The sequence below is a fragment of the Mastigoproctus giganteus genome, chromosome 5 (assembly GCF_048544385.1).
Source record: "Mastigoproctus giganteus isolate SK-2022 chromosome 5, ASM4854438v1, whole genome shotgun sequence".
Lineage (NCBI taxonomy): Eukaryota > Metazoa > Arthropoda > Arachnida > Uropygi > Thelyphonidae > Mastigoproctus > Mastigoproctus giganteus.
The window spans coordinates 224507176-224651354 of NC_143579.1; the positions used below are offsets into that span (position 1 = coordinate 224507176).

At 38.0% G+C, this 144179-nt stretch overlaps 2 protein-coding genes across 3 annotated transcripts in view; one reads left to right on the top strand and one right to left on the bottom strand.

The window, feature by feature from the left end:
* Nucleotides 1-16416: 16416 nt before the first annotated feature.
* Nucleotides 16417-71476, top strand: LOC150086165 (L-serine dehydratase/L-threonine deaminase-like). 2 transcript variants are annotated; one of them, XM_090373756.1, is made up of 7 exons: nt 16417-16513; nt 42664-42850; nt 44130-44358; nt 52709-52748; nt 57105-57332; nt 59599-59726; nt 71235-71476. In XM_090373756.1, the coding sequence occupies exons 2-7, from the start codon at nt 42689-42691 to the stop codon at nt 71420-71422; spliced, it is 975 nt and encodes a 324-aa protein (XP_090229882.1). In that variant the 5' UTR covers nt 16417-16513; nt 42664-42688; the 3' UTR covers nt 71423-71476. The 2 variants fall into 2 exon arrangements, with proteins under 2 accessions (XP_090229882.1, XP_090229881.1); XM_090373755.1 differs by lacking the exon at nt 16417-16513 and adding an exon at nt 18754-18832 and having other exon boundaries at nt 71235-71473.
* Nucleotides 71477-101765: 30289 nt separating this feature from the next.
* LOC150086166 (L-serine dehydratase/L-threonine deaminase-like) overlaps nt 101766-144179 on the bottom strand; it is a 45282-nt gene continuing 2868 nt past the window's right edge. The window contains exons 3-6 of the mRNA XM_090374815.1: nt 115872-115911; nt 110870-111097; nt 109505-109632; nt 101766-102107 (exon numbers count right to left, since the gene is read on the bottom strand). Coding sequence (XP_090230941.1) covers nt 101920-102107; nt 109505-109632; nt 110870-111097; nt 115872-115911 — 584 coding nt within the window. The 3' untranslated portion in view covers nt 101766-101919. The remainder of the gene's footprint in view (nt 102108-109504; nt 109633-110869; nt 111098-115871; nt 115912-144179) is intronic.

Here is a 144179-nt window from a genome sequence, read left to right on the forward strand (position 1 = left end):
GTGCATAAGTACATGTGCCTTGAGTGATCGGGGTTCAAGCCTGTGACTGCTGAATACGGTGCTGTTTCTTGTAAACTCCTCTGACCGTTTGGTCGTCTCCGAGTATAAACAGAAAATTTATTTATTTATTATCTATGTTTAACATAACCAAAACGATACCAATTTAATTAATTAATTCAACTACTTTGGTAGATAGCTATATTAAAATAATGCACTTGCACTAACCTACATGTTAGTGATACGATATGAATTAGGTAAGGTTTTGCCTCAGGTGCCACAAAAGCTAGCGCCCTTTCTAAATTATATAATCGAATCATTAGTAGTTACTAACTCTTAATATGCAAAGAATCCCTAGGCTTGCAAAAACCTCGGGCTTCCTTGCACAATTTACGACTGATACTAAAAAATATCTGTACTTTAATTTAAATAATCGAATAAAAGAAATAAATTTGTGCTATAGATGCGAACATGCAAATAAACAAAGATGTATTAAACTTTCTAAATTATATTCATACTGAAATTCTCTTGTTCAGGGGATGGAATTATTACGAGTTTACTTTTACCAGGATGGCAACTAGTAGTTTAAGCTTGCATGAATTCTGCCTTTAGGGCAACATACGATGCCAAATTAAATGCAAAGGAGCCATCTGTATTTTGTTGCATAATACATATTCTATGGCTTTCCGTAAATCCCATGATCAATGTCGCTGTTGGTAGCAATAAGGGCTTTCAGTAATAATGATTGTCAGATGACACATGTCGACGATGCCATCTCATAAACGATCCAACATATTGCCACGGGATTTAAGGCATTACATAGTGCCAAAGCTATCAAGCTGCAGCCAGACAAAGTCCGATGAGAAGTCGCTTCTCATCGGACTTGTGCCTTGTAGCTACTTCGCTACGTTCTACAAAAGTTGTAGGGACATTTACGTCCAGCTATCAGTAATTCTTTGTACAATGCAACTTGTCCTGGTAGCAAAGGATCAATTAAATTACTGGAAAACAAATAAGCATTTTCACTCTTATTATATGCAGTACATGTCAGAAATGCATATAAAACTTTTTTAAAATATTTCTGCTGAGAATCTTATTGGCATCATTTGGAATATCTACTTCAAAGAAGGCTACATTCGGCCATGTGACCGGGCCAGCTTAGAAGAAAGAACAATGGTGTGCATTTGATTTTGTTATCAAAGGCTTCTGAGCTGCAGTTTTTCCTTGAATCATAGTACAAATCATAGTATATAAAGCTATAAGTCATCTTTATCATCATCTAAGGTGGCCCTTAGCCAAAACAGATAAAACAATGAAGGTGTCAGCTGCATATACTCTCCAGGATTACGGTCACTATCTGATGTAATATTATGCATTTTTCGGAACAGTGTAATTTTTTTATCGAATTTTATATTTACGGTTTTTTTATATGTAATAATTAAATAAGAAAATGCGGCAATTATTACATATACTAATGACATTCTTAAATGCTGATAATAGAGAGGATGATACACAAAACATCGAAAGAATGCAATCAGAAAAATCGGATATTACTAAACACGTAGCTCTCGTTTCGTTGAAGCACTAACAAGTTTGTCTGTGGCCATTCACAGCTCCAAACTCATATTATGTTGGGTCCGATGGAGAAAGGAGGTAATCAACCGTCTCATGCGAATATTTCATCCAGACTTTTCAAGACATTCCTAATTTCCTCGACTGTATTGTCACTGGAAATGAGTGTTTGGTGTTTCAATATGACCACCCAGAGACGAAATATCAGAAGACTTCAAAATCATCACCAAAGGTTTCATTTACAAAAGATCAAGACGATGCTGATGATCTTTCTTGACAAACAGGATTCTATTCAGAAGGAAGTTTTACCTGAAGGGGGAGAGAAGCGATGCTGCGTTCTATGTCCAGGTGCTTCAAAGACTGCCGAAGCGCGTTTCCCTGGTAAGGCCTCAATTTCGAGAGAAAGGCAGCAAGTTTTTGTTGCACGACAATACCGCCACCCATTCTAAATTTGTTGTTAAGACATTTCTGACGAAATATTGCATTGTACAGATCAATTATCCATACTATCTCCCAATCTATCACCAGCGTACTTCCTCCTCCTTTCCAAGGTGAAAACTGCCCTCACTGGAATGAGATTTCAGGATGTGGAACGCAAAGAAAAATGTAACCACAGAACTGAATACCATCTATTTGGATACCTTCCCGTTTTTTTCAGAAAAGTCTTTAGAATGGTGTAATAAATGGGGTGGTGATTACATTCAATGAAAATCAGACCATTTTTTAACTCCTTTACTTTGTGTTCTTGTTTTGCACCATTCCAGGTACTTTACTGACCGACCTCCTATGTTGTATGAAACAAGTTTTTTTTTTTAACTATCAAAAACTGTTGGCTGGTTACTTTTGCATGTTGTGGTGGTGAAATGCATTGCAAGATAAAGAAGGCTGCACGATTTGGAGCTACTGGTATTATGATCTCTGCGATTGTGGAATATCTCGTACAGTAGTACGCGACATATATGAATTGATGAGCCAATTATAAAATTTATTTCGATTCTGAGGTAGAGGGAAGCACTTAAGGACCAGACTTAAGTTTCAATTTGTGATCTATCACCCTTGAAGCGTTCCTCTCGCTTCTCGGTAGCCGGGTTTGTGTCGGAGAAACTGGTGGTTCCTGTAGAGGATTAGACCACCACCGCTAGCCTACCGCTTGTGATGGTGACGGTTGAATAGCGAATCGTTGCTTTGCTTGTTGAAGATGTTCGGACTCCTCTGCTACTGAGCTGCGTATTACTTAGTAGTTAATGAAAGGATGCTATATTCCTTGTTCATTCCATTACTCCATGGACTTGTATTTCCTGAACAGTGCTATTCTTGATTAGGGCTTCAACATCAGCTGCAGATGCTTGTTGGTAGTTACAAATTTCTTGACTTATCCTGATTGTGATTTTATGTAGTGAATTGCAAAGTCGACTGTCTGTAGCGAAGTGAAACAGTTAAATATTTCCTCGTAAGAAAGACTTATCCTCTAATCAAGACCAGCAGACCCATGAGCACCTTAAGTGCGAAATAAATGTTTCATTGATGAGTGAACTGACACATCCTCCGAATTTGAGGTATAATTTTGATTGTGTATTTGTTGTTTCACTGAAATATCAACTGATATGCTCTCTAAATTTGTGGTATTATATTGATCTTGTATATGATGCCATCACTACGGCAGCAGACTATTGATGCTGTATTGTATGTTATCCGTACGTTGGCAGACGATCCCTGGCCGTGTCCATCTGCCATGAATGATAAACAATTAATGGTAGTATATGTTTTGTTCCAAATTACCTGTAGAGTATTATAACAGGTAGTGGAGTTGCCAGGAAAAAAAGCTGGCTTCGACAGCCTTCTTTAATAAGAAAAACTGTCTTTCATCCATCAGGAAAACGGCTGTATCGTAGGAATGCACAAAACTATAAAGGTTCATAGCTGTAAATTCGATGCGACTGTACATGAGTCTCCGTTTCAGTTTTAAATTTTAATGAGCTTGAAATAAAATTGTATTCACTCATTGCCAGTCACATATCAACAAGCCATCATGTAATTTCAAAGCATAAAAGGTGTTCCAACTAAAATCTGCATGAAGGTTAGGAAATGGGTCTATATTTTCCCCCATTATTTAATGAATTTATTTGAAAGTTTCCTATTAAAAAAAAAAAAAATCTAAACAACAGTTTTGGAACTTTTCAGACAGTGCTTCATCAATGGACACAACTAACACTGCGGTTCTCAAATATTTTTGATTCTCCTCTCCCTAAAAACGAATAAGCCAGTTCATGTCTGCAGTTTAGACCATAATGGATAAAAATTCTTAATTTCTGACTGTAACAACGACAAGAAGATAAGCGAGACAGAAGGCAAGTAAGTACAATTACGTTTCTTAAACAAATGACAGAGAAAGAGGTATTTAGTTTTTTACATAACAAATATTGGTTCTCGTCTTTCTTCGCAGGTGTTCAGCTGCTGTTTAACAGGGAACAAGGGAAACAATTTTTTATTGTGCTCACAGGATTGGTCTAAATTACAATGCATGCGAAGCAGGATATTATAGCGTATATAGTACAATACAACTTAAGATCTGTCTTATGCGTTCAAGTGCATGAGACGTGTAGACATAACCCATCACTTTGTAGTCCAAGTTTGAAGAAGGAGTTGAAATTTTCTGCACCACTAGCTCGTGCATATTATAGATGAAATTTTTTGTATTGGTTGCTTAAATTTTGAACACGAGTGTAAATTATAAATAGAAGTTCAACTGCATATTTTTCATGTTAATATTTCAAGATGTATTTTATGCAAAAAAGTATAAAATGTAATTGTTATCGCTTTATTAATTTCAGGTGCCTGACTGTAGAAATAGATCTAAAGAAACCAGCACAATTTCAAGAATACGCAAATGGTTTAGGAATATTTTCAAGCTGGATTAGGCTTTTTCGTGGACTAAAGAAAGTATTTCTTTATGCGTAACTTCAATCTCTAGATGGCATTTTCAATGAATAATGTAAAAAAAAATTAACTGTGTAAGGTTAGCACGCATGCTTGTTTTTATAAATAAAACGTAACACTGTCTGTTATTCCGAGTATTTCTTCTTGAAAAGTGTGCATGTATGTTATAAGAAAAAGGACTCCAATATGCATTGCCACCATATAAAATCAGGAAATATGTTATATTTTAAAATATCATTACAAAATTATAATTTTTATAAGAGGTTAAATAATACAGAATTTTCAGAACAGTGCAAAGTATACTGTACGTGCTCATATGAAAATATTTTGACCTGTACACTTAAAAAACCCATGGTATGATTTACTTAAACGAACATAAAAGGTATGTTCATAAAAGGAATTCCTGTAATATCTTTTATGTAAACGTGAAGCAGACTATTCCCTATTTTAATGTAAATTCTTGCAAGTTCATTTCTGTCATAGCAGGATAAGGAGTTTTGCGTGGATAAGGATGAGAAACCAGTGAACATTAAATTTAATGTAAAACTTGGCGAAAGTGCCAGAGCGACACATAACCAGTTGCAAGAAGCTTACGCCTCCGTAGCCGAGTGGGCAGGAGCGGGAGTGCAGTAGCATACGCTCTTTGAGTAGACTGGGGTTCAAGCCCATGACTGCTGAATACGGTCGATCTGCCAACCCGCAATGGACCAGCGTGGCAGATTATGGTCCATTTCCCTCAGCATGAATTGTTGAGGAGGCTTCCATCCTGCAGTGGGTTGATAATAGCTGCACTTTACTTTTTTTACGTTAAGTGGTACCAGGGCGTATTCAGTATGGGCAGAGGGGGCATATGTCCGCTTAACCAAAAATTTGAAATTAAAGAAACAGAACGCAGGAGGCGTTCTGTTTCTTAAGGGGAAAATATAAAAATGAGCCCAATTTGAGCCGTATTTCCACTATAGATTCGGATGAAAACATCGATCGAGAGGGTGTGGAATTTTTCCAAATATAATTGCTGAGTTCGATGCTAGCAGGTAGTTGAACAAAAGCAAAAACAGTTATCACCTTTGACTCAGAATTTTGGAAAAGAAAATTGTGTGCCATGCAGGAGAAGTTATTACCATTATTAGTAGAAGCAACAGAAAATTACAGCAAGAAAGCAAGCTTACACAGCATCAGCAAAAAAAAACCCTTTGTACTTCACCTATCTGACCCCTACCCCACTAATAATATCGCTATATCCGCCTTAAATTTATTCAAACTACCCACTTCCACAATATCAGATGGAAGTTGTTCTAACAATCTACCAACTGGCTGAAAGAAAATATCCTGTGTGCAATCAGGGTAAGAGGAAGGATACACTTAGCATTTAGCTTACGCAATCCATTCAGAGCCTTAAGCCTCAATGTCCTGCAATTGGCAGAACTGAGCCTTTCATAGTAAGAGTATCCTTTTGTTCCGCTCACTAATTTCGTTGCTCTTCTCTGTACCACTACAACATACCCACATCATTCCGCAAATGAAATTTCCAGGCTTAAATGCAGTACTTAAGAAGATGTTGCCTAACCATTGCATAATACGATGGGGCTAACAAAAATTGATTAATGTTAAAGTTGAATTGCTACGTCTCAGTTAATCTGCATACTTTTTCTAGGTGTTGTTGCCGTGGCATACCCTGATTACTGTCATTGCCCAGCACCAGCCTTTGTATCATCTGCAAACTTAGACATTAAGCCTATGGGCTCAGAACCGAATCCTGGGAAACTCCACTAATAATAACATTAATCCAAGAAGACCAGTGCCCAATGAAAATCATTGTTTTCTCCCAGTCAGCAACCCTTTGCTTGTGCGGATAGCAGAGTGGTATCGTCCTCTTCCTTCCTACACCTGGTGGAAAAGACCAGGGTTTTAATCCTGTCAATGACCCGAGAAATTTCTATGAGTTATTATTATTTTTTTTTCACTCCGTGGCTGAGTTAGTCGGTCTCAGGAGTAGATAGCAAAGTTCCCACCACAAACTCAATTTTTTCGTCCAGCAAACAGGCAAATCGACCACAGAAAACACTCAATTTACGGACATAATACACACAGCACGGCAGATGAATTCGGTTGGCCTAATACGACAATTTATTTACAGTCAACAATCTTTATCTATAGCAGTAACTTGCCCTTAATGTCACACTGCTTCAATTTCTACAGAATGTGAAACAGTATTTAATGCTTTTCTTAAATCTAAGTAATATGATGATAGTTTGATCAGACAAAATCGCCTCTTAATAAATCCATGCTGCGACTGCAGTATTGCATTCCTGTCTTTAAATGGGTCTGCATTACTCATTTAACTAATGACTCAATTATTTTTCCTGGAACAGGCGTTAAGTTAATAGGTATGTAATTACTCATGTCTCTCTCTTTATGAATTGGGGATACATTTGGAGGGAAACGCTTGGGTTGTTTGTTTGTTTGTTATTTGGTTTTTAGGAGCATTAGAAACTAAGGCCATATTGCTCCGGGAACATGCGGTGGTCATTCCCTGACCTTTCCGCATCCTCCGTATTTGGTGGTGACGGGCTCGAACCCCGGTCTAATCAAGAAGCATGTGCTACGCACTGCTGCTCCTTCCCAGCTGGCTACGGAGGCGCCACTTGGGTTGTCCCTTTCCTTTTCTCTTATTTATTAATTATTATTATTTTATTTTATTTTTGTTATTTTATTATTATTGTTATTTAGTTATTTATTATTATTTTATTTATTTATTTATTTCATAACCTGCACCACGGGTGGGATTTTTTTTTCTGTTTCCTTTCTCTGTTTTGTTTGTCCCTCTGGAATGGGCCCTCAAAGGATCCTGGCCCACCTCCCAGCTCAGAACCCTGGGTGTGCCAAGCCCATACGCACCAGATGTGAGCCCTGAGGTTTTTTGAGACAGTAGGTGATTTGCTGGAACTGTACCTCCTTCCCGTGGTGTTGACGAGTACCCAGAATCATCTATCCAGGTGATTGATGCTTCTGTGTAGTCAAGTGGCCAGAACAGAACACAGAAACCTACACCAACACATTTCTGGCTCTTTTACAGCTGATTCTACTCTTCACATTAACACGAAGCGGAGTTGAACAGACGTTCTAGGTGCCGCCCCTTACAAAAACACTTGTCCACATTGTAATAGGGTAATGATAATCTAAAATTTACGGTTAAAGTTAAGCAAGCATGGGCAGCTGTAATGGCTGTACCATGAAAACATTCATTACAGCTACACCATAAAAATATACATTGGGCGACCTTAACAGATCTAGCATTTTTCCCCCCCGAAGGTCGGATTTACAGGTGTTGTTGAATTTTATTTGAATGTTTTTAAAATTTTAGCAAAGGCTTCATAAAATTACCTGTATATTGGTAAAAATTCTAAAATGATCGACAAGACAAGACGTAACAACAAGCTTGTTTATGACAGCTGTGATCATCACCTTATAAGACACAGATAGATTTCTGGGGAAAAAAAGTGTGTCTTATATAACGGGAAATACGGTATATACATATACGGTGAGTGATGACTGAATTATGACCACCCCTATGAAAACTGAATCCGACCCGTTGACCACGTGAGGTACGAGATTGCGGAGTTAACCTACTTAGCACAGATAAGGTGCCAGTGGTTCAGTAGATAGTAAAATTCCGAGTGTGATGGGTAAAGGGAACGATTTATCGGACTTTGATAAAGGAAAAGGACAGATTGTGGGTGCTCAACGAGCTGGTGCCTCAATTTTCCAAACGGTTGAACTGGTGGGTTGTTCGTGAGCCGCCGTAGTTAAAGTGTTCAAGGTTTAGGCCTAAATGGTTGTCAGATGAACTAATGAGGCATATGGCAGAGAAGAAAAATGCATGGGATACATACAAATTAACACGTGACACGGACGCCTATGATAGATACAAGTTGATCTGTAACCAAGTTACAAAGGAGGTTAGGCAGGCGAAGGCAGATTACGAGAGATCCTTGGCAAGGGATGCGAAGAAAAACAGCAAAGAGTTCTTTACTTATGTAAACTCTAGAAGGAAGGGGATGAATCAGATTGGTCCACTTGAGATCGATGGGTCAACTGTTGATGACCCTGCTCGGGTAGCTAACAAACTAAATGAATATTTTGCATCGACATTCACACATGAGGAGTTATTCAGCGAGGGGAATGCCAGAGGTGTATTCAACTCTAGCAGTAAGCTAGAGAATCTTGTAATAACTGAGAGCAAAGTGGAGGAGAAATTGTTGAAGATAAACACAAGAAAGGCACCTGGGGTGGATGGGATCTATCCAGTTATATTAAAGGAGGCAGCAAAGGAGGTAAGCAAACCCTTAGCCATAATTATGAGAGCTTCCTTGGACTCAGGGGAGGTACCCATTGACTGGAGATGTGCAAATGTGACCCCAATTCACAAAGGGGGATCAAAGGCTGACACAAGTAATTATAGACCTGTGAGTTTAACTTCTGTTCCCGGAAAATTAATGAAGGCACTGGTGAAAGAAGCACTGCAGGATCATCTAGACAAGACTTCAGTTATAGCTAGGACACAGCATGGTTTTGTTAAGGGGAAGTCTTGCCTGACCAATTTGATTGGATACTATGATGCAGTCACAAAAGAACTGGATGCAGGGAATAACTTTGATATTATATACTTGGATCTTAGAAAGGCTTTTGATACTGTTGCACATGGAAGACTGCTGCACAAATTGGAGCAGTGTGGCATTGGAGGCAAGTTGCTGCTATGGATAAAGGGGTGGTTGAGGGGGAGAAGACAGAGAGTGGTAATCAATGGACACTGCTCATCGTGGACTAATGTTATTAGTGGAGTCCCTCAGGGTTCAGTATTGGGGCCTTTATTGTTTTCTGTATTTATAAATGATATTGATGATGGTATATCAGGCTTAATGTCCAAGTTTGCAGACGATACGAAGGTTGGCAGGGTTGTCAAGGACACTACTGACACTATGCTGCTGCAACAGGATTTGGAAAGGTTGAGCAGATGGGCTTCGAGGTGGCAAATGAAGTTTAACATTGACAAATGTAAAGTACTACATATGGGAAACAGCAACCCCAGAGCAACGTATCAACTCTGTGGTACTACACTGACAGTGGTAGAGAATGAAAGGGACCTGGGGGTGGTGGTGCAGGCAGATATGAAGTTCTCTGAGCAGTGCAGACGAGCTGCAAGAGTAGCTCATGGTGTATTGTCAATGATATATAGGAATTTTTCTAGCAGGGATAAGGAGGTGATTATTCCCTTGTATAAGGCAATGGTCAGGCCACACCTAGAGTACTGTATACAGGCCTGGAGGCCTCATTTCAGGAAGGATGTAGAGCTGCTGGAACGAGTACAGAGAAGGGCAACTAGATTGGTGAATGGGACAAAGGGGTTCTCTTACGAAGAAAGGCTTAAGTTTTGCAAATTACAGTGTCTGGAAACTAGGCACCAGCGGGGTGATCTGATAGAGGTGTACAAAGCCTTGAATGGTTTGAGCACTCAATGCTGATGGGATTCTTCCTCTAGCTCAGAAAAATCACCTGAGAGGGCATAAATTCAAATTGAGGAAAGACAGATGTAGGATAGATGTGCGGAAATTTGCCTTTAGCCAGCGGGTGGTTATTGGGTGGAACAGACTTCCATCCCTTGTCGTGGAAGTTGATAGCCTAAATAAGTTTAAGGCTCAGCTGGACAGGTATTTCGAACGAACAGAGGGGTGAAGTGGAAGTGGTTATTTTTATTTATTTATGTTACTTTTTTTTTTTTTTTTTTTTTTTTTTGGCTGATGCTGCATAAGCTTGCTTTCTTGCATCAAATGCCTCTACTAATGCTAATGCTAATGCTAATGTACCAGGACTGGCGTCAAAACGGCCCAACAACGACCCGACGGCAAAACTGCAAAGGTCAGCGAAAGGTTGACGTTAGAGGTGAGCGCCGGGTTCGATGACTGACACAGGCGAACAGCGCAGCACTGTTGAACAGTTGACTACCCAATACAACATGGGCCAGCCCGGAACAATATTTGGCATTTTCCATTTATTTACACACACAATTTTTATGTACATTCTCATGATATAAACAATTTATATACAGTTTTATAGACATTATCATACATTATTATTATTATTATTATTATTATTATTATTATTATTATTATTATTATTATTAAGCTATATGATGCAAGGAAGCCTGAGGCTTATGATACACCAGCCAAAAAAAAAAAAATTCCCCAGTTACCCTAAAGAGAGAGAGAGAGAGAGAGAGAGAGAGAGAGAGAGAGAGAGAGAGAGAGAGAGAGAGAGAGAGAAGTAAAAGGGAATCACCAAGAAAAAGAAGAATGATGATATCCAGCTCAGGACCCTGGGTGTGCCAAACCAATACTCACAAGATGTGAGCCCCTGGGGTTATACATATATATATATATATAATGGTAATCAAGGTACTGGGTGTGTTCTTATAACGGGGTGGCTCCTAGGCCTTAGCCCATCTCCACCTTTGTAATGGTGCAGAAACTCTGCATAATGGGCCTGAAAAGTGTCAGTGTATGTGTGCAATATTGATGTGTGCTGTTTTGTTTGTGTCAGGCTATTATGCCACCAGGGTGCAGCCAACGTATGGGCAGCTACTGCCTGGTGCCCATCCCTAGCACCGGGCCTGGGTCAACAGTCCTCCTGTACCGGTGTTATTACCACCGAAAATTTCGCACCCACCAGAGGTAGTGCAATACTGGCGAGTGCCTGCAATCCCGCTCCCAGGTTGCCTTACCGGAGAGCTAGCAAAAACAAACTAGTAGTTATATACATTATGGTCTGAGTATTTCGATCAAACACTCCTGTTCTTAGGAGATTAGGTAATTTTGGTCCCAAGTCACCAAGACCAACCACTCCAAGGCTAGGAGGATGTTCTAGCAAAACAATTATAACAATTATATTAACATATATACATGATTTCCTAGTCTTAGTCTTTTTCACCACAGTTCAATTATTCTCAGTACATTTTCTTATTTTCAAATGAAGTCACAAGTTGAACTGCCCAGTTTGATTTCATTCAAGAAAGAAGTCAGTCCCAGTAGTATTCTCCGTTCTGTGCCAGCATAAGTCTTAAAACTCTTCTTCAGGTGGTTCTCTTCTAGTTGCTGAAGACTTCTAATTATTCTCTTTTTCTCGAGAGTCCTAACTTGTGTATGATTTGGAATATTTGGCATGAGCACGCTCGCACGTATGGGCTATACTAGCAGACGACCCCTACGGCATCCTCTCCTAACCAAAGTTCATCGGCGTAAAGGACTCGCCTGGTGCAAAGAGAATGCAAGTTGGACGTAAGAAGGATGTATGCTGGTCGGATGAGTCATTATTTATTCCACACCGTGGATGGCCGTGTATGGATTTGACATCAACAACATGAGACTCTTGATCCATCATGCATGGTATCAAAAGTGCAGGCAGGTGGAGATGGTTGTATGTTTCACTGGCAGGAACTTGAACCCCTGGTGCATGTGGAACAATGTATCAGTGGTCTCCGCTATCGTCAACTGCTTGCTGACTGTGAACACCCCGCTGTGTTACACTTTTTCCCGAATGGTGATGATGTCTTCCAAGATGACAATGCGCCAATCCATCGGTCACTTGTTGTGCAGGATTGGTTTGAGGAACACAGTTCTGACTTCCAGCATATCGATTGGCCTCCGAACTCCCTCGATATCAATCCCATAAAGTACTTGTGGGACAATATGGTAAGGCATATCAGGCGTCTGGATACACAAATCACCTCCATTGCTGACAGCATGACACACAGCTTGGTTAGCCATACCTTCCGAATGCTTCCGACATCTTGTTGAATCAATGCCACGTCGAGTACCTGCTGTACTGAGGGCAAAAGGAGGACCTACGAAGTATTAGGTAGGTAGTCATAATTCAGTGATCACTCAGTGTACATATATGGTAAAAAAAATTCTATGAAGATCTCAAAAATCCAGTGTCACGCCTGAAATATGTAGATTTAAATCCTATTCATATCCTCATTCCTTTCGAGAAGAACTATTCAGATGACTGCCTTGCTCATTTTAGCTTTGGTGAGTTCTGGTCGATGTAGTGCAATTTAACTACTTGCATCAGGTATTCATTTTGTGACCTTCGAACAGGTCCTAACGTTTTTCGTAATTTCATCCCTTACACACGGTTATATGCTTATATATCCATATACTGTATATATTTTTTACTTTATGTGTAAAAGAGCAACCTGTAAGAGCAAAATTCTTCTGTCAGTCATAAATCGACTGCTACAGGAAAGCTATTTGTCTTATCGTGTGTAAAGGCTTTGTCGAACTTTGCTTGCAAACTGATTGTTCAAAGGTAAAAATGCACTGTACTCTTTTTTTTTTTTTTTTTTCAATAAATTTGCTAATAACGGAGTAGTCAAGTTCTATTGTACAAAAGTACACCCATAGTTTTGGTTTTTTATTATTATTTTTTCTCCTCGCCCATAGTTTTTTTTTTTTGGGTGGGGGGGGGGGTTCTGTTTACATTAGGTACATGTGAACTCCTAAACTCCAAAAAAAAATCAATATTGACGTTTTAAGAGACGTTTACATTGCTAGTATATCTGAAAAAGTAAACCCATCTTTCTGTAATTTTTCCTGCCCCTATTCCCGTTACTATCATGTTATAATAAAATTCAGCTCTAATATTAAGATCTCATTGCTAAAAGCATGTCAAAATAATGTCCAGCTTTTCTCAAGATACAAAGGTTGGCAGGGTGGCTCTTTATACATTTGACAAGGATCAGGGTATGCTACTGCAGCAAGATCATCGCCAAGAACGAAGTAGTCAAACTCTATTATACAAAAGTACACCCATAGTTTGGAGAGTTTTTTTTTTTTAATATTATTTATTTATATATATATTTTTTGCTGGTACTGAGGATTGGGCACCCTGAATACGGAATTTACTGGCATCCACTGGTTTGGCACACCCACCGGTGGATGTGGGACTTTGTGTTATAACACAGACTATTGGAACAGGCCGGGCTTTACATGCCGCCGAAGGGGAACCAGGAATCGGCTGTCCAGGAGACAACTGCTCCCTGGTGGCAAAGTGGGCTGACATAGATAAATACTACAGTACACATACATTAATACTATGTCAGGTCCGTTTTACAGAGATTCTTCCTTCACAGAGACATTAGGTGGAGATAGGCTCCACTCATTAGGCCTAGGGACTACCATAAACAGGGAACATACATGTACAAAAGTATACGCGCTTCCAGTGGCCATGGTTCAAGCCCGGTGATTACTAAATACGTGCTTTTTTTTTTTTTGTTCTTTCTATCTTGTGAGCTCCTCTAACCTTATGTGGCTGTCCCGGATTATAAACAGACAATTCATTTTGAGAAGTGGCAATTGAGGTTTAATTTGATAAATGCAAGATACTGAATCTGGGACCAGTAACCCCAAATTAACATTCCAATTTACTACTACCATACTCAAGGTAGTGGAGAGTGAAAAACACCTAGGGATAATTATACAGTCCGATATGAAGTTCTCATGGATTTTTATCAAGCATGTACAGGAACTTTGCCAGAAGGGACAAAAGGTGATTGTCTCCCTGACTTATGCATCTTGATTACTGCGACGGGTGCAGAGAAGAGCAACAAGATTATTTATTTACAATAAAAGTCTTAACGAAGAACAGCTTCAGTTCTCTAAACTAAAGTGTCTGCGAACTAGGCACATGCAAGGAGATATGGTTAAAGTGTTTAACACTTTAAATGAATTGCGTCAAGTAAATTCTAATGATATCCTTATTCAATCTCGGATGACGCACATAAGGTGCCAAAAATTTAAATTAAAAAAGGATGGTTGCAAGATAGATATGCAAAAATTTGTTTTCTGCCAGAGAATAACTGATATTTGGAATAAACGTCCATCTGGTACTGCGGAAGTGGGTAGTCTGAATAAATTTAAGGAAGGATTAGACAAATTATTAGAGAGGATGGACAAGTGATGGGGATAGTTTTTTTTTGTTTTTTTTTTGCCTCATATTGCTTGCTCTCTTTATGTTCCACTGCTAATACTAATACTAATATCTGAAACAAAAAATAATTTCAATTAATATTAATGGATGTATTTTGAAATACAAATATAACTATATTTAAAATATATATATATTTATACATAAATTACACAGCTGTTTTTCTACATTCCGACATGACAAAATCATGAATGATATCATTAAAACAATTGTTTTCTAATATGATATTTATGAAAAAAACAGATTATAATCTAAGTTTTAAATAATTATTTAAACGTAGCTGTGTATATAAAAAAAAAAAAAAAATTAATTTTGTATGAGATGCCAACAGCGCACCTTGCGACTGCTTGGTACACCATTAGCCATTTAAGGCAATTTTAAAGATAGCGCCGAAGATCACAGCGTTTATTCATCTTTTGATATCAATCAATCAATTTTCTGTTTATACTCCGGACGACCACACGGTCAGAGGAGTTTCAAAAGTAGAGAGAATACAAGAAACAGCACCGTATTTAGCAGTCACGGGCTTGAACTCCGGTCAATTAAAACACGTGTACTTATGCCCCATCGAGATGACCACTCGGCTATGGCAGCCTCAAAAAAAACACAGAATTTCCTCTCGTCACTGACGGGTTTGAACCCGGACTTTTCCAAGCGGTTTGGGGGAGGAAGACACTGCTTATATGCACTATGTTACTTGCAAGAGCCTATGTTTTACATTTTCAAAAGACAAGAAGTAATTGTGTAACTACTTACTTTGAATTGTGTTGTATATTTTTTTTTTAGGCTGCAACTATTCTTTCAAAACAGTTCTCGTGGTAATCCAACGTTGAACAGAATGATAATTTCAATTGTACGATTTGGCATATTTTGTAGTGAAGCTATTTAAAAATTTTCAACAAAAGTAATACTGTTTTTCACTGGAAATACTTGAACGTTGTTGTGCATTTAATTCCTTAATATTCCATAAAATTTTCATCATCATCATATGACGTTTATCGAAATCTGTTATACTTGTAGAGGCGATTACGTTATTGGTACATAAAGGAAGTGTGGCAAGTTTATAATAGTAATAAGATTATTCCGAAATGTTAACTGCATGAAAAATGCTGTTATCATTTCGACATTTCCCATTTTGTAACCATGTTAACAGATTATATCTCTAGGCAAGTTGAAAAATAAATCTTCCTCTCGTTATTCGGATCGTTATACGCCTTTAAAAATAAAGTGAGCGTCTCGATTGAGCACAAAAGCGACCTGGAAGAAAATGCTAGGTCACTCGCATAAAGCATTGTGTAAACGTGCTTACGATCATATGATAGATTGAACTCCAGTGTAATGGATTATTAAATTATATCAGGTATTACGTAACTGATAGGCTTTAATAATGTTATCGGTTATATTAAAGACAAAATGTCTTTTATCATTTTGCTTCAACTTAATCACATACAAAAGATTTTTATTTTATAAGTTAAATGTTCTAGCAGGTATTAACTATCATAAATTCGAAATTACGGAGGGATGTAAAATAAAAAAGAAACAAATGCTTCAGAAAGGCATATTTCGGTTTTTTTCACTTTCAATATTTCACGATTTTTTGTTCTAAGATATTTTATATTAATTTGCTATATCCATGTCAATTTATAAAATTAAACTTCTTTATTGCTGCTAATTCTCATCACGGCGACAGGGCCAACTTCTGGTCATGTTGCCAGGAGTTGGCCCTGTTGGCCCCATAAAAGTTAAAATTTGTTTTATCTAGTCATAACACACACGTTCAACAACCAATCCAAATCATCCACAGTTCTAAAGAGTAACTAGCGAATATAATCAAACTCCATTAATTAAAGCTTGCTGACTAGCTGCTGAGGATGAGCATGCATGAGGTGCATTGTACCTGGCGAAGCGCGCTCGTAATGAAACTATAGCCAGTCGAAGTTTAAGTTTTTAGGCTGGAGCATAAAATGTACGAAAGAACCTTGTTCATTAAGCATATTCCTGTTGGCTATAATTGTACCTTATCTTCTTATCACGCGTTCCTATGTATACTAAAATAACTGTATTCCATTTTTGAATTGTTTCAGTGAAGGGCATGTGAGATCGTTAATTAAAATTAAATAAACAAATTTACTTATTAAATGAATAATAAGTAAATTTACTTTATACAATTTATTAATTAATTAATGTAGCTTATTGAAATTGTAAACATAAGAGACTGCAGACGGTTCCATTCCAGCGCATTTTCAATTTACAAAACGAGGACAAACATATGGTTGAATTTGCTTTCAGCCAGATCTGGTGTCGTGAGAGTAGGTAGTTCGGATAAATCTGAAACGCATTTTCAATTTATTAAACTATTTGGCCTGCAGCCGATTTTTCTGATTTGGGGGGGGGGGGGGGGTTCTTACTTTCTTCAGGCCGTAAAACTTGGAAATTGGAGAATTTTAGACTATTTTTTTTTTTTTTTTTTTTTTTGCCTGATGAAAGAACCCGAAAGAGAGTTCAGAAATTATTATTATTATTATTAGCTATGTGGTGCAAGGAAGCCTGAGGCTTATGCTGCACCAGCCAACAACAACAAAAAAAAAAAAAAAAAAATTCCCTAGTTACCCTGAGAGAAAGAGAGAGAGAAAAGTAGAAGGGAATCACCAGGAAAGAGAAGAATGATGATATCCAGCTCAGGACCCTGGGTGTGCCAAGCCCATACTCACCAGATGTGAGCCCCTGGGAGAAAATGCTGGTTGAAAGCTATTTACTTCAGAAAAATTAAATGTGAGCCTTCTTAAAGGAAGAAGAGCAATAAGTTTTTTTTATCATTGTTTCATCTCTTTCTATTAAGGATTTCAATAAACTAAATCAATTGATTAATACGTGGAATGAATCGTTTATTTGATATCTTTAATTTTGCGTTTTGAAAATCTAACATTGATTAGAAAATGTAATATTGATGACCTAATAGTAGTAGTAGTAGTAGTGGCATGTGATGCAAGAAAGCAAATGTGTGAGCTTATGCAGCATCAGCCAAAAAAAAAAAAAAAAAAAATCACACCATTCCCTCCAAATGCCTGTCCAGTTCCTCCTTAAATTTATTCAACCTATCAACTTCCACAACGACAGATGGAAGTTTGTTCCAGCAATTAACCACCCGCTGGCTAAAGTCAAATTTCCGCACATCTATTCTACATCTGTCCTTTCTTAATTTGAATTTATGCCCCCTTAGGTTCGTAATCTTCTTGTTCAGCTATTCATATACCTGTTCTATTATTTTGACTATTATTTTTTAAAATTTATATATATAGGCAAATCTACTGTCCTTTTTGACTGGTGCAGCATAAGCCTCAGGTTTACTTGCACCATATAGTTAATAATAATATATTTAAACATCCTTCGAAGTGCAAACCACTGGCCACTCGTAGTTATTTGTACTCTCTGCCAGGAGCCCTTGAGCTTACCCTACGAGAAAACCAGGGCTGTTGTTTTTCCATAAAAATCATTTTTACAAAAAAAAATTATAAATAATAATAATAATAATAAATAAAGATTTTACGGAAGAAAATTGCAGAAAACCAGTTGTTTTTTACACGCATTTTAAAGTACTGTATATGAAAATGCTTCATGTTTTCATCAATGCTTAATTTAAACAGTAATAAAAACGTTCAATGTGTAAATTAAGCCTCCATTTTATTTGATATGTGATCCTAAAATTGCAGTATTGGCCATAGTTTTAAAATTTATTTATTTTTAAATTAATTATTTAATGTGGTTTAATCATTTAAAAATTATTTAAATAGATTATCGAATATTCCATTTATTTATCACCACCAGTTAGCGTATGTGTCCGTACTGTGAAGTGATTTTCTGAAAATAAAATACGAAAGAGGTAAGATATTTATTTTGAAAGATTGTAGATTATCTCCCGTTTCTAAAATATTCACGCACATAATTTTACGTTCAAAGTCTTCATATGTCGCTATTTATGGCGAACCTAAAATAAACTAATAATTTTAAACTTAGGAGAAAAAGGGAAGGATCGTTTTGCTTAAACTGACGATAACACGATATCTGATTTATAATTTTGATTACATTTTTAATGTGATGTAAAGCTGGAAGACTTTTCGTTTAAATGAAATAATCCACTTGCGACATATGACCTTGAAAATGTGACGGCCAACTAATCGGAGAGCCGTTGAATTGACTGCCGCAGTAATGTGAGAGTCGGATTTGATACGAACAGCTGCTGGCCAACGTCAGGAATTAGGCACCAGTTCTACTTTGTATTAGTGAGGTACGTGGTCCTTAATGCTTTTATTTTTAGAAGACTTTATTATCTTAAAGGTAATTACTTAATGATACAATAAAAATGCCCAGTTAATGTGGAATCTGCATTTTTGGCTCAGTTACTTCCGAAACCAGAAAGTTGGTATTTATTTAATATTTATTTATTTATTGTTTGGTCAATTCAGAAAATAAAAGTATGCAAATATTGTAAAAAGAAAGCAAATAATCGTATATGAAGGAAATAGCTTTCTTTTTTTTTTTTTTTCAGATTTTGGGAAAGGGTTTATTTCTCTGCATATATCTCTGTTTTATGTCATTATATTATTAGCGTATAGGTTAGTGCAATTGCATCAGTTTAAATTGTAGCCATTTACCAAAGTAGGTAACTTAGCATCGTTTCAATTATACGTACAGTATTTCATATTGTGAATACCTTCAGAATGAGTTTCGTTGGTATTGCACTAGCTCCAATAAATAACGCTCCGCCAGTGGAGAAGACTAATGTTACTTATTCTCGGCGGACACCACCAGCCAGATAGCGCCGTTTGAAAAATGGTATGGTATAAAAAACTTATCCACATACTATCCCTATTAGACTTAGGAAAGACAAGGGTAAATGGTCTCTGCTCCGATCATGCGGCATGTGCATGCTTGGAAGGTAGTGTTGGACAAATATTCTTCATCTCAATCTACATGCAGTGCTCACAGCATTCTCAAAAAATTGAGCCTGATCTAAACTTCCTTGAGACAGCTTTAATTAGGTTATCAGGCAAAAAGATGGTGATAATGACCGACGCAAATGCTTCTTCCACCATGTGGAACAGCCCCATAACGAATAATAAAGGTGAATTACTGAGGAATTCATAATAAATAACGGATTGATTGGAACTCCCCTGGGCATCTGCCCACTTACTCATCCCCTTCTGGTCAGTCTTACATAGATGTCACTCTGTGGAATGCAACATTCGGGAGATGCATAGAAAACTATCCCTGGGGGCTCACATCTGGTGAGTATGGGATTGGCACACCCAGGGTCCTGAGCTGGATATCATCATTCTTCTCTTTCTTGGTGATTCCCTTCTACTTTTGACTCTGTCTCTCTCTCTCTCTCTCTCAGGGTAACTGGGGAACTCTGTAACTGGGTAACTGGGGAATGATGTAGGTAAAGTAAACATTGGCAGTGAGCTGGATTTTTTTGTAATAACTGAGAGGAAAGTGGAGGAGAGATTGTTGAGGATAAACATAAAAAAGGCACCTGGGGTGGATGGGATCTATCCAGTTATATTAAAGGAGGCAGCAAAGGAAGTATGCAAACCCCTAGCCATAATTATGAGAGCTTCTTTGGACTCAGGGGAGGTACCCATAGACTGGAGATGTGCAAATGTAACCCCAATTCACAAAGGAGGATCAAAGGCTGACACAAGTAATTATAGACCTGTTAGTTTAACTTCTGTTCCAGGTAAATTAATGGAGGCACTGGTTAAAGAAGCACTGCAGGATCATCTAGACAAGAATTCAGTTATAGCTCAGACGCAGCATGGTTTTGTTAAGGGCAGGTCTTGCCTGACCAATTTGATTGGATACTATGATGTAGTCACAAAAGAACTGGATGCAGGGAATAACTTTGATATTATATATTTGGATCTTAGAAAGGCTTTTGATACTGTTGCACATGGAAGACTGCTGCACAAATTGGAGCAGTGTGGCATTGGAGGCAAATTGCTGCTATGGATAAGGGGATGGTTGAGTGGCAGAAGACAGAGAGTGGTAATCAATGGACACTGCTCAACGTGGACTAATGTTATTAGTGGAGTTCCTCAAGGTTCAGTGTTGGGTCCATTGTTGTTTTTGGTGTTTATGAATGATATTGATGATGGGATATCAAGTTTAATGTCTAAGTTTGTAGATGATACAAAGGTTGGCAGGGTAGTTAAGGACACTACTGACGCTATGCTGCTGCAACAGGATCTGGAAAGGTTGAACAGATGGGCTGAGAGGTGGCAAATGAAGTTTAACATTGACAAATGTAAAGTACTACATATGGGTAACAGTAACCCCAGAGCAGTGTATCAACTCTGCGGTACTACACTGACAGTGGTGGAGAATGAAAAGGACCTGGGGGTAATTGTGCAGGCAGATATGAAGTTCTCTGAGCAGTGCAGACGAGCTGCAAGAGTAGCTCATGGTGTCTTGTCAATGATATACAGGAATTTTTCTAGCAGGGATAAGGAGGTGATTATTCCCTTGTATAAGGCAATGGTTAGGCCACATCTTGAGTACTGTATACAGGTCTGGAGGCCTCATTTCAAGAAGGATGTAGAGCTGCTGGAACGGGTACAGAGAAGGGCAACAAGATTAGTAAATGGAACAAAGGATTGCTCTTACGAAGAAAGGCTTAAGTTTTGCAAATTACAGAGTCTGGAGACTAGGCACCGGCGAGGTGATCTGATAGAGGTGTATAAGGCTTTGAATGGTTTGAGCATGCTCAGTGCCAATGGGATTCTTCATCTTTCTCAGAATAATCACCTCAGAGGGCATAAATTCAAATTGAGGAAGGACGGATGTCGGATAGATGTGCGGAAATTTGCCTTTGGCCAGCGGGTGGTTGGTTGGTGGAACCGACTTCCATTACTTGTTGTTGAAGTTGATAGCCTAAACAAATTTAAAGCTCAACTGGACAGGTATTTCGAACGAACGGAGGGGTGAAATGGGAGAGGGTTTTTTTTTTTTTTTTTGGCTGATGCTGAATAAGCTTGCTTTCTTGCATCATATGCCTCTACTAATGCTAATGCTAATGCTAACTCTTTTTTTTTCCTGGTGCAGCATAAGCCTCAGGCTTCCTTGCACCATATGGCTAATAATAATAACTGGACTGTTCACTCCTCTTGGTCTGTAAGCGACCACAATGTAATAACCCTTGACATAATATCTAATGAAAACGCAGCAGCTTTGAGAGGCACTCATGACTTCCCCAGATAAAAAACTCGACAAATCAAATGGAATCCTTTTGAGAAACTACTTAAGGAAAAATTTACGGATGAAAAACTGACAGATCTTACTTTGGACAAACATCTAAAAGAATTGATGGCAATCATCACCGAAATATGCGACGAGACGATTAAGAAGAAACAGAGAAGACAAAATTCGGTTCTTTGGTGGTCCCAGAACCTTTTTACTCTAATGAAGCATACAAAGAGCGCAAGATGAGATGTTTAGAGAGCTAGGAGATATGGTAGACATGAAGATGAGATAAACCGATTGAATGAAATATACAAAAAAACCAGAAGGACATATTTCAACAATATTTAAAAAGACAAAAAAAGCTCTGCTTGGGAACGCTTAGTTAAACAAAGTATGGACCAGGAGCCCTGGGGCTTGATCTACAAGCTGACTCTAGACAAAATTCATTCGGGGGAAATATTCTCCTCTGTACTTAGACCTGATAACTCCGAAACTCTGACATGGGCCGAGACTATGGAAACAATTTTGGATGAATTGATTATGCAAGATTAAACTGTACCAGAAAGTCCGGTGCAAACAGGCATTCGTTTAGAACATCTTTCCTACATAGGCCAAAGCCACGAAGATGATTTTGACAGACACGAGGTAGATCTTGCTGTTGCAACTTTGCGTGATGGCAAATGCCCTGGACTGGACCTATTAGAAGTTACCATAGTTAAAAGAATCTGGAGCACCCCAACTGATGATGAACCTACAATACGAATCCTTCCCCTCTCCTTGGAAAAAAGCAAATCTTAAATTACTCATTAAGAATCCCAACAAAACAGCAAATCAGGCAAATTCATACCGCCCAATCGGTCTACTTCCGGTCTTAGGAAAAATACTAGAGAAGCTGATTGTAGTGAGATTCCAAAGGCACTATAAAGAAAGAAACCTAAAATTAGAGATATCAGTTTGGCTTCACTGCTGGGATGTCTACAGTGGCTGTAATTAACCTATTTATTAATAACGTTTCAGCCTCCAATGAAAAGTAAAGAACAATCAATAAAATTAGTTAACTCTTACAAATGCCTAGGAATTATGTTAGATAACAAACTTCAATTCATTACCCACGCTATATATGTACTAAGCAAAATCAAGATTCTGACAGGCAAAATAATCCGAATTACCAAAGGTTCTTGGGGTCTGAAACCCTCCAATCTCAAGCTGTACTACAAATGTATATTTATTCCTATTGTTTGTTATGCTGCGGGCGCTTGGGGTCCCAGTATACGCAGAGCCATGGTGGAAAAAATCTTGACTCAAGCCCAGCGCTTTTTCCTGATTGCAACTTCAAGAGCTTGTCGCACAATTTCAACGTCAGCACTACAGGTAATCAACGGTAAACTACTAATTAAATATGAAGTGCTGCACAATTACTTTCAGTATTGTAGAAGGAAGGGTATTGCAGCACAGTTCAACCAGTTTTCGGTTAACCTGGACGTGCCAGTGAAAGAAGACAACATTAGATTAAGAAACCAGTTCCTCCAGGAATGGCAAAACGAATGGACTAATGCCAACACTGGAAAAATTACTACCCTTTTTATACATCAGGTTGCCAAATTTGACAAAAAACATCGGTCCTGGTTTAACCCAGGTCTTCGCCTAACTTTCATTCTATTCGGGCATAGCAGCCTAAACTCAGTTATTTACTCTGGGTTTGGCTGCTTAAACTCTTTGTAAATGTGGCTCAGAAGAGACAGTCCAACATATAATCTTAGAATGTCGATATTATTAGCATTAGCATTAGTAGAGGCATATGATGAAAGAAAGCAAGCTTATGCAAAAAAAAAAAAAAAAAAAACCACTTCCATTTCACCCCTCCGTTCGTTCGAAATACCTGTCCAGCTGTCCAAAAGTTTGTTAGCCACCTGAGCGGGATCATCAACTATTGAACCATCAATATCCAGTGGATCAATTTGATTCATCCCTTTCCTACTAGATTTACATGGGTAAAGAACTCTTTTCTGTTTTTCTTTGCCAAGGATTTCTCATAATCTGGCCTTTGCCTGCCTAATCTCTTTTGTGACATGGTTACAGACCAGCTTATATCTATCATAGGCTTCCATGTCACCCATTAATTTATATGTATCCCGTGCATTTTTCTTCTCTGCCATATGTCTCATTAGGTCATCTAACATCCATTTAGGCCTAAGCCTTGAACAATAATTCTTAGTTGGTATGTAAAGCCTAGTAGCTTCCAAGATAAGTTCTTTGAATGCTTCCCATTTTGAATTTGCAGTTGGTAACATCATCAGTTGATCCCACTGTATAGAATTTAAATACTGTCTCAGACCATCGTAAGCGCCTTTACGAAATCAAAAACCCTTCCCTTTACCCCTGATGGTAGTTACCTCTTTGAGTAAATCCCATTTCAGCACACTGTGATCACTGCCACCTAGTGGTTCCTTTATCTGCAGATTCTTAATGCATGAACAATCACTACTGATAATCAGATCAAGAGTATTACTCCCTCTAGTTGGCTCCCGAACATGCTGATGTAGAAAACAATCATCCAATAATGCACAAAAGTCTTGATAGTGTGTGAGTGACCATCCCACAAATTCCAGTCAATATCTGAGAAATTAAAATCCCCCATTATAAGACTCTCTGATTTACTGGCCCACTCTATTTCCCTGTACAGTTTCTTATTATACTCCTCAGAGTCATTAGGCCTATAGCACACTCCTACTCTCAATTTTGATCCCCCCAATGCTTATGTCATACCAAATTGAGTCGACTCGACATTGCACTGGCCAGCGATGTCGACTGGCTTCACTTCCTTGGATTTTATGTGTTTCTTAACTAATAGCATAACCCCCCCCCTCCCCTCCTATCATGTCTATCCTTTCTGTAGATATTGTACTCCCCAAATTCTAGTTCTGCATTCCTTATATCTGTGTGACACCACGTCTCTGATATCTCAACAATATCTGCCTTTGATGTTTTGAGCAATACCTCAAATTCATCAAATTTATTTACCAAACTCTTAGAATTGGTGTACATGCAAGTATACATGCACCTGTTCCTATTCTTAGCTATCCTAACACAACCCATGTGTTTACTTGTACCGCAATGACTCCCATCATTCTATTAAATATCCTGCATCTTGTTTTCCAGGCTGCTGCTCATTCCAATAGAAGCAGTGCATGAATCACTTTCGCCTCTGCCAGTGGCTACTGTTAATCTATTAGTCTTTGTATCCCCCCTCCGCCAAGCTAGCAGTTTTCCGACCCACCTAACACTGCCTCGATAGCATCAGCAAATATTCTTGCACCCTTTCTATTTAAGTGTATCCCATTCCTGTAGAAGCAGTCTCTCCTGTTAACAAGTACAGACCAGGCTGAAAAAAATTCTACCTCTTGAGCCTTGCACAATCTTTCCAGTGCCGAATTGATCGACAGGGCTCTCATCATGTACTCCCTCCTATCGTGTGTGGGCAGAATTGCAGACACTTTCAAATTCAACCCTAATTCACGGCTTTTTTTCAACAGTGACCTGTGCTTGTTAAGTAATTCTGCCGGGCTCCTAGTCTTAATCTCATTAGTGCCAACGTTTAGAACTATATCACCTTTTGTGCCCTTAAATATGATATCCGCTCTACAACATCATCAACCCTTGCCCCTAGCAGACATACTCTGGTGCTGTTCCACCTATCCTTTTTACAAAGCATGTTCCCCGTTTCCCTGACAATAGAGTCACCAACAACGACTAATTCCTGTGGGAACCATTCTGCCTTGGGGGTTGCCGCTGTGTTGCGTGATGACCAAGTGCAAGCTGTGGCTTGGTGCGGGCAGCTGAGACCTTGATGGGGCCCTCAATTTAGATCCTTTGAGGGCACCCACCCTGTCCTTCAAGCTCTCATATAGGCCTATAATAACGCTGATTTGTCGCCTGATTTCTTTACATCGAGCACACACAAAGACAGCCCCCACGGCAATATCATGTCCTGTATCCGATTGATCCACAAACATCATGAAAGCAGTGCATTTTAAAAGGCTGTGATTCAGAGGGCAAGTACCCCCCCCCCCCCCCCGAGCCACAGCACTCCCATTAGCTTGAACCTTTTGCTTTGCTGCTCTGGTCTGCGTCATGATTTTGAGTTAATTTCAATTTCAGTACACAATTATAACCCTAAACTTGTATCCCAAAACAGTTATAACGCTATATATATTTTTCAGTATCGAGTATTATCGATGAGTTCCATTTATATAACTTCCGGGCTAAAATTTAGTATATGGTGCACCCTCTCTATACTCGCCGACACGGCACTGATTGACGTGGGCTGACCCGCTCAGTGTCATGCGATCTTCCGACGGAAACATCTGGCACGAGTGCCACGCCGTGCGTGTCACGTTTCCGTATGTTCATGTTATGAACTTCACTGTTAGAAATGTCACGTGATGTTAATATTTCATTAGCCGATTATTTAATTTTATCGATGCTTAATTAAAAACAAAATAAGAAAAGTTGTTTGGTTTTGGAAAAGGCTGAATGATACGTATATCGGGGGTGTGGGGACAGAAGCCCCACAGAAACAGGGGTCTGGGGGCAGAGCCTCTAGAAAAAAAAAAAAAATAATCCCCTATGTGCAGTGAGTGGGCGGAGTTTTTTTTTTTTTTTTTTGGAAGTGGACTTTTTTTTTTCCTTCTTCTTTTCGGCTCTATCCGATTTATTCAAATGTTACGTGACATTTTGTGATCTACGAAAAATGTGTATTTTTGTAACTTGAATTTTTAAAATTATTGTATTTATCCTGTTTTCAGTCGCCGTATTTGTTGCTGTGCCACGTGCCATCCGCGTTTCACTTGTCATCCGTCGGCCGAGGAGAATAGCGGGAACACAGTGAGTGGGCGGAGTCACAATCCGTTAATCACTGCTTTCCCCCTCTTTTCCTCACCGCCATTTTGAAGGGTGCACCATAAACTAAATTTTACCGCAACTTGTAACACGTGAATTTGATACCCTTACCCACGGATACTAAGTAATACCTACAAAATCTCTATCTAAGTTAAACTTTAAACTAAGTATCGTAACTAGGAATATAAAGCTACTCTAGAAAATAAGTTAATATGCCAATTTAAGCTAATAAAACAGAAAAAACTTTGCCTGCACAAGGCTACTCTCGTTCTCAGTTCTTTATGTAGACATTCGATTTGAACTTCAGGCATTGACCGAAGTTTATGATATAATTAATTTCACCAAGTTTTAGAATGTAAGGAAAATTATCAGGTACTGGCTAACTTTGCTGACAAAGGTTTCCGCAGAAGGAAAGGACTTGCCGACTGAGAATAATTATGTTCTTAGTGTACTAATGAAGGCCGCCGTAGCCTAGTGGTCAGGCGCGCGGGTGCATAAGTACACGTGCCTTGAGTGACCGGGGTTCAAGCCCGTGACTGTTGAATACGGTGCTGTTTCTTGTATCTTGTAAACTCCTCTGATCGTTTGGTCGTCCCGGAGTATAAACAGAAAATTTATTTATTATTATTATTTACTACCACTGTATATAGTTGCCTTGGTATCGCGCATTATAGCCTTAGTAGCTAATGCGCCAATAAAACCAAAACCAAAGCCTTGGTATTAATCGTATTGTTACAAGACCTTTGATGAGGAAATTTATTTGGATTTATTGCCGGACGGCAATATTAGCGTTTAGTATAAATTAGTCGATGTGCCAGGTTCACTTTTGAGTGGGCGGTGTCCTGGGACTTCGGCCTCTAATAAGTTGCATAAATTGTAAATCTTAAATTGTATAAATTGTAAGATATATATCGGACCTCACTGTAACCGAACTGGAAGGTTCTAACTATCTGTATAGTTGTATAAGTTGTGAAGGTTAATGTAGAAATTGGTGCCTTCAACAAATTGTAATAATTGAGTTGCAAGTGTTATGGATATACAGTATGGTCAAATGTGCGGCTATACTATATTGGTCTCAGGCAAGAGACTTATTGTTTGTAATAATTCCTGTGAAGTTGGCCGATCAGGATGTTTTGTAAAACCACAAATTGTAAATATTTTACAGTTACTCTTCAGCGGCGGATAGGGGGAACCCTGGAGCTCGCAGAAAAGAATAAAATACTTTGAAAAAGCCAAAAAAGGTGTAGGAAAGTGATATTAGGAAAGGAGGAAGAAGAAATGTCGTCGAAAGAGGAAAAGGACAGTTACTACTCACACTCACTGAAGTAAACTTCTCCTAAACCCCCTGAATAGGCAACGCTTCCCCATTAGGGAAGACTGAACCACGTTACCTATTCACGGTAACGTGTAATGTGAAAAAACAAATAAAGGTAATGTGAAAACTATAAAGTGAAACCGCCGATGATTGAAATAGTGCCTGCAGTAGACTCCTCTCTCTGCCTAGACATCGTTTAGCCTTTTCCCCGAAAGCCGAGCAACACTAATTACAATAGCATCGGTCACTGAGGAACAAATTCAGGCGAACCTATTCACGGCCTGTGATCCAACTGTTGTCTTGTTTACGAGATACAAAAAAAAAAAAAAAAAAAAAGAATTAGTGTCAAGGAGACCATTTGTGGGAAACACTATCAAGAGCTGGTTTGTGTGAAAATAAAGAGAACCTGAAAACCATAAAACAAAAATGCCGCCACTTGAAATAGTGGCTTTTAGTTACAGTTTGTGCAGTCAGAAATCTTGTCCATTTAATTCTTTTGAAATTTTGGTATATTTTGAATTTTAGTGATTTATTTTTGTTGTGTACCACCTAACGAGCAACACATTTAGTTAATGTGATTTTTTGTGTTGTGTTTATTTGACATAAATTTATTGAATTCGTGTTTTCTAATTACTGTACAACATTGTGTAAACTGATAATATGGCCCCTAAAGAGTGCAGTTTCAAATAAAATAATAATAAAAAAAAATTTTGCAAAAATTTCAATGTCCGAGGTTTTTGAAGGAACATTAAAATAAAAATTACTAATTTTTGCCAGAGGGGGAGGTATTTTATTTCACTGGGGGTGAAACTCACTCCCGGTAAATTCCCTGGATTCAACACTGGTGGGCATTAGTGTAGACTCTAGAGTATTTTAAGGCAAGAACCTCATACTACGTTGTAGAATGACTACTGTATAGGTTAGTGCAATTGCATTAGTTTAATTCGTGGCCATATACCAAAGTAGTTAAGTTGGCTTTACTTATTCGAGGTAGTACAATACTGTGTAACTCGTTGTGAAGGTATTAATAATATGAGATATAATTAAAACAATGCCAACTTATCTATTTTGGTAGTCTGCTCGGTAGCACAGTGGTATCGTCACTATCCTCCCCACACCGAGTGGAAAAGGCCTGGGTTCAAATCTCGTGACCGAGTAAGTCGGTCTCAGGCATAGATAGCAAGGGTTTCTCGTCCAGCAAAACAGACAGATCGACTGTAGAACATGCAATTAACAGACATAAGACACAACACAGCAGATGAATTTAATTATTCGGGTGGCCTAAAAATAATAATAAAAACTACTTTGGTAGATGGTTATGAATTAAACTGATGCAATTGCACTAACCTATACGCTAGTCCAGAGGTTCCCAAACTTTTTTGGTTCACGATGCTCGTTATGTCTCAGTAATTTTTTCACGGCACCCCTAGGCCAAAAGAAATACCTAACAGTTCCGTTTATTAAGTAGTTAGGTCCAAACAACTTAATAAGTATTTATTTCCTGACAACCTAGTAGCCGTTTGAACAAATAATACACATAAATTGAAAGAAAAATAATATTTTTATTTCATTCTTAAATAACCACAATCACTTACTAACTTATTTCCCCTCAAAAATTTAAAATATTCTGCGGCACCCCTGCAAATTCACTGTGGAGCGCCAGGGCACTGTGGCACACGGTTTGGGAATTGCGGTGCTAGTCATTCTATCTCGTAGCATGAGGCTCTTGCCCTAAAATACTCTATAGATTATTACTATATTATTTATTTATCTTATCTATAAGTTGGTTGTGTGGGAGGACCACAATTCTATTAATTGTGCTACTCCTGAGTGCTCTATCAGTTGCTTCAGTTAAAGCAGCTTTCTGAAAAAAAAAAAAAAAAAAAAAAAACATTTAAATTTAGGTAGTGGATGTAAAACTAACAAATAGAGAATTTAATAATTTTTAATTACGAATTTGCTCATTTTTGGCCCTTTCATTATTTATAGTAGACTACTCATTATCCGGAATAGCCGGGAAATCAATTTTCCCAGATAATTGAAACCTCAGATAACTCATCTCATTCATGAACTAGAACTACGAAAACAATCGTGAAGCTACAAATTACAGGCCCTGAGAGATTCATGAACGGGGCCCCTCCATACTTTTCTACAACCATGTCAAACCAATCATCTGGCCCCCCTGAATTTTGTAAGCTCTTGGTGTGGCACAGGGTGTCATTAGGTTGCAGAACTGGTTTCAAAAAAATCTAGATTATTCGTAGACGTGTCCAGAAATTGTCTGCACAGACATGGGATTTGTGCAAGAAGACCTATGGTGTGTGTTTCGCCGAGCAGTGGCGGATTGGTCAGGGTGTCAGCTTGCCTGATGGCAAGTGCACCCCCCTCCCCCTGAAATAACATTAGACAATATGTTAAAAATGTTAATGACCTTTTAGTAGTTTGAAAATATAATAGTTGTGGGTGGGCCCCCTTTGTCTCTTGGCAACCAATATCATAAGGCCAGAAGAATACAGGCACTCTAATATCATAATTGGATTGCCAAGAAACAGCACCAATTCTTGCCTTCACGTGTAGCACAGTTGGTATAATTATTGCCCTCCTCAACTGGGGGAAAAAACCCGAGTTTGAATCCTGTCAATGACACAAGGAATTTGTATGGATGTTTCATATCGTGGCTGAGTTAGTCAGTATCAGGCGACGTTAGCATGGTTTTACATCCAGCAAATGGAAATTCGACCACAGAACATGCACAATTTACAGACAGTACATACAGCTTGCTGATGCCTAAAACCATACAATTAACCGATGCTCTTCACAGGTGAGTCCAAGTCAAGTACTGCCAGGAGTTGGATTCCCATTGGATCTTAGTGTGGCATGAAAGAGGAACCCAAAACAATCCTGTATACATACAAGAACACAGTAGTTTCCATGTAGGTGGACTACTGTTATGGGGTAGCATTAGTCTCTATGATTGTACAGAACATATCATCAGGAATAGGACCCTGATTGCATGCAACCATAGAGATGAGATGAGATTCTGCAACCTGTGGTCCTTCCCTATGCTGTGGGCAAAGAGTTCTTTTTGAAGGATGATAACGCTCTACCTCACAGGGTAGATCGGGTGAACAGTATATTGGAAGATGAGAATATTGTCCTTATGGATTGGCCCGCCTGCTCTTCTGATCTGAATCCCATCAAGCACCTTTGTGGCATCCTATTTAAATACTATTTACAGCTGATTAAATGTCACAAAAAGTCTGGACGAGCTAGAGTACAGCACTTACAAACAGAACCATCTTGATCTTTAAACAGGGCCATCATTGACTGCTGAATACGGTGCTGTTTCTTGTATTATTTCTATCTTGTGAACTCCTCTGACCGTTTGGTCGTCCCGGAGTATAAACAGAAAATTTATTTATTTATTTAACGAGAACCTTCTGGCACTTGATACCTTTGAGGGACCCCTCTTTGCAATTCATATTTGTAACTTTGTAAATTACAGAGTTTTTCCACCCGAAACCAACCCCTTTTTTGTCTTTACTTCTTAGTTAATGCCATTTCATTAATGTGTAACATTTGTAACAAAAATGATGCCATTTCACCTACTTCGGTGATTTACTACAAACTAAAATGAGGCTTGGCACTAACTTGTTCATGTAGTAAATTTCCCATAGTCTGAGGCTTTTAGCCACAAACCCCTTTTTTAGTCTTTACTATTGTGCACTGTCTGGCATCTCTCATATTGTAGAGATAAACTTCATAACTGGGTTGTCACTTATTGTATCACCGGGGTACCTACCCTCCCACCGATGAGAAGCCAACAAGCTTCGAAATGGGCCATCTGGGTGGTAGTATCCACCAAAAATAAGTAACATTAGTCTTCTCTACTGGCAAAGCACTGCTTATTTGAAGTAGTGCAATATCAGGGCAACTTGTGAAGGCATTCACAATATGAGATGTAACAAAAAGTGATGCCATTTCACCCACTTCAGTGATTTACTATGAACTAAAATGATGCTTGGCACTAACGTGTTTGTCATGCATGCATTTTTAAAGTATTATTATTATTATTATTATTATTATTATTATTATTATTATTATAAAAACTTTTTTTCTCCTTTTTGTATGGGGTTTTTTCTGCTCTGTGACTGGTGCTGGTACCAAATACATGAGATGGTTGGTCGTGTCTAGTTACTATTATTATTATTACTGTTGGTCGAGGAACTCTCTTACTATTCTACAGGTGTTCAGGAACATGGCTTTCTGGAGTTCAATGTAAGTTTTCTCTACAAGGCATATTGCTTCTAGGTTCTTATGGAGGTTCTTTGGCACCATGCCGATGGCTGATATGGTGATTGGGATAGTCATTACTTGTTCCATATGTCACATTTCTTTGACTTCCCCATCTTAGGCCTGTATACTTCCTGATATTTTCTGCATAGGTTTTCTTGAGGTTCCTGGTGTTGGCATCAGTATATCGATCAGGTAGGTAGCCCTTTCCTTCTCGTCAACAAGGGTTATGAATGGTCTATTGTGTAGGATTGTCTTGCCCATTATTACAGCACAGTCCCATTATAGTTTGTGAGTAGGGGTCTCTAGTAGAACTTGAGGTTCATACTTGGAATACAGTACACTTCCTTTGATCAACTGGTATTTTTGCACTAGCTTCTGATGTATTATCCTGGTGGCCTGGCCATGTCTGTGAGTGTACTCAATCTAGGTGATAACCCTGCATCCCGCAGTGATGTGCTGGATTGTTTCTAGGGCTAGGTGGCATCGCCAACATGTGTTATCCGTCACTCTCCAGGGGCCTTGATGACTACCTTGGAGTACCTTCTTTGCCCATCTTTCTGTCTTTGTTTCTTCTGTCTGTGTGAGTGGGACCACCTTGTTAAGGTTGAGTGCTGTGTGCCATTTGTCTGTCTTTCTTGTGTTTTCCTGGACTTTATCCCATATGTTCTTAATCGCCACCATCTCTTGTTCAGTGAGCTCAGTCATTTCCCTCCCTCCTTCTTTCTGGGCAATGGTCAGTCTCTTGATTGCCAAATTTGGGTGTTGTTGGCTCTTCATCATCATTATTCTGTTCAATCTCATAATCTCCTCCAGGTCGACTTTGGTCCAATCTATAATCTCAAAGGAGTATGTTAGTACTGGGACTGCATAAGCGTTTATGGCTATGACCATGTTCCCGCCATTCAGCTTTGATTTTAGCAGGCTTCTCAGTCACTGATGGCATTTCTGTCAGGTGGGCCTGAATCATTCCCAGATATTTGTAGGTCTCTCCCTCTGTCATGGCTTCAATCTCTTCACAGATCTTAAGCTGGTAATTTCATCCAACTGGATGTCCTTGATGCAATTCATGGGTATTGCATTTGTCTAGGCCAAATTTCATCCTGATGTCAGTACTGAACTCTTAGGTAATCCGGAGTAGCTCTTGGAGTTGATTCTCGGTTGACACATAGTGTTTGATGTCAATCATTTATGTCAGCAGAGAGAGGGTGTATAGGTTCTTCTTCCCTTCTTTAAGGGTGTATCTGTACTTAATATTGCTGAGCTTGGTGGACAGTGGGTGGAACCATAGGGACTCAGGACATTTCCCTGGAAGATTCCTCTTCTGATGGCGATCGGTCTTGTGACATTCTTGACCTTGATGGTGCTCCTCCATTTCACAATGGTTGCTTTAGGGAGTGTTTCAGTGTCAGGTTGACTTTGTAGATCTTCATTTTTTTCTATCAGCCAGCTATGAGTCGTGGAGGCTTGTGGTAGTCAATGTAGGCCATATACAAGTTACGTTGCTTCTTGTAGGCTTGCTCCATAACTGCAGTGTCAATGGTAAATTGCTCCTTACATCCTTTCAACATCTGCTTACATCCCTTCTGCTGCTCGGCCATGATGTTCTGGCTCTCTAAGTGGACTGATATCTTCTTAGTTATGCAGCTGGTCAGGATCTTGTACATTGTTGGGAGACAGGTGATTAGTCTGTATTGTTTGTGCTGTCTTTGTCCTTAGTCTTCAAATATGTGATTCCTTGAGTCAGGGACTCAGTATTTTGTCAGGGTGCCTTATTATCTGGCTGAACTACTCTGCTATGTGCCGGTGCATGCAGCTGAACTTCTTGTACATGTAATGTCTATGTTTATGTCTATTCTTAGGGGAATAGACATAAACCCCCTAGGAATAGATGATATCTATTTCTAGGGGGCTTAGAGGGGAACAGGTATTCTGTGTGTTATCAGACACTCAGTCTAAAACACTGATGGATCCAATATCTTTCTACTACAGAAGATTTAGGAGAAGTCTGGTTGGCCTGCTTCCTTAAAATCCACTCATGCACATCTTCTCGATGGTAAGCCCTGTTACGTCACTTAGGTGGCAACGAATGTGTAGAGTGGTCCTCTTCAAGACGCCTGGTCAGCGTGAAGAGGAAAAGACCAAACCCTCCAGCACATGACATCACGACGAAACAAATGGCCCTCAGTCTCCAGCATCTTCCACTCCCTCTTACGGCAGTGAAAGGATCAGAATGGAAGCAGAGGGTGCTAAGAATCTCTGGGTACAACCAGGCTGCCGTGCATGGAAATTGAACTTGGCCTGTTACAATGTAAGATCACTCATCGGTGAAGACAGGATATTAGAGCTGGAAAAGGAACTAGAAAATGTGAATTTGGATATCATCGGTTTGGCTGAAACAAGAAGAAGAAATGAATCACTTATAAAGTTTAACAAGTGGAAATCTGCTGTACACCAATGGAAACAGTGAAAGGAGGAAAGGTGAAGTTGGCTTTCTGGTCCATAAGGATATAAAGAACAACATTTTGGAATTCAAAAGTACATCACCAAGGGTGTCAAGACTAATACTCAGGATTTCTAAGAGGTACAAGCTAAAGGTTATAATGATTTATGCACGTATATCGAGCTAGGATGATGAAGAGGTTGAAGAAATGTACATGGAAATTTGAGAGTCTTCTAGATGAGCAGAAAACCCACTACACTATCATTATGGGGAACTTCAATGCTAAGGTTGGAAAAAGACAAAACAGCGCAGAAAGAGGAAATTTTGGAATTGGTGAAAGAAATGAAAGACTTGTGGAATTTGCAGAATCTCAAGGATTTTCAGTAATATACACTTTTTTCAAGAAAAGGGTGAACAGAAAGTGGACATGAAAGAGTCCAAATGGATTAACAACTAATGAAATTGACTTCATCCTCACTAACAGAAGATATATCGTGAATGATGTTACTGTCCTGAAGGAGGTAAAGGTTGGAAGTGATCACAGAATGGTAAAATGCACACTTGATACAAATCTAGGAAAAGAAAGGAAAAAACTGACTCTAGAAAATAATATGAAGGTCTTTGAGATAACAGAAGAGGAGAAAAAGCAATATATACTGGAACTTAAGAACAAGTTTGAGCTTCTGGAGACTGCTCCAGACCAAGACATCGACAAGGAATATTACAACTTTCTGAAAGTGATAAAGCCCAAGAAACCTATAGGGAAAAAGAAATCCAAAGAAGGAAAAATTAGTCAAGAAACACTTGTTATGATCAACCAAAGATGATACATGAAGAGCAAAATAAACACTGACAAGGAGAAAATTGAGTATACTGAGTTATACAAAGCCATTAGAAAGAGACTCAGAGAGGACATCAGAAGATTTAACACAAGAAAAGTAAAACAAACATTAAAGGAAAATAAAGGACTTAAATCAGCAGCCATGAGCAGTAATACAGAAATACAAATGATACTGAAACTGAAGAATAGCGATGGTATTCTTATAAATACCAGAAAAGGCTTAATTCAAATAGCAGAAGACTACTATAGATAATTATACAAGGAGTGAGGGAATGATGTCAGCAGTGGGGAACATGGATCACAAATTAAAACACATACGTATACCCTATATTCTTCCTGATGAGGTAGAACATACATTGAAGAAAATGAAGAATCAGAAACCCCCAGGGGAAGATGAAGTTGCTGTAGGGTTAAAATTGGGAGGAAGAGACATAACACAAAAACTTTGAAAAAAAGCCATGAATTAGGGTTCAATTTGAAAGTGTCTGCAATTCTCCCTCCTATCAGACATGATAAGAGGTAGAATATGATGAGAGCCCTGTCGATCAATTCGGCCCTGGAAAGATTGTGCAAGGCATGGGGGTAGAATTTTTTTCAGCCTGGTCTGTACTTGTTAACAGGAGAGACTGCTTCTACAGGAATGGGATGCGCTTAAATAGAAAGGGTGCAAGAATATTTGCTGATGCTATTGAGGCAGTGTTAGGTGGGTGGGAAAACTGTTGGCTTGGGGGGGGATACATGGACTAATAGATTAACAGTAGCCACTGGCAGAGGTGAAAGTGATTCTTGCACTGCTTCTATTGGAATGAGCAGCAGCAGCCTGGAAAACAAGATGCAGGATATTTCAGATACTGCTGGAAGTCACTGCGGTACAAGTAAACACATGGGTTGTGTTAGGGTAGCTAAGAATAGGAACAGGTGCATGTATACTTGCGTGTACACCAATGCTAGGAGTTTGGTAAATAAATTTGATGAATTTGAGGTATTGCTCAAAACATCAAAGGCAGATATTGTTGGGATATCAGAGACGTGGTGTCACACAGATATAAGGAATGCAGAACTGGAATTTGGGGAGTCCAATGTGTACAGGAAGGATAGACAGGATAGGAAGGGAGGGAGGGAGGGAGGAGGGGTTAAGCTATTAGTTAAGAAATACATAAAATCCAAGGAAGTGAAGCCAGTCAACATCGCTGGACAGTGCAGTGTCGAGTCAGTTTGGTGTGACATAAGCATTGGGGAATCAAAATTGAGAGTAGGAGTGTGCTATACGCCTAATGACTCTGATGAGTATAATAAGAAACTGTACAGGGAAATAGAGCAGGCCAGTAAATCAGAGAGTCTTATAATGGGAGATTTTAATTTCCCAGATATTGACTGGAATTTGGGGGCTGGTCACTCACACACTAGCAAGGCTTTTGTGGATTTATTGTATGATTGTTTTCTACATCAGCATGTTCGGGAGGCAACTAGAGGGAGTAATACTCTTGATTTGATTATCAGTAGTGATTCTTCATGCATTAAGAATCTGCAGATAAATGAACCACTAGGTGGCAGTGATCACAGTGTGCTGAAGTGGGATTTACTCAAAGAGGTAACTACCATTAGGGGTAAAGGGAAGGGTTATTGCTTTCCTAAAGGAGACTGCGATGGACTGAGACAGTATCTAAATTCCATACAGTGGGACCAACTGATGATGTTACCAACAGGAAATTCAAAATGGGAAGCATTCAAAGAACTTATCTTGGAAGCTACTAGGCTTTATATACCAACTAAGAAATATTGTTCAAGGTTTAGGCCTAAATGGATGTCAGATGAACTAATGAGACATATGGCAGAGAAGAAAAATGCATGGGATACATACAAATTAACATGTGACACAGAAGCCTATGATAGATACAAGTTGATCTGTAACCAAGTTACAAAAGAGGTTAGGCAGGCGAAGGCAGATTACGAGAAATATTTGGCAAGGGATGCAAAGAAAAACAGCAAAGAGTTCTTTACTTATGTTAACTCTAGAAGGAAGGGACGAATCAGATTGATCCACTGGATATCGATGGGTCAACTGTTGATGATCCTGCTCAGGTAGCTAACAAACTAAATGAATATTTTGCATCAACATTCACACATGAGGAGTTATTCAGCGAGGGGAATGCCAGAGGTGTATTCAACTCTGGCAGTAAGCCAGAGAATCTTGTAATCTCTCAGAGTAAAGTGGAGGAGAAATTGTTGAAGATGAACACAAGAAAGGCACCTGGGGTGGATGGGATCTTTCCATTAAAGTAGGCAGCAAAGGAAGTAAGCAAACCCTTAGCCATAATTATGAGAGCTTCCTTGGACTCAGGGGAGGTACCCATGGACTGGAGATGTGCAAATGTGACTCCAATTCACAAAGGAGGATCAATGGCTGAAACAAGTAATTATAGACCTGTGAGTTTAACTTCTGTTCCCGGAAAATTAATGGAGGCACTGGTTAAAGGAGCACTGCAGGATCATCTAGACAAGACTTCAGTTATAGCTCGGACACAGCATGGTTTTGTTAAGGGGAAGTCTTGCCTGACCAATTTGATTGGATACTATGATGCAGCCACAAAAGAACTGGATGCAGGGAATAACTTTGATATTATATACTTGGATCTTAGAAAGGCTTTTGATACTGTTGCACATGGAAGACTGCTGCACAAATTGGAGCAGTGTGGCATTGGAGGCAAATTGCTGCTATGGATAAAGGGGTGGTTAAGGGGGAGAAGACAGAGAGTTGTAATCAATGGACACTGCTCATCATGGTCTAATGTTATTAGTGGAGTCCCTCAGGGTTCAGTATCGGGTCCATTATTGTTTTCTGTATTTATAAATGATACTGATGATGGTATATCAAGCTTAATGTTCAAGTTTGCAGACAATACGAAGGTTGGCAGGGTTGTCAAGGACACTACTGACACTATGCTGTTGCAACAGGATCTGGAAAGGTTGAGCAGATGGGATGAGAGGTGGCAAATGAAGTTTAACATTGACAAATGTAAAGTACTACATATGGGAAACAGCAACCCCAGAGCAACGTATCAACTCTGGGTACTACACTGACAGGGGTAAAGAATGAAAAGGACGTGGGGGTGGTTGTGCAGGCAGATATGAAGTTCTCTGAGTAGTGCAGACGGGCTGCAAGATTAGCTCATGGTGTATTGTCAATGATATATAGGAATTTTTCTAGCAGGGATAAGGAGGTGATTATTCCCTTTTATAAGGCAATCATCAGACCACACTTACAGTACTGTATACAGTCCTGGAGGCCCCATTTCAAGAAGGATGTAGAGCTGCTGGAACGAGTACAGAGAAGGGCAACAAGAGTAGTGAATGTAACAAAGGGGTGCTCTTATGAAGAAAGGCTTAAGTTTTGCAAATTACAGTGTCTGGGGACTAGGCACCAGCAAGGTGATCTGATAGAGGTGTATAAAGCCTTGAATGGTTTGAGCATGCTGAATGCTGATGGGATTCTCCCTCTTGCTCAGAATAATCACCTGAGAGGGCATAAATTCAAATTGAGGAAAGATAGATGAAGGATAGACATGCGGAAATTTGCCTTTAGCCAGTGGGTGGTTCGTTGGTGGAACAGACTTCCATCCCTTGTCGTGGAAGTTGATAACCTAAATAAGTTTAAGGCTCATCTGGACAGGTATTTCGAACGAACAGAGGGGTGAAGTGGAAGTGGTGTGGTTATTTATTTTTTTTATTTATTTATTTTATTTTATTTTTTTTGGCTGATGCTGCATAAGCTTGCTTTCTTGCATCAAATGCCTCTACTAATGTTAATGCTAACTGGCAAGACTCTTCACAAAATGCATTAGGAATGGTGTGATGCCTAGGGAGTGGAATAATGTAGTCATAGTTTTGCTGCATAAAAAAGGAGATAAATCAGAAATTGGAAATTAGAGACCAATTAGCTTGTTATCCCACATCTACAAATTGTTCATAAGGGTCATTACTAACGGATTAGAAAGAATACTTGATGAGAATCAACCAAGAGAGCAAGCTGGCTTTAGTACAGGATTCTCAACTATCAACCTTCATGTAATATCACAGCTAATGGAGAAAGCAAATGAATAAAAAACACCATTATGCCTGGCATTTGTGCATTATGAAAAGGCATTTGACTCCATACAGCATAAGGCAATGTTTTGGGCACTGGAAAGACAAGGCATAGATACCCCATATATTATGGTTTTGAAGAAAATATATGAGAACATTACCTCCTTTATTAGACTAGGCAAAGAGAGTAGCAAATTTAAAATCGAGAAAGGAGTTCGACAAGGAGACACAATATCTCCGAAGCTGTTTACTGCTACCCTTGAGAAAGCTTTCAGAAGGTTAGACTGGTCGCAGAAAGGAGTCAATGTGAATGGAGAGTACCTAAACCATTTACGATTTGCAGATGACATTGTGGTCATAAGCCACGATCCCAAAAATTAGAGGAAAATCTTAATCAATTATTGACAGTTAGTAAGAACTTTGGACTAAATATGAATATGGCTAAAACAAAAGTAATGATGAATAAGCATGCCACATAAAGGGATATAATCATCAAAGGAGCAGTAATTGAAAAGGTGGAGTGCTATACTTATCTGGGACAAATTATTAGCTGTAATAATGATAAATGGCTGGAAGTCAAGAGAAGAATAAATTTTGGATGGATAGCATTCAGGAAATATAGTCACATACTGAGGTGCAATATCTCAGTTTGTCTAAAATGTAAAATAATGAACCAATGTATACTCCTCACCATGACTTATGGAAGTGAAACTTGGGCACTCACAAAAAGAATGGAAGAGAAGCTAAGAAGTACACAGCGAAGAATGGAATGAATTATATTGGGAATCAGACTGTTAGTTAAGAAGAGAAACACATGGATTAGGCAGCAAACTCAAATAAAGGACATTCTTATCAAAACTAAAGAACTAAAGTGGTCTTGGGCAGGACACCTATCTCGAAGACAAGATGACAGATGGACTGAAAAAATAACAGAATGGTACCCAAGAGGAGCTAGAAGAAAACCTGTAAGATAATGGTGGAAATGGATAGACGAAATTCACAAGTTTGTGGGAAGTAAATGGTACAAAAGAGAAGGAACTGGAAAGTTGCTGGAGAGGCCTACATCCTGCAGTGGATTGAAAATGGCTGATGATGATATTGATCTATTCCTAGGGATTCGCCAATTGTGGGATTTCCTGATCAAACTGTATTTCTTCCTCCCAAATCTCCCATTCTGTCATCTCTTTTATGTCCTTGATTTTCTTCCATTCTAGATGTATTTAGGGGGCATGGCCATTATGACTATCTTTGCTGCTCCACAGGTTTCTCACATTACTCCCCCAAGTGCCTTCTGGTTGGGTTCCATTATCTTCCTTCTCCTCTTGTCCAGTTTTTCTATAGAAGGCTCTCTGGTTTTCATCAAATATCCTGTTATGTGTTTTGCTTTGGGTACTCTCCCTGTAATAGATTCTGATGTATTATCCTGGTGACCCACAAATACAGAAAGAGGGTTTTTGTGTTATCTGTTGCAGAGTGCCAGGTGTTTCTGCTTGAGGGGGGGGGGGTCAAGGTATTTTTCAATCCTCTGTCTTGTGGATGTTGTCTTTCTTGAGGATAGCCTTCACTTTTGTAATCAGCTTTTTACATCTATTGTTATGTCTTCTGTTACTCATTGGTAACAGGGTAACAGAAGTAAGAAGGGTCAATTGGCCTGTCTTCTTCCTTATGTCTTCTATCATCTGTTGTAGGCTTCTTTCCCAGGCTGGTGTTCCTTGCTTTTGCATTTTGTTGTCTATTGGTCTCTGGTTTCTCTTTCTGGTGACTGCTACAGTGGTATGATAAATGGCTGTGTGGATGGTGTCTAGTGTTACTTCATTCTTGCTGAGGTAATCTGGTATTATTCGCCAGTTGAGGTGCTCTGTGACTTGTCAGAGGATTCTGTTGGGTCTCTGCCTTGGTATGGTGTGGGTCTTTGTGGGGGGGGATTCATGCCCTTGAATTCTGTCAGGGCCTTCTTCCACTCCAGTTCTATTCTGGATATTGTGAGCTCGTCTGTTTCAACTTTGGCATGTTGTTCTTGTACTTGATGTTCCTCCTACAGCTCTCATTCTGGTGTGTCCATATTCATTGTTTTTTTGTGGCTGGTTGCTCTCATCCTGCTTGATTTTTTCCAAGATTGCAGGAGCTATCAGGTTCTTTGTGATGATGGTCTATCTCTGGTCTCACTGTTCAGTGACCGGAACATTCAGAAACTGTTCCAACCACTTGATGTGTAGTTTCTTTCTGTACATTGTGATTTCTGTCTCTACCTTCTTTACTTCGTAGTATGCTCGTATGATGAACATATTAATTTTGATGCTACATTGCATGCATTGGTTTCTTTATCATTCCTGGAAATTAAATGAAAACTTTTGTCATTTAAATTTCTGTAATGTAACACTTTCAGGATTAAATTACAGAAAATTACTAAAGAAAGACTTTGCATTCTACCTTCCCCAGAAAAGGCCATGATAATTTTTGAGATTCTGTTTCCTTTCCCTTCCCTACTGGGTGCCTCCATAGCCAGGTGAGCAGGAGCGGCAGTGCATAGCACACGCTTCTTGATTAGACCGGGGTTCGAGCCCGTGACCACCAAATACGGAGGATGCGGAAAGGTCAGGGAATGACCACCGCATATCCCCGGAGCAATATGGCCTTAGTTGCTAATGCTCCTCAAAATTAAATAACAAACAAACAAACCCTTCCCTACTGAGGGTAGCTGTTCTTATGAAGTGTCATCTATATATTTTAATGTTAATTATATATATTTATTAATTATATAATAGCATTAATCTTGTAACAGTAATAGAACTTGTACAAAATAGTGCTTTAAATGAGCTACTTATACTACAGAGTTTGCATTTTGCTTTTTCATATTTTTTAAAAATTAATTGTGTTACTGCTGGATATGAAAATAGATCACAATGGCAACAAAAAATAAAGACTCACAAAAGCAGTATAATTAAATTACTTATTCATATTTAATGTATGGATTCAATTAATAATGTGGATGTATTATTTCAGCACCACAGAGATAAAACTATTATAAATGATGGAAGAGCCATTTAAGTTACAACTTTATAGTGAAACCCCTTTGATTGAGAGCTTACCACTTGAAAAACTGGCTAGTATACCTGTGTACCTGAAACTAGAAAATACTCAACCTGTTGGTTCTTTCAAGTTGAGAGGTATTAGTTACCTCTGCCAAGAGGTAAGACAAAATCACTAAAAGTTATATTGTATGTTAAGTATATCACTTGTTAATTATAAAAATTGATTTATATAATTAGGCAGCAATAGTTTTAGATTTGTTTCTACATTAATTGTTAAATGAAGCCTCTATTAATTAAATTATTAGAGGCCTCATAGAGTAGACGACCACACAACTGTAGGAACTCCATTAGACAGCCATAGTTTTAGATTTGTTTCTAAATTAAAATATAATAATAATAAAATAATAGATAAAATGAAGCCTCTATTAATTTAATTAATAGAGGCCTCATAGAGAAACTGATTACACAACTGTAGAAACTCCTCAAAGAGGAATGTACATTAAGTCTGACTGCTTGATGTGAGCAACAACTGATTGATAATAGCAGTCAGGTCTGTACCTGACTATTGGCTACCAGTGTTCATTTAGAAAATGAAAGTCCGGCCAAAAGTCTAATAAAGCCAAGTGGTTAGAACAAGAGTATACTATAGTGTAATATGCATTGACATGGTTCGAACCCATGTGACTAAATATGGTTATGTTTTTGTGTTAGGTATCATGTAAATCGCCCTGACCATGAGTGGCTAACCTGAAGTATAAACAAAAAACTTTATAAATAGCAGCTTTGGTTTAGGCTACCTCAGTTGCTTTTGTTCTTTAACACCATTAAATGCATCTGCCAGACACCACCTTGACACCGTGATTGTAATCATTGAAAATTTTTTAGGTGTATAATTCTTCCATTTAAATTTTGATTTCTTCCACCCCCCCCCCCCCCACATTTTTTTTTTTTTTTTTTTTATGAAAACCCAAAACACAAAAGGTATCAAAACCTATAGTACTTAGTACCGTGCATGGGTTGAAGGAGAAGTATGGGGGGGGGGGGAATGCTGGAAACTTTGGTCTAGAGACTAAACATGTGTTTCACCACTTCAAGCCTCCAATAAGCAAAGTGGTGGTATTTCACCGGTTGATGAAAGTCATCTACCACCTGTAATGCATGTGCATGTGTATATGCAAGCCCCCTTCCTTCTCTAAACAATTAATGAAGAACGTTTTGGAACTAACATTTATCCCTGATATATGACATGTGTTTCATTTTTTTCTTCCCCGTTAGAAGCAAGTTATTAAAATAGTCAAAAATAATTTTGTAAAAACTATTTTGTAATAGTTACATTCTGTCCTTAGTGTATATTATTATTATTAATAAATATATATGTGAAGATTATTAGAATTGATTCCAATGTATTTGCAATACTGATTTTTATAATATTTTTAGGCTGTCAGAAGTGGCTGCAAAGAAATAATTTCTTCTTCAGGAGGAAATGCAGGTTTAGCTGTAGCATATTCAGCCAGGAAATTGGGTGTTCCTGCTAAAATTATTGTACCTAAATCAACATCTGACACATTGATAAAAAAGATAGTAGATGAAGGAGCAACAGTTGAGAGTTATGGTAACATATGGAATGAAGCCAATACAAAAGCTTTATTGCTTGCTGAAAACTCAGGTATGATTAGTTATTCAATTCAATTATGCGTATTAGTGCCATTTTGGTTGTTAAATCTGTGCATTACTTTACTATTTAACTGTTATAAATTTATAGATTATTTATAGCAGTCTTTGCCCTGTGTGTGTGTGTGTGTGTGTGTGTGAGAGAGAGAGAGACCAACTGACAAATTTGAAGATAGAGCTAATGTACTTATAAAAAGCAGCTGTGTGCTATTTTAAAGATTTTGCCAATAAGGATTCAGATTGAATTTGTTCACAGTCAAATGGTGCACTAGCTGGAAGGGTCAGTATCAATTTGCCATTGCTTGCTATGACATGCATAATCAGTACCTAACCGTGGAAGAGTTAAACACTAACTGAACAGTTAGAACATCTTGAAGCTCAAATTCATTTGTAATTACAGAAGAGTTTTTTATGTCTGTATGTGCACATAAGCACACTCTGAAACTGACCAGATTCTAGACATTAGCATACACTTTGGAATTGACCAGATTCTAGATATTATGATACACTTTGATTTTTACCAGAGTGCACCGAAATGCTGTTCTGCTTGTTGCGCAGAACAGCATTTCGGTGCACTCGATTATTAAAAATAAAATATATTTTCAACTACTGTTCCATTTTGAACATTTGTTTGTAAAATTTTCCATTTTGATTTGTAGGTTTCAAAAATGTTCATGCTAACTACATAAAGGAATTTTATACTGAAGTGCTTAATGAAAAAAATTAAAACAATTTTATGTTTATAAAGAAAATTTAATATTGATTAATGAATAATATAGGTTCATTCTTACAGACTCAGTGCCATGAGGAACTCACTAATACTCCTACGTATCTGAGTGAGTTGACATTAAATGGTGGTAAATGCATACTGTGGGAGTCCATCATATTGAAATCTGGGCTAGCCACCCCTGATTTATAGAGAGCATGTTAAGAGGAAACTCATATCTATCTGAATTTCAAGTAAATCATTTGTACAAGAAGATTTTTAAATTTCTAAAGGTTACATCAGGGCCTGCTTTGCTGTTTATACTTTAATCATCACCAGAAAAAATTGTTGAGATGATATTTTGTCGATTGCGAATTTCATTACTCGTGTTAAGCAGCAGAATAAACACTAAAACCTATAAAAAACCTCACATAGAAGTTAAATAATTATAATTTATATAAAAATATATATAACAGAATTGTCTATATAATATCGGTGTAAAAACACCATAGACAACTCTTAAAGGAAAAAATTCCGATGGTAGTGTAAAGGGCATCATTTCAACTGTATTTCATATTGTGCTCATCCTTCACAACGAGTTACCATGTTTTGCACTACCTCGAATAAGTAATGCTTCACTAATAGAGAAGACTATTGTTACTTATTCTCAGTGGGCACCACCACCCAGACGGCGCCGTTTCAAGGCTTGTTGGCGTTTCATCGGTGGGTTGGCAGGCACCATGTTATTGCAAACATGACAACCAGGTTGTGAAGATAATCCCATAATAAGAGAGATGCCAAAAGGTATAGGTGATAATATTTAAGTATGACTAAATGCAACTAGGCATAATATTTTTAAGAGTTATAATTATCTAAATAGTATTTGTGTAAAAACACCACAGACAACTCTTAAAGGAAAAAACTAAGATAGTAGTGTAAAGAGCATCATTTCAACCGTATCTCATATTGTACTCACCATTTCAAGGCCAACAAGCCTTGAAACGGTTCCGTCTGGGTAGTGGTGCCCACTGAGAATAAGTAATAATAGTCTTCTCTATGTGTGTGTGTTTTTTTTTTTTTTTTGGCTGATGCTGCATAAGCTTGCTTTCTTGCATCATATGCCTCTACTAATGCTATTAGTGAAGCATTACTTATTTGAGGTAGTGCAAAACATGGTAACTCGTGAAAGATGAGACAATATGAGATACAGTTGAAATGATGACCTTTATACTACTATCATAGTTTTTCCCTTTAAGAGTTGTCTATGGTATTTTTACACTGATATTATAACTCTTAAAAATATTATCCCTAGATGCATTTAGTCTTACTTAAAAACCTGAATTGTGTAAACATTGTGCATATATGTGTAAACATCATGAAAATTATGTAAATGTGAAATCTTTACATATTTACATTTAGATTATTCTGTTCATTCAGCAGTAACTTTTGCTGCTTCCCAAGGTAATTTTTCATGCTATAGTTTCTCTATATTGAATTGGGTCAAATTTACAGAATTAAAGGTTACAGGATTGTCCACTTGACAACATATCATCACACTAGTGGGGGAATGGTAAATTACAAGACAATTACAATTATTAATACAGGCTTACAATTATTAATGAGAATAGCTAAGATAATGTAGGTTAAACTAATGTGATGTGGTGAGTCTGCTTTGTTTAACAAAGGCACAAGAATTAGTTTTTAAATTTGTTTAATGAATTAATGAATACTTTGTTAATGAAAATTTTATAAAAATTATATAAAAATATATTGTGTGTAATTTTATATAAATGGCAGAAATCCCATTAATTACCTGCTAGAACAATAACGTGTCCATATAATCAAATACACAGGTTGTAATGCCCATGTGAATCGTAACTAAAATAATGCATATGTAGACGTTCTGTGCCAGTTTGCTTTTCATAAATATGTTTATGGCAAAAAATTATAAATTGTAACTTAAGAACTATATTTTAATTAAATCTTGTGTTAATTGTATACATAACCATTCTTTTTCCACATATTGTAAATTACATTGTTTTCTTATACAGGTATTTCCTGACTTTACAAGTTCATTCGTTCTTAGCGCGCGCTCATAAAGCGGGAATTTATTTCCCATAGACAATGTTGAAAATAGGAGTTACGTTCTCAACAATGAAATTACTTAGCTAATTAGTTTATGTTTAAACAATGATTGATTTATCTAAAGAAATGAAAACACAGCCTGTAAAATCAAGCAAATTATAATTTATAGAAATTATTTGACTTACAAATGTTAAAGAATGTTTATTTTTCATCATCGACTAAATGCAAACTCGTTGATCACTCATTGTTGGTTCGGCCCTCGTTATTGGTTTGTTGCACGAGGAGTCTCTTCTTCAGAAATGCTTGAAGAGACCTTTGTTCCCATGATCTTCTGTTTTCTTTATAAATTTTATGGTAGCATGCATAAGCATTTTTTAATGGTACACAAAAATTGCAATTAACTAACACGATATGGGCAAGTGAGAGTGTGACTAACACAATTTGCACAGAGTAACAAGTTTAAGAAAAGAAAAGGAATGAAGAGAAGATTCTGAAAATTTATTTATGTTTTTTATATGATTGAAAATTGCAGTGAAGGGTAAACATATTTCACCATAATAACAGGAAAACCCACAAAATTCCAAATGTTTTTGTTATTTGGTTTTTAGGAGCATTAGCAACTAAAGCCATATTGCTCGGGGATATGCGGTGGTCATTCTCTGACCTTTCCGCATCCTCCGTATTTGGTGGTGACGGGCTCGAACCCCGGTCTAATCAAGAAGTGCTACGCACTGCTGCTCCTTCCCACCTGGCTACGGAGGCGCCTACAATTCCAAATACATCGAGTATACTACCCGTTTATAATAGATTGCACTAACATTAAAGCCTAATAAACTGGAAAGTGCAAATTGTTTTTATTGTTTTATGGTAGTGACCTCCAAAAATGCGTTTTAGAAAAATATTACAAAGGCGTTCAAAATTGATTCTTATAACGGAACTTAATTATAATAAAAAGTGTAGTGCAATTTCCATTATAAAAAAAACCTTTTAGAGGGATAAATAGCTTAGTTATATAGCGAGAAAATTTCAACTTCCGAGGTCTTGGAACGAATAACCAAAAAACAACGTGTTATTGGATTCACATTACGATATTTTCATGATAAGATGGTGTCTCTGGAATGGATTAATATAATAAAGCGGGATGCACTGTATTGTATAGCTACAAGTGTGCTTTGAAATGTGGGATTTATGAATGTTTAGCATTCATTTTTTGCAATTACCGTTCATATTTTCGAATTTGTTGATACTTGATACTTGAAAAAAAAAACTCGTAAACCCGAGAACTCGTAAAGCGAAAACTTGTAAAATGGGAACTGCCTGTGTTGCACTATTGTACACATAGGTAATGTTGTAATTCCATAGTATGCTATCAATCAGTGATATCTTGGAAGTCAGGTGCCCCTCACAGCTAGTATAGTGGTTATGATCACTATCCTTTTGCACATTCTGGAAATGGCTTAGGTTTGAGTCCCATCTATGGGTAGTTTCAATGGGCTTGGCACTCTGATACGTGAATTAATCATGTGACAAGGATGATTCCGGTTGAAACAGAAGGAAACATAGGCTTGTGTCTGTAGGTTTGTACTTAAGGTACAGGCTTGTGTCTTAAAACTGATCACCTTAGTGCTAAGTGGTTATGGGCTCTATCTGAATGCCAGTCTTTCACTGCAAACCTGTCATAAATGAAAAGTAAATTGCAGCTAAAAGTATATTGTTAAAATTAACCATAAACTCCGTAAACATTGTGTTTTGACTGCAGGTGAATGGGTGATATATGTGTTACCATGTCTAGATGAATTTCAATATGGTGCTGCAATTCATTCCCATGAAAAACCAGTCCCAAAAGTCAATTACGACTTGTATAATTAAATAGTCACCATAATCTTCAGGAATGAGTACTTGAAGCCGATCAGTAGAGTAGAATAAATTTTTCCAGTTTCCTAAGTCTGCCAAATTTAGCTTAGATTGCGACAACTGTTAACCCAAAATCTTTCCATATGTACACTTGACCGTCCTTTGGCCTTGAACCTAGATATATTTCACACATCTCTTTCAGAAACTGTTGATTAGATTGGCATTTTGCCTACTTAAATCTTATTCTTTTAATTATTCTCTATAAACTTGCTTTATGGAGAATAATTTTCTGTAAGTCCATTTTGTGTAATTTCTGTAAGAAATCAAAGTCAGGTGCAGACGAAAGAAGAAAGGATATGTAGGACTTTCCCTTCAACATGCTGTGAAGACAGGGCCTATGTATCTGGTTACCAGTAGGTAGGATGGTAATCTGAGTTTTGGTGGTGCAGGAAACTAAACAGGTCAATGGCAGCAAATGAAGCTTCAGTTAGCAAGGGGAAAGCAATGGGAAACTACCCTGTAAAGTAAACATATCCCAAGAAATCAAATGATGAGCAAGCAAGAGAAGGCTGAATGAACTGGAAACGACAAAGGTGGAGACAGCTCATCAGAGGAAGTGACCAGTCACAAGACTGAATTACTAGATGATGAGGTCAATTTTAAAGTTGGAAATTCCTTATCAGTTGGTAAAATATATTAATAGTCCTTTGAATTATGGAACAATAAAAATTGCTAATGCGGGTCATCGTTTGGACCTTGTTTTTTTCATGTCCCTTGCTGAAAAGAACTTTATTTTGAGAATCATATTTTTAACTTCTTGCTGAGTATCCAAGAATTACTCACTTCACTTAAGGAACATTTCCAACATTTTTATGTACAAATTTGTATGAGGCACTGATCATTTAATTCGTGGACTGGTGCAAGATCTTATCTTAATTGTCATCATCCGAATTTTCTCTCCCTTGAAATCCTCAAAATACTCTCCCTTGAACTTTATACACTTTTGCCATGGTCGTAGCCATGCATTAAATACTTCTTGCAAGCCATTTTTTGAAAGACTGCAAAGTGCTTCCTTGTGGCTCTGCGAGCATTGTTGTCAGATGCAAAATGCTTGCCTTTCAGAGCTACCTTTAGACGTGGAAACAGGAAGAAATCACACAGGGCTAAGTCTGGTGAACAAGGGGGATGTGGCATAACCTCATCACCTATGGCAGTGATCACTGCCTGCACAATATTACCTGTATAGGGCCTGGCATTGTCTTTGACGTTTTTCACAAATGGCACGATGAAGTTTGACTCTGAGAACCTCAAAGTATACTTCCTTATTCATAGTTGTTCCATGAGGCACAAAATGTGTAACAAGAATGCCTTTTATTTAAAAAAACACAAGAACCAATTGTTTGTTAGCCAAATAAGAAGATTGAAATTTCTTAAGTCTTGTTGAATCAGAATGCTTCCACTCACTCGACTGTTGTTTTGTCCCTGGATCATAAATCACCATTCGATTTAAGAAGTTTTTACCCTGTGTTTCGAAACAATCAAGCATACTTTTGCACGTCTACTCTTCAGTGTTTTTGTTCCGTAGTCATATTATACACTTGTGTGGAATCCAGCAGGCACAGATTTATGACATTTTCAGGTGATCTATCACAATATTGTGAGCACTACCATATGAAATAGACATTCTAACAGCTAATTCACAAAGTGTAATTTAGCATTAGCATTAGTAGAGGCATTTGATGCAAGAAAGCAAGCTTATGCAGCATCAGCCAAAAAAAAAGAAAAAAAACCCACTTCCACTTCACCCCTCTGTTCGTTCAAAATACCTGTCCAGCTGAGCCTTAAACTTATTTTGGAAGTCTATTCCACCAACCAACCACCCGCTGGCTAAAGGCAAATTTCCGGACGTCTATCCTACATCTGTCTTTCCTCAATTTGAATTTATGCCCTCTCAGGTGATTTTTCTGAGCTAGAGGAAGAATCCCATCAGCATTGAGCATGCTCAAACCATTCAAGGCTTTATACACCTCTATCAGATCACCTCGCTGGTGCCTAGTCTCCAGACACTGTAATTTGCAAAACTTAAGCCTTTCTTCATAAGAGCACCCCTTTGTTCCATTCACTAATCTTGTTGCCCTTCTCTGTACTCGTTCCAGCAGCTCTACATCCTTCTTGAAATGAGGCCTCCAGACCTGTATACAGTACTCTAGATTTGCCTGTCTTCCCCCAAGATTTCCTGAGCTTTTGTGATTTGCTCAGAAGTTGTTGAAGAGGAAAGCTGACCAGGTCTTGGGTCATCTGCAACAGACCCATGGCCTTCACTGAATCACTTGTGCCATTTAAATATGGTTGTCCTACCAAGACACCAAATATCATATGCTTCATTCATCTCTAACTGTTTCTGATGTATTTAAGCCACGTCTGACATAATAATGAATCACATATCGCTGTTCAATCTGTATGTCCGACATGATACTTGCTTCAAAATGATTGTCAGTTACACACGGCTAAAAAAACTCTTTTTTTTTTTTTACAACACTAGCTCGACAAGTACTGGCATGCACACAGAGAGTTGGCTCAATAGCAATCAGGGAGAGCACCTCTAGTGGCAGTAATGGAAAGTTTTCATGCTAAACATAAAATCTTGCACCAGTTTCCAAATTACATGATCACCCCTCGTAAATAGACAATTAGAATAAAATAATTTTATTGTTTGGCCCCTGCCCATTACTGTTGAAGTTACCCAAAGATGAGAGAAATTTTTATGAGCTTTATTGTATTGTGGCTGTATTAGTTTTAAGCAAGGATTGAATGGTTTTTATCTGAAAAACAGGAAACCATACAATACACACAGTTTATGGACACAGTACAATAACTTCTCATAGCTTTATTTGCCTCACTGCATAATTTAAAACAGGAGCTTGCAATTGGTTGATTGCTGTGCATAGAAATAAAAACATATTTTCACATAAAAAAAACAATCCAAACATTCTACCAAAAAGTTAACATCAAAGTTTTTGTAAGTATTACAAAATTTATTTGTATTTTAATGTTAAATATTATATGATAGTTACTTATCAAATATTGTAATGTTTACCGCTTTTTTTGTTTGTAAAAAGTAAAGTTTACAAAAAAGCAGACAGAAATATACTTAGAAAAAATTGTGATAGGTCAGTCTCAAGACCTTTTTTTATTTTCAAAGTAGGTCATATGATGGAAAGGTTTTAGAACCCTGATATAAAAAAAAATTCCTACATGTGCAAGATCTTATATAAAACGATATATCATTCTCTCTGATAATTATTATGACATTAGATATCGGAAGGCTTTTATATTTACTGAATGAAACACTACAGTAAGATTTATGAAAATAGCTTCACATTGCTCCATATATTTGGCAAATCTTTCTGAATTTGTAAGAAACAATTAAATAATTAGTGTTTATGGCAGTGCAAAAGAAATTATATATATATAATTTCTAACTTTTTTTTGTCTTAATCCATCCTTGATTCTAGAACATTATGTTGTTTTATAGACATTCCTGTGTGACATTATCATTCAAAATATATATATTGGTGTAACTGAATGTTATTATTTAAATAAAAAAATTACAAACCTGGATAAATATAACAGACAAATGAAATATATTACGTTATAATTAATCTGCAGATTTGTATATTCATTTTATCTTTCTTTTCAGATTCCTTCTATGTTCATCCTTTTGACCATCCTACAGTATGGTATGTAATGGGAAAAAATATGTTGTAAAAATGCTATTTTGAACACTAATGGTTGTTGTTGGTAGTTCTCAATATACATTCATAATTCATTATTCATAATAATACTCATTCATGTGCTCTAGAATTTTTGATGTGTTTACTTAGGCCGTGCCATTTCTAATGAAAATCTACTTCATATAGTTTGTAGTATATTATGTTTGTACTAGTGGTGTTCATGAGCCAGTTAAAGTAATACAAAATAGAATTAAAAATAATTGGTTGTTTTTTACTACATACCATATAAGATGGGTTTTAAGTTTAAGATAGATTGCAAGTTCACTGTTGAACTAGATTAAACCCTTGCTAAGCTTCCTCTTTTCTTAGATTTTTAGATTTTGTAACTCTAGCTCAGGGCAGACTGGACTTATGCATATGTGGTTACCACATGGAACTATTTTAAAATAATATATGTAAAAATATAACAGAGGATTGGTAGTAAATAATATTAGTTATAAATATTTCATATATAAATGTTGGTGCTGGACAAACCCTGCCTGTGGCATTGGGTGGGGTAACAAGGATTATGCCAAGAATTTTATATGGGAAGGAAGTATATATATTTTTTCACCTGAAGGCTAAAGTGAATAAATACTTGAAAGAATTCTCCATAATGGACCAGAATCTCATTCTTTAGGGAGTACCTTGTGGCAAGCCTCTAGTAAGTGTGCTACTAGATGATAATTAACATAAATATTTCCCAAAAACTGCAAGGTTCAAATGGTCTGATGTATTAGTGATTTTACCAAAGCTTCTGTATGCCAAATAAAAACAAACACAGAACTTTCATATGAAATTAAAGATTTATTAACTAAAGATATATTAAGCTGTGTCAATTATTATGCTAACTGTATGAACAATACTGCAACTCTTAGATAAGTGTCAAAGTACTGCCAATTGCTTAAAAAAAGAATTTTTGCACAAGAATTCTTCATTAATATTCTTACAGTTATTTTACATAACATAGGTTTCCATAAAAAATTGTATTTATCAGTTTGGCTTCCTTCCTAACACTTTTTAAATACAATATGGGTTTTGTTTCACTCATAGTAAACAAAGTGCCTCTATTCGGCCCTGGAAAGATTGTGTAAGGCTCAAGGGGTGGAAATTTTTTCAGCCAGGTCTGTACTTGTTAACAGGAGAGACTGCTTCTACAGGGATGGGATACACTTAAATAGAAAGGGTGCAGGAATATTTGCTGATGCTATCGAGGCAGTGTTAGGTGGGTCGGAAAACTGCTAGCTTGGGGGGATACAAGGACTAATAGATTAACAGTAGCCACTGGCAGAGGTGAAAGTGATTCTTGCATTGTTTCTATTGGAATGAGCAGCAGCCTGGAAAACAAGATGCAGGATATTTCAGATACTGCTGGAAGTCACTGCGGTACAAGTAAACACATCGGTTGTGTTAGGGTAGCTAAGAATAGGAACGGGTGCATGTATACTTGTGTGTACACCAATGCTAGGAGTTTGGTAAATAAATTTGATGAATTTGAGGTATTGCTCAAAACATCAAAGGCAGATATTGTTGAGATATCAGAGACATGGTGTCACACAGATATAAGGAATGCAGAACTGGAATTTGGGGAGTACAATGTGTACAGAAAGGATAGACAGGATAGGAAGGGAAGGAGGGGTTATGCTATTAGTTAAGAAATACATAAAATCCACGAAAGTGAAGCCAGTCGACATCGCTGGACAGTGCAGTGTCGAGTCAGTTTGATGTGACATAAGCATTGGGAGATCAAAATTGAGAGTAGGAGTGTGCTATAGGCCTAATGACTCTGATGAGTATAATAAGAAACTGTACAGGGAAATAGAGTGGGCCAGTAAGTCAGAGAGCCTTATAAAGGGGAATTTTAATTTCCCAGATATTGACTGGAATTTGTGGGTTGGTCACTCACACACTAACAAGGCTTTTGTGGATTTATTGGATGATTGTTTTCTACATCAGCATGTTCGGGAGGAAACTAGAGGGAGTAATACTCTTGATCTGATTATCAGTAGTGATTCTTCATGCATTAAGAATCTGCAGATAAAGGAACCAGTAGGTGGCAGTGATCACAGTGTGCTGAAGTGGGATTTACTCAAAGAGGTAACTACCATCAGGGATTAAGGGAAGGGTTTTTGCTTTCGTCAAGGCGACTACGATGGTCTGACACAGTGTTAAATTCTATACAGTGGGACCAACTGATGATGTTACCAACTGCAAATTCAAAATGGGAAGCATTCAAAGAAATTATCTTGGAAGCTACAAGGCTTTACATACCAACTAAGAATTATTGTTCAAGGTTTAGGCCTAAATGAATGTCAGATGACCTAATGAGACATATGACAAGGAAGAAAAATGCACGGTATACATATAAATTAATGGGTGACATGGAAGCCTATGATAGATATAGGCTTCCATATATGGTTACAGCTGGTCTGTAACCAATTCACAAAAGAGATTAGGCAGGCAAAGCCAGATTAACAGAAAAGCGTTCTTTACCTATGTAAACTCTAGAAGGAAAGGGATGAATCAGATTGGTCCACTGGATATTGATGGTTCAACAGTTGATGATCCTGCTCAGGTGGCTAACAAACTAAATGAGTATTTTGCATCTACATTCATACATGAGGAATTATTCAGGAAGGGGAATGCCAGAGGTGAAGTAAACTCTGGCAGTGAGCTAGATGATTTTGTAATAACTGAGAGGAAAGTGGAGGAGAAATTGTTGAGGATAAACATAAAAAGGCACCTGGAGTGGATGGGATCTATCCAGTTATATTAAAGGAGGCAGCAAAGGAAGTAAGCAAACCCTTAGCCATAATTATGAGAGCTCCTTTGGACTCAGGTGAGGTACCCATAGACTGGAGATGTGCAAATGTGACCTCAAAACACAAAGGAGGATCAAAGGCTGACAAGTAATTATAGACCTGTGAGTTTAACTTCTGTTCCAGGAAAATTAATGGAGGCACTGGTTAAAGAAGCACTGCAGGATCATCTATACAAAACTTCAGTTATAGCTTGGACACAGCATGGTTTTGTTAAGGGAAAGTCTTGCCTGACCATGATTGGATACTATGATGCAGTCACAAAAGAACTGGATGCAAGGAATAACCTTGATATTATATTTGGATCTTAGAAAGGCTTTTGATACTGTTGCACATGAAGACTGCTGCACAAATTGGAGCAGTGTGGCATTGGAGGCAAATTGCTGCTACGTGTAAAGGGATGGTTGAGGGGGAGAATACAGAGAGTGGTAATCAATGGACACTGCTCATCGTGGACTAATGTTATTAGTGGAGTCCCTCAGGGTTCAGTGTTGGATCAATTATTGTTCTCTGTATTTATAAATAATATTGATGATGGTATATCAAGCTTAATGTCCAAGTTTGCAGATGATACAAAGGTTGGCAGGGTTGTTAAGGACACTACTCACACTATGCTGCTGCAACAGGATGTAGAAAGGTTGAGCAGATGGGCTGAGAGGTGGCAAATGAAGTTTAACATTGACAAATGTAAAGTACTAAATATGGGAAACAGTAACCCCAGAGCAGTGTATCACCTCTGTGATACTACACTGACAGTGGTAGAGAATGACAAGGACATGGGGATAATTGTGCAGGCAGATATGAAGTTCTCTGAGCAGTGCAGATGGGCTGCAAGAGTAGCTCATGGTGTCTTGTCAATGATATACAGGAATTTTTCTAGCAGGGATAAGAGGTGATTATTCCCTTGTATAAGGCAATGGTCAGGTCACACTTTGAGTACTGAAATGAGGCCTCCAGACCTGAGGCCTCATTTCAAGAAGGATGTAGACCTGCTGGAACGAGTACAGAGAAATGCAACAAGATTAGTGAATGGAACGAAGAGTTGCTCTTATGAAGAAAGGCTTAAGTTTTGCAAATTACAGCGTCTGGAGACTAGGCACAGGCGAGGTGATCTGATTGAGGTGTACAAGGCCTTGAATGGTGTGAGCAGGCTCAATGCTCATGGGATACTTCCGCTTGCTCAGATTAAGAACCTAAGGGGGCATAGATTCAATTGAGGAAAGACAGTTGAAGAATTGATGTGTAGAAGTTTGTCTTTAGCCAGCAGGTAGTTCATTGCTGGAACAGGCTTCCATCTGTTGTTGTGGAAGTTGATAGCTTAAATAAATTTAAGGCTGAACTAGACAAACATTTGGAGTGATCAGTGTGAAATGGGAAGGTTTTTTTTGGCTGAAGCTTGCTTTCTTGCATCATATGACTGAACTAATGCTAATATTTATAAATGCTTATCTAATATTTCTATACATATGACCATTTATTTTAAAAATTATTTATTCCTTTCCAGGGAGGGACATACAACTATGATCAAAGAAATAGCAAGTCAACTTCCATCAAAACCTAGTTGTATAGTAACATGTGTGGGTGGAGGAGGACTGATTTGTGGAATACTCTCTGGACTAGAGAAAGTTGGTTGGGCTGATGTTCCTGTAGTAGCAATGGAAACAGAAGGTGCTGACTGTTTCAATGCATCTATTAAAGCAAAATGTTTAGTAACATTGCCAAAAATAACAAGGTAATAAATATAAGAAAATAAATTCGCACTTTAAGGAATATTGTAGAATTACTATCATATATTTACTTTAAAATAATACGTGCATACATTATTAAGCATGCATTTGTGATTTAATCAGTGCTGCTCTGTCATATATGGCTTTGTTTTTTTTTATAATTCTGTAATCAAAAGATAGAAAGAAAGGAATGAAAGAGAACTGAATGAAAAAGGTAAATTTGTTATTTACTTTGAAAGATATTACCCGTCCAGCTGCCATAATTTCTTTTAACATAATGACTACATAATAATTTATAATTTTATTACCTGAAATTCTATAAGATGAATTAGGCCAATGTAAATGTTTATTAATTTCATAGTAAAATTTCAATAATGAGGTAATTACTTAATTCAATTACAAAAAGTAGACTATGCCTAGAAATGTTTTTCTTAGAGAATCATACAGCAGATTGAATATGTTGTGATCAATATGATTAATCTCTAAAAGCTCTCCTGCTTACTGTTTATGTTATACAAAGTGCAACCTATGCCTTTTATTTTATAATGTGTTCAAGCTTGTTTTATGATTTTTTACCAATAATCTTATGACAATTACTTCAACATTTTTTCTTGATGAAATGTCTTTATAAATTATATAAATAATCTTTTCCATAATGTGTCGTATACATTGTAAAATATATAATGCAAAAAGAGCATAAGTGCACTATTATCTAAAACTTTCACTTATACTAGTGGCAGAAGCTAATTTTTTAATTTCAATAAATGGAGAGGAAGCCATAGGTCTTCATATGTGCTGGGGAAAAATTCCATAAAGAATTTTTCCCCAGCACATGATCTCAAGATACCATGAGAATCTTGGATGGCCTTCTCTAATCTTCACTTTTTTTGCTACTTATATGTAATACTGCCAAATTGTATAAGTGGCAGAGTCTTCTAATTACTAACACCACCAAGTGGTGCTCACAAGTGCTCAATATGACATTAAGCTCACCTGTATAATGCAAATACATGCTCTGAACATATTGATATCATAGATACAGTACTTAACACATTCCATGAAATGTAATTATTATTATTTTTTTTTTTTTAGGAGCATTAGCAACTAAGGCCATATTGCTCCGGGGATATGCAGTGGTCATTTCCTGACCTTTCTGCATCCTCCGTATTTGGTGGGCACAGGCTCGATTCCCAGTCTAATCAAGAAGCATGTGCTACGCACTGCTGCTTCTTCCCACCTGGCTACGGAGGTGCCATGAAATCTAAAGATTACTCATTAAAAGTTTTATTTATGAATGATTTTAAATATTGGATCACTTTGTTATACTTTTTAATGAATAATGAAGATATGTAATGTTTTTTGATTTTTACACTGGAGTTTTACACTTAGGATTTTTTTGAACATTTTATACAGGGTGATTCACTACCAGTGCAACAAACTTGCAGGAGGTGTAGGGGGTATAAAGACGAATTGGAATCACATAGCATTGCAGGGTCCGAAATGCCTTCGTCATGCAGTAGAGGACGTTGAACGGGAGGTCACGTGAACAGCGATCCCGCTGGAAGTCAGCATTTGCGAACCGGTTCCCGAGGCAGTAGGATGGATGAGTATTCAAACGTTGAACTGGCCGACATGCACCTCACGTATGGAGCTGTGGACTGTAACGGGTGCGCCGCACTGCGCTTGTACCAAGAACGTTTCCTGCACAGGCGTGCTCCTCATCATACGATTTTCGCACGTGTGCACAGAAGGTTACATGGGACTGGTTGTTTCACGAGAGGTACCACGAATCGAGAGCAGACGACGAGGACGCCAGACAATGAGGAGAATGTCCTACGTCTTGCAGAAGGCAATCCGAGTATGAGTACTCGAGCGATAGGCCAACGATTGGGTATTTCCCAATTCACTGTATGGAGGATACTGTCAACAAACCAAATGAGTTCATACCATCTGCAATGCGTCCAATCATTGGAGCCTGCGGATTATCCACTCCGGAGGACTTTTGCTACTTGGTTTCTTCAACAGAAACGGTTCGCAAATGCGGGATAGCTGTTCACGCGACATCCCGTTCAACGTCCTCTACCGCATGATGAAGGCATTTCGGACCCTGCAATGCTATAGGATTCCGATTCATCTTTGTGTCATCTACACCACCTGCAAGTTTGTCGCACTGGCAGTGAATCACCCTGCATATTGAAAAAAAAAAAATTGCAAAAATTAATATATTATATTGTTATCATTCAACGATTTAATTATTTTTTTATTTATTAGTATTGCTGTTTGTTTGGGATCAGCAGTTGTATGTGAAAGACTTCTAGAGTACGTTAATGATGGCCGCCCAATATTTTCAGAGGTTGTTCATGACAAGGAAGCTGTAAAGGCTTGTCTCAAGTTTGCCAGTAAGATTTTTGCTCTTTATGTGCATTTAATTTATCTGTAGCATTGCACTGCACATTTATATATCTTGTTTGTTTCTGAAATTCTTTTATATAATGAGTTCTTTAAATGCACTGTATTATACTTGCAATCTATACTATATTCTTTTTTTTTTTATCAATACTGATGGAAAATTCCGCCATTGCTCCCCTCCTGGAGAGTAGGTTTGTGGGATTAGTGGAAGATGCTACATTGGACAATAGGATGATTAAGTGATGAGAGAGAGAGAGGGGGGGAGAGAGAGAGAGAGTGAGTGTGGTTATAAATGGCCACATCCCTTTCAGTGTCACGAGTAGGGTCCTACAAACTTGCATTTGGTACCTTACTATTCATGATATTTATTAATGACATTAATCATCAGGTATGAGACTTCAACAAGATTCTGTTGTTTAGCACAAAAAATAGCAGTTGAGTATAACAGATGAGAAGATAAAACATTTGGTTTTATCTGTAATATACAGGAATGGCAGAGATCTGGAAGATCTGTTGAAAAGAGTGCAGGCAAAAGGAGAAAGATTAGCTGGGTGCACAAAAGGGTATTTTTGCAAAGAAAGTTGAGTTCTCTAAATTGCAATATCTGGAAACCAGGTATCTAGAGATCTAGTTGAGCTGCTTTAGGCTTTAAAAAGAGTTTCATTAATTAAATGCTGATGGTATCTTTACTCTTTCTTGGAAAACATGCGCACACGCACACGCACACACACACACACACACACACACACGCGCGCACGTGCACGTGCACACAAAGGGACATAAATTTAAACTGAAAAATGAAGGTTGCCGAACAGACAAAAAAAATTTGTCTTAAAACAGAGATAAATTGGTTGCTGGAATAAACTTCCACACAGTGTCATGGGCTTTTGAATGACACTGAAAGAAGCCTTAGATAAATTATTCAGTTGTTCTGAATAATGGCAATTGAAGTACAATACTGGGAAATGTGAAGTTTTACATATGGGTTATAGTAATCCTAGATGATTTTGTTATTTGGGAAGCAACAAATTTAACACCGTTGACAATGAAAAAGATTTAAGAGTAATTCTGCAACTGACATGAGGCTTCTAAAACAGCATAGTGTGTTTTGTCTATCATGTATAACAATTCTGCCAATAGGAAGAAAGAGGTAATTTTTCCAATGTGTAAAGCATTAGCATTTAGTTGAGGCATATGATGCAAAAGAGCTAGCTTATACAGCATCAGCCAAAAAAAAAAAAAAAATTCTTCCAATTTTGCCTATCTGGTCCTCGAAATGTTTATCTAGTTCAGCCTTAAATTTATTAAAGCTATCAACTTCAACAACAACAGATGGAAGTCTCTTCCAGCAATCAAACTACCCACTAGTTAAAAGGCAAACTTCCGCACATCTATTCTACAATTGTCTTTCCTCAATTTGAATCTATGCTCCCTCAGGTAGTTTCAGCAAGTGGAAGTATCCTGTCAGCATTGAGCCTGCTCAAACCATTCTTCAAGGCCTTATACACCTCAATCAGATCACCTTGCAACTTGCAGAACTTAGCCTTACTCCCTAAATGCACCCCTTTGTTCCTCTCACCAGTCTTATTGCCCTTCTCTGTGGAGATAATAATGTAAAATTGCTAGAATGAGTGTTCTAGCAACTCTACATCCTTCCTAAAATGAGGCCTCAAGACATGCACGCAGTACTCAAGGTCTGGCCTGACCATTGCCTTATACCTCTTGTCTCTGCTAGCAAAATTGGATGCAAAGGGATGCAAAGAAAAACAGCAAAGAGTTCTTTACTTATGTAAACTCTAGAAGGAAGGGGATGAATCAAATTGGTCCACTTGATATTGATGGGTCAAGGGTTGATGATCCTGCTCAGGTAGCTAACAAACTAAATGAATATTTTGCATCGACATTCACACATGAGGAGTTATTCAGCGAGGGGAATGCCAGAGGTGTATTCAACTCTAGCAGTAAGCTACAGAATCTTGAAATAACTGGGAGTAAAGTGGAGGAGAAACTGTTGAAGATAAACACAAGAAAGGCACCCGGGGTGGATGGGATCTATCCAGTTATATTAAAGGAGGCAGCAAAGGAAGTAAGCAAACCCTTAGCCATAATTATGAGAGCTTCCTTGGACTCAGGGGAGGTACCCATAGACTGGAAATGTGCAAATGTGACCCCAATTCCCAAAGGAGGATCAAAGGCTGACACAAGTAATTATAGACCTGTGAGCTTAACTTCTGTTCCAGGAAAATTAATGGAGGCACTGGTTAAAGAAGCACTGCAGGATTATTTAGACATTTAGACAAGACTTCAGTTATAGCTCAGACACAGCATGGTTTTGTTAAGGGGAAGTCTTGCCTGACTAACTTGATTGGATACTATGATGCAGTCACAAAAGAACTGGATGCAGGGAATAACTTTGATATTATATACTTGGATCTTAGAAAGGCTTTTGATACTGTTGCACATGGAAGACTGCTACACAAATTGGAGCAGTGTGACATTGGAGGCAAATTGCTGCTATGGATAAAGGGGTGGTTGAGGGGGAGAAGACAGAGAGTGGTAATCAATGGACACTGCTCATCGTGGACTAATGTTATTAGTGGAGTCCCTCAGGGCTCAGTGTTGGGTCCATTATTGTTTTCTGTATTTATAAATGATATTGATGATGGTATATCGGGCTTAATGTCCAAGTTTGCAGACGATACAAAGGTTGGCAGGGTTGTCAAGGACACTACTGACACTATGCTGCTGCAACAGGATCTGGAAAGGTTGAGCAGATGGGCTGAGAGGTGGCAAATGAAGTTTAACATTGATAAATGTAAAGTACTACATATGGGAAACAGCAACCCCAGAGCAACGTATCAACTCTGTGGTACTACACTGACAGTGGTAGAGAATGAAAGGGACTTGGGGGTGGTTGTGCAGGCAGATATGAAGTTCTCTGAGCAGTGCAGACGGGCTGCAAGAGTAGCTCATGGAGTATTGTCAATGATATACAGGAATTTTTCCAGCAGGGATAAGGAGGTGATTATTCCATTGTATAAGGCGATGGTCAGGCCACACCTAGAGTACTGTATACAGGTCTGGAGACCTCATTTCAAGAAGGATGTAGAGCTGCTGGAACGAGTACAGAGAACGGCAACAAGATTAGTGAATGGAACAAAGGGGTGCTCTTACGAAGAAAGGCTTAAGTTTTGCAAATTACAGTGTTTGGAGACTAGGCACCAGCGAGGTGATCTGATAGAGGTGTATAAAGCCTTAAATAGTTTAAGCATGCTCAATGCTGATGGGATTCTTCCTCTAGCTCAGAAAAATCACCTGAGAGGGCATAAATTCAAATTGAGGAAAGACAGATGTAGGATAGACGTGCGGAAATTTGCCTTTAGCCAGTGGGTGGTTGGTTGGTGGAACAGACTTTCATCCCTTGTGGTGGAGGTTGATAGCCTAAATAAGTTTAAGGCTCAGCTGGACAGGTATTTTGAACGAACAGAGGGGTGAAGTGGAAGTGGGTTTTTTTTTTTTTTTTTTTTTTGGCTGATGCTACATAAGCTTGCTTTCTTACATCAAATGCCTCTGCTAATGCTAATGCTAATTCCTATAAATCATTGACGAAACTCCATGACCTGCTCTGGCAACCCATCTGCACTACTCAGAGAACTTCATTTCTGACTGCACAATTGTCCCCTGGTCTTTTTTATTCTCCACCTCCATAAGTGTTGTACCACTCATTTGGTATGTTTCTCTTGGGTTACTGCTACCCATATGCAGTACTCTGCATTTGTCAATGTTAAACTTCAGTTGCCACTTCTCAGCCCATCTGCCTAACTTTTCTAGATTCTGTTGCACTAGCATGCTGTCTTTAGTGTCATTAACAATCCTGCCAACCTTTGTATCATCTGCAAACTTGGACTTTAAGCCTGATATACCTTCATCGATATCATTGATAAATACAGAAAACAACAATGGGCCCAGTACCGAACCTCGGCATTACTGTTTTCAACTGTGGATAATAATCTCCTGTTCTACCTTAGCTTTTTACTTCCTGCTGAGAGTTTGTTTCGCAAAGGCTTGCATAATGGTGCCTGTTGGCATTCTTCAATATTAGTCCACATACAGCAGTGTCCATTTATTACCACCCTCTGCCGTCTCCCACTCAACCATCCCTTTATCTGTTGCAGCAACTTTCCCTTAATGCCATACCACTCCAATTTGTACAGCAGTCTTCCATTTGCAACAGTATGAAAGGCTTTCCTGAAATCCAAGTATATGATATCAAAATTAATTTTTTCAAGTTCTTTTGTGGCGACATCATAGTATCCAATCAAATTTGGTCAGACAAGGCTTCCCCTTAAAAAAACCCATGCTGTGTCTAAACTACTACAGCAGTCTTTTCCAGGTGATCCTGTATCACCTCTTTAACCAGTGACTTCATTATTTTTCCTGTAACAGAAGTTAAACTAACAGGTCTATAATTATTTGTGTCACCCTTTAAACCCCCTGTGTGAATTTGGGACACATTTGTCCATCTGCAGTCCATGGGGACCTCCCCTGAATCTCAGGATGCTATCATAATTATGGCTAAGGGTTTGCTAACTTCCTTCGCTGCCTCCTTTAATATAACTCAATAGATTCCATCTGCCCCAGGTGCCTTTTTATGTTTAACTTCAACAATTTCTCCTCAACTTTGCTCTGTAATTACAAAATCACTTACTTCCCAGTTAGAGTTTAATAAGCTTCTGCCATTCCCCTCCTTAAATAATTCCTCACTTGTGAATGTAGATGCAAAATACTCATTCAGTTTATCAGCTACTTGAGCAGGATCATCAATAGTCGAACCACTTATGTTAAGTGGACCAATCTGATTCATCCTTTTCCTTCTAGAGTTTACATAAGTAAAGAACTCTTTGCTGTTTTTCTTTGCATCCTTTGCCAAAGATTTCTTGTAATCTGCCTCCCTAATCTCCTTGTGACTTGATTACAGACTAGCTTATATCTGCCATAGGTTCCTGTGTCGTCTGTGTGATACTTTTTATGCATCCTATGCATTTTTCTTCTCTGCCATGAGCCTCATTAATTCATCTGACATTCATTTAGGCCCGAACCTTGAACAGTATTTCTTAGTTGATATGAAAAACCTAGTAGCCTCCAAGATTAAGTCCGAAGGCTTCCCATTCAGAATTCACCGTTGGTAACGTCATCAGCTAATCCCACTGTACAGAATTTAAAAACACTCTGAGACCACTTTTGTCATCTTTATGAAAGCAAAAACCTTTCCCTTTACCTTCGATGGTAAAGGTAAAGGTTTTTGGGAAATTACTGTCACCTAGTGGTTCCTTTATCTGCAAATTCTTAATGCATGAATAATCACTTGATAATCAGATCAAGCGTATTACTTGATCTGATTGCCCCTCAGACATGTTACTGTATTTTTTTTTTTTTTTTTATGAGAACCCCAAACACGAGAGGTATTATAACCTATAGTACTTAGTACCGTGCTTGGGTTGGAGGTTGAGAAGACGAAAGAAGATATTTGTTGATATTGGACTTGAACTTCTGTAGATTGTAATTTTCAGGAAATACGTATGAAGGAAGGTTGTTCCAGAAAACGGCAGTTCAATGAATAAATGAGGAAGATGAAAAGTTGGTTCTGTGGGTTTGAAGTTGGACAGTAAATGGATGTTGGCTGGTGGCGGCACGTGTTCGGACTGTTTTGAAAGAGAGAGAGGGAATTATAGAAGCCAATTCAGAAGAACAGTGCCCATGGAAGTATCTGTAGAAGAGGTATGCAGCAGAAACAGTGCGTCTATGAGAAAGCGAGTGGAGAGACTCTGTTAGAGATGAATCATTAATTAACCTAACTGCCCTCTTCTGAATGGAATCAAGAAGCCTGAGAGAGGTTTTGGGGGCACCACCCCAGATGTGAGAACAATATTCCATGGGAGGGCAGATTTGCGATTTATACAGAGTGAGCAGCTGTTTGGGAGAAAAGTAACGCCGAGAGTGAAAGAGAAAACCAAGTTTTTTAGATGCAGAGGAAGCAATATTTGTAATGTGCTTGTGCCAAGAGAGATTAGAAGTCAGGGTAATCCCCAAAAGAGAAATATCATTTTGCCTAGAAATCGGAGTGTCACTAAAGATAAGCATAGGAGCAGAAGAATCCTTTTTGCGAGATATAAGACAAGATTGAGTTTTAGAAGGGTTGAAATCAATTAAGTTGTCTTTGCCCCACTGGAGAATTACCTGAAGATCGGCATTTAAGGAATTGGCAGCAGATTTTCGAGAACTTGAAGCTGATTGAGCTGGACAAGGTTTCTCAAAATGGAAAGTTGAATGCAATGTGCTATCATCGGCAAAACTATGGATAGGATTTCCAGTCAATGGAAGAAGGTCATTGATATACAAGAGGAAAAGAGTGGGGGAAAGAACTGAACCTTGGGGGACACCGGCATTAGTGGAGAAGTTAGAAGACAGAGAGCCATCTACCATCACCCTCAGTGAGCGATCAGAGAGAAAACTGGATAACCAATTACTAAAAACAGTTGGCAAACCATAAGATGGAAGCTTGTTTAGAAGACCTTTATGCCAAACACGATCAAAAGCCTTTGAGATGTCAAGAGCAACTACTTGTGTTTCACCGAACCTTTCCATTGAATTAGTCCATAAATGGGTAACATAAGCCAGAATATCACCAGTGGATCGACACTGACGGAATCCATACTGGCGATCGTTGATCAGACAGAAGGTTTCTAGGTAGTTTAAGAGATGGCGGTTAATTGATTTCTCCATTACTTTAGAAAGAGTAGAAGTAATTGCAATGGGACGATAATTGGATGGGAGGGATTTGTCACCCTTTTTAGGAACTGGCTGGATATAAGCAAATTTCCAAGCAGAAGGAAAAACACCTTTGGAATAAGAAAGTGAAAAAAGGCGGCAAAGAATAGGAGTAAGTTCAGGAGCACAGGTTTTGAGAACAAGTGGAGAAATACCATCAGGACCTGGAGCTTTCTTAGCATCAAGATTCATCAAAATCCTTCTGATATCCTTTTGACGGAAGACCACAGGAGGCATTGAATGGAGTGTGTTAGGAATGGTGGGAGGTGTTTTACCAAGATCATTAATACATGAGCTCGAAGAAAAATGGGATGCTAGCAGGTCAGCTTTATCCTTGGCTGAAGTGACAACAGAACCATCTGGTTTGGACAGAGGTGGGAGCAGAGATGGGCAAAAGTTGCGGCCAATAGCTTTGGCAAGAGACCAGAATGCTCGGCTACCATTAGGGCAAGAAGCAAGTTTTCTACCCTTAGCCTGTTCAAACTCTAGTTTGGACTGATTAATAACTGCTTTACAATTGTTGCGAGCTTTGGTGTAGGCAGAAAATGAAACTGAAGAATTAGAAACAAGCCAATTACGATATGCAACATTCTTCTCTTGGACAGTCTTAGTACATTTATTGGAAAACCAAGGTTTAGATAAAGGACGAGATTTTAAAGTGGAGTGTGGGATAAAGGATTCCATTCCTGCAAGAATAATTTCACTGACACGATCTGAGCAAACGTTGACATCAGAAATGTTGAAACAGTAATCAGACCAAGGAAAAGAAGAAAAGAAGTCTCGCAGGTCATCCCATTTTGCATTCTTGTAATGCCAAACAATACGAGGTTGGGAATAGCCATGAGATAAAGGTTCCATTGGAGAAGAGACAATCACCAAGTTGTGATCTGAAGTACCTAAAGGACCTCTCACTTCAACCTTGTACTTAGAAGGATTGTTTGTGAGAAAAAGATCAAGCGTATTGGCTGTATGATTAGGATTGTCCGGTATTCTTGTTAATTGCAAAAGCCTCGGCATCTCGACCTGCTGGGTCGGTGTGACTAGAAAACGGAAGCCAGCTGGAGTTGTGAACGTTAAAATCACCAAGGAAAATTACCTCATTGTTAGGAAAGTTGGACTGGAGAAAGTCAAGTTGCAAAGAGAGGAAGTCAAAGAGCTCCAAGTGATTAGTGGAGTTGGGAGAACGGTAGAGACAACAGATGAATTTTACACAATGAGGTAGAGAGATTTTAAGCCAGAGAAGATCAAAGAGAGGAGATTCCAAATTGCCAAGTCTCTGACAGGGAATATCAGAACGGACATATGCACAAGTACCACCTTTGAGGCGAAAGGAATCATACAGCAAATAATTTGGACATCTGAGATGAGCAGTAGTTGAATCAACTGATAACTGAGATTCAGTGAGAAAAAGTACATGGGGTTTGGAAGACTGCAAGTGGAAATGGACATCGTTGAGATTAGAATTGAGACCACGTATATTTGTGAAATGAATTAGGAAGTCCTTGGGAGGTTTAGATCTTTTCGCAGATAAGCTTGCTCTATTATTTTAACAATTCATGGTGTATTCAATAGTAAGAAAAAGTGGGTGGGACATGCTGTATGAAGTAATGAAATTTTTGGATATGGCGTACATGTGGTAAGAATATACCCAGATCCTTGACATAACGTGGCCTCGACAATGCTCCCCGCATACACACTATTCGGACTCCCTCCAGTCACTATCTGGCAGAGTAGAGGTAGCAAGATTATACACTAGCTGATCCGGAAGCTTCCTAGAGAGTTACCAATAGGTTCAGTCCGGTGTACTAACTAGCGGCCGGCCTGTGAACACCGTTTTAGAGCTGTACCCTCGAAATGTAAGGAATATTGGATCTCGCCACGACATTCATCATAACCTCAAAAATCATCAATCATACTGCATGATGGAAGAGATAGGGAAGGGTTGGCCGGAACTTAGCTCTACAGACTAAACATGGGTTCCACCACTTCAAGCCTCCAATAAGCAAAGTGGTGGTATTTCACCGGTTGATGAGAGTCATCTACCACCTAGTACTGCCTGGTAACATAGAGGGGCGGCGTTCCTCCATGTGGTGTGGGCACCACACCTCGACCCCTGCTTACGTTGGTTCACACCTGGGTGGTCACCCACCATGTACTTGTGCATGAAGGTTATACCCAGGATTACTAACAGTCCCACCATCGTGAAGGTGCAAGCAGAGGATTTGGCTGTCATAGACCATCCGGACTTCGCCGAAATTGGGTCCACTTTGACTTGAGTGTCACCCGAATATCAGTTCCATCAGCGTTTTAGACTCCCAGGTAGCAAGAACAGCTTGTCTGGCATATCTGAGAGAATGTCTGTGACAACCTCAAGGACCAAAACAATCCTCCAATAAATCCACAAAAGTTTTACTAGCATGCGAGTGACCAACCCACAAGTTCCTCCAGTTAATATCTGGAAAGTTAAAATCTCCTGTTACAAGACATTCTGATTTACTGCCCCACTCTATTTCTTTGCACAGCTGTTCATTGTACTCATCAGAGTCATTAGGCCTATAACAAACTCTTACTCTCATTTTCCCTTTCCTAGTGTTTATGTCACACCAAACACACTCAACATTGCACTGTCCACCCATGTCAAATGGATGCACATCCTTAGATTTTGTGTTTCTTAACTAACCGCATAACCCCCCTCCCTTCCTGTCCTGTCTATCCTTCCTGTACACATTGTACTCTCCAAATTCCAATTCTGCACTTCTTATATCTTTGTGACACCATATCTCTGATATCCCAACAATATCTGTCTTTGATGTCTTGATCAGCACTTCAAATTCATAAATTGTAATTCTAGTATTGGTGTAAATGCAAGTATACATGCACCTGTTTTTACTCTTAATTACCCTAACACAGCCCATATATTTAATATTTACTTGTTCCATGATAACTCACAGCAGTTCTTGAAATACCCAGCAACTTGCTCTCTAGGCTGCTGCTCTTTACAATAGAAGGAGTACAAGAATCACTTTCGCCTACTGTGAATCCTCCCTAGCTAACAGTTTTCCGACCCACCTAACATTGCCTCGATAGCAACAGCAAATATTCTTGCACCTTTTCTGTTTAAGTGTATCCCATCCCTGTAGAAGAAGTCTCACCTGTTAGCATTGGTCAAGTCACTTCTTGAGTACCGCATTCGTGTTTGGAATCTCTATTTCAGGAAAGGTATGGATCTGTTGGAAATGGTATAGTGAAGAGTAACAAGTTACCACTTGATATAAAGGAGCATTCTTAAAAAGGAGATTTTAGTTTTGGTGGTTGCAGTCATGAGATGCAGACAGCTGTTGCATGGTGACTTAATTGAGATATTGAGGCTTTGAAAGGCTTTAGTAAATTAAATAATGAGGGATATCTTTTTTCTATGGAGGCTGCACAAACTAGAAGATATGCATAGTTGTAGACTAACCCTTTGGTACTAAAAAGTCTCTTTTAGTACCAAAGGGTTATTAATTTATTGGATTAAATAACTACTTAACCTTGTAAAATTGGAAATGTTAGATAAATTTAATCTCTAATGCTTACATGATGTTTCGATATACTTCAAATTAAGGGAAATCAGTTTTTTGTTTGGCATTTAACAGAATTCTGTGAAACTTAAGACATAAGACTTAGCATCTGTTTCTTATACTCAAGGTTCCATGCTTGTGATATATGTGAGATGCCAGCAAGAACTATATAATCTTTTCATAGAGCTTTGATTTTACCAGCTTCACAGAGACTAAACTAAGTGTGAACAGCTGACAAAAATACAAGCAGTTGTATTGTGTCTGCTAGATACAATGCAATATAAGCATCTGTGTTTCAATTTGGGGATAAGCAACCTTGAAAATTCTTAGAAATATGATAAAAACACTCTTATTGTTATTATTATTGGTCTCTTTAAAGCAAAAACAAATATTTTTGTGTGATATTTTGTAATTGAGTTTAGCAAATCATAATTAATAGAACATTTTCAATTTTAGTAAAAAAGTGCAAAATTATTATTATTATTATTTATTATTTTTTAAAAATTAAAACAAAAAAGGTGTCTCACAGATGTCATGCAAGTGTATTTGTTCCATTTAGGTTGTGAGCAACAGATGGAAAGGATTGGACAGATACCTCGATGGAATCTGAGGACTTTATTTATTTTTTAAGGCTGATGCTGAATAAGCCTGGCTTCCTTGCATTGGTTTTTCTTTAGTAATACTAATATGAATACTGATACATAATCATTTGAAGATGTTTTCTGTAAATAAAAAAAACTGGTATTCTTTAAAATAAAAAAAAAAGAATTAAGTTTTGCTTGATGTGCATTTCCTTTCTTAAAATCTTATGGGAATAATAAAAGTCTTAAGTTTCATTTTTATTTTTTTTCATACAACTACTGTATATCATTGGTCATAGTAATTTTTTAGTAATGGACAGTTAAAATTTTCTAAGACTAATAATTTTTAAAATTGCAATAATTGTGCACTCTATTTGTATCTTTTTTTTTTTTTTGGAATACATAGTGTACACTTCTAGAAGTATTAATTCTAATTTTATGTGTATTTTTATAGTTATTGTGACAGTTTTTGTTCATATAGTGAACATCAATATATACAAAAACTTGAAAGTTTGTTTAATTTTTCCAGATGATCATCGCATGTTAGTAGAGCCAGCATGTGGTGCAGCTCTTTCAGCATTATACAGTGGAATTTTGAGCAAATATTTAAAAGAAGGCAAAATTAAACGTTCTGGACCTGCTGTAGTTATAGTTTGTGGAGGAAGTGGAGTAAACCTCTCTATGTTAGAAATGTGGAGAAAACAATTTGATTTATAACACCTGTAAATTTTATTATGCTTGAGTCAGTAAAAAAAAAATTGTTAAAGCATTTTTAGAGTTAAGCCATTTTTTTTATCATATTTTCATGTTTCTCTCCCTGACAGAAAAAAAGAGAATTAAAAATTGGAAGCAAAACATGTAATAATATCTCTCTCTCTCTCATGCTTGTTATCCTTAATTATCCTTATCCTTAATTGACTTATCCTTAATTAACTACATTCCTCTTGGAAAAGATCTCAGAGTATGAATCTACATCAAATGTCCACTCTATGACAAATACATAATGTTTTCATTGCAGTCACAATGTATTATTCCCTTTGTTTGTCAACCCCCCCCCACCCATTGTAATGACTAGTACCACTTTTGCTTCTCATGCTTGTATAGTGTTATCCTTAATTAACTATGTAACATGTATTCAGGGCCGGCACTAGGCTGGACGTTGCCCACCTACAAAGCTGAAATGGGTGCCCCCAAACAAATGGCAATTTATTTATTTATTTCTATTTTTGTCATAATCATGTGGAAAGAATTTACAAGAAAGAAATTAAATTACACATTTGTTCTTGAAAACATTTTATTAATTAAAATTTAAATTCCCTAGTTTTGATATTAACAAAATTATCTATAATATTCTTAATGTCTTAAGTTTTCACATATATCATTTTCAATAGCTATTAATTTTTTTTTTTTTTTTTTTTGTTGTTAGTTGTTGGCGCATCGGCTTCTGTGGCCATAATGCACCTCCCAAAGTTTTTGCCTTTTACTCTGATCCAAGCCCGAGGTGGGATTCGAACCCCCGACCTTTGGGTTGCCAGGCAGGCACTTTACCCACCTAGCTAGCCCAGTTGGCAATAGCTATTAATGCTTGACTTTCAATCCTTGTTTGTAACATAGTTGTTCTTAAATAAGTCTTAATTAATTTAAGTTTCAAAAACGAACACTCACCGCTTGCTATACTAACAGGTATAGTTAATAATACTTGTTAACAGGAGAGACTGCTTCTACAGGGATGGGATACACTTAAATAGAAAGGGTGCAAGAATATTTGCTGATGCTATTGAGGCAGTGTTAGGTGGGTTGGAAAACTGCTAGCTTGGGGGGGATACATAGACTAATAGATTAACAGTAGCCACTGGCAGAGGTGAAAGTGATTCTTGCACTGCTTCTATTGGAATGAGCAGAAGCCTGAAAAACAAGACACCGGATATTTCAGAGATTGCTGGGAGTCATTGCGGTACAAGTAAACACATCGGTTGTGTTAGGGTAGCTAAGAATAGAAGCAGGTGCATGTATACTTGCGTGTACACCAATGCTAGGAGTTTGGTAAATAAATTTGATGAATTTGAGGTATTGCTCAAAGCATCAAAGGCGTATATTGTTGGGATATCCAAGACGTGGTGTCACACAGATATAAGGAATGCAGAACTGGAATTTGGGTAGTACAACATCTACAGAAAGGATAGGAAGGGAGGAGGGGTTATGCTATTAGTTAAGAAACACATAAAATCCAAGGAAGTGAAGCCAGTCGACATCGCTGGACAGTGCAGTGTCGAGTCAGTTTGGTGTGACATAAGCATTGGGAGATCAAAATTGAGAGTAGGAGTGTGCTATAGGCCTAATGACTCTGATGAGTGTAATAAGAAAATGTACAGGGAAATAGAGTGGACCAGTACATCAGAGAGTCTTATAATGGGGGATTTTAATTTCCCAGATATTGATTAGAATTTGTGGGTTGGTTACTCACACACTAGCAAGGCTTTTGTGGATTTATTGAATGATTGTTTTCTACATCAGCATGTTCGGGAGGCAACTAGAGGGAGTAATACTCTTGATCTGATTATCAGTAGTGATTCTTCATGCATTAAGAATCTGCAGATAAAGGAACCACTAGGTGGCAGTGATCACAGTTTGCTGAAGTGGGATTTACTCAAAGAGGTAACTACCATCAGGGGTAAAGGGAAGGGTTATTGCTTTTGTAAAGGAGACTACGATGGTCTGAAACAGTATTTAAATTCTAACCAGTGGTACCAACTGAACAGCAAATTCAAAATGGGAAGCATTCAAAAAATGTATCTTGGAAGCTACTAAGCTTTACATACCAACTAAGAAATATTGTTCAAGGTTTAGGCCTAAATGGATGTCAGATGAACTAATGAGACATATGATAGAGAAGAAAAATGCTTTTTTTTTTTTTTGGTAGTTGTTGGCACATTGGCTTCTGTAGCCATAATGCACCTCCCAAGGTTTTTGCAGTACTTTGATCCAAGCCCGAGGCGGGATTCGAACCCACGACCTTTGGGTTGCCAGGCAGGCACTTGAAGAAAAATGCATGGGATACATATAAATTAACACATGACACAGAAGCCTATGATATATACAAGTTGATCTGTAACCAAGTTACAAAGGAGGTTAGGCAGACAAAGGCAGATTATGACAAATCTTTGGCAAGGAATGCAAAGGAAAACAGCAAAGAGTTCTTTACTTATGTAAACTCTAGAAGGAAGGGGATGAATCAGATTGGTCCACTTGATATCGATGGGTCAACTGTTGATGATCCTGCTCAGGTAGCTAACAAACTAAATGAATATTTTGTATCGACATTCACACATGAGGAGTTATTCAGCGAGGGAAATGCCAGAGGTGTATTCAACTCTGGCAGTAAGCCAGAGAATCTTATAATCTCTCAGAGTAAAGTGGAGGAGAAATTGTTGAAGATAAACACAAGAAAGGCACCTGGGGTGGATGGGATCTATCCAGTTATATTAAAGGAGGCAGCAAAGGAAGTAAGCAAACTCTTAGCCGTAATTATGAGAGCTTCCTTGGACTCAGGGGAGGTACCCACAGACTGGAGATGTGCAAATGTGATCCCAATTCACAAAGGAGGATCAAAGGCTGACACAAGTAATTATAGACCTGTGAGTTTAACTTCTGTTCCAGGAAAATTAATGGAGGCACTGGTTAAAGAAGCACTGCAAGATCATCTAGACAAGACTTCAGTTATAGCTCGGACACAGCATGGTTTTGTTAAGGGGAAGTCTTGCCTGACCAATTTGATTGGATACTATGATGCAGCCACAAAAGAACTGGATGCAGGGAATAACTTTGATATTATATACTTTGATCTTAGAAAGGCTTTTGATACTGTTGCACATGGAAGACTGCTGCACAAATTGGAGCAGTGTGGCATTGGAGGCAAATTGCTGCTATGGATAAAGGGGTGGTTGAGGGGGAGAAGACAGAGAGTGCTAATCAATGGACACTGCTCATCGTGGACTAATGTTATTAGTGGAGTCCCTCAGGGTTCAGTGTTGGGTCCATTATTGTTTTCTGTATTTATAAATGATATTGATGATGTTATATCAAGCTTAATCCAAGTTTGCAGATGATACAAAGGTTGGCAGGGTTGTCAAGGACACTACTGACACTATGCTGCTGCAACAGGATCTGGAAAGGTTGAGCAGATGGGCTGAGAGGTGGCAAATGAAGTTTAACATTGACAAATGTAAAGTACTACATATGGGAAACAGCAACCCCCAGAGCAACATATCAACTCTGTTGTACTACACTGACAGTGGTAGAGAATGAAAAGGACCTGGGGGTAATTGTGCAGGCAGATGTGAAGTTCTCTGAACAGTGCAGACGGGCTGCAAGAGTAGCTCATGGTGTCTTGTCAATGATATACAGGAATTTTTCTAGTAGGGATAAGGAGATGATTATTCTCTTATATAAGGCAATGGTCAGGCCACACCTTGAGTACTGTATACAGGTCTGGAGGCCTCATTTCAAGAATGATGTAGAGCTGCTGGAATGAGTACAGAGAAGGGCAACAAGATTAGTGAATCGAACAAAGGGGTATTCTTACGAAGAAAGGCTTAAGTTTTGCAAATTAGTGTCTGGAGAATAGGCACCAGCGAGGTGATCTGATAGAGGTGTATAAAGCCTTGAATGGTTTGAGCATACTCAATGCTGATGGGATTCTTTCTCTTGCTCAGAATAATCACCTGAGAGGGCATAAATTAAAATTGAGGAAAGACAGATGTAGGATAGATGTGCGGAAATTTGCCTTTGGCCAGCGGGTAGTTGGTTGGTGGAACAGACTTCCATCGCTTATCGTGGAAGTCGATAGCCTGAATAAATTTAAGGCTCAGCTGGACAGGTATTTCGAACAAACGGAGGGATGAAATGGAAGTGGGTTTTTTTTTTTTTTTGGCTGATGAGCTTGCTTTCTTGCATCATATGCCTCTACTAATGCTAATAATATTCTTAAAACAATTGCAAAATTCGGAAAAGATAAGTTATTCAACACAATATATTTAAAAATATTGTGAAGATTTTCAATTTTTGAAGTATTGTTTCAAAAAATATCTGTATAAGATTGTACCTCGTCAAAACGTTCCATGGCATTTATAACTTTATTGTTACCATCTTTCAAAAGAATTTCTAAGTCGTCACAGTTTTTTCTTAACTCTTCATTATTAATTTGAAAAAGTCTATACAAAAAACTAAAATTATCAATGTGAGTTTTAAGTTGTTCAAAACATTCGTTTAACGAAGTCCATGCAGTATCCAAAAGTGTATAAAATACGTTGACTTTAAATTTATCTTCTGGTGTTTGTGGCTGTTCATCGGGATGTTCATATTAAAACTGACATGTTTTCTTCTGTTGTCGAACTTCTAATACAGATTTAAACTCTATTTCTCCATCCACGTCTTCACTTAGTGGTTTTGCTATTTCAAGAACTTTTTTATAATTTGTATCTGATCGATATTCTGATATGAATTTTTTTAAATTTCAAATGGATCTTAAGACTAGTGATATATTTATATTTTTATCCTGAAGAGCTTTACTTACTGGATTTATTCTGTTAAGCAAATCGTGCCAAATTATTAAAGAGCAGATGAATATATAGTCTTTGATTTTAAGACATAAAACTTGTGCTTCATTTTGAATTTCTTTATTGAAGTTGTCATTATTTAAAAATTCAAAAAGTGCGTCATAAATTTCTCCTAATTGATAACGTAGAGGGCAAATTGCTTTAATTTTGCTTTCCCAACGAGTTTCCGATGGCTGTTTTAATGTTATATTTGATATAAATTTCAAACAAATAGTCCAATGCTTTGGAGATAATGAAAAAAAATTATATATTTCTTGTACAGTTGCAAAAAAACTAATTGTATCTGCATTTACTTTTGCTGTATCGTTGATCATTAAATTGACTGTGTGTGCGGCACATAGAATGGTGAAAGCCCAAGGATTTTTAGTTAAAAGTAAATTTTGAAGCCCATTTTTCTTTCCCTTCATATTTGCTCCATTATCATAATGCTCCCTGGCCTCGCATGTCTTCAATAGGAATGTTCCATTTGGTCAGTTGTGCAGTTATTGTCTCGAATAAACCACGGCCCATAGAATCATCAACACTTACAAAACCTAAAAAGTTTTCATTGATTTCTACTATTTCATTAGTACAGGAAAGAAAGTGTATAATAATAGTCATCTGTTCTGTTTTACTAGCATCAAGTGTGCAGTCCAAAATTATCGAATAATATTTGGATTCTCGAATTGATAATAGGATTTTATTCCTTATTGCATTACTCAACATTTCTATTATTTCATTTTGATGATCCTTACTCAAATAGTGTACGCTGTTGTTTTTTCGAAGGACTCTTTCAATATGATTTTCCATAACAGGATCAAATTTAGCAAATAATTCCACTAATTTTAAAAAGTTTCCATTATTTTTGTTATATAATTTATCTGATGATCCTTGAAATGCTAAATTTTGACCACCAAGGAATTTTATTATTTCTATTAACCTTATTAAAACATATATCCCATGTTTCTCCTCTATATCGTACATAACTTGCTCTTGACAGTCGATAGTACTTTTGTTTTTTAAATTTTTATTTAATTCTTTCCATTTTAAGAAGTTTTTCACATGAATTGAACTTGTTTCATGTCTATGTAAAGCTTTAGATAAATTTCCCCAATCATTGTACTCTTCTGCGAGACTGCTAGATTCAATAGATGCAAAAAGCTTACAACAAAAGCAGAAAAACAGAATTTATATATAAGATTCAGAATAAATTAGCCACGTTCTCGAAACAGTCTCTCCATTTTCTATTCTTCTGTTATAATAAACATCACTAAATTTACATCCATTGACATCTCTTGGATATTGTATATTTTTATTTTGAGTAGGTCCCATTTGAGTTAAAACTACTCGTAATTTATCATTAATTTTTGGCCATTTGCCTATATCTTCTAAATTTTCAGAAATTAACGCCTTGTCTCTCTTGTCAGTTACTTGTTCCAAATGTTTCTCATTTAATTCCTGCATTTGACTTTCTTCTTCACCAATTACATCATTATAAGAGCTTGTTGATGACCTGGGTTCGTCAACATCGATTTCTGGTTTGTTTTGCTGGTCTGTATCATCAGAAGAATTTTTAATTTTTTAAGAAAAGTATTAACCCGATTGTTTTTCAGCCAGTGCTCTTTTGCAGCTTTTCGTTTTCGATTTTTTGCACCGGATAACTTTTTTCTTCATATCCATTTGTTTAATTTATTTTAGAAAATAAATTGAAATTTAAGAAATTAGATTTAAAATTTTTAGAGTAATAAATAATGTAATAATTTTTTGGGTTACAAAATAACTTTTGAAAAAAATAATAATAACAGTCAGCTCTATATTTGAAGTTATTAGAAGAAAAATAAAAATAAAACCTTTATAAAAACTCCATAATTACAACAGGTAATCGATAATATAATTAATAATAATACTTATCAAGAGGAACTGTTTACAAGTACAAATATGCAGATTTTAAACGCCAAATGTAAGAACACTCTTGAATAATTCAAGATTTTGGAATACAAGTTAGGGTTATAATTTTGTACTGAAATTGAAATTTTATTGAAATTAAATCGAAATCATGACTCAGACCAGACCAGGCTCAAGCTAATGGGAGTGCTCTGGCTTAGGGGAAAACTGAGGGGAGCAGTTGCCCTCTGTGCCTTTTAAAATGCACTGCTTGCTTGATGTTTGTGGAGCAATTGGGTGCAGGACAAGATATTGCCATGGGGGATGTCTTTGTGTGTGCACAATGTAAGGAGTGTAAGGAAATCAGGCGACAACTCAGTGTTGTTATGGCCCTATATGAGAGCTTGAAGGACAGGGTGGATGCTCTCGAAGGATCTAAATTGAGGGGCCCATCAAGCTCTCAGCTGCCCACATCAATGCCAGAGCTTGCACTTGATCATCATGCAACACAGTGGCAACCCCCAAGGCAGAATGCACTGGTCCCACAGGAACTAGTAGTTATTGGTGACTCTATTGTCAGGGAAACGGAGAACATGGTATGTAAAAAGGATAGGTGGAACAGGACCAGGGTATGTCTGCCAGGGGCAAAGGTTGATGACGTAGAGCGGATATCATCTTTTAAGGGCACAAAGGTGATATAGTTGTATACGTTGGCACTAATGATGTTAAGAGGAGGAGACCGGTGGAATTACTTAACAAGTACAGGCCACTGTTGAAAAAAAGCCGTGTATTAGGGTTGAATTTGAAAGTGTCTGCAATTCTGCCCAGACATGATAGGAGGGAGTATATGATGAGAGCCCTGTCGATCAATTCGGCCCTGGAAAGATTGTGCAAGGCTCAAGGGGTAGAATTTTTTTCAGCCTGGTCTGTACTTGCTAACAGGAGAGACTGCTTCTACAGGAATGGGAGACACTTAAATAGAAAGGATGCAAGAATATTTGCTGATGCTATCGAGCCAGTGTTAGGTGGGTTGGAAAACTGCTAGCTTGGGGGAATACAAGGACTAATAGATTAACAGTAGCCACTGGCAGAGGTGAAAGTGATTCTTGCACTGCTTCTATTGGAATGAGCAGCAGCCTGGAAAACAAGATGCAGGGCATTTCAGAGACTGCTGGGAGTCATTGCGGTACAAGTAAACACATGGGTTGTGTTAGGGTAGCTAAGAATAGAAACAGGTGCATGTATACTTGCGTGTACACCAATGCTAGGAGTATGGTAAATAAATTTGATGAATTTGAGGTATTGCTCAAAGCATCAAAAGCGTATATTGTTGGGATATCTGAGACGTGGTGTCACACAGATATAAGGAATGCAGAACTGGAATTTGGGTAGTACAACATCTACAGAAAGAATAGGAAGGGAGGAGGGGTTATGCCATTAGTTAAGAAACACATAAAAACTAAGTAAGTGAAGCCAGTCGACATCGCTGGACAGTGCAGTGTTGAGTTAGTTTGGTGTGACATAAGCATTGGGAGATCAAAATTGAGAGTAGGAGTGTGCTATAGGCCTAATGACTCTGATGAGTATAATAAGAAACTGTACGGGGAAATAGAGTGGGCCACTAAATCAGAGAGTCTTATAATGGGGGATTTTAATTTCCCAGATATTGACTGCAAATTGGGGGCTGGTCACTCACACACTAGCAAGGCTTTTGTGGATTTATTGGATGATTGTTTTCTACATCAGCATGTTCGGGAGGCAACTAGAGGGAGTAATACTCTTGATCTGATTATCAGTAGTGATTCTTCATGCATTAAGAATCTGCAGATAGAGGAACCACTAGGTGGCAGTGATCAGTGTGCCGAGGTGGGATTTATTCAAAGAGGTAACTACCATCAGGGGTAAAGGGAAGGATTTTTGCTTTCATAAAGGTGACTACGATGGTCTGAGACAGTATTTAAATTCTATACAGTGGGACTAACTGATGATGTTACCAACAGCAAATTCAAAATGGGAAGCATTCAAAGAACTTATCTTGGAAGCTACTAGGCTTTACATACCAACTAAGAAATATTGTTCAAGGTTTAGGCCTAAATGGATGTCAGATGACCTAATGAGACATATGGCAGAGAAGAAAAATGCATGGGATACATATAAATTAAGGGATGACATGGAAGCCTATGATGGATATAAGGTGGTCTGTAACCAAGTTACAAAGGAGATTAGGCAGGCAAAGCCAGATTATGAAAAATCCTTGGCAAAGGATGCAAAGAAAAACAGAAAAGAGTTCTTTACCTATGTAAATTCTAGAAGGAAAAGGATGAATCAGATTGGTCCACTGGATATTGATGGGTCAACTGTTGATAACCCTGCTCAGGTAGCTAACAAACTAAATGAATATTTTGCATCAACATTCACACATGAGGAGTTATTCAGCGAGGGGAATGCCAGAGGTGTATTCAACTCTAGCAGTAAGCTACAGAATCTTGAAATAACTGGGAGTAAAGTGGAGGAGAAACTGTTGAAGATAAACACAAGAAAGGCACCTGGGGTGGATGGGATCTATCCAGTTCTATTAAAGGAGGCAGCAAAGGAAGTAAGCAAACCCTTAGCCATAATTATGAGGGCTTCCTTGGACTCAGGGGAGGTACCCATAGACTGGAAATGTGCAAATGTGACCCGAATTCACAAAGGAGGATCAAAGGCTGACACAAGTAATTATAGACCTGTGAGTTTAACTTCTGTTCCAGGTAAATTAATGGAGGCACTGGTTAAAGAAGCACTGCAGGATCATCTAGACAAGACTTCAGTCATAGCTCGGACACAGCATGGTTTTGTTAAGGGAAGGTCTTGCCTGAACAATTTGATTGGATACTATGATGTAGTCACAAAAGAACTGGATGCATGGAATAACTCTGATATTATATTTGGATCTTAGAAAGGCTTTTGATACTGTTGCACATGAAGACTGCTGCACAAATTGGTGCAGTGTTTCATTGGAGGCAAATTGCTGCTATGGATAAAGGGATGGTTGATGGGGAGAAGCCAGAGAGTGGTAATCAATGGACACTGTTCATCATGGACTAATGTTATTAGTGGAGTCCCTCAGGGTTCAGTGTTGGGTCCATTGTTGTTTTCTGTATTTATAAATGATATTGATGATGGTATATCAAGCTTAATGTCCAAGTTTGCAGATAATACAAAGGTTCGCAGGGTTGTTAAGGACACTACTGACGCTATGCTGCTGCAACAGGATCTGGAAAGGTTGAGCAGATGGGATGAGAGGTGGAAAATGAAGTTGAACATTGACCAATGTAAAGTACCACATATGGGAAACAGTAACTCCAGAGCAACGTATCAACTCTGTGGTACTACACTGATAGTGGTAAAGAATGAAAAGGACCTGGGGGTAATTGTGCAGGCAGATATAAAGTTCTCTGAGCAGTGCAGATGGGCTGCAAGAGTAGCTCATGGTGTCTTGTCAATTATATACAGGAATTTTTCTAGTAGGGATAAGGAGGTGATTATTCCCTTGTATAAGGCAATGTTCAGGCCACACCTTGAGTACTGTATACAGGTCTCGAGGCTTCATTTCAAGAAGGATGTAGAGCTGCTGGAATGAGTACAGAGAAGGGCAACAAGATTAGTGAATGGAATAAAGTGTTGCTTTACGAAGAAAGGCTTAAGTTTTGCAAATTACAGTGTCTGGAGACTAGGCACCGGCGAAGTGATCTGATAGAGGTGTATAAAGCCTTTAATGGTTTGAGCATGCTCAATGCTGATGGGATTCATCCTCTTGCTTTGAATAATCTCCTGAGAGGGCATAAATTCAAATTGAGGAAAGGCAGATGTAGGATAGATGTGCAGAAATTTGCCTTTAGCCAGCGGATAGTTGATTGGTGGAACAGACTTCCATCCCTTGTTGTGGAAGTTGATAGCCTAAATAAATTTAAGGTTCAGCTGGACAGGTATTTCGAACGAACAGATAGGTGAAATGGGAGTGGGTTTTTTTTTTTTGGCTGATGCTGCATAAGCTTGCTTTCTTGCTTCATATGCCTCTACTAATGCTAATTCGTATTTATTTCACCACTGTCTTACGAATACTGTTCGATTAAGGAGAGTGAGTAAATCATACTCTGAGCCACGGGGATGAAACGGACCATTATAGTTGTCAATCTTTAAATTATATTCTCCTGACAAGAGCCGAATAGGACTTCCAGCACCCACCAGGGGCAAAATCAGCATGGTAGTAAATGATATATACTACTTATCAAAAGTAACCAGAGCAAATGTAACTGAATTTTATTGTTTTCATTTCAAAATAGAAACTATCCCCGTGAAACGGACCGTTCTAGTTGTCAATCTTAAAATCCTGTATCACATTACACCTGGTTAGAATCGTTAGAATTATTTACATTGGAGACATGACGATTTCGCAGAGTTCTGCACTGGTTGAACCGGGCCAAAAGACTACTAGCGCTTCAGCGGAATGAGACTCTGGGGAAGGTCCCGTAGAAAATACAATAGGGTCATTGCACAGGGCTGCTCTGAGCCAAGCGAAGCAGTGCGCTTGCTGCCTAAGAAGGTGTGTTCATGACAATCTTAGTGGGAGAAAATCTGATCTATTTTTATGCATAATATGTAAATTTGTAGCAAATATATTGACTTACCTAATTATTATTACTTAATTCGTTTACAAAAATTTAAAGAAAGAATGAAACTTCATACTAACACTTCGAAATAGCACCCACCTTGTAGTGGCACCCGCCTGCAATGCAAGGCCCCTTCCGTCGGCCCTGCATGTATGCATGATAAAGGGGTTGCTTTACTGCCTACTGTAACAGTTTATGTATAAGACATAATATGGATAAATTAATATGAAAGATAGTTGGTGTCTCATGTTTTCCACTTACCAGTACCCACATTCTTAATACTTGGGCAATAGCATACAACTTTATGCAATCCTGCAAAATTGATTTGTTTGAAGATCTGTGTTTCCTAGACATTTTTTTATCAGATTTGTTCTCGGTGATTATCTCTCCCTTCCCAAAAGAAGTTAATTAAAACTCATCTTGTATTTTAGAACCCGCTTTTTATCTCTCTCTTTAGCTTGTCATTATGAAATGATTACTTCAGAACATTCTACTTTTTCAACCTTGCCTAGTGGTTCCTGAGTTATCTTCAACAAGATTTGCTAAATTAGAAGTAAACTAGCTTTAACCCTATTCTAATTTAACTCAAACAAAATTATCTTAATTATCTCAACCAAATTAACCCAAACCTTGAAAATTCTAAGAAATATGATAAAAACACTCTTTATTGTTATTATTATTGGTCTCTTCAAAACAAAAACAAATATTTTTTTTGATATTTTATTTTATTTATTTATTGACAAAGACTGTTTCTGTATTTCTATAGTAATATGTTCATTACTTGTGCATTTGTTCTGGCAGGTTAAAAAATAAACATGTTGGACTTTATAAAACTTCACAGGCTAACAGTACTAACGAATTAAATATAAAGAGTGAATAATTGAGGAAACAAACATTCATTATGCTAAAGCAACTTTGGCAGTGTATATCACTAACCAGTTTTACAGTATTGAAAATATTGGAGCAACCACATAATAATTGTAATAAATTTTGCTATATGTTGCATTAACACTTCTGAGAGGTGCTGTTTTTGCATTTTCTGCCAAATGCAATTAATTTACATTATATGTGAACCAAAACAAATATTTAGTGATTCAAGTTATAAATGATAATCTGAATCCCTCTTTACTATTGCATCCAAGTAGTGAAACATGTAATGAAATTTATTTATCTGCATACTCTTTTAATATTAATTTCAATTAATGAAAGTGTGCAATACAATTTTCCTCTGAATATCAGCAGTCAGATCAGAATATTAGCATTAGCATTAGCATTAGCAGAGGCATATGATGCAAGAAAGCAAGCTTATTCAGCATCAGCCAAAAAAAACAAAAAAAAAAAAAAAAAAACCCACTCCCATTTCACCCCTCCGTTCGTTCGAAATACCTGTCCAGTTGAGCTTTAAATTTGTTTAGGCTATCAACTTCAACAACCAGTGATGGAAGTCGGTTCCACCAACCAACCACCCGCTGGCCAAAGGCAAATTTCCGCACATCTATCCGACATCCGTCCTTCCTCAATTTGAATTTATGCCCTCTGAGGTGATTATTCTGAGAAAGATGAAGAATCCCATTGGCATTGAGCATGCTCAAACCATTCAAAGCCTTATACACCTCTATCAGATCACCTCGCCGGTGCCTAGTCTCCAGACTCTGTAATTTGCAAAACTTCAGCCTTTCTTCGTAAGAGCAACCCTTTGTTCCATTTACTAATCTTGTTGCCCTTCTCTGTACCCGTTCCAGCAGCTCTACATCCTTCTTGAAATGAGGCCTCCAGACCTGTATACAGTACTCAAGATGTGGCCTTACCATTGCCTTATACAAGGGAATAATCACCTCCTTATCCCTGCTAGAAAAATTCCTGTATATCATTGACAAGACACCATGAGCTACTCTTGCAGCTCGTCTGCACTGCTCAGAGAACTTCATATCTGCCTGCACAATTACCCCCAGGTCCTTTTCATTCTCCACCACTGTCAGTGTAGTACCGCAGAGTTGATACGTTGCTCTGGGGTTACTGTTTCCCATATGCAGCACTTTACATTTGTCGATGTTAAACCTCATTTGCCACCTCTCAGCCCATCTGTTCAACCTGTCCAGATCCTGTTGCAGCAGCATAGCGTCAGTATTGTCCTTAACGACCCTGCCAACCTTTGTATCATCTGCAAACTTGGACATTAAACTTGATATCCCATCATCAATATCATTCATAAACACCGAAAACAACAACGGACCCAACACTGAACCTTGAGGAACTCCACTAATAACATTAGTCCACGTTGAGCAGTGTCCATTGATTACCACTCTCTGTCTTCTGCCACTCAACCATCCCCTTATCCATAGCAGCAATTTGCCTCCAATGCCACACTGCTCCAATTTGTGCAGCAGTCTTCCATGTGCAACAGTATCAAAAGCCTTTCTAAGATCCAAATATATAATATCAAAGTTATTCCCTGCATCCAGTTCTTTTGTGACTACATCATAGTATCCAATCAAATTGGTCAGGCAAGACCTGCCCTTAACAAAACCATGCTGCGTCTGAGCTATAACTGAATTCTTGTCTAGATGATCCTGCAGTGCTTCTTTAACCAGTGCCTCCATTAATTTACCTGGAACAGAAGTTAAACTAACAGGTCTATAATTACTTGTGTCAGCCTTTGAACCTCCTTTGTGAATTGGGGTCACATTTGCACATCTCCAGTCCATAGGTACCTCCACTGAGTCCAAGGAAGCTCTCATAATTATGGCTAAGGGTTTGCTTACTTCCTTTGCTGCCTCCTTTAATATAACTGGATAGATCCCATCCACCCCAGGTGCCTTTTTTATGTTTATCCTCAACAATCTCTCCTCCACTTTCCTCTCAGTTATTACAAAATCATCCAGCTCACTGCCAATGTTTACTTTACCTACATCATTCTCCTTCCTGAATAACTCCTCATGCGTGAATGTAGATGCAAAATACTCGTTTAGATTGTTAGCCACCTGAGCAGGATCCTCAACTGTTGAACCATCAATATCCAGTGGACCAATCTGATTCATCCCTTTCCTTTTCGAGTTCAAGTATGTAAAGAACTCTTTTCTGTTTTTCTTTGCATCCTTTGCCAAGGATTTTTCATAGTCTGCCTTTGCCTGCCTAATCTCCTTTGTGACTTGGTTACAGACCAATTTATATCTATCATAGGCTTCCATGTCACCCATTAATTTGTATGTATCCCATGCATTTTTCTTCTCTGCCACATGTCTCATTAGTTCATCTGACAACCATTTAGGCCTAAACCTTGAACAATATTTCTTAGTTGGTATGTAAAGCCTGGTAGCCTCCAAGATTAGTTCCTTGAATGCTTCCCATTTTGAGTTTGCTGTTGGTAACATCATCAGTTGGTCCCACTGTATAGAATTTAAATACTGTCTCAGACCATCATAGTCGCCTTTACGAAAACAAAAACCCTTCCCTTTACCTCTGATGGTAGTTACCTCCTTGAGTAAATCCCACTTCAACACACTGTGATCACTGCCACCTAGTGGTTCATTTATCTGCAGGTTCTTAATGCATGAAGAATCACTACTGATAATCAGATCAAGAGTATTGCTCCCTCTTGTTGCCTCACGAACATGCTGATGTAGAAAACAATCATCCAATAAATCCACAAAAGCCTTGCTAGTGTGCGAGTGACCAACCCACAAATTCCAGTCAATATCTGGGAAATTAAAGTCCCCCATTATAAGACTCTCTGATTTACTGGCCCACTCTATTTCCCTGTACAGTTTCTTATTATACTCCTCAGAGTCATTAGGCCTATAGCACACTCCTACTCTCAATTTTGATTTCCCAATGCTTATGTCACACCAAACTGACTCGACGCTGCCCTGTCCATTGATGTCGACTGGCTTCACTTCCTTGGACTTTATGTGTTTCTTAATTAATAGCATGACCCCTCCTCCCCTCCTGTCCTGTCTATCCTTTCTATACACATTGTATTCCCCAAATTCCAGTTCCGCATTACTTATATCTGTGTGACACCACGTCTCTGATATCCCAACAATATCTGCCTTTGATGTTTTGATCAATACCTCAAATTCATCAAATTTATTTACCAAACTCCTAGCATTGGTGTACACGCAGGTATACATGCACCTGTTTCTATTCTTAGCTACCCTAACACAACCCATGTGTTTACTTGTACCGCAATGACTACCAGCAGTCTCTGAAATATCCTGCATCCTGTTTTTCAGACTTCTGCTCATTTCAATAGAAGCAGTGCAAGAATCACTTCCACCTCTGCCACTGGCTACTGTTAATCTATTAGTCCTTGTATCCCCCCCACATATAGCCCATATAGCTCAGTTAGTTAAAATACCCTTTAAGTAGTTATTAAGCACATAGTTTTGACTCGCAGTCATTTTAATAGAATAAAAATCCTCCACAGAATATTTTCTTCTAAAAAAGCTACCTTCCAGAAAAAAGTTTAAATCAATTGCGATCTTATATATAATGATAATGAATGTTTCAGAGAAACTTATCATTATCATTATTGTAATGATAATGATTTTATAAATCCTACTCTTATTGTCATATTGGAATATTTTGACTACATATTTTATTGTTATTTTAAACTGTCTCTAATTTAAATCTTAAGTTTTAATTATTATTCTGATACTGTAAAACATTTTTTCAAATATACAGAATATAGATTTTGCAATTTATATGTACTGTATTTTATGTATAACATATCTTCTTGTATTATATTCATTCCAGTAAACCAATTTAACAATACAAAAACTTGACTACTGAAAATTAACAAAATTCGAAAAATTATGAACTTATGACATATAAATAAATTTTCTGTTTATACTCCGGGACAACCAAAGGTCAGAGGAGTTCACAAGATAGGCAGAATTCAAGAAACAGCATATTTAGCAGTCACAGGCTTGAACCCCAGTCACTCAAGGCACATGTACTTATGCATTGACCACTTGGCTACGGTGATATCTGTGATTTTATAGTTGTGAGTTAACCTTGTTCACTGATAAATAAGAAACAATTGCATCGCTCTTACTATAACTGCTCTACAATAACTTTGTAAAAATACTTCTGAATCATTGGAAAAAAGTACATGGAATTATCACTCTCACTCGAAGACACCGTGGAGACTAAAACACTCTTTTTGGATTTAAACGGATCTCTGAGAATACCACTAGTTTGGATTGCCTTTTTTATTTATGCATTTTATTAATGAAGAATGGAGATTTTTCCTAAACAAGAATATAACGATAAATTTCCAAACATTTTTCAGATGGGTTCCACAATTACTTTGTCAAAGAAGTAAAATCATTCAAAAGGAAAAATTAAGTGCAAATGAAAACATGCCCATTATTAAATTTTCTAATTCTGAAAAGGAGTTCAAAAAATATTTTTATGTTCCAAAGGGTAATGATGAATGGCATTATGAAATGGCAATGCAGTTGTACCTTTATTTGACAGAAAATTTACAATTTCTTTTAAAATCACAATATGATTTTAATAGTTATTAATGTTTTGCACATTATTTGAATTTCATTATTTAAAAAATCATATAATGCATTTTCTATTTGATTTGAACTCTTTCTATTCAATTTTATTTTGAATATAAACATTTTCATAAAATTTTCTTTTCGTTCTGTCATATTTGTGCCCTATGCATCTAAGTTAGTGTATCTTGCTATATTGGGAAGAAGTTTGCTTGCTTTTATGAACTAGACTTCGAAAATGTTTACAAATAATTATATTCCATAATTCAGACTTTTCACTAATTTGGACTATCCTTCCCTCTGTTAGTCCAAATTAGTGAGGTTTTTACTGTATTTGACCTCCAGATTGAACTCAACTACTGCACCAGTGGACACTGTCGAGTTACTGGATTACAACTTCCACATAACTGGCCACAAAACTAGCCATAAAATTCTGAAGATATGTATTATTCCTTATTTATGTTAATAGTAATGATAGAGATGTAGGGTTTAACAGGAACCGATGGCCACATGGCATGCTCATTAATATTGTTAGAAGATCCTAGTTTCTGAGTCTTAACATCAAACTCGGTTGTAAAAAAAAATAATATTACTTCTGATATACTATAGTGACCGACTGGTTCTGGCTAGTTTCCAGCTAATGGCATTGTTTACTTCCTTAGAAATGCTGTAGAAAAGGGGGTGTGACCACAGTGGCAAACTACCATTGACATCTCCACTACCACAAGTAGCGTCTAAGGAGTCAAGGAGTCCAGTGGCTGGTTTGGTACAGTTGTTAAAGATCATGTGGTGCTGTCCAGCAAGGTGGGAGAGGACAAGAATTTATGGTTTTGCCTGTGTATGGCCATTCTTCAGAAAAATATGCTTTGCTCACTATCACTCACTGTAAAAACATGTAATACTCACTGCATTAGAGATTGCTCCTCACCATAGCCAGTGTACATATCCTCCTGGATCTTGATGACATCATTGTATAAAACTTTGAATGCCTCTTTATTATCACCATTTATATTCCATCTTATCTGTGAGAGCTTTAATTGCCTTTCCAACCCAGCACTTGAAAATCATTCTGATGGCCTGATAAACTTAGGGATAATACTTATCAATCGGTTATTTACCAGAGGCAGTATTTAATTTGAGATGGTCTCTGACCATATACCAGTCATCTTTTCAATCATCCCAGTCCCTGACTTCAATTAGCCGAGTACATGATAAAAATAACCACTGCAGCTTGTTTCCTGGATTCAGAGAAATTCCTTTTTATTGCAGCTGTATTCTTGTGCCACATGCGAGGGCTGTTTGTAAAGTAAGTAATGGGATGCTTTGGGGTGAGAAATATCACATGAGCAATGATCAGTCTCACCCACTAGGCAAACTAGGCAGTTTCCTGGGTGCCAACATCTGAGGGCACTTCTAAACAAAGATAAAATTACCTAATCTAAGTAAAAATATGAAATTTTAAGTTAATGAAGGGAGGAATGACTAGGACTGATGACAGTTTAAAAAATATATATGTTTGTCAAGGAAGCTAGTTTTCTTAAATTAAAACAGAATGAAAGTTGTGTTAGGGGGCAAACGTTGTTAGGGGTACCTTTTCCATCCAGGCTTATAACAAGATTTAAGTCTGGATGGAAAGGGCCCAAGTTTAAATTAATAAAGAATGAGAGCAATTTTTATGGACTTTTTTCACGGTATAGCCGAGTTTGTCTCAGGCAAGGGTTGCATAGTTATCTTTCCTAGAAACTTGCATTTTTCATCCAGCAAAACTGCAGACTAACTGAAGAATATGTGCAATTATAAGCAATACACTAACTGGTTTAGTGGTGTACCCAGGTTTAGTGGTGTATTCTGGGTGACGCTGTGACACTGTCAAGAAAATTGTTGCCCGTGGTCTCATACCATTCCAAAAGATAGAAAATCTGAGCCTTGTGATATCAGAGCATTCATGGAACCCAACTGGCACACAGTGTATCTTGTATCCCAGATTGTCCAAAATTGTTGGACAGTCTTAGATACTTTGGATTCCCAGTCACACTCATTTGTAAAGACCTAAGCATTCCAGGTCTTAATGCATTGATCTTTGCAAATCAGTTTATTCATCCTCTCCTTGTTTTCTGCCATTGCAACAGTGCAAGGATGACCTGACGTTGGCATGTCCTTCAAACCACTACCCACATCACTGCTTAATTGCTCATATCGATATGACTGTCAGTACAAGCACAGGTCTTCAAATATCAATGAATCTCAGTGGGCACAGTGTTCTCTACATTCAGGAAATTAATAACACACTGCTATTTCATATGCATATCTGTCGCACTTCATTTTCCTGGAGTACTATATTCTTTCCACTTGGCATGCAGTATTGAAACCAGCAGAATATTGGCAGTAACGTTTCAATTTTCACCTTACACCATTATGTTTGTGTTCAGCGTCATGAGTAGAAAAAAAATTTGGAGGCAAAGCTTTTGAAAAATCAGTAGGCAGGGAACTAATTCAGCGACGAATATGAATGGATCTGTGCCTAAATATTATGATGGGTATGATCACCGTGATGAGTGGTACAAGTGCTTTTCATATTGTCCTTTGATAGTCTGAGAGGGCAGGGTCTGGCCCAAAATCCCAACAGTATCTACTATATTGTAAAAATATATGAATATAACTCTATATATTTATTAGTTTTTTAGTAAGTAAAAGTTTACTTTATTAGATTAATTTTGTAGAAAGAATATAAAAAATAAAAATTTTAACGACAAATACCCCTCTCAATTTGAAGATCATGTTTTCTATTACACAAAAACAGTTTTAAAATAAGATCAGCAAATAAAAACTACTTAATTAATTTTACTTTATTATATTGCATTTAATTGGTAATTTTTGAAGTTGAATTTTGGCATTTTGTAGGGTGTTTGAGCACTAATTAGGTATAGCATTGAAATGCTAAAGATAAAAAAACTTGATATAAGAATACTTTCAGATTATGAAAATTTAGTGCAATGTATTTTGGCAACTGCATCATATATATCATTAACATAACTAAAACTGTAATTATACAGGTATTTGTTATTAGCTGTACTTTCACGAATTTCTTTGACAAGTACATTAGGCATGACCATGGGCGTCGGCAGGATATTTTGAAAAGGGTAACAAGAAAAAATATCCCATTTTCTTCTTACTATTATAATAAGAAAATGGAATTTCTTGTTAAAGATTCTGCAGTGGGAGAGGAAAGAATTATTCTATTTACAACAGAAGTAAATATTAAATGCCTATCATGTGCTCAATATTGGATTATGGATGGTACATATAAAACTGTGCCCACAATATTTTATCGATTATATACAATATGTGCACCCTTCAGTAATGAAAACTATTGAATTCTTCCCTTAGTTTGTGTTCATGATGTTTGTTTCAAGATATTAGCATTAGTAGAGGCACATGATGTAAGAAAGCAAGCTTATACAGCATCAGCGAAAAAAAAAAAAAAAAAAAAATTCCCATTTCACCAATTCATTCATTCCAAATGTTTGTCTAGTTCTGCCTTGAATTTATTTAAGCTATCAACTTCTACAACAGATGGAAGTTTGTTCCAGCAATCAACTACCCGGTGGCTAAAGGAAAACTTCCACACATTTATTCTACAACTGTCTTTCCTCGGTTTGAATCTATGCCCCCCTCAAGTTTGTAATCTTAGCAAGAAGAAGAATCCCATCAGCATTGATCCTGCTCAACCATTCAAGGCCTTGTGACACCTCAATCAGATCGCCTCACAGGTGCCTAGTCTCCAGAAGCTGCAATTTGCAGAACTTAAGCCTTTCTTCATAAGAGCACCCCTCTGTTCCCTTCACCAGTCTTGTTGCCCTTCTCTCTACTTGTTCTAACAACTCTACATCCTTCCTAAAATTAGGCTTCCCAACCTGTATGCAATACTCAAGGTGTGGCCTGCCTTATAGAAGGGGACAATCACCTCCTTATCCCTGCTCACAAAATTCCTGTATATCATTGACAAGACCCCATGAGCACTACTCTGGCGCCTGTCTGCACTGCTCAGAAAACTTCATATCTGACTGCACAATTACCCCCAGGTCTCTTTCATTCTCCACTACCCTGAGTGTAACACCACATAGTTGGTACATTTCTCTGGGGTTACTGCTACCCATATGCAGTACTTTGCATTTGTCAATGTTAAACTTCAGTTGGCCTATCTACCCAACTTTTCCACATCCTGTTGCAGCAGCATACTATCATTACTGTTAGTAACAACCCTGTCAACCTTTGTATCATCTGCAAACTTTGACATTAAGCTTGATATACCTTCATCAATATCATTGATAAATATACAAAATAACAATGGGCCCAAGACCGAACCCTGAGGGACACCACTAATAACATTAGTCCATGTAGAGCAGTACCCACTGATCACCACTCTCTGTCTTCTCCCATTCAACCATCCTTTTATCCATTGTAGCAACTTTTCCTTAATGCCATACTGCTTCAATTTATACAGTAGTCTTCCGTGTGCAACAGTATTAAAAGCTTTCCTGAAATTAAAGTATATGATATCAAAATTATTATCTTTTGCATCCAGTTCCTTTTTGAGCACATCATAGTATCCAATCAAATTGGTCAAACAAGACTTCCCCTTGACAAACCTATGCTGTGTCTGAATTATTGCTGTATGTATTGTCTAGATGATCCTGCAATTCTTCTTTAACCAGTGACTCCATTCTTTTCTCTGGAATAGAAGTAAACTGGCTTCTGGTTGCTAACCTGCAAACCCAGCAACTGGCTTTGCAGGCTGCTGCTCATTCCAATAGAAGCAGTGCAAGAATCATTTCCACCTCTGCCTGCGGCTACTGTTAATCTATTAGTCCCACCAAGCTAGCAGTTTTCCGACCCACCTAACGTTGCCTTGATAGCATCAGAAAATATTCTTGCACCCCTTCTATTTGTATTGTCTAGATGATCCTGCAATTCTTCTTTAACCAGTGACTCCATTCTTTTCCCTGGAATAGAAGTTAACTGGCTTCTGGTTGCTAACCTGCAAACCCAGCAACTGGCTTTGCAGGCTGCTGCTCATTCCAATAGAAGCAGTGCAAGAATCATTTCCACCTCTGCCTGCGGCTACTGTTAATCTATTAGTCCCACCAAGCTAGCAGTTTTCCGACCCACCTAACGTTGCCTTGATAGCATCAGAAAATATTCTTGCATCCCTTCTATTTAAGTGTATCCCATCCCTATAGAAGCAATCTCTCCTGTTAACAAGCACAGACCATGCTGAGAAAAATTCTACCCCATGGGCCCTGCACAATCTCTCCAGGGCCGAATTGATTGACAAGGCTCTCATCGTATACTCCCTTCTATCATGTCTGGGCAGGATTGCAGACACTTTCAAATTTAACCCTAACTTGCGACTTTTTTTTAGCTTTGACCTGTACTTAGTAAATCTGCAGATCTTCTACACTTAATATCATTAGTGCCAACGTGTGCAACGATATCATCTTTTGTGCCCTTAAAAGATGATATCTGCCCTACAATGTCATCAACTTTTCCCCTTGGCAGATATATACATGATTGACTTTGCCGAAGAAAATGAAATTGAATTAACACCACAGGCCATATTAACTGACCTGGAATTAGCTGCAATAAATGTCTACAAAGGTGGGTTCCTTAACGTGTCTAATAAGATTTGTTTTATCCACCTGGGACAATGTGTTGGGAGAAAAATTCAAGCAAGTGGACTGGCATCTCAGTATGGCACTGATGAAGAATTTAGTTTGCTGTTTCGACATTTGTGTGCCTTGGCTTTTATTCCTTCTGGTGAGATACCACAAGCATTCAATGTTCTGAAGCCACATTTTCTGAGGGAAGCGAATGATGTGATAGAGTGTTTTGAAGACAATTATATATGTGGAAGAATTAGACGGTATATGATTGGTGGTATGGTAATTCGTGCTCCACCATTATTTCCATCAACATTATGGTCTGTATACGATTCCATTCAACTGGGAATTCCACGCACTCAAAACAGTGTTGAGGCTTGGCCTAGAAGATGGGAGTGTATAGTTGGACAAGCACATATTGGCATATATAGGATGAATCATTAATATGACATAAAATATTAACATTATCATATACTGTTTGCATAACTGCAATGTATATGTTCCATGTGTTCAAATAAAATTTTAATGTTTTTAGTGGCTCTTTTGATTACATGAAAAACATTTTTTATCACAAACAATTTCTGAGATATGGACTTTGTTTTTTTTAAATACAATCGGTATGTCAGGATTGTCTGCACGAGTAGCACAGTGGTATTGTCACTGTCCTCCCCACACTGGGTGGAAAAGGCCTGGGTTTGAATCCTGTCAATGACACGAAGAACTTTAGTGGGCTTTTTTCACTCTGTGGCTGAGTTAGTCAGTCTTGGGTGTAGATAGCAAGGTTTTTTTCCCCCAGAAATGGGTTTTTTTGTCCAGCAAACAGGAAAATCAATCACAGAACACACACAATTTACAGACAAAATAAATATATGGGTCAATGTAATCATTTACGGGGAACCCTAATATTATAATTCGGTTTTGTTTTTTGTTTTTTTTGATATGTCAGGATTTTGGGCGGCACCAGAGAGGGCGGGATATGGTTTGATTTGGGGTGGGGGCAGCTCCCAGTTGTTCTTTGTATTTTTTGTTCTTGTCAAGTGGAATTCCAAAAAAGTGTTCCCATAACTTTTCAAGTTTAGGATACCATTTTGGTTTATTTCCTTCTCAGAAATGTGAAGTAATGCCATTTTGTGCTATGTGCCTTTGCTTTTGAGAGAAAAAGTGGAACAACTTTAGTCATGATACTGAATAAGACACCACTGGCTGGAAAGATCCCGCTCTTCGTACAGTCTGGATCTGGGTTCGATTCCTCCTCCTAGCCAAAGTCAGGGCCAGATTTAAACTTGTTGTAGTCCTAAGCTATAATATGTATGAGGCTCTTCTCTCTTACAGTTTGCCTGCGACAATATTAAAAAAGGATTTTTAAGACAGAGCGAGGCCTGTTGTAAGGCCCTAAGCTATAGCTTGTTTAGGTTGTGTAAATCCGGCCCTGGCCAAAGTGGAGAAATATTCTTCCCATCCCATTCCATTGGGCTGGGAAGAATTTTTATGGGCTTTTTTCATGTCATTAAATTAATCACAGACAATGCATAATTTTTCTCCCAGATACCCAGGTTTTTCAATCTGTTGCTTCAGATAAACACCAAAACTTTGACAGATAAAAACAATTTTTAATTGTCAAAGGTTTGGTTCATCTCTCAATACCAGTTGAATGACTAGTCACGTTAATTCCAGAATCTTTCACTCTAACCTAGTGTCTCAGCTAACATTTAATTTCATCAATGAATAAACAAATTATGTAGGCAAGATGAAGCAACAAGAATATCTTCTGAGCTGTCAAAAATGTGCAACTTCCTAACTACATACCCAGTTCTTTATTATTTCTCAAAGTGAATGTGTGGAGTAATAACCATAGCATAGTCAATTCAAAATGTATGCAAGTTCTCTACTTTTGTATTTCCATAAAGATTCCACAGTAGAAGATTTCTACTATGGAATCAAGTTAATCTTCCTTTAGCAGTGGTGTAGTCAATCCAGGATGAAGTGCTGGTGTTTTTTTTTTTTTTTTTTTTTTTTTTAAGTTAAAAAACCAGGTAGCCTGGCCCATTATTTAATCTTTTTTAATCTTGTTCAGTTGCTAACGATATGTACATGTACAGATTTATATGTAGGCACTTGCCTACTAAAAACATTTGGCCAGCCTTCTTGATGTAACAAATAGGGAATGAGATGTATGCAAATTAGAAACATGCTTAAAAGTGTACAGTCAATAATAAGGATATTACAAACAATAAATTTTGGCTAGGCAATAACTACATTTCATCTTTGTAAAATGAACCTAAGTTCATTTTACAAAGATGAAATGAGAAAAAAAAGATGAAAAAAAGGGGACAAAATACACAGGAATCACTAATTCCCAAGCAACATCCTTAAAAAATACATTATGTTAAAGCTCCAGATGTCCATACAGGTGTCAGTGCATCCATGGTCCATATGGAGCTGCATGGCACGGTTTCATGGCAGTGTTGCTGCTCAGAAGCTGCACATCACACCAATGCATGCCATTAGTTGTTTGCAGTGGCAACTAGCCCATTGACCTTGGGCTATGGAATGGTGGAAACAGGTTCCTATGGAGCAACGAGTTGTGTTAGCACAACTCGTTGCTCCAGATCAGCTGAATGAGTGTGGGCATGGAGAATGAAACCTGGAGGAAGTGGGAAGTGGGATGTGGGGTTGATTCTCGTGGTTTGGAGTTAGCCAGGTTCTAAATGAATATCTTGGAAAATTCAATGGTGCCGCACTCCCACGCTTTCAATGTATTTTTTTTTTTTTTATGTGAAACATTCTTGTGGGCACCTACAAAAATTTCAACCAAGTAAATCTGGTTGGTCACAAAAACATGCGTAACAGAAGTGATTATGTCATCCGCAGTCTCTGCCAGAGGTGCTTCCCACACTGCCACCACTAGTCTGTGCTGAGCACTCAATGCTGGAGTAGTGTGATCAGAGCACGTGATGCATATTTTTGTTACCGGTACGATATCTCGAGTTCTAGTGAACCAATTTACAAAATTCAAATGCCATTCATTTAAATTTTGTCGAACTGCATTCTAAAAACAATAAAATAAATAATTTTCTAAAATAAAATTTGAGTGTTCAATATGTCGAAGTCAAGTACCATAAAGTACAATAAAGCCATATTAAGCCATATCAAGTACAATAAAGCCATATTAAGCCATATCAAGTACAATAAAGCCATATTAAGCCATATCAAGAACAATAAAGCCATATTAGGACTATCACTCCTTTTAGACACTTCCTGACACCTTTTCAGTGTCCCCTTCCCCATCTTTCTTTATGTATATCCTTGCTCCCTGTTTCTTCAGTCACAGCTGGTATACTGGTAAATAAAGACGAGTTAACCATATTCTCCGATTTCAGTGCCGTAATCAAACAATTGCAGACGACGGACAATGTACAGTAGAAAAATTACAAATGGCCTTATTTAGCATTAGCATTAGTAGAGGCATATGATGCAAGAAAGCAAGCTTATGCAGCATCAGCCAAAAAAAAAAAAACCCCACTTCCACTTCACCCCTCTGTTCATTCGAAATATCTGTCCAGCTGAGTCTTAAATTTATTTAGGCTATCAACTTCCACAACAAGGGATGGAAGTCTGTTCCACCAACCAACTACCTGCTGGCTAAAGGCAAATTTACACACATCTATCCTACATCTGTCTTTACTCAATTTGAATTTATGCCCTTTCAAGTGATTATTCTGAGCAAGAGGAAGAATTCCATCGGCATTGAGCATGCTCAAACCATTCAATGCTTTATACACCTCTATCAGATCACCTCACCAGTGCCTAGTCTCCAGACTGTATTTGCAAAATTTGCCTTCATAAGAGCAACCCGTTGTTACATTCACTAATCTTGTTGCCCTTCTCTGTACTCGTTCCAGCAGCTCTACATTCTTCTTGAAATGAGGCCTCCAGACCTGTATATAGTACTCAAGGTGTGGCCTGACCATTGCCTTATACAAGGGAATAATCACCTCCTTATCCCTGCTAGAAAAATTCCTGTATATCATTGACAAGACACCATGAGCTACTCTTGCAGCCCATCTGCACTACTCAGAGAACTTCATATCTGCCTGCACAATTACCCCCAGACCCTTTTCATTCTCTACCACTGTCAGTATAGTACCACAGAGTTGATATGTTGCTCTGGGGTTACTGTTTTCCATATCTAGTACTTTACATTTCTCAATGTTAAACTTCATTTGCCACCTCTCATCCCATCAGCTCAACCTTTCCAGATCCTGTTGCAGCAGCATAACGTCAGTAACGTCCTTAACAACCCTGCCAACCTTTGTATGTCTGCAAACTTGGACATTAAGCTTGATATACCATCATCAATATCATTTATAAATACAGAAAACAACAATGGACCCAACACTGAACCCTGAGGAACTCCACTAATAACATTAGTCCACGATGAGCAGTGTCCATTGATTACCACTCTCTGTCTTCTTCCCCTCAACCATCCCTTTATCCATAGCAGCAATTTTCCTCCAATGCCACACTGCTCCAATTTGTGCAGCAGTCTCCCATGTACAACAGTATCAAAAGCCTTTCTAAGATCCAAATATATAATATCAAAGTTATTCCCTGCATCCAGTATTTTTGTGACTGCGTCATAGTATCCAAGCAAATTGGTCAGGGAAGACTTTCCCTTAACAAAACCATGCTGTGTCTGAGCTATAACTGAAGTCTTGTCTAGATGATCCTGTAGTGCTTCTTTAACCAGTGCCTCCATTAATTTTCCTGGAACAGAATTTAAACTCACAAGTCTATAATTACTTGTGTCAGCCTTTGATCCTCCTTTCTGAATTACTGGAGATGTGTAAATTCACATTTACACATCTCCAGTCAATGGGTACCTCCTCTGAGTCCAAAGAAGCTCTCATAATTATGGCTAAGGGTTTGCTTACTTCCTTTGCTGCCTCCTTTAATATAACTGGATAGATCCCATCCACCCCAGGTGCCTTTTTTATGTTTATCCTCAACAATTTCTCCTCCACTTTCCTCTCAGTTATTACAAAATCATCTATCTCACCGCCAGAGTTTACTTCACCTCTGGCATTCCCCTTCCTGAATAACTCCTCATGTGTGAATGTAGATGCAAAATATTCATTTAGTTTGTTAGCCACCTGAGCAGGATCCTCAACTGTTGAACCATCAATATCCAGTGGACCAATCTGATTCATCCCTTTCCTTCTAGAGTTTACATAGGTAAAGAACTCTTTTCTGTTTTTCTTTGCATCCTTTGCCAAGGATTTCTCATAATCTGCCTTTGCCTGCCTAATCTCTTTTGGGACTTGGTTACAGACCAGCTTATATCTATCATAGGCTTCCATGTCACCCATTAATTTATATGTATCCCATGAATTTTTGGCGCCGCTGTAGCCAGGTGGGAAGGAGCAGCAGTGCATAGCACACGCTTCTTGATTAGACCGGGGTTCGAGCCCGTGACCACCAAATATGGAGGATGCGGAAAGGTCAAGGAATGACCACCGCATATTCTCGGAGCAATATGGCCTTAGTTGCTAATGCTCCTAAAACCCAAATAACAACAACAACATGAATTTTTCTTCTCTGCCATATGTCTCATTAGTTCATCTGACATCCATTTAGGCCTAAACCTTGAACAATATTTCTTAGTTGGTATGTAAAGCCTAGTAGCTTCCAAGATAAGTTCTTTGAATGCTACCCATTTTGAATTTTCTGTTGGTAACATCATCAGTTGGTCCCACTGTATAGAATTTAAATACTGATTCAGACCATCATAGTTGCCTTTACGAAAGCAAAAACCCTTCCCTTTACCCCTGATGGTAGTTACCTCTTTGAGTAAATCCCACTTCAGCACACTGTGATCACTGCCAACTAATGGTTCCTTTATCTGCAGATTCTTAATGCATGAAGAATCACTACTGATAATCAGATCAAGAGTATTTACCCCTCTAGTTGCCTCCCGAACATGCTGATGTAGAAAACAATCATCCAATAAATCCACAAAAGCCTTGCTAGTGTGAGTGACCGATCCTCAATTTAGATCCTTCGAGGGCATCACCCTGTCCTTCAAGCTCTCATATAGGCCTATAACAATGCTGAGTTGTCGCCTGATTTCCTTACACTCCTTACATCATGCACACACACAAAGACACCCCCCTGGCAATATCATGTCCCATACTGATTGCTCCACAAACATCAAGCAAGCAGTGCATTTTAAAAGGCTGCGATGTCAAGGAAACACAGATCTTCACACAAATCACTTTTGCAGGATTGCACAAAGTTGTATGCTATTGCCCAAGTATTAAGAATGTGGATAGTGGTAAGTGGGAAAACATGAGACACCAACTATCTTCCATGTTAATTTATCCACATTATGTCTTATACATAAACTGTTACAGCAGGCAGCAAAGCAACCCCTTTATCATGCATACATGTTCAGCATACTAAAAAGCAAGACCTATACCCGCTCCAATTCTAATTCTCCTGGTATCTAGTGAAGCTACTGCATTCTGCAGGTTGCCACAGATTACTGTTATTGTTGGTTTTATGACATGTCAGCGTTTTAGATCATAATGTGGCAGTTCATGTGTGAATGTTATGTGGGCTGAAAAACCAGCAATAACTCACAGATTAAAAAACCATACCCTCCTCTGCCTAAAATTGGCTAACTGCAGCTCTGATTCAAGATATCTTTAAGAATTCCTCCAGTCTCTGACAAGATTCAAACCCAGTTCTCTCCAAATGAGCAACAAGTGGCAAACCTACTATACTTGCCACAAATTCATCACAGTACAAATGTACATAAGCATTTCCTTTGTTTATTTGGTGCTTTTTAGTGATTGAACAGAGTTCAGATCTATTGGAAGTGACAGCATTCCCATGCAATCCATAGTTATAGAAACTGTTGGTTAAGCAATGTCCCAATAAACATCAACTCTGTACAAGTATATATAGTAATAGCATTTTCCAGAAGTGGGGGCACAGTTGTAAAGAGGAAGTGCTAGTAAGCAGCACTTCTAAGGTGAGTAGGTATCATGTAAGAACATATTGTATAATCAGTTGAGTCCTATCCTTGGAGAGCATACTTTTCTGTGTACACAAGCCTAGTCAGAAAATTTGTGGTTCTTTTTGGCATAACAAACTACTGTAAATTGATTTGTAAAAGTTTATCAGCTGACACCATAAAACTTGAATATCCACCCAAGGTGTACTGCTATCTGGAACTGAAGCTGGATTGCTCACACAATTTAAGATCTTCTCTGTTGACCACTGTATTTGCAGTACAGTACATACACTGTACTGCAAGTACACAGACTACCAATCAATGGTGGCTGGAATGATAATTTTAGACACGATTGAATGGTAGTCTATATACACTGCAAATGCAACATTTCTTAGTCTTAACTAAGAAGTGTTCATAGATTAGATCACAAAAGCTGTCATACCTTTGTGCATTCCACCGTGCTGCCAAAATCCTATTCAAGGATCATATATCAGACCAGTCCTAATGATCTACATAACATTTGCATATTCACTTTCTGAAATCTGCTGTAAACAGAAGCAAAAGGGGTACTAGTCATTACAATGGGAGGGGGGGTAGACAAACAAAGGGAATAATACATTGTGACTGCAATGAAAACATTATATATTTGTCATAGAGTGGACATTTGATGTAGATTCATACTCTGAGATCTTTTCCAAGAGGAATGTAGTTAATTAAGGATAACACTATACAAGCATGTGAGAGAGAGATATTATTACATGCTTTGCTTCTAATTTTTAATTCTCTTTTTTCTGTCAGGGAGAGAAACATGAAAATATGATAAAAAAGATGGCTTAACTCTAAAAATGCTTTAACAATTTTTTTTTTTACCGACTCAAGCATAATAAAATTTACAGGTGTTATAAATCAAATTGTTTTCTCCACATTTCTAACATAGAGAGATTTACTCCACATCCTCCAGAAACTATAACTACGGCAGGTCCAGAACGTTTAATTTTGCCTTCTTTTAAATAATTGCTCAAAATTCCACTGTATAATGCTGAAAGAGCTGCACCACATGCTGGCTCTACTAACATGCGATGATCATCTGGAAAAATTAAACAAACTTTCAAGTTTTTGTGTATATTGTATTCACTATACGAACAAAAACCGTTACAATAACTATAAAAATAGACATAAAATTAGAATTCATACTTCTAGAAGTGTAAACTATGTATTCCAAAAAAAAAAAAAAAAAAAAAATACAAATGGAGTGCACAATTATTGCAATTTTGAAAATTATATACAGTAGTTGTATGATCACAACTTAAGACTATTATTTCCACAACATTTTAAGAAAGGAAATGCACATCAAGCAAAACTTAATTCTTTATTTAAACCTGGTATTTTTTATTTTAAAGAAGCCAGGCTTATTCAGCATCAGCAACTGACTTTGCAGGCTGCTGCTCATTCCAATAGAAGCAGTGCAAGAATCATTTCCACCTCTGCTGCGGGTTCTGTTAATCTATTAGTCCCACCAAGCTAGCAGTTTTTCGACTCACCTAACGTTGCCTTGATAGCATCAGAAAATATTCTTGCACCCCTTCTATTTAAGTGTATCCCATCCCTATAGAAGCAACCTCTCCTGTTAACAAGTACAGACCACGCTGAGAAAAATTCTACCCCATGGGCCCTGTAATAAAGATGGAATCTGGTGACTAATAAAGTCACTAGATTCCATCCAGGTATCTGTCCAACCCTTTCTATCTGTTGCTCACAACCTAAATGGAACAAATACACTTGCATGACATCTGTAAGACACCTTTTTTGTTTTAATTGCAAAAAAAAAATAAAATAAAATAAATAATAATAATAAGTTTGCACTTTTTTACTAAAATTGAAAATGATGTTCTATTAATTATGATTTGCTAAACTCAATTACAAAATATCAAACAAAAATATTTGTTTTTGTCTTAAAGAGACCAATAATAATAATAAAGAAGAGTGTTTTTATCATATTTCGAAGAATTTAAGGTTGCTCATCCCCAAATTGAAACACAGATGTTTATATTGCATTTTATCTAGCAGACACAATGCAATTGCTTGTATTTTTGTCAATTGTTCACACTTAGTTTAGTTTCTGTGAAGCTGGTAAAATCAAAGCTCTATGGAAAGATTAGACAGTTCTTGCTGGCATCTCACATATATCACAAGCATGGAACCTTGAGTATAAGAAACAGATGCTACTACTCACAGAATTCTGTTAAATGCCAGACGAAAAACTGATTTCTCTTAATTTGAAGTATATCGAAACATCAAGTAAGCATTAGAGGGTAAATTTATATAACATTTCCAATTTTACAAGGTTAAGTAGTTATTTAATCCAATAAATTAATAACCCTTTGGTACTAAAAGAGAATTTTTAGTACCAAAGGGTTAGTCTACAACTATGCATATCTCCTAGTTTGTGCAGCCTCCAAAGAAAAAAGATATCCCTCATTATTTAATTTACTAAAGCCTTTCAAAGTCTCAATATCTCAATTAAGACACCATGCAAAAGCTGTCTGCATCTCATGACCCCCAAAACTAAAATCTCCTTTTCAGTTTTGGGGGGTCATGAGATGCTCCTTTATATCAAGAATTAAGAATGCTCCTTTATATCAAGTGGTAACCTTGTTACTCTTCACTATACCATTTCCAACAGATCCATACCCTTTCTGAGATGGAGATTCCAAACTCGCATGCAGTACTCAAGAAGTGACTTGACCAATGCTAACATGTGAGCCTTCTTCTATTGGGATGGGATACACTTAAATAGAAAAGGTGCAAGAATATTTGCTGATGCTATCGAGGTAGTGTTAGGTGGGTCGGAAAACTGTTAGCTTGGGAGGATTCACAGACTAAAAGATTAACAGTAGCCACAGGCAGAGGCGAAAGTGATTCTTGCACTGCTTCTACTGTAAAGATCAGCAGCCTAGAGAAAAAGTTGCTGGGTATTTCAAGAGCTGCTGGGAGTTATCATGGAACAAGTAAATATTAAATATATGGGCTGTATTAGGTAACTAAGAGTAAGAACAGGTGCATGTATACTTGCATGTACACCAATACTAGAATTACAGTTTATGAATTTGAAGTGCTGATCAAGGCATCAAAGACAGATTTGTTGGGATATCAGAGACATGGTGTCACACAGATATAAGCAGTGCAGAATTGGAATTTGGAGAGTACAATGTGTACAGGAAGGATAGACAGGACAGGAAGGGAGGAGGAGTTATGCAATTAGTTAAGAAACACAAAATCTAAGGATGAGCATCCAGTTGATATGGGTGGACAGTGCAATGTTGAGCGCGTTTGGTGTGACATAAACACTAGGAAAGGGAAAATGAGAGTAAGAGTGTGTTATAGGCCTAATGACTCTGATGAGTACAACGAATAGTTGCGCAGAGAAATAGAGTGGGCAAGTAAATCAAAATGTCTTGTAATGGGGGATTTTAGTTTTCCCGATATTAACCGGAACTTGTGGGTTGGTTACTCACATACTAGCAAGACTTTTGTGGATTTATTGGAGGATTGTTTTATACAGCAACATGTCTGAGGGGCAATCAGAGGGAGTAATACTCTTGATCTGATTAACAGCAGTGATTATTCATGCATTAAGAATTTGCAGATAAAGGAACCACTAGGTGACAGTGGTCACAGTGTACTGATGTTGGATTTACTTAGAGATGCAACTCCCATCAAGGGTAAAGGGAAGGGTTTTGCTTTCATAAAGGCAACGAGAATGGTCTCAGACAGTTTTTAAATTCTGTACAGTGGGATCAGCTGATGACGTTACCAATGGTGAATTCTAAATGGGAAGCCTTCAGGGACTTAATCTTGGAGGCTACTAAGCTTTTCATACCAACTAAGAAATTCTATTCAAGGTTCGAGCTTAAATGAATGTCAGATGAATGAATGAGGCTCATGGCAGAGAAGAAAAATGCATAGGATGCATATAAATTATCAGGCGACACAGAAGCCTATGGCAGATATAAGCTAGTCTGTAATCAAGTCACAATGAGGTTAGGCAGGCAGAGGCAGATTACATGAAATCTTTGGCAAAGGATGCAAAGAAAATCAGCAAAGAGTTCTTTACTTGTGTAAACTCTAGAAGGAAGAGGATGAATCAGATTGGTCCACTTAACATAGGTGGTTCGACTATTGATGATCCTGCTCAAGTAGCTGATAAACTGAATGAGTATTTTGAATCTACATTCACAAGTGAGGAGTTATTCAAGGAGGGGAATGGCAGAAGTTTATCAAACTCTAACAGGGAACTAAATAATTTTGTAATTACAGAGCAAAGTGGAGGAGAAATTGTTGAAGTTAAACATTAAAAGGCACCTGGGGTGGATGGAATCTATCTAATTATATTAAAAGGGGGCAGTGAGGGAAGTTAGCAAACCCTTAGCCATAATTATGATAGCATCCTTAGATTCAGGGGAGGTCCCCATGGACTGGAGATGGGCAAATGTGTCCCCAATTCACAAAGGGGGATTCAAAGAGTGACACAAATAATTATAGACCTGTTAGTTTAACTTCTGTTCCAGGGAAAAGAATGAAGTCACTGGTTAAAGAGGTGATACAGGATCACCTAGACAAGACTGCAGTAGTAGTTCAGACACAGCATAAGTTTTTTAGGGGGAAGTCTTGTCTGACCAAATATAATTGGATGGTACGATGTGGTCACAAAGGAACTGGATGCAAAAAATAATTTTGATATCATATACTTGTATTTCAGGAAAGTTTTTGATACTGTTGCACATGGAAGACTGTTGTAAAAATTGGAGTGGTATGGCATTAAGGGAAAGTTGCTGCAATGGATAAAGGAATGGTTGAGTGGGAGATGGCAGAGGGTGGTAATAAATGGACACTGCTGTATGTGGACTAATATTGAAGAATGCCAAAGGCACCATTAAGCAAGCCTTTGCCAAACGAACTCTCAGCAAGAAGTAAAATGCTAATGTGGAAGAGGAGGTTATTATCCACAGTTGAAAACCAATAACCCCGGGGTTCGGTACTGGACCCATTGTTGTTTTGTGTATTTATCAATGATATTGATGAAGGTATATCAGGCTAAAAGTCCAAGTTTGCAGATGATACAAATGTTGGCAGGGTCGTTAATGACACTAAAGACAGCATGCTACTGCAACAGGATCTAGAAAAGTTAGGCAGATGGGCTGAGAAGTGGCAACTGAAGTTTAACATTAACAAATGCAAAGTACTGCATATGGGTAGCAGTACTACACTTAGGGAGGTGGAGAATGAAAAAGACCTAGAGGTAATTGTGCAGTCAGAAATTAAGTTCTCTGAGCAGTGCCGATGGGCTGCCAGAGCAAGTCATGGAGTTTTGTCAATGATTTATAGGAATTTTGCTAGCAGAGACAAGAGGTATAAGGCAATGGTCAGGCCACACCTTGAGTACTGCATGCAGGTCTTGAGGCCTCATTTTAGGAAGGATGCAGAGTTGCTAGAACACTTGTTCTAGCAACTCTACATTATTATCTCGACAGAGAAGGGCAACAAGACTGGTGAGAGGAACAAAGAGGTGCATTTCGGAAGAAAGACTTAAGTTCTGCAAGTTGTAGCATCTGCAAGGTAATCTGACTGAGGTGTATAGGGCCTTGGATGGTTTGAGCAGGCTCAATACTGAGAGGATACTTCCACTTGCTCAGACTAAGGACCTGAGGGGACATAGATTCAAATTGAAAAAAGAAAATTGTAGAATAGATGTGCGGAAGTTTACCTTTAGCCAGCAGGTAGTTGATTTCTGGAACAGACTTCCATTTGTTGTTGTTGGAGTTGATAGCTTTAATAAATTTAAGGCTAAACTAGATAAATATTTTAATTGACCGGATGGGTGAAATTGGAAGGGGTTTTTTTTTGGCTGATGCTGTATAAGCTTGTTTTCTTGAACCATATTCCTCAACTAATGCTAATGTTTTGCACAATGGAAAAATCACCTCTTTCTTCCTACTGGAAAATTTCTTGTATCATAGACAAAACACACTATGCTGTTTTAGAAGCCTCATGTCAGTTGCAGAATTACTCTTAAATCTTTTTTATTGTCAACGGTGTTAAGATTGTTGCTTTCCAAATAACAAAATAAATCTAGGATTACAGGCAGGCCTCGCTTAACGCGATTTCGATTAACACGGTTTTCAGTTACCGTGATTGGAAAAAATGATACCACTTTTTACTTTACGCGATTCAAATTTCCAGTCAACGCGATCTTTTATTTCTGATAGTTGTCTGACTGCCAATAAACAAGCGTTTGTCCGCTTCCCGCCTCAGTGTGTTCCATCAACTAAGTAGACGTGTTACTTGTTTGTCTCCACCTAATAAAGTCACGTGCAGACGTATTTAAAAATTCTAATTTTCTACCCCTGTTAATTATGGATAAAAGAAAGAGTGAAAAACAACGTGATTGTGAAAATGTGAAAATGAAAATGTGAAAGTTGTTTTTTTACCGGCGAATACGACTTCGTTATTGCAACCCATGGACCAGGGGACGATTGCAACTTTCAAGGCTTACTATCTCCGCAGAACCTTTGCACAGGCACTTGAAGCTATAACAGGAGATAATGCAATTTCTGTACCAGAATTTTGGAAAAAATATAACATACAATTGGCCATTGAAAACATTCATGCAGCATGGGAAGAAGTGACAGCCAGCAATATGAGAGCAGTTTGGAAGCATCTTTTACCCTGTGCAAACGATTTTACTTGCTTCAAAGATGCAGTTCAAAAAGTTATTGAAGACATAACTAATATTGGTAATGAACTTGGTTTCAAAGGCTTGGATGCGGCTAACGCTCGAGAATCACTGAATTTGCATTTAGAACAGCTAAGTGACAATGATCTCCTTCAAATAGAGCAACAGCGTGTGCACGAAGAAGCTGAAGAAAAAGAGTGTGAGCCAGATGAAAATGTTACCTCAAAGGAGATAACGGTAAAAGAACTAGGCGAAATCTTTCGTATCGCAGAGAACCTTAAACAAAAGGTAATGGATGTTGATCCTAACATCGAAAGAAGCATGTTATTTCGCCAGGGCCTAGAGAAGCTTGTTGTCGGCTATCGGAAATTGTATGATGAAAAAACGAAAGCCAAAACTGTTCAAACGACTGTGTTCAAATATTTCTGTAGCAAATAGTTAGTTTCTCCATTATATATTTTGAACAATAAACATTTAATTCTATAATTTTTATTATCTTTTACATGGCATGTAGTTAAAAAGTTATTTAAAAGGTATTATTTAAAAGTTATTTAAAATTCTTTATGGACATTCCAGAAGGTCAAGTACCAATTATGATTTTTCCTATTGGTTATGATATTCGATTAATGCGTTTCCGTTTTGCGCGATGCGCTCGCGGGACGAATTAATTGCGTTAATCGAGGCCCGCCTGTACTATAAATATATGTAAAACTTTACATTTCCCAATATTGTATTTCAATTGCCATTTTTCAGAACTGAATAATTTATCTAAGGCTTGTTTCAGTATCATTCAAAAACCCATGACACTGTGTGGAAGTTTATTCCAGCAACCCATTTCTCTCTGACTGAAGACAAAGTTTCACACATCTGTTCGACAGCCATTATTTTTCAATTTAAATATTTATGTCCATGTGTGTGTTATCGAAGAAAGAGTAAGGATACCACCAGCATTTAATTAATGCAACTATTTTTAAAGCCTAAAGCAGCTCAACTAGATCTCTAGATACCTGGTTTCTAGATATTGCAATTTAGAGAACTCAAGTCTTTCTTTGCAAAAATACCCTTTTGTGCACCCAGCTAATCTTTCTGCTTTTCTCTGCACTCTTTTCAACAGATCTTCCAGATCTCTGCCATTTCCACAATGTATGCAGTATTCGAGATGTGATCTAACCATACTTCATACAATGAGATAATCATGTCTTTTTCCCTGCTAGAAAAGTTCCTTTATATTACAAATAAAGGCAAATGTTTTTTCTTGTCATCTGTTATACTTCAACTGTTATTTTTCGTGCTAAATAACAGAATCTTGTTGAAGTCTCATACCCTGATTAATGTCATTAATAAATATCATGAACAGTAAGGGACCAAATGCAAGTTTGTAGAACCGTACTTGTGATACTGGTCCATGAAGAGATGTGGCCATTATAACCTCTCTCTCTCTCTCTCTCTCTCTCTCTCTCTCTCTCTCTCTCTCTCTCTCTCTCTCTCTCTGTTATCACTTAATCATCCCTTTATCCACTGTAGCTTCTTTCACTAATTCCACAAACCTACTATCCAGGAGAGGGAGCAATGATGGAATTTTCCATCATTACTGATTAAAAAAAAAAAAAAAATTATATAATATAGATGGCAAGTATAATACAGTGCATTTAGAGAACTCATTATATACAAGAATTTCAGAAACAAGATATATAAATGTGCAGTGCAATGCTACAGATAAATTAAATGCACATAGAGAGCAAAAATTTTACCAGCAAACTTTAGACAAGCCTTTACAGCTTCCTTGTCATGAACAACCTCTGAAAATATTGGGCGGCCATCATTAAAGTACTCTAGAAGTCTTTCACATACAACTGATGATTCCAAACTAACAGCAATACTAATAAATAAAAGAATAATTAAATCATTGAATGATAACAATATAATATATTCATTTTTTTTTTAAATATATAAAATTTTCACAAAAATTCTAAAGTGTAAAACTCCAGTGTAAAAATCAAAAAAACATTACATATCTTCATTACTCATTCCAAAGTATAACAAAGTGATCCAATATTTAAAATCATTCATAAATAAAACTTTTAACAAGTACTTTTAACCTTTAGATTTTATGGAATGTGTTAAGTAGTGTATCTATAATATCAATATGTTCAGAGCATGTATTTGCATTATACAGGTGAGCTTAATGTCATATTGAACACTTGTGAGCACCTTTTGGTGGTGTTAGTAATTAGAAGACTCTGCCAGTTATACAATTTGGCAGTATTGCATATAAGTAGCAAAAAAAGTGAAAGATTAGACAAGGCCATCCAAGATTCTCAATGGTATCTTGAGATCATGTGCTGGGGAAAAATTCTTTATGGAATTTTTCCCCAGCACATCTCATGAAGACTATGGCTTCCTCTCCATTTATTGAAATTAAAAAATTAGCTTCTGCCACTAGTATAAGTGAAAGTTTTACAACACATTATGGAAAAGATTATTTATATGGTTTATAATGACATTTCATCAAGAAGAAATGTTGAAGTAATTGTCATAAGATTATTGGTAAAAAATCACAAAACAAGCTTGAACACATTATAAAATAAAAGGCACAGGTTACACTTTGTATAACAAAAACAGCAAACAGGAGAGCTTTTAGAGGTTAATCATATTGATCACAACGTATTAAATTTGCTGTATCATTCCGTAACAAAAACATTTCTGGGCATGCTCTACATTTTCTAATTGAATTAAGTAATTACCTCATTTATTTAAATTTTACTATGAAATTAATAAACATTTTCCATTGGCCTAATTCACCTAATAGAATTTCAGGTAATAAAATTATAAATTATTATGTAGTCATTATGTTAAAAGAAATTATGGCAGCTGGATGGGTAACATCTTTCAAAGTAAATAACAAGTTTACCTTTTTCATTCAGTTCTCCTTCATTCCTTTCTATCTTTTGATTACAGAATTATAAAAAAAACAAAGCCATATATTACAGAGCAGCACTGATTAAATCACAAATGCATGCTTAATAATGTATGCACATATTATTTTAAAGTAAATATATGATAGTAATTCTACAATATTCCTTAAAGTGCGAATTTATTTTCTTATATTTTATTACCTTGTTATTTTTGGCAATGTTACTAAACATTTTGCTTTAATAGATGCACTGAAGCAGTCAGCACCTACTGTTTCCATTGCTACTACAGGAACATCAGTCCAAGCAACTTTCTGAAGTCCAGACAGGATTCCACAAATCAGTCCTCCTCCACCCACACATGTTACTATACAACTAGGTTTTGATGGAAGTTGACTTGCTATTGCTTTGATCATGGTTGAATGTCCCTCCCTGGAAAAGAATAAATAATTTTTAAAATAAATGGTCATATGTATAGAAATACTAGATAAGCATTTATAAATATTAGCCTTAGCATTAGTTCAGTCATATGATGCAAGAAAGCAAGCTTATACAACATCAGCCAAGAAAAAAAAAACCTTCCCATTTCACCCATCCGGTCACTCCAAATGTGGTGCCTCCATAGCCAGGCAGGCAGGAGCAGCAGTGCGTAATACACGCTTCTTGATTAGACCGGGGTTCGAGCCCGTGACCACCAAATATGGAGGATGAGGAAAGGTCAGGAATCATCACCGCATATCCCCAGAGCAATATGGTCTTAGTTGCTAATGCTCCTATAAACCAAATAACAAACAACTACAACACTTCAAATGGTTGTCTAGTTCAGCCTTAAATTTATTTAAGCTGTTTAAATTCTATTTAATTTAATATGAAATTTATATCAACTTCCACAACAACAGATGGAAGCTTGTTCCAGCAATGAACTACCCTCTGTCAAAAGGCAAACTTCCACACATCTATTCTACAACTGTCTTTTCTCAATTTGAATCTATGCTCACTCAGTTTCTTAATCTGAGCAAGCGGAAGTATCCCATTAGCATTGAGCCTGCTCAAACCATTCAAGGTCTTGTACACCTCAATCAGATCACCTCGCAGGTACCTAGTCTCCAGATGCTGCTACTTGCAGACTTAAGCCTCTCTTGGTAAGAGTACTCCTTTGTTCCTCTCACCAATCTTGTTGCCCTTCTCTGTACTTTTTTTGGAAACTCTACATCCTTCCTAAAATGAGGCTTCCAGATCTGTATGCAGTATTCAAGGTTTGGCCGCACCATTGCCTTATATGAAGGTATAATCACCTCCTTGTTTCTGCTAGCAATTTTCCTATATATCATTGAAAAAAACTCATGACCTGCTCTGGTAGCACGTAGCACCACACAGTTGGTAGGTTTCTCTTGGGTTACTGCTACCCATATACAGCACTTTGCATTTGTTAAAATTAAACTTCAGTTGCCACTCATCAGCACATTAGCCTAACTTTTCTAGATTCTGTTGCAGTAGCACACTGTCTTTACTATCATTAACAACCCTGCCAACCTTTATATCATCTGCAAACTTGGACATTAAGCCTGATATACCTTAATCGATATCATTAATAAATACACTAAACAACAATGGGCCCAGCACCGAACCCTGGGGAACTCCACTAATAACATTAGTCCACATAGAGCAGTGTCCATTTATTACCACTCTCTGCTGTCTCCCACTCAACCATCCCTTTATCCATTGCAGCAACTTGTCCTTAATGCCATACCACTCCAATATCCAATACGTACAGCAGTCTTCCACGTGCAACAGTATCAAAAGTTTTCCTGAAATCTAAGTATATGATATCAAAATTATTTTTTGTATCCAGTTCCTTTGTGAGTCACATCGTAGTATCCAATCAAATTGGTCAGACAAGACTTCCCTTTAAAAAATCCATGCTGTGTCTGAACTATTACTGCAGCCTTGTCTAGGTGATCCTGCATTAGTTCTTTAACCAGTGACCCATTATTTTCCCTGGAACAGAAGTTAAACTAACAGGTCTATAATTATTTGCGTCGCCCTTTGAATCCTCTTTGTGAATTTAGGATATATTTGTAAATCTCCAGTCCACGAGGACCTCCCCTGAATCTAAGGATGCTCTCATAATTATGGATAAGGGTTTGCTTACTTCCCTTGCTGCCTCCTTCAATATAACTGGATAGTTCCATCTGCCCCAGGTACCTTATTATGTGTAACTTCAACAATTTCTTCTTCACTCTTCTCTCTGTTATTACAAAATAATTTAGTCCCTGTTAGAGTTTAGTAAACTTCTGTCCTCCCCTTCTTTACAGAATTCTTCATGTGTGAATGTAGATGCAAAATACTCATTCAGTCTGTCAGCTATCTGAGCAGGGTCATCAACAGTCGAACCACCAACATCAAGTGGACCACTCCAATTCATCCCCTTCCTTCTATAGATATAATCTGTTTATGGATGCCATGGTACTGTAATAACATACAAAGTCAACTATATTTAATATTCAGCATGTATGTTGCCACAAAATATGCAGGTGCAGATGATATTAGACTTTGCTGAATCATTGTTCCATGAATAGAAATCTTTCTCAAGCAAAAACACACTGCTTAGAAAATGAATAGGACTTGTATTTTAGCACAACAGTTGAAATAATTAGATAACAAGCTTCTGTGTATTCTGTTTTTCTGTATAGATGTCTTGGAAATGCTGTGTTCTCTACAGTGACAAGGTTTGCCTTATGCTCATCTTAGTTATTAATCCAACTCATATTCATGAATCTCAAAAAAGCACTTTATCAATTATGATCAATTATTATCAATTATGATTTTTGTATTTACACTTTTTATTCTTAATATAAAAGGATTAATCCTTTTACCTTATCACTTCAGGTTAATCAATTAAAAAATGTTGACAATAATAATTTATCAAAATTAAAAATTTTGCTTTTGTAGGGTTGTAAAATATTAAATAAATATTTATGAATATAAAATAGCATAGGAGAAAAAAGTCCTCAAAGTTAATATTAAGAAATTTTGTGAACCTTTTCTGATCAGCGGTGGGAAATGAAGCCTTAAACAACCTTATCTTTTATTAACTGTCATGCATTAGAAGCGTGCCTCCATAGCCAGGTGGGCAGGAACAGCAGTGCGTAGCACCCGCTTCTTGATTAGACCGTGGTTCGAGCCCGTGACCACCAAATACGGAGGATGCGGAAAGGTCAGGGAATGACCACCGCATATCCCCGGAGCAATACGATCTCAGTTGCTAATGCTCCTAAAAACCAAAACAACAAAAACAGCATTAGAAGCATTTAATAGAAAAAAAAAATTTCTAATAAAACACATTTATTGGAAAAACTTTCAAGTCTAAAGGCAAGTAAAGCACCTGAAGTTGATCACATATGCCCATTAGTTTTGAAAGAGTTGGCCAGAGAGTGTATTGAATTATTCAGGTTAATTATGAGGGCATCTTTGGACTCTGAAGAGATTCCTTTGGATTGAAGAACTACCAAAGTATCTGCAAAACATAGAGGCAGTTAAAGACTAAGGAGCAAAGGTGGTAACTAGAGACTGGGTTAGTCTGACTTCAGTGATAAGGAAAATCTTAGAAGCAATGATCAAGAGTGCAATTCAGGGACATTTAGAAAGAAATGGCATTCTGAAGGACACAAAAACATGATTTTTTTTAAGGGAAAATCATGTTTAACTAACCTCGTATGCTATTTTGACACTGTTACTCATGAGCTAAATAGAGAGAACAATTTTGACATAGTTTATTAGATTTTAGCAAGGCATTTTACTCAGTCCCCGTGAAAGGTTACAGTATAAGCGGGAACATGTTGGGATTACTGAAAAGGTTCTATGATGGACTGGCACAAGGCACAAGGTTTTGATTAATGTATATTCTTCAGACTGCTGTATGTCAGAAGCGGGTTTCCCAAGAATTGGTTCATCGACCATTGTTGTTTCTAATTTTCATAAACAACATCGATGAAGGAATAAAGGGTGTGATATTAATTGCAGATGACATAAAGATTGGAAGAGTTGTTAATGATCAGTGCCAAGCAGCACTGATCATTAACAGTAAAGTAAAGTAATCCTGTTATCTAAAATTTTTGTCTGACTACTTCACTTACAATAACAAGCAAATGCAAATCAAAGCTAAAAAAAGGGTTAGGAAGGAAGCCAAATTGATAAAATACATTTTTTTATGGAAACCTATGTTAAATAACTGTAAGAATATTAATGAAGAATTCTTGTGCAAAAATTATTTTTTTTTAAGCAATTGGCAGTACTTTTACGCTTATCTAAGAGTTGCAGTATTGTTCATACAGTTACCATAATAATTGACACAGCATAATATATCTTTAATTTCGTATGAAAGTTCTGTGTCTGTTTTTATTTGGGATACAGAGGTTTTGGTAAAATCACTAATACGTCAGACCATTTGAACCTTGCAGTTTTTGGGAAATATTTATGTTAATTATCATCTAGTAGCACACTTACTAGAGGCTTGCCACAAGGTACTCCCTAAAGAATGGGATTCTGGTCCATTATGGAGAATTCCTTCAAGTATTTATTCACTTTAGCCTTCAGGTGAAAAAAAAATACTTCCTTCCCATATAAAATTCTTGGCTTACTCCTTGTTACCCCACCCAATGCCACAGGCAGGGTTTGTCCAGCACCAAAATTTATATATGAAATATTTATAACTAATATTATTTACTACCAATCCTCTGTTATATTTTTACATATACAGTATTATTTTAAAATAGTTCCATGTGGTAACCACATATGCATAAGGCCAGTCTGCCTTGAGCTACAGTTAACAAATCTAAAAATCTAAGAAAAGAGGAAGCTTAGCAAGGGTTTAATTTAGTTGAACAGTGAACTTGCAATCTATCTTAAACTTAAAACCCATCTTATATGGTATGTAATAATAAAACAACCAATTATTTTTAATTCTATTTTGTATTACTTTAACTGGCTCATTAAAACACCACTAGTACAAACATAATATACTACAAACTGTATGAAGTAGATTATCATTAGAAATGGCATGGCCTAAGTAGACACATCAAAATTCTAGAGCACATGAACAAGTATTATTATCAATAATGAATTATCAATGTATATTGAGAACTACCAGCAACAACCATTAGTGATCAAAACAGCATTTTTACAACATATTTTTCCCATTACATACCATACTGTAGGATGGTCAAAAGGATGAACATAGAAGGAATCTGAAAAGAAAGATAAAATTAATATACAAATCTGCAGATTAATTTGCAATATCATATTTCATTTGTCTATTATATTTAGACAGGTTTGTAATTTTATTTATTTAAATAATAACATTCAGTTGCACCAATATATATTTTGAATGTTAATGTCAAAAAGGAATGTCTATAAAACTACACAATACTCTAGAACAGGGGTCAGCAAACGTTTTTTGGAAAGGGCCGGATCGTAAAATTTTTAGGCTCGGCGGGCCAGGTAGCAAGCTCAAAGATATTTACATGGGTAATTCTACTCATAGAGCAACAAAAAAAAAAAACAGGTTCAAAATCTTTTTATTGTTAAGTGATATTTTACATAATATTTATACACATGCTGACGCTTACAAAAAATGAATAAACAATTTCCATTTATTAATAAACGTATTATAGAACTGGTTAACTTTTGTTCTAATGCAATGAATGTAATTGTTTTTTCTGAGATAATATTTCATCATACTAGAGTTCGAAGTTAGTACTTCCTATCATTAAAGTTGTTTGCAAATGGTCATCCATTAATAATGATCTGTATTGCGATTTTACATATTTCATTTTCAAAAATGTCTTTTCACATTGGTAAGTACTCCCAAATACAGATATAAATCCCCGTGCATATGATTTTAATTGACCGTATTTATCTTCCAAAACATATTTATAGAATTGGGTTAGATCCATTTCTTTAAACCTAACCTTTAGCATATCATCATTTTGCAGATCAATCACTTCCAATTGAAGGTCTGATGGAAGCTCCTCAATTGTACAGCTAAATGGATTTTGAAATATGGAAATGTCTATTGCACTTGCACATCAAGATCCGAAAAACACTGTTATAACTGTAGTTTAAGATCAGAAAATATATCCGCTGCGAATTTTTTTGGGAATGGGGATTTCACTAATATTTGAAATTTTTTACAGCATGGAAAATGGTCAAACTTGGTTAATGTGATTTGTGTTTCAAACAATGCAAATTTTTGACGATAACGATATGACTTTACAGTAGAATACATTTCACATATGAGCACTGTTTTCCCCTGTAATTTTAAGTTAAATTCGTTAAGATATCCTATGATGTCCTTAGCAAATGCTAATTTCCATAGCCATTCATTGTTAGATAATAGTGGTTGTGGGCAGTTTTTTTCATTTAGAAAAATTTCTATTGCTTCTCTGAGTTCAAAAAATCTCAATGAAACTTTTCCATTGCTGAGCTATCGAACTGCTGTATGGTAGGGCAAATCAGGATATTTGGCTTCAATCTCTAATAAAAAAATCAAGAAACTGACTATGGTTAAGTCCACGAGAGCGAATAAAGTTAACCACTGTCACAACTGGTTCAATAACACATGACAGATTGAGGTGTTTCTCACAAAGAGCCTGCTGGTGAATAATACAATGAATTACCGGAGGTTTTGAACATTTAGCTTCTTCACAAGCCTTAAAAATTTGTCCAACTAATCATTTCCCCGTTCCACACATATTTTTACTACCATCAGTTGTGACACATTTTAACTGATTCCATTGCAAATTATACTGTGTTAGCGTTTTCTCGACTTCCTTGAAGATATCTTCGCCTGTAGTTGTTCCATGCAGACTATTCATAGAAGCTAATTCTTCAGTAACCTCAAACTCAGTATTGACTCCTCGAATATACAGCAACAATTGGGCAGTATCAGTAATGTCTGTAGACTCATCAAGGGCCAACGAAAGCTACTTGAAATTTTTTGCCTTGTCTTTTAATTGAATCTTGATGTGGCTACCGATGTCCTCAACTCTTCTAACAGTTGTTCTCGCTGAAAGACTGACAGATCGAAACAAATCCATTTTCTCTGGACACATTTCTTCAGCTGCCACAAGCAAACATGATTTAATTAATTCACCATCGGTAAATAGTTTCCCTTTCTTGGCTAATAAATGAGCTATTCGTAAGCTTACTTTAGTTACTGCTTCATTATCATTTTTTATTTTAACGAATAAATTGTGTTGTGATGATGCATTACGTTTTAAACTTTCTAATTTTAGCTTCCATTGATTTTCTGTGAGTTTTGAATATTGTTCCGCGTGCTTAGTTTGGTAATGACGACGTATATTGTACTCTTTGTTGTGATGATGCATTACGTTTTAAACTTTCTAATTTTAGCTTCCATTGATTTTCTGTGAGTTTTGAATATTGTTCCGCGTGCTTAGTTTGGTAATGACGACGTATATTGTACTCTTTTCGCACAGCTATTGTGTCATTACATAAAAAACATGATACTTTGTCATTTATTTCTATGACAAAATAATTCACACTCCGTTCAGCTTTAAAAGCACGACATTCGAAGTCCCTTTTCTCTTCATATTTGGTCTTGAGGGTGACATGGAAACGGTGGGTAATAAATAAAAGGGAAAAAAAAGATAGCAGAGGGCCTTGACAGACAACACCACGTGCGCCACTAAAGTAAAACTGAGAGAAATGCTGGCAACACTTGTTCTACGGTAGATGACAGAATGTGAATATGCGACACCAGTAGCGCCACGTGCGGTCCTTATTCTCAACTCAACTATCGGCTATTGCAGCGTGTAATTTGATTTATTTTAAATTTTTTTCATGTAAAAAACAATATTAACCCGCGGGCCGTAGTTTGCAGACCTCTGCTCTAGAATCAAGGATGGATTAAGACAAGAAAAAGTTTGAAATTATATATATACAGGTTGTTTCAAAAGTGACGGACAATAATTTAAAGGTGAACTGTATGGACTACAATATGCAAAAAAAGCCTAGTAAACATGGGTCCTTAAGTGAATCATTTTTGAGATTGCACATTTCTAGTTGGGACAAGGTGAACTGTACAGAGTTGGGATCCACCACTGACTTGTTTGTTTAGGTTAGGTTATGTTCATTCTCTCCCAATGCTCTGAGATGTAGCAGCCACACTAGTACTTGTGGCTGCTACATTTCTAACATGGAAAATGGTTACAGCAATAAAGAGTATGCGGACATGCACTTCATGTATGGTAAAGCCAATGGCAGTGCACTCGAGGCTGCACGTTTGTACCAAGAAGCATTTCCCCACCGAAGGCAGCCCAACAAGAGCACATTCATCAGGGTCAACACCTTAGAGAACATGGGAGCTTCACACATGAAATATCAGCAGGTAGGCCCAGAAGCATAACATCTGATGTTGAGGAAAGGATGTTAGAAAGAATAGAACAAAATCCAGGAATTTCGACAAGGAGGTTTCTCTGCAAGAGCATGTACTGAGTCATAGCAGTGTGTGTGGCGAATTTTACATTGCCAATTACTGTACCCCTACCATATCCAGTGTGTACAAGGTCTCAGCAATACAGAACCCCCCCCCCCCCACAGTGAACTTTTGCCAGTGGATGCAACAATAGCGTGTCCTGAATCCCCAATTTTTAAACAACATTTTGTTCACTGATAAAGCTGGGTTTACTCGTGATAGTATTTTCCATTTTCATAACTGTCAAATTTTGTCCGACGAAAATCCTAATGCAATTCACGAGACATGATATCAGCAATGTTTCTCGTTGAATGTCTGGGCAGGACTACTAGGAGACTGTCTAATTGAACCACACTTTCTGCCAAACAGGCTAACTGAGCTGTACCTTCAGTTCCTGCAGAATGCTCTTCCAGACCTCGTTGATGATGATAATGTTCCACTTCAGCAATGCCAGGACATATGGTTTATGCATGATCGTGCACTGGCACATTTTGCTCGAGTTGTGACTCAGTATCTAACTAGAAGGTATGGTCAATGGTGGATAAGTAGAGTTGGAACTGTAATCTGGCCTCCCAGATCACCAGACCTAAATCCTATGGATTTTTGTATCTGGAGTCATGTAAAAAGCTTGGTGTACACTTCTGACATTAACACAGTTGAGAAATTACAGTGTCGGGTTGAAGGACGGTCTCCTAGTAGTCCTGCCCAGACATTCAACGAGAAACATTGCTGACATCATGTCTCGTGAATTGCATTAGGATTTTCGTCAGACAAAATTTGACAGTTATGAAAATGAAAAATACCATCACGAGTAAACCCAGCTTCATCAGTGAACAAAATGTTGTTTAAAAAAAAATCAGCAAATCAGACATGACCCAGGAATGCCTGAGAAGACTACAAAGCTGCAAGGACAGCATTTTGAAAACCTTTTGTAACATCTGTAAAATCCTATAGTGTTGAAACCAAAAATTAAAAATGTATTATCTTATGTTTAATAAAACCACCCTTAGCAAAGGATTCACAGCTTTTTGCTAAAACTAGTGCTCCCATAGTTGGTGGTGGATCTTAACAGAAAATGTGCATTATCTCGAAAACAGTTCATTTGCGGCCCGATGTTCACTGGGACTTTTTTGATTATTTTAGTTTGTACTTTTCACCTTTAAATTATTGACCATCATTTTTCAAGCACCCTGTATATATTATTTTTATTTATTTATTTTTTAATTTAAGGGAAGTTATATCTCATAGGATAGATGGGAATGATAACATTCAGAGATTTGTTATCATCTAGATAATACAGGATAAAGGGAAATAACTAAAGCTGGTTATGAATAGAATATTTATAATTTTCATTTTATTCATTTTGCACTGCCATAAATACTAATCACTTAATTGTTTCTTACAAATTCAGAAAGATTTGCAAAATATGGGGCAATGTCAAGCTATTTTCATAAATCTCACTGTAGTGTTTGATTCAGAAAATATAAAAGCCTTACGATATCTAATGTCATATAATTATCGGAGAGAATGTTATGCCTTTTTATTTAAGATCTTGGACGTGTAGGAATTTTTTTTTTATATCAGGGTTCTAAATCCTTTTCCATCATATGATCTAATTTAAAAATAAAAAAGATCTTGAGACTGACCTATCACAATTTTTTTCTAAGTATATTTCTGTCTGCTTTTTTGTAAACTTTACTTTTTACAAACAAAAAAAGCAGTAAACTGTACAATATTTAATAAGTAACTCTCATATAATATTTAACATTAAAATACAAATAAATTTTCTAATACTTACAAAAACTTTGATGTTAACTTTTTGGCAGAATGTTTGGATTGTTTTTTATGTGAAGGTATGTTTTTATTTCTATGCACAGCAATGAACAAATTGCCAGCTCTTGTTTTAAATTATGCAGTTCGGCAACTAAAGCCGTGAGAAGTTATTGTACTGTGTCCATAATCTGAGTGTATTGTATGGTTCCCTGTTTTTCAGATAAAAACCATTCAATCCTTGCTTAAAACTAATACATCCACAATACAATAAAGCTCAAAAATTTCTCTCATCTTTAGGTAACTTCAATGGTAATGCACACTGGCCAAACAATCAAAATTATATTATTCTAATTGTCTATTTACGAGGGATGATCATGTCATTTGCACACTGGTTCAAGATTTTATGTTTAGCATGCAAACTTTCCATTAGAGTATTTGCATCTGCAAGAATATTTGCTGATGCTATTGAGGCAGAGTTAGGTTGGTCAGAAAACTGCTATCTTGGGGGGGATACACGAACTAACAGATTAACAGTAGCCGCTGACAGAGGTGAAAGTGATTCTTGCACTGCTTCTATTGAAATGCAATTGAGCAGCAGCCTGGAAAGTAAGGCAATGAGGATATCCAGGACTGCTGGGAGTCATAGCGGAACAAGTAAATACATGGGCTGTGTTAGAGTAACTAAGAGTAAACTGGTGCATGTACACTTTCATGTACACCAATGCTAGGAGTATAGTTAATAAATTTGATGAGCTTGAAGTACTAGTCAAGACATCAAAGGCAGATATTGTTGGGATATCAGAGAAGTGGTGTCACACAGACATTAAAGTATTTGCATCCGCCAACATCCAATTGATGTTGGTGGACAATGCAATGTTGAGTCTGTTTGGTGTGACATAATCACTGGGAAAGAAAAAATGAGAGTAGGTGTGTGTTATAGGCCTAATGAATCTGATGAGTATAATGAGCAGTTGTGCAGAGAAATAGAGTGGGCCAGTAAATCAGAGTGTCTTATAATGGAGGATTTTAATTTCCCAGAGATTGACTGGAATTTGTGGGTTGGTCACTCACACACTAGCAAGGCTTTTGTGGATTTATTGAATGATTGTTTTCTACAGCATGTTCAGGAGGCAATTTGAGGGAGTAATACTCTTGATCTGATTATCAGTAGTGATTCTCCATGCATTAAGAATCTGCAGATAAAGGAACCACTAGGTGGAAGTGATCACAGTGGGTTGAAGTGGGATTTACTCAAAGAGGTAACTCTTTGTAGTTACCTCTTTGAGTAAATCCCACTCAAAGGGAAGGGTTTTTCTTTCGTAAAGGGAAGGGGTAAAGGGTTTGGTTTGGGTTTTATTGGCGCATCAGCAACTGAGGATATAATGCGCCAAATATTGGTCACACGTAAAAAGTTAAAACATTCAGTGACCTAAGTAGTTAGGCCACCACGTCCAGATATATAAAAAATAAGTCAATAAACAGATATCAATAACATAAATTTTAAATACAATTAAAAACTTTTATTGATTTAAAATAGCTAAAAACAGCAGACACGTTGTCATTGTCGGATAAAATCTGACTGAGTGTATAAGGCTCAGTCAGATGATTAAAAGCGGTTAGGGTTGAATTTGAAAGTGTCTGCAATTCTGCCCAGACACGATAGGAGGAAGTATATGATGAGAGCCTTGTCGATCAATTCGGCCCTGGAAAGATTGTGCAAGGCTCAAGGGGTAGAATTTTTTTCAGCCTGGACTGAACTTGTTAACAGGAGAGATTGCTTCTACAGGGATGGGATACACTTAAATAGAAAGGGTGCAAGAATATTTGCTGATGCTATCGAGGCAGTGTTAGGTGGGTCGGAAAACTGCTAGCTTGGGAGGAGACAAAGACCAATAGACTGACAGTAGCCACTGGCAGAGATGAAAGAGATTCTTGCACTGCTTCTATTAGAATGAGCAGAAGCCTGAAAAACAAGATGCATGATATTTCAGAGACTGCTGGGAGCCATTGCGGTACTAGTAAACACATGGGTTGTGTTAGGGTAGCTAAGAATAGAAACAGGTGCAGGTATACTTGCGTGTACACCAATGCTAGGAGTTTAGTAAATAAATTTGATGAATTTGAGGTATTGCTCAAAACATCAAAGGCAGATATTGTTGGGATATCAGAGACGTGGTGTCACACAGATATAAGGGATGCAGAACTGCAATTTGGGAAGTACAACGTCTACAGAAAGGATAGACAGGATAGGAAGGGGGGAGGGATTATGCTATTAGTTAAGAAACACATAAAAACCAAGGAAGTGAAGCCAGTCGACATCGCTGGACAGTGCAGTGTTGAGTCAGTTTGGTGTGACATAAGCATTGGGAGATCAAAATTGAGAGTGGGAGTGTGCTATAGGCCTAATGACTCTGATGAGTATAATAAGAAACTGTACAGGGAAATAGAGTGGGCCAGTAAATCAGAGAGTCTTATAATGGGAGATTTTAATTTCCCAGATATTGACTGGAATTTGGGGGCTGGTCACTCACACACTAGCAGGGCTTTTGTGGATTTATTGGATGATTGTTTTCTACATCAGCATGTTCGGGAGGCAACTAGAGGGAGTAATACTCTTGATTTGATTATCAGCAGTGATTCTTCATGCATTAAGAATCTGCAGATAAATGAACCACTAGGTGGCAGCGATCACAGTGTGCTGAAGTGGGATTTACTCAAAGAGGTAACTACCATTAGGGGTAAAGGGAAGGGATATTGCTTCCGTAAAGGCGACTACGATGGACTGAGACAGTATTTAAATTCTATACAGTGGGACCAACTGATGATGCTACCAACAGCAAATTCAAAATGGGAAGCATTCAAAGAATTAATCTTGGAAGCTACTAGGCTTTACATATCAACTAAGAAATATTGTTCAAGGTTTAGGCCAAAATGGATGTCAGATGAACTAATGAGGCATATGGCAGAGAAGAAAAATGCATGGGATACTTACAAATTAACACATGACACAGAAGCCTATGATAGATACAAGTTGATATACAACCAAGTTACAAAGGAGGTTAGGCAGGCAAAGGCAGATTACGAGAAATCCTTGGCAAGGAATGCAAAGAAAAACAGCAAAGAGTTCTTTACTTATGTAAACTCTAGAAGGAAGGGGATGAATCAGATTGGTCCACTTGATATTGATGGGTCAACTGTTGATAACCCTGCTCAGGTAGCTAACAAACTAAATGAATATTTTGCATCAACATTCACACATGAGGAGTTATTCAGCGAGGGGAATGCCAGAGGTGTATTCAACTCTAGCAGTAAGCTACAGAATCTTGAAATAACTGGGAGTAAAGTGGAGGAGAAACTGTTGAAGATAAACACAAGAAAGGCACCTGGGGTGGATGGGATCTATCCAGTTCTATTAAAGGAGGCAGCAAAGGAAGTAAGCAAACCCTTAGCCATAATTATGAGGGCTTCCTTGGACTCAGGGGAGGTACCCATAGACTGGAAATGTGCAAATGTGACCCGAATTCACAAAGGAGGATCAAAGGCTGACACAAGTAATTATAGACCTGTGAGCTTAACTTCTGTTCCAGGAAAATTAATGGAGGCACTGGTTAAAGAAGCACTGCAGGATCATTTAGACAAGACTTCAGTTATAGCTCGGATACAGAATGGTTTTGTTAAGGGGAAGTCTTGCCTGACCAATTTGATTGGATATTATGATGCAGTCACAAAAGAACTGGATGCAGGGAATAGCTTTGATATTATATACTTGGATCTTAGAAAGGCTTCTGATACTGTTGCACACGGAAGACTGCTACACAAATTGGAGCAGTGTGACATTGGAGGCAAATTGCTGCTATGGATAAAGGGGTGGTTGAGGGGGAGAAGACAGAGAGTGGTAATCAATGGACACTGCTCATCGTGGACTAATGTTATTAGTGGAGTCCCTCGGGGCTCAGTGTTGGGTCCATTATTGTTTTCTGTATTTATAAATGATATGGATGATGGTATATCAAGCTTAATGTCCAAGTTTGCAGACCATACAAAGGTTGGCAGGGTTGTCAAGGACACTACTGACACTATGCTGCTGCTGCAACAGGATCTGGAAAGGTTGAGCAGATGGGCTGAGAGGTGGCAAATGAAGTTTAACATTGACAAATGTCAAGTACTACACATGGGAAACAGCAACCCCAGAGCAATGTATCAACTCTGTGGTACTACACTGACAGTGGTAGAGAATGAAAGGGACTTGGGGGTGGTTGTGCAGGCAGATATGAAGTTCTCTGAGCAGTGCAGACGGGCTGCAAGAGTAGCTCATGGAGTATTGTCAATGATATACAGGAATTTTTCCAGCAGGGATAAGGAGGTGATTATTCCCTTGTATAAGGCAATGGTCACGCCACACCTAGAGTACTGTATACAGGTCTGGAGGCCTCATTTCAAGAAGGATGTAGAGCTGCTGGAACGAGTACAGAGAATCGCAACAAGATTAGTGAATGGAACAAAGTGGTGCTCTTACGAAGAAAGGCTTAAGTTTTGCAAATTACAGTGTCTTGAGACTAGGCACCAGCGAGGTGATCTGATAGAGGTGTATAAAGCCTTGAATGGTTTGAGCATGCTCAATGCTGATGGGATTCTTCCTCTAGCTCAGAATAATCACCTGAGAGGGCATAAATTCAAATTGAGGAAAGACAGATGTAGGATAGACGTGCGGAAATTTGCCTTTAGCCAGCGGGTGGTTGGTTGGTGGAACAGACTTCCATCCCTTGTAGTGGAGGTTGATAGCCTAAATAAGTTTAAGGCTCAAATGGACAGGTATTTTGAACGAACAGAGGGGTGAAGTGGAAGTGGGTTTTTTTTTTTTTTTTTTTGGCTGATGCTGTATAAGCTTGCTTTCTTGCATCAAATGCCTCTACTAATGCTAATGCTAAAACGGGTGCTGCTAAAATCTGGACGGTCAATTAAAAGGTGTCTGATCGTTAAAATTGTGCCACAGGACACACACATAGGAGGGTCATCGGCCCTCAGCAGAAACGAATGAGTTAAATGACTGTGTCCTATGTGAGTCCGGGCAAGAACAACTTCCTCCTTATGATTCCTGCGCAGACTAGACTGCCACGGTTCAATTACAGGCTTTATATGATATAATTGCAGGATCAGCTGCAGGATCATTTAGACACTGCAGGATCATTTAGACAAGACTTCAGTTATAGCTCAGACGCAGCATGGTTTTGTTAAGGGGAAGTCTTGCCTGACCAACTTGATTGGATACTATGATGCAGTCACAAAAGAGCTGGATGCAGGGAATAACTTTGATATTATATACTTGGATCTTAGAAAGGCTTTTGATACTGTTGCACATGGAAGACTGCTACACAAATTGGAGCAGTGTGACACTGGAGGCAAATTGCTGCTATGGATAAAGGGGTGGTTGAGGGGGAGAAGACAGAGAGTGGTAATCAATGGACACTGCTCATCGTGGACTGATGTTATTAGTGGAGTCCCTCAGGGCTCAGTGTTGGGTCCATTGTTGTTTTCTGTATTTATAAATGATATTGATGATGGTATATCAAGCTTAATGTCCAAGTTTGCAGATGATACAAAGGTTGGCAGGGTTGTCAAGGACACTACTGACACTATGCTGCTGCAACAGGATCTGGAAAGGTTGAGCAGATGGGCTTCGAGGTGGCAAATGAAGTTTAACATTGACAAATGTAAAGTACTACACAAGGGAAACTGCAACCCCAGAGCAACGTATCAACTCTGTGGTACTACACTGACAGTGGTAGAGAATGAAAGGGACTTGGGGGTGATTGTGCAGGCAGATATGAAGTTCTCTGAGCAGTGCAGACGGGCTGCAAGAGTAGCTCATGGAGTATTGTCAATGATATACAGGAATTTTTCCAGCAGGGATAAGGAGGTGATTATTCCATTGTATAAGGCAATGGTCAGGCCACACCTAGAGTACTGTATACAGGTCTGGAGGCCTCATTTCAAGAAGGATGTAGAGCTGCTGGAACGAGTACAGAGAATCGCAACAAGATTAGTGAATGGAACAAAGTGGTGCTCTTACGAAGAAAGGCTTAAGTTTTGCAAATTACAGTGTCTGGAGACTAGGCACCAGCGAGGTGATCTGATAGAGGTGTATAAAGCCTTGAATGGTTTAAGCATGCTCAGTGCTGATGGGATTCTTCCTCTAGCTCAGAATGGCATAAATCAAATTGAGGAAAGACAGATGTAGGATAGACGTGCGGAAATTTGCCTTTAGCCAGCGGGTGGTTGGTTGGTGGAACAGACTGCCATCCCTTGTGGTGGAGGTTGATAGCCCAAATAAGTTTAAGGCTCAGCTGGACAGGTATTTTGAACGAACAGAGGGGTGAAGTAGAAGTGGGTTTTTTTTTTTTTTTTTTTTTTGGCTGATGCTGCATAAGCTTGCTTTCTTGCATCAAATGTCTCTACTAATGCTAATGCTAATGCTAATTTATTCGCAGTCTGTCTATTCCACGAATCCTGCCATTGGGAGTGTATCTTCTCGTGTATTATTTACCTGTAGTCTGTATAGGGGACTGACAGGCAGCGGTTATTATTGGGAATTGCTGATTTGGCTGACACCGCAGCCAAATCATTTCCCGTAATCCCAATGTGGCTGGGAATCGAGCAGAAGCGGATATCATATTCACATCCACGGAGGAAGTGAATCTTCTGCTGAATACTAGACAGAACTGGATGAGGATTATATCTCACAGATATTAAAGCCTGTAACATGCTAAGAGAGTCGGAATATAAAATGAACCGTTGGTATTGGCATTTACTAATGTGATCCAAGGCTAACTCTACAGCGTGCAGCTCTGCAGTAAATATGCTGCATTCAGAGGGAATCTGCTCTGATATAGTGCTGTCTGTAAAGACAGCAGCAGATCCCACATATCAATCCGTCTTTGAACCATCTGTGTAGACTGGTGCGAAGTCGGAATATTCAGTTCGGTGTGCTGAATGAAGCTGCAGGTAGACACGTGATGGAGTGTCCGACTTTCCCCAATTTCTAAGAGACAAGTCACATGCCGGGACATGAGCATGCCAGGGTGGAAAGGGTTGCTTTGATGTTTGGGCAACCTTTTCTACCTTGATATTAAGTTCTTTGAGTAGCTCTTGGAGATGAATACCAAAAGGACGATTGGCAGTCTTAAGGGTATTGTATAAATTTTCCCATCGTGGCTCAAAAACGAATGGCCACGAAGGATGGTCTGGCAGGGATTTCAGTTTTAAAGCGTACTTTAAAGACAACTGCTTACGTCGAAGCAATAACGATGGTTCGTTTGCTTCGACGTATAAGCTCTGGACAGGAGATGTGCGATATGCTCCAGTAGCAATACGTAGGGCCTGATGATGGATGGGGTCCAGCCATCGAAGGACACTGTCTCTGGCTGAGGAATATACCTGGGACCCATAATCAAATTTTGATCGCACAAGTGCACGGTAAAGCCGAAGAAGAGCGCATCTGTCTGCTCCCCAAAATGTAGAGGAGAGCAAGCGGAGAATGTTAAGCCCGCGTGTGCACTTTGTGCGGAGTTGACAGATGTGATCCAGAAAGGGTCAACTTTTTATCAAATACGAGTCCCAAGAATTTTGTGTCCGCTGCTACTGGAATTGCATTTTTTCCGAGCCTTAATTCAGGTTCAGGATGAAGATTACGTTTACGACAAAAGTGTACGCAAATGGTCTTCTCCGGCGAGAACCTGAAGCCATTTGCAAGTGCCCAGGAGTTGAGGCGATCAATGGCTTTCTGCAGTTGTCTTTCAATAACCCTCATGTTGCATGACTGACAAAATATGCTAAAGTCATCAACATAGAGGGCACTGTTTACAGTTAGAGGAAGTTGTTCTTTGATGGAATTTACTTTGATGGCAAAAAGCGTGACACTTAATACTGATACTTGTGGTACTCCCTCCTCTTGGCTAAAGGAACGAGAGAGTGAGGATCCCACACGAACTTGGAAAGATCGATTGGCTAAAAAGTTTTTAATAAATATGGTGAGTTTCCCCCTAAGACTTAGGCTATGCAGATCTTTTAAGATGCCAAATCTCCAAGTTGTGCCATACGCTTTCTCCATGTCAAAGAACACCGACACCAAATGTTCGCGTTTTAGGAAAGCATCCCGGATGGATGTTTCCAGTCTAATAAGATGGTCCAAAGTGGACCGGTTCCTTCGGAAGCCGCACTGAATATTGGAGAGAAGGTCATTTGATTCTAAGTACCATATTAAACGAGAATTGACCATTCTCTCCAGGATTTTGCACAGACAGCTAGTCAGAGCAATTGGACGATAATTGGTGGTGACTTTTGGATCCTTTCCTGGCTTAGCAAAAGCAAGAACGATTGCCTTTCGCCAAGAATCCGGAAACTGCCCTTCAATAAAGATTCTGTTATACAGAAGGAGCAGATAATCCATAGATTTTGGTGAAAGATGTTTAATCATTTCATAATGGATGCCATCTGGTCCAACAGCACTTGCTTTGGAAAGAGTGAGGGCTCTTTTCAGTTCCTGCATAGTGAATACTCCGTTGTAGGGATAGACACTCTTTGACTTAAAATTAAGTGCCTGCTTTTCGAGTTTATGTTTCAGGACCAGGAACTCTGGGGAATACGAAGATGTTGCAGAGATGTTAGAGAATGTTTCCCCAAGAGAATTAGCTATTGCAGTTGGATCTGCAATAGTGCATCCATTATAACCTAGGATTGAAGAAGGGTGGGATGTGTATTTTCCCTTCATTTTCCAGATTTTATCCCAGACTACCTTAGAGTTGGTAGACTGGTTAATAGATGATGTAAAACGGATCCACGATTCCTTTTGACTCTGACGGCGGATATAGCGTGCTTCGGCTCGTGCGCGTTTAAAGGCTATAAGGTTGGTCGTGGTAGGATATCGGCAGAATATCCCCCACGCTTTGTTTTGAGCCTTTTTTGCTACTGTGCATTGTGAATTCCACCAAGGTTTGGGAAATGGTGGAAACCGGGCAGATGTTTTTGGGCATTCACAGCTGCTTGGACGATAATTTCTGTGAAGTACGTTACTGCATCATTGATCGGCTCCTGACTGACTGTACTAAGGTCAAAATTTGCCTGATATTGGAAGGCAGTCCAGTCAGCCATATCAATCTTCCACCGTGGTAACCTGGAGGGAAGACATGGACTCCCACTGTGTAACGAGGTTATCACAGGGAAGTGATCACTTCTGTATGGATTCTCCTCCACTTCCCAAGTGAGTGAAGGGAGTAGACAAGGGGAGCAGATAGAGAGATCAATAGCAGAAAAAGTACGGGTAGGCATGTGGAAGAAGGTATTTGTTCCAATATTTAGAAGGGAAAGGTCATTGTCATTTAGCATACGCTCTATGACTCGTCCCCTTCCATTGATGTTAGCACTACCCCACAGAGTGTTATGTCCATTAAAATCCCCGAGAAGTAAGAAAGGGGGAGGCACCTGCGTTACAAGATCATCAAGGTCTTCCTGGGAGATGTCAGTCCCAGGTGGCAAATAAATAGAGCACACAGTTAGTAAAAATCCCACTGAAAGGCAAATTGCAACAACCTCTATGCTGGTTGTAACTAGCAAGGGCTGAACTGGGGTCTGGTTGCCCACAAGGATAGCCACTCCTCCATGAGCAGGACCATCCGCAATTCTATCCTTTCGAAAAATTGTGATGTTATGCATGGTGGGATCATCATTTGCTTTTAGATAAGTCTCCTGCAAGCAAAAGCAAACTGGCTCGTGCTTTTGCAGGAGGGCCTTGATGTCATCAGTATTTCGCCAGAATCCACGACAATTCCATTGTAGGAATTTAGCCATTAATTTGGCTTGGTGGGTCCATCAGGCGGCTTCCCAGGTGCTGAGGGCTTTATTTTGTCAGTCTTGGATTTATCTTTTTTGGGGAAGAATGGACGCTGTCCGGTGTCCATTTCTTCCTCCGCAAAGAGTTCCAAGACTGATTCATCCGGTACCTCCTTGTGTTCGACATCCATTGTTTCTGTTATTATTGTTGGCTCTTTACCACTTGGTTTTGGTAGTGGTGGGGCATTAGGAGGTACGGATATAGGAGTGGCAGCTGACTGAGTTTTTTTTGGTGGGCTTTTGTGAACTCAATAAATAGCGTGCAATCGGAGTGAATGACTCTCTTGGTGGTACAGTCATCTCTGTTTGTGTACCGATAGTGCACTTCACAGAAACCTTCTGGGCATATGAAGGCTTCCCGCTATTTATTGGTTGCATGTGTTTTCTAGCCTCTGGGTAGGAGATATTCAGCTCTGTTTTTAGTTTTTGGATCTCTTTTTCATCCTTCCACCGCTGGCATGCTCTGGAGGCAGGGTGCTCTCCTTGGCAATTTATACAGATCGGTTTGGAAGCTGAACATTCCTTGCTCTCGTGATCTTTCGAACCACATCGAGCACAGGCAGGGTTACCACGACAAGCCGTTTGTGAATGACCGTATTTTTGGCATTTAAAACACCTCAGTGGGTTTGGGATGTAAAGCCTCACTGGGCAGTTTAAATAGCCTGCCTTGATGGAACTTGGCCGTGGGGTGTTAAATGTTATGATGAGAACTCGGGTAGGGACGAGATTCCCATCCTTCCGCATTGATATTCTCTCGACAGCCATCACTCCTTGGTCTTTTAGTTCAGAGCAGATCTCTTCTTCAGAGACATGAAGAAGATCCCACTCTGAAATAACTCCTCGTGAAGAGTTCAAAGTTTTGTGGGGTATTACACTGATCGGTATTTCCCCTATGGATGTCGCATTCAGGATTCTTTCTGCTTGCTTTGCACTTGAAGCTTCGATTAAAAGATCGCCAGAACGCAGCCGTTTTACAGATTTTGGTCATCCTGCCAGCCTTTCTAATCCTTTCTGGATAAAGAAGGGTGACATCTTCCTAATTGACTGCTCTCCGGTAGAATGGAGAATGAGGAAAAGCGGTGTTATTGATGGTGTTTTATCCTCAGTTCTGGCTCTTTTTGCAGAATTGCTCTCACTCTCATCTGATCGATTAGGTAGGGGCCTTGTTGGGGCCCCAGAAGAAGGATTTAAATTACTCATGAGAGTAAAGAAAAAATGTCTGATGCCTAAGTACCTCATCCACCACGGAGCCCTACGAGGGGACGCCCACTCGTGAACTAGCAGGTACTGCGTACATGAATGGGACGCCAAGTTCACTTAGAACACCATACCCAAGTTACCAATAAGTCTTTATCCTGTCCCAGGACCAAAGGGAGGGAGACTTATTGGAACGCAGTTGACCCTAGCAGTAAGAACCACCCACCGATTGATCCCAGTCGGGCCGGTCCGGGACCACCCGTCTTGTCGAAGCAGGGGCCAAAGTGGTGCATTAAGGCTGGGCCCCTCAACCACCAGGATCCCCCTTTCCGCATTCCACGGGTCGCGGCGCACGGCTGCACACGCCGGATTACAACGATGTAACCCTGGAACCAAGGTATGGGCGTTAGATCCCAGTGATGCTAATCTGGAAACCCAGCAGCATCACTGGGAGGTCCCCTCACCACGTACAGGTGCCCACGTCGAGGGGGGGGTAAAGGGAAGGGTTTTTCTTTCGTAAAGGTTTATTCATCTGACATTCATTTAGGCCCGAACCTTGAACAGAATTTCTTAGTTGGTATGAAAAGTCTAGTAGCCTTCAAGATTAAGTCCCTGTAGGCTTCCCATTTAGAATTCACCGTTAGTAACATCATCAGCTGATTCCACTGTACAGAATTTAAATACTGTCTCAGACCACTGTAGTACAGTGGTCTGAGACAGTATTTAAATTCTGTACAGTGGAATCAGCTGATGATGTTACTAACGGTGAATTCTAAATGGGAAGCCTACAGGGACTTAATCTTGAAGGCTACTAGACTTTTCATACCAACTAAGAAATTCTGTTCAAGGTTCGGGCCTAAATGAATGTCAGATGAATTAATGAGGCTCATGGCAGAGAAGAAAAATGCATAGGATGCATACAACTTACCGGGCGACACAGAAGCCTATGGCAGATATAAGCTAGTCTGTAATCAAGTCACAAGGAGGTTAGGCAGGCAAAGGCAGATTAAAAGAAATCTTTGGCAAAGGATGCAAAGAAAAGCAGCAAAGAGTTCTTTACTTATGTAAACTCTAGAAGGAAGAGGATCAATCAGATTGGTCCACTTAACATAGGTGGTTCGACTATTGATGATCCTGCTCAAGTAGCTGATAAACGGAATAAGTATTTTGTATCTACATTCACAAATGAGGAGTTATTCAGGAATTACAATGGGACCAACGGATGATGTTACCCACAGCAAATTCAAAGGATTAATCTTGGAAGTACTAGACTTTTCATACCAACTAAGAAATACTGTAAACGATTTAGGCCTAAATGGATGTCAGATAAACTAATTAGAAATGTGGCAGAGAAAAAAAAATGCATGGGATACATATAAATTAACAGGTGACACAGAAGCCTACGATAGATATAAACTGGTCTGTAACCAAATCACAAAGAAGGTTAAGCAGGCGAAGGCAGATTATGAGAAATCTTTGGCAAAGGATGCAAACAAAAACAGCAAAGAGTTCTTTACTTATGTAAACTCTAGCAGGAAGGGGATGGATCAGATTGGTCCACTTGTTATCGATGGTTCAACTGTTGATGATCCTGCTCAGGTAGCTAAAAAACTAAATGAATATTTAGATTTCTACATTCACACATGAGGAGTTATTCAGGGAGGAGAATGCCAGAGGTGTATTAAACTCTGGCAGCAAGCTAGATAATCTTGTAATAACTGAGAGCAAAGTGGAGGAGAAATTGTTGAAGATTAACATAAGAAAGGCACCTGGGGTGGATGGGACCTATCCAGTTATATTAAAGGAGCCAGCAAAGGAAGAAAGCAAACCCTTAGCCATAATTATGAGAGCATCCTTGGACTCAGGGAAGGTACCCATGGACTGGAGATGTGCAAATGTGACCCCCAATCTACAAAGGAGGATCAACAGGAGACACAGGTAATTACAGACCTGTTAGTTTAACTTCTGCTCCAGGGAAATTAATGGAGGCGCTGGCTAAAGAAGCATTGCAAGATCATCTAGACAAGACTTCAGTTATAGCTCAGACACAGCATGGTTTTGTTAAGGGGAAATCTTGTCTGACCAATTAGATTGGCTACTATGATGTAGTCACAAAGGAACTGGATGCAAAGAATAACTTTGATATCATATATTTGGATCTTAGAAAGGATTTTGATACTGTTGCACATGGAAGTATGCTGCACAAATTGGAGCAGTGTAGCATGGAGGCAAATTGCTGCTATGGATAAAGGGATGGTTCAGTGGGAGAAGACAGAGAGTGCTAATCAATGGACACTGCTCTTTGTGGACTAATTTTATTAGTGGAGTCCCCCAGGGTTCAGTGTTGGGTCCATTGTTGTTTTCTGCATTCATTAATGATATATCAGGCTTAATGTCCTAGTTTTCAGGCGATACAAAGGTCGGCAGGGTTGTTAATGACACTAATGACAGTACGCTGTTACAACAGGATCTAGAAAAGTTGAGCAGATGGGCTGAGATGTAGCAACTGAAGTTTTGTTATTGTTATTTGGTTTTTTTTGAGCATTAGCAACTAAGGCCATATTGCTCTGGGGATATGCGGTGGTCATTCCCTGACCTTTCCGCATCCTCCGTATTTGGTGGATCACAGGCTTGAACCCCGGTCTAATCAAGAAGCATGTACTACACACTGCTGCTCCTATCCACCTGGCTACGGAGACGCCTAACTGAAGTTTTAACATTGACAAATGTAAAGTACTGTATATGGGATGCAGTAACCCCAGAGTAACATATCAACTGTGTGGTACTACACTGACAGTGGTATAGAGTGAAAAGGACCTTGGGGGTAATTGTACAGGCGGATATGAAGTTATGTTAGCAGTGCAGATGGTCTGCAAGAGTAGCTCATGGTGTCTTGTCAAGGATATACAGGAATTTTTCTAGCAGGGATAAGGAGGTGATTACCCTCTTGTATAAGGCAATGGTCAGGTTTTTGGTTTGGGTTTTATTGGCGCATCAGCAACTGAGGCTATAATGCGCCACAATGGTCAGGTCACACCTTGAGTACTGTATACTGGTCTGGAGGTGAAATTTTAAGAAGGATGTAGAGCTGTTGGAACAAATACAGAGAAGGGCAACAAGATTAGTGAATGGAACAAAGAGTTGCTCTTACGAAGAAAGGCTTAAGTTTTGCAAATTACAGTTTTTTTTTTTAGCATTAGCATTAGTAGAGGCATTTGATGCAAGAAAGCAAGCTTATGCAGCATCAGCCAAAAAAAAAAAAAACCCACTTCCACTTCACCCCTCTGTTCGTTCAAAATACCTGTCCAGCTGAGCATTAAACTTATTTAGGCTATCAACTTCCACTACAAGGGATGGAAATCTGTTCCACCAACCAACCAACCACCCGCTGGCTAAAGGCAAATTTCTGCACATCTATCCTACATCTGTCTTTCCTCAATTTGAATTTATGCCCTCTCAGGTGATTATTCTGAGCTAGAGGAAGAATCCCATCAGCATTGAGCATGCTCAAACCATTCAAGGCTTTATACACCTCTATCAGATCACGTCGCTGGTGCCTCGTCTCCAGACACTGTAATTTGCAAAACTTAAGCCTTTCCTCGTAAGAGCACCCCTTTGTTCCATTCACTAATCTGGTTGCCCTTCTCTGTACTCGTTCCAGCAGCTCTACATCCTTCTTGAAATGAGGCCTCCAGACCTGTATACAGTACTCTAGGTGTGGCCTGACCATTGCCTTATACAAGGGAATAATCACCTCCTTATCCCTGCTGGAAAAATTCCTGTATATCATTGACAATACTCCATGAGCTACTACTCTTGCAGCCTGTCTGCACTGCTCAGAGAACTTCATATCTGCCTGCACAATCACCCCCAAGTCCCTTTCATTCTCTACCACTGTCAGTGTAGTACCACAGAGTTGATACGTTGCTCTGGGGTTGCTGTTTCCCATGTGTAGTACTTTACATTTGTCAATGTTAAACTTCATTTGCTACCTCTCAGCCCATCTGCTCAACCTTTCCAGATCCTGTTGCAGCAGCATAGTGTCAGTAGTGTCCTTGACAACCCTGCCAACCTTTGTATCGTCTGCAAACTTGGACATTAAGCTTGATATACCATCATCAATATCATTTATAAATACAGAAAACAATAATGGACCCAACACTAAGCCCTGAGGGACTCCACTAATAACATTAGTCCACGATGAGCAGTGTCCATTGATTACCACTCTCTGTCTTCTCCCCCTCAACCACCCCTTTATCCATAGCAGCAATTTGCCTCCAATGTCACACTGCTCCAATTTGTGTAGCAGTCTTCCATGTGCAACAGTATCAAAAGCCTTTCTAAGATCCAAGTATATAATATCAAAGCTATTCCCTGCATTCAGTTCTTTTGTGACTGCATCATAGTATCCAATCAAATTGGACAGGCAAGACTTCCCCTTAACAAAACCATGCTGTGTCCGAGCTATAACTGAAGTCTTGTCTAAATGATCCTGCAGTGCTTCTTTAACCAGTGCCTCCATTAATTTTCCTGGAACAGAAGTTAAGCTCACAGGTCTATAATTACTTGTGTCAGCCTTTGATCCTCCTTTGTGAATTGGGGTCACATTTGCACATCTCCAGTCTATGGGTACCTCCCCTGAGTCCAAGGAAGCTCTCATAATTATGGCTAAGGGTTTGCTTACTTCCTTTGCTGCCTCCTTTAATATAACTGGATAGATCCCATCCACCCCAGGTGCCTTTCTTGTGTTTATCTTCAACAGTTTCTCCTCCACTTTACTCCCAGTTATTTCAAGATTCTGTAGCTTACTGCTAGAGTTGAATACACCTCTGGCATTCCCCTCGCTGAATAACTCCTCATGTGTGAATGTCGATGCAAAATATTCATTTAGTTTGTTAGCTACCTGAGCAGGATCATCAACAGTTGACCCATCAATATCAAGTGGACCAATCTGATTCATCCCCTTCCTTCTAGAGTTTACATAAGTAAAGAACTCTTTGCTGTTTTTCTTTGCATCCCTTGCCAAGGATTTCTCGTAATCTGCCTTCGCCTGCCTAACCTCCTTTGTAACTTGGTTGCATATCAACTTGTATCTATCATAGGCTTCTGTGTCATGTGTTAATTTGTAAGTATCCCATGCATTTTTCTTCTCTGCCATATGCCTCATTAGTTCATCTGACATCCATTTTGGCCTAAACCTTGAACAATATTTCTTAGTTGGTATGTAAAGCCTAGTAGCTTCCAAAATAAGTTCTTTGAATGCTTCCGATTTTGAATTTGCTGTTGGTAACATCATCAGTTGGTCCATCAGTTTCTGGAGACTAGGCACCTGTGAAGTGATCTGATTGAGGTGTCTAAATCCTTGAATGGTTTTAGCATGCTCAATGCTGATGGGATTCTTCCTCTTATGCAGAATAATTGCATAAGAGGTCATAAATTCAAATTGAAGAAAGACAGTTGTAGGATAGACATGTGGAACTTTAGCCAGTTGATTGCTGGGACAAACTTCCATCTGTCGTAGGAGTTGATCGCTTAAACAGATTCAAAGCAGAACTAGACAAACATTTGGAATGAGTGGATGGGTGAAATGAGAACGATCTGTGTGTTTTTTTTTGGCTGATTCTATATAAGCTTGCTTTCTTGCATCATGTGTCCTTGCTAATGCTAATTACTGCCTCTAGAAGTGCTCTCCCTGATTGCTACTGAGGCGATTCTGTGTGCGCATGCCAGTCGAGCTAGTGTTGCGAGAAGAGATTTTTAGCCATGTGTCACTGACAATCATTTTGAAGCAAGTATCATGTCGGACATACAGATTAAACAGCAATATGTGATTCATTATTGTGTCAGACGGGCTTAAGTACATCAGAAACAGTTAAAGAGATGAATGAAGCATATGATATTCAGTGTCTTGGTAGGATGGCCATATTTAAATGGCACAAGTGATTCAGCAAAGGCCATGGGTCCCATCTGACACAATTCATTATTGTGTCAGATGGGCCATATTTAAATGGCACAAGTGATTCAGTGAAGGCCATGGGTCTGTTGCAGATGACCCAAGACCTGGTCAGCCTTCCTCTTCAACAACTCCTGAGCAAATCACAAAAGCTCAAGAAATCTTGGATGAAGACAGGCAAATTACACTTTGTGAATTAGCTGTTAGAATGTCCATTTCATATGGTAGTGCTCACAGTATTGTGAAAGATCACCTGAAAATGTCACAAATCTGTGCCTGCTGGATTCCACACAAGTGTATAATTTGACTACAGAACAAAAACACTGAAGAGTAGACCAGTGCAAAAGCATGCTTGATTGTTTCGAAACACCGGGTCAAAACTTCTTAAATCGAATAGTGATTTATGATAAAACTTGGATTTCTCACTATGATCCAAGGACAAAACAACAGTCGAGTGAGTGGAAGCATTCTGATTCAACAAGACCTAAGAAATTTCAATCTTCTTATTTGGCTAACAAATAATTGGTTCTTGTGTTTTTTTAATAAAAGGTATTCTTGTTACACATTTTGTGCCTCATGGAACAACCATGAATAAGGAAGTATACTCTGAGGTTCTCAGAGTCAAACTTCATCGTGCCTTTTTTGAAAAATGTCAAGGACAATGCGAGGCCCTATACAGCTAATATTGTGCAGGCAGTGATCACTGCCATAGGTGATGAGGTTCTGCCACATCTTCCTTATTCACCAGACTTAGCCCTGTGTGATTTCTTCCTGTTTCCACACCTAAAGAAAGCCCTTAAAAGGAAGCTTTTTTGCATCTGACAATGATGCCAGCAGAGCCACAAGGAAGTACTTAGCAGTCTTTCAAAAAGTGGCTTGCAAGAAGTATTTAATGTATGGCTATGATGGTGGCAAAAGTGTATAAAGTTCAAGGGAGAGTATTTTGAGGAGAAATCCACAGAAGATTCAGATAAGATCTTGCACCAGTCCACGAATTAAACAATCATTGCCTCATACATAAAAAGGTTGGAAATGTTCCTTAAGTGAAGTAAGTAATTCTTGGATACTAGCTTTCACAGCAAGAAGTTAAAAATATGATTCTCAAAACTTTATTTTTTTCACCAATGCAAATAATTTGGACTTTTTGAGAGAAAGATGAAATTAAATAGCACTCTATCAAATCCAATTAAAACACAATTCAGTGTGTAGATAAAATGATTGATGTTTTCTTGTCAGTTTTCAGAATAGAAAAAGAAAACAGAAAGTGCTTCAAATCACCCCAAAACAAAAAAACAAGGTCCAACTGATGACCAGCATTAGCAATTTTGACTGTTCCATAATACAAAGGACTATTAATATATTTTATCAACTGATAAGGAATTTCCAACTTTAAAATTGACCTCATCATCCAGTAATTCAGTCTTGTGTCTGGTCACTTTCTATAATGAGCTGTCTCCACCTTTGTGGTTTCCAGTTCGTTCAGTCTTTGTTTGCTTGCTCATCATTGGATTTTTTGGATATGTTTACTTTACAGGGTAGTTCCCCATTGCTTTCCCTTTTGGTAGTAGCTTCCTCTAACTGAAGCTGCGTTTGCTGCCATTGACCTATTTAGTTTCCTCCACCACCAAAACTCGGATTACCAGCCTACCTACTGGTAACCAGATACATAGGCCCTGTCTTAGTAGCATGTTGAAGGTATGGCCTTATATATCTTTCCTTCTCTCGTCTGCACCCGACCTAGATTCCCTACAGAAATTACAGAAATGGACTTACAGGAAATTATTCTCCATAAAGCAAGTGTATAGAGAATAATTAAAACAATAAGATTTAAATAGTCAAAATGCCAATCTAATCAAAAGTTACTGAAAGAGAAGTGTGAAATATATCTAGGTTCAAGGCCAAAGGATGGTCAATTGTACATATGGAAAAAATGTGGGTTAATAGTTGTCGCACTCTAGCTAAATTTGGCAGACAAAGGAAACTGGAAAAATTTGTTCTACTCTATTGATCAGCATTAAGTACTCATCCCTGAGGATTATGGTGACTATTTAATTATACAAGTCGTAATCGAGTTTTGCATGGTAATGAATTGCAGCACCATATTGTAACTCATCTAGACATGGTAACACATGAATCACCCATTCAACTGCAGTCAAAACACAATGTTTAGGGAGTTTATGGTTAATTTTAACAATGTAACTTTAGCTGCAATTTACTTTTCATTTATGACAGGTCTGCAGTGAAAGACCGGCATTCAGATGGGTCCCATAACCACTTAGCATTAAAGTGATCTGTATTAAGACATAAGCCTGTACCTTAAGTACAAACCTACAGACATAAGCCTATGTTTTCTTCTGTTTCAAATGGAATCATCCAAGTCACATGATTAATTCACGCATCAGAGTGCCAAGCCCATTGAAACTACCTATTGATGGGACTCAAACCTAAGCCATTTCCTAAGGATAGTGATCATAACCACTGTGCTAGCTGTGAGGGACACCTGATCCAAGATATCACTGATTGGTGGCATACTATGGAATTACAACATTACCTATGTGTACAATAGTGCAGCACAGGCAGTTCCCGTTTTACAAGTTTTCGCTTTACGAGTTCCCGGGTTTATGAGTTTTTTTTTCAAGTATCAACAATATGAACATATGAACAAATTTGAAAATATGAACATTAATTGCAAAAAATGAATGTTAATGAATGTGAATGTTAAACATTCATAAATCCCACATTTCAAAGCACACGTGTAACTACACAATACAGCGTATCCCACTTTATGATATTAATCCATTCCAGAGACATCATCATATCGTGAAAATATCGTAATGCAAACCCAATTGTTTTTTGGTTATTCGTTCCAAGACCTTGGAAGTTGAAATTTTCAGTATATAACTAAGCTATTTATCACTCTAAAAGGTCATTTTTATAATGGAAATTGCACTACACTTTTCATCATAATTATGTTCCGTTATAAGAATCAATTTTGAACACCTTTGTGATATTATTCTAAAACAAATTTCTGGAGGTCGCTACCATAAAACAATAAAAACAATTTGCACTTTCAGGTTTATTGGGCAATCGTTAGTACAATCTATTATAAATGGGTAGTAAACTCAATGTTATTGGAATTGTGTGGATTTTTCTGTTATTATGGTGAAATGTGTTTATCCATCACTGCAATCTTCAATCATATAAAAAACAAATAAATTTTCAGAATCTTCTCTTCATTCTCTTTTTTTTCTTATTCTTAAACTTGTTACTCCACGTGAATCATGTTAGTTGCAATCTCACTTGCACGTATCGTGTAAGTTAGTTGCAATTTGTGCGTGCCATTAAAAAATTGTTATGCATGCTATCATGAAATTTATAAAGAAAATAGAAGATCTTGGAAACAAATGCCTCTTGAAGCATTTCTGAAGAAGACTCCTCATGCAACAAACCGCTAACAAGTGCCGAACCAACAATGAGTGGTCAACAAGTTTGCATTTAGTCGATGATAAAAAATAAACATTCTTTAACATTTGTAAGTCATAAATAATTTCTTTAAATTATAATTTGTTTGATTTTACAGGCTATGTATTCATTTCTTTCGATAAATCAATCATTATTTAAACATAAACTAATTAGCTAAGTAATTTCATTGTTGACAACGTAACTCCTGTTTTCAACATTATGTCTATGGGAAATAAATTCCAGCTTTAGGAGCGTGCGCTAAGAACAAATTAACTTGTAAAGTCGGGAACTACCTGTATAAGAAAACAATGTAATTTACAGTATGTGGAAAAAGAATAGTTATGTGTACAATAAACACAAGATTTAATAAAAATATAGTTCTTAAGTTACAACATAAAATTTTTTTTTGCCATAAACATATTTATGAAAAGCAAAATGGGAGAGAACAGGTATATACAGTATGCATTATTTTAGTTACGATTCACATGGGAATTACAACCTGTGTATTTGATTATATGGGCACATTATTGTTCTAGCAGGTAATTAATGGGATTTCTGCCATTTATATAAAATCACACACGATATATTTTTAAATAACTTTTATAAAATTTTCATTAACAAAGTTTTCATTAATTCATTAAATGAATTTAAAAACTAATTCTTGTGCCTTTGTTAAACAGCAGACTCACCACATCACATTATTTTAACATACATTACCTTAGCTATTCTCATTAATAATTGTAAGCCTGTATTAATAATTGTAATTGTCTTGTAATTTGTCATTCCCCACTAGTGTAATACGTTGTCGAGTGGACAATCCTGTAACTTTTAATTCTGTAAATTTGACCCAATTCAATATAGAGAAACTAAAGCAAAAAAAATATCTTGGGAAGCAGCAAAAGTTACTGCTGAATGAACAGAATAATTTAAATGTGAAATATGTAAAGATTTCTCATTTACATAATTTTCATGATGTTTCCACATATATGCGCAATTCAGGTTTTTAAGTAGGACTAAATGCAACCAGGCATAATATTTTTAAGAGTTATAATTATCTATATAATATCGGTGTAAAAACACCATAGCGGTGTTTTTACACCAATATTACTCTTAAAGGACAAAACTAAGATAGTAGTGTAAAGGGCATCATTTCAACTGTATCTCATATTGTGATCATCCTTCACAATGAGTTACCATGTTTTGTACTACCTCAAATAAGTAACGCTTCACTAATAGAGAAGACTATTGTTACTTATTCTCAGTGGGAACCACCACCATTTCAAGGTTTGTTGGCCTTGAAATGGTGAGCACAATATGAGATACAGTTGAAATTATGCCCTTTACACTACTATCATAGTTTTTTCCCTTTAAGAGTTGTCTGTGGTATTTTCACACCGATATTATAATGATAATTATAACTTAAAAATATTATACCTAGGTGCATTTAGTCTTACTTAAATATCATCAACTATACCTTTTGGCATTTCTCATATTTTGGGATTATCTTCACAACTGGGTTGTCGTGTTTGCAATACCAGGGTGCCTGCCCACCCACCGATGAAAGGCCAACAAGCCTTGAAACGGTGACGTTTGGGTGCTGGTGCCCACTGAGAATAAGTAACAATAATCTTCTCTATTGGTGAACCGTTACTTATTCGAGGTAGTGCAAAACATGGTAACTCGTTGGGAAGGATGAGCACAATATGACATACAGTTGAAATGATGCTCTTTGCACTACTATCATAGTTTTTTCCTTTAAGAGTTGTCTATGGTGTTTTTACACCGATATTATATAGCCAATTCAGTTATACATATTTTTATATAAATTATAATTATTTAACTTCTATGTAATGTTTTTATAGGCTTTAGTGTTTATTCTGCTGCTTAACACACATTTCCAGGTTCCAGGTGATGAAATTCACAATTGACAAAATATCGTCTCAACAATTTTTTTCTGGTGATGATTAAAGTATAAACAGCAAAGCAGGCCCCTGATGTAACCTTTAGAAATTTACAGATCATCTTGTACAAATGATTTACTTGAAATCCAGTAGATAAGAGTTTCCTCTTAACACGCTCTCTATAAATCAGGGGTGGCTAGCCCACAGCATCCATGATACTGTGGTGTGCCTTCCAATGTGAAAAAATAACATAAAAAATTATATAACTGATCTAAAAAATCAGAAATGAAGCTAAGCACACACACACACAGTGTAAATTCCGCTTTTATTGGCAGAAATATGTCCCAGATTTCAATATGATGGACTCCTACAGTATACATTTATCACCATTTAGTGTTAACTCACTCAGATAAGTAGAAGTATTAGTGAGTTCCTCATGATACTGAGTCTGTAAGAGTTCGGGTTTGGGTTTGGGTTTTATTGGCGCATCAGCAACTGAGGCTATAATGCGCCAAATACCGGGAGTCTGTAAGAATGAACCTATATTATTCATTAATCAATATTAAATTTTCTTTATAAACATAAAATTGTTTTAATTTTTTTCATTAAGCACTTTAGTATAAAATTACTTTATGTAGTTAGCAAAAACATTTTTGAAACCTACAAATCAAAATGAAAAATTTTACAGAAAATTGTTCAAAATTGGAATACTAGTTAAAAATATATTTTATTTTTAATAATCGAGTATGTACATGACATTACCGATGTGCGCAACAAGCAGAACAGCATTTCAGTGCACTCTGGCCAATTCCAAATAAAGTGTATTATAATGTCTAGAATCTAGTC

What these genes read in the sequence shown, in the direction of transcription:
- LOC150086165 (XM_090373756.1), top strand. Translation starts at nt 42,689, where the DNA reads ATGATGGAAGAGCCATTTAAGTTACAACTTTATAGTGAAACCCCTTTG. An exon ending in ATTGCTTGCTGAAAACTCAG is followed by an intron (nt 44,359 to 52,708) that starts GTATGATTAGTT and finishes CTTTCTTTTCAG; the next exon opens with ATTCCTTCTATGTTCATCCT. An exon ending in TTTGACCATCCTACAGTATG is followed by an intron (nt 52,749 to 57,104) that starts GTATGTAATGGG and finishes ATTCCTTTCCAG; the next exon opens with GGAGGGACATACAACTATGA.